This window comes from Erithacus rubecula, assembly GCF_903797595.1.
Source record: "Erithacus rubecula genome assembly, chromosome: 6".
Classification (NCBI taxonomy): domain Eukaryota; kingdom Metazoa; phylum Chordata; class Aves; order Passeriformes; family Muscicapidae; genus Erithacus; species Erithacus rubecula.
The window spans coordinates 7,033,513-7,177,691 of NC_136688.1; the positions used below are offsets into that span (position 1 = coordinate 7,033,513).

The window sequence follows — 144,179 nt, forward strand, 5'->3', positions numbered from 1 at the left end:
GCTTTATAAAGCCACTTTGTGGCATTTTCAGATCCTGTTCCATTTTATTTTACATTCTGTAAAGACACACCACTTGTCTCAGGGAATATACAGTCTAAACTGCCACGCTATAGAGCTAAATGCAACATAGCTTAATATTGCCCTTATCTTACCACAAATTCTAGGTATAATCTATAAAATGTTCAAGCTCTTTGTGCCATAATGAACTTCATGATTATATAGAGGCTGTAAGAATAATTCATTGTTGATTGGAATAAAATTTAGTGCTAAGAGCTGAGATTTGTCTAAAAATCCCTACTCACTTATATTAATTCTTTTGCTAAGTATATGAATTACATCATCTTCTAAAGCATCCAACACCTTCCAATGTCTTAAATATGAACTTTCTTAAGATCTAGAAAGGCCCACAAAACTTGATAAGTATTTAAAATACAATTAGCTTTAGCAAACTAACTTTAGATAATTATATTTTTGAAAAACATTTTGGCTACTGCCTCTCCATTTATTCACAATATGACAATTAGACTGATTCTTATATCTGGCTGAGGTTCAAATCTTGTGTATTTTTTTTTTTTTTTTCCAGAGGATTCTAGCTCTCTCAACAAATAAAAAGACTCTTTCTGGTGGGAGATGAATTATGGGTCAAACACATTTAAAATAAAAAGGTTTTAATATTTACTGACATAAAGGAGTTGACACCTCCAGTTTTTGTTGTTTGAATGTTATTATTTCTATAACTGTCCACATTTTCCTCTTGGTATTTAAAGTTTGCATATCAGACCTCTACTCTAGTCCTAGCATTTAAAAAATAGGTTCAGAAAGGATCTCAACCAGTTATGCAGCTCACTCACTGGTCCACTAACAGTTTTACTAAAAGCTGTTTTTCAGACTTTTTGATTTGCAGAGACTTTCTTAATAGCCCAAGACAATCTATTTCAGTGAGTCACAGTCCTCTCAATCCTTAGACAATCAGTCATCTTTGAGCCTTGCTACCTAAAGGTGTTACTTCTTGTCCTAAACACTTATAAACACTGAAAGCATTATTCTGATTATGAAACAGTCTCATAAAGCAACCTTAGAATATCTCCCTTGAGTCTCATTTTCTCTAGACTAGGAGAAAATACTTTTAATTAATTTTATCGTTCTCCTTCTTTTCAGGCCCTGTCATCAGTCTCACTGGTCTGTGCTGTAATTCTGCAATCTGTCTAAAGGACAGGTGTTTTCCCTGGGGTGTGGTATCTGAAATTAGAAACAGTATTTTTGTAATAACTTTGTTATGATGAATTGGATGAAATTATTACAAACCCATTCTCAAAGACAGAGGGGCTTACTTACCCACTTTGACTGAAAGAAAGCTGAGTTGTTATGAGTCAGATAAACTGGCAGTACTACAGATTAATAAATTCTAGTGGGATGAATGTCATGATTAAAGAAAGAGGCATGCTAAGCCCATTTGAATGACTATATATAGGAGCAAGTTTTCACATCTGACTGGCACAGGAGACAAAATCTGCACTCTGCTCCTCATGTGCAATAATTAATGTCAACCCCATCCTCAGTATTTTTGGTATGATACCTGCATTTTAAGCTAAGCATTACCTTTTGTTTTATATGCAATTAAAATGAAGATATTTTGATCTCATTCAAGGTGCAAAGGGTTCTGCTGATCCAGAGAGATGAGTCAGAAGTGACTCATCACCTGTTTTTTTGGCAGGATGTTTAGAACATGGACAAATCACAAGGTGAATGGTAGGGATCATTTGAAACACCATGGTCTCTCACCACTACTTAAAGAGTGGGTTAATTAATTTATTTTTTTTCCCCTTCTGAGACCTCACAGATAAACCAGCAGACAGAAGGTTTCACCTCACTAGAAGATTTTTAGTCTATAAGATTCCACAGATGACAACATTCTGCCTGGCAGCACAGCCTGTTTAGTAGAACCCACCACAGACCACCTGTGATCTCTTGAAGTTCAGAAATCGAAAGGTGACTTGTGGTGCACAGATTCCAAAAGAAACCTTCCTGCCAAACATTCCTGGTTGTGTTGTGCCCTTCTTAAAGGGTGTCTGAAGTGTCACACAGAACCAGCTAAGTGTCAGTCACATATCTAAATCCAAGTGCAATGGAATGGTTTTTCTGTAGCAGCTTAGTCCATCCTTTCTTTCCTCTTTCCTCTAAAATTGTGTTATTCCTTCTCATTAAGCAGAGGACAAATAAACTGATTGCTTACAGCCCTGTTAAACTAAGATCATATAGAGAACAGTTAAAAATTGTGGGTTTTGTCAGCTTCATCCCTAAGAATCCACAGTATAATTTTATAGCAAGCTAAAGACTTACTTCAGAAGATATCAAAAGGAAAATTCCTCATTGGAAAAGTGAAAGTAACTCATTAACTCACTTTCCTTAACATAGGCATGACTGAAGCAGCATATTGTCCAGAGACACAATTCTGAAGAGAGCTGGAGGGAAAAAAAAAGCAGAATAAATACTGTCTTTATCATCCTTTTTATACCTCATTTAACCAACTTTGTATATTTGTATTCTCTCATCTAATCTTTATTGGCCACTGAAGGACAATTTCCTAAGACTTGTATCACATCTTAAGTTTTGATAATTGCATCATTTTTTCCATTACCACTTTCATTTCATTTCTAAAAACCCAAGTATTCTGACTTGATAAAGACATACTGTTTCTGTAATATTTTGAATAAAAACTGGCCTGAGACAATAAACAGTGTCTCCCTTCTGAATATCTTTATATATATTTGTATATATATGTATACTTGTGTGTCTGTGCCATCCTTACCTCTCTTTCTAGTTCTCATCATCCAAGCTGATTCCATCCTTCTAGACCAAAACATCTCTCAGACTGGGATTGCTCCCACACTCACCAGTGCATGAGACACTTACAGTTCTGCATCTCAAATGATTTTTTTTGACAAAAGGGGAAGTGCTGCCATGTGTGTTGGTGCCACAGAGAGTCACAGGATGGGGCAGGCACGGATTGTGTCCAGATGTTCTGGAATATCTCCAGTGAGGGGGACTGTCACACCCTCCATGGGCAATAGCACACTCTGGATTACCCCAAATTCTGTCTGTGCTTTCAAAGGAAACAGAAGCCAAAATTCAACTACATGTAGACCAGGAGCAACCACCAAAGCTAAAACTAAATTCTTCAAACTCCTTTTGCCACTGCCACTGGCTGAGGTTAAAACTGGATGTAAATACAAAGAAATGGTTCTATGTATAGACCAAATCAAGTCTTACACAAACTTTGTTAGTCTGGACTTACCTTAAGCAATGCTACATCTTTCCTTTCATTTTGAACCTGACACTCACCATTTAACTTTGTCATGGAGGGAGAGCTCACAGGAAGAGGTTCCAAGTTATTCATTTTGACTGGTTTAGCAACTCCTTCACATCCAGAGGACTCCACAAGCACAGAGAGAATTTTGTCTCTACAGAAAACGTGGTAGGTCTAGTTCTGTATGTATGGGTACAAGTAATCCAGCACACATTGTAAAAGAAGGCAATGAGAAGATGGGAGACTCAAACCTGAATATCATACATAAAAGTTGCATTTTTGCATGACATAAATTTCAGTGTAGGCTAATTTGATTTACTTCTTGGTGAAAAAAAAAAAAAGGAAGGGAAAAAAAAAGAGGTAATGTTGCATTAGAAAGTGTTTTAAGTGTGTATTTTAATTGGGTTCCTTTGTGTGGTTTTCAGCACTCCTCAGCATCCCCTGGTAGCTGTGAATTACTGAAATGTGATCACAGATTGAAGAATTTAAGAATTGCATGCCTTATGTGGAGAGATATTATTTTGGTCAAGAGCTCAATCAACATCCAGATGATCCTTCATAGCCATTTTTTCAAAGATTTAAGACACCTTTAGTTACAGCCACTTCCTCTTCTACAAACATTCCTGAACCAGCCTTTGCTAACTTTTTCCAGTCTTTTCCCTTTGCTCTTAGAGTAACAGTTAGTGATATACTGTGCACACATATAAAACAGGCACTTTAAAGTGGATTTAGAACACATTCATAATTAAACATACCTTTGAAGCAAGTTATTGTAACCTGGAAATGTCTAACTGGAAATACATACTAGCCTACATATTAGTTTATTGAATACTAGCTTGCTGCTTGTTATTGGATTTTAAAATTGCTTCAGCATTCCTAAAGATTTTAAGAGAAATCTGAGATAAAAAAATTGCTGGCAAAGATGTCACCAGATATAAATCCTGTCAGTGCTCTAGTAAAAGATAAAATCTTAATTTTTATCCTGTTATACTTTTGTTATTTTTAAAATAATGACCTTTTAACATGTCATGTAAAATAATAGAACACTAATTTTAGACAAACTAATTAGTATAATCTTTTCAAACAAAGCAAAATGATGTTAAACAGTATTCAAGTGATATTTTATGTACACAAACACACTATCTAAACACAAAATGCTGACAATACTTCATACTGAAAGAATCAGAATTTTTCTAATCTTCACATTATCTGTAAGAAGAATATATGACCAAAGAAATATAAAATGCAGTGTATGATCAGTAAGTGCCAGCTTCAATTGTGCAATATTTTATTAATGACAGAAATATCTGGTTTAACACTGCTTATGTTACAAAAAAACTGCAGTGATAGTGATAATGGCAGCAAAGGGGAATTTGGCACTGAAGATATAGAAAAGCACATTTCAGTGGTCTTTTAAGTGCATCAACAAAAGGCTTATTAGTGAAAAATGCAAAAAAAGAAAACCAAACCCAAACCTTTCAGTTATTTAAACTGGCCAATGAAATAGCAGATTGAAAATCTGTGTAAAATAGTGTAATACAGTTTACATGAGGTTATATATTTTTTTTCCCGAGTCAATTGATGCAAACACAAATATGCTAACACACATTTAGAAATAGCACACGTGCATTTGGGTTTTATTCAGTTCAACTACACAGCATTTAAGGGTTTTGTATTAAAAGGAGCACTTTTAAAACTAGGCTTATCTGTGGCTTGCTTACCTGTAGCCTAATTTATGACTTTTTTGTTTGTTTACAAATTAGACCTACAATGCTAGTGTTTCTAGAAATACATTGGGGTGGAATGTGTAAGTTTGTTATTTTAAAACTCAGCAATCTAAAATGTAGTACAGTACAGTGATTTTTATCTTGTATCAGGCTTTACACAAAGTTTCCACCTTCTGGTTTCCATATGTGTATTTCAGGATGTACATCAAACTTGAAGGCAATAAAAGCTGTGTCTGTGATGGAAGAAAAAGTGTGGGGCAAATTAAAATAGGCATTTTGAAACAGTAGTTTATGTCTTTAAAAAAAAAAAAAATCTTTAATTCTCCTAAAGCTTTACATACAAAGAATAAATGAGATACGATCTTATTTCCTTAAAATTTAATATGGGAAATGGGTGCAAGATAAAAATCTATGATGTGGTTGACTTGTTTTTAAACGTGAACCTGAGTAAGGGCAGGAAATACAACATTACTTATGACTAAAAGAATAAAATTCCTTCATAATTTAAGTAGCTGAACAGGTTTTTAATGTTCTACCACAAAACAGCAAGGCAACAGATGAGAATGGCCTTGTATTCAATGAATTATCATGAACATCCACTGCAAACCTGAATATTTTCTGCAAAAATAAAACATCAGATTATGCACAATAATAAAAAGCATCAGAAATAGATGCACCTGGATTTTCTTTCCTCTTTTTAAACCACAAATATCAAGATTCAGCATTTATGTCACAGTCCTTGAACAGTTGCTCTGAGATGACTACATGAAGCACACTACTGCACTAAGTAGACACCCCACAACAGGCTTGCACTGCAGCAGTAACATAGTTTTCATGTAGGCACAGACTTTTTTCTCATTCATGTTCAAAAACAACATGAAATAAGCAACTCAAGACAACATTAGGATTCATCCCGCGGTTCCTTGTTAGCGAAAAGTTCTTGCCACTTTGGTAATCAGTCACTGAATGTTTTTTAAAAACTGCAGGTACCTCAAGGAAAAGAAGAGTTCCATATTCAGCAAAGGCAGCATTATATCAGGATATTTTATACCAACTAAGGCATAAAGAACTTTGCATCAGGGTATACAATACTCAATCTCTGAATAAAGTTCTGTATTCTGTGTGGCGAAAGTGCATAGGAGTGGGATTCCACCAGAGTGAAAAGAATCCTCTCACAGTATTAAGGCCTTTCAATTTTATGTGAGCTGTGTCAGGCTGAAGTCAGCACAGTGGAAAAAACATAGGCTGTCATCACACTGGACACCACTGGAGTTCCCTTAGCATGTCTTGTCTTCTCCTAGCTGTCGTTCATCATCTTCATCAGCTTCCTCAATAACCTGAATGTCATCTGCTTGAGGTAAAGATGAGATTTCAGTCAGCAGTTTGGCTCCTTCTGTCTTGTTTTTTTCTTCCTCTTCGATCATTTTCTTCCATATTTTGTGGTTTTCACTGAGGTGGTGTATTAGCTGGCAAAATATTCGTCTACCTTTTTTCCTTTGAGTTTCTGTAAAATTAAAAGCAAATTGGATTGTTTGACATTCCAAGAAATTGTATTTTACACATACAAAACCAATGGCACATTGCAAGCAAGATGCAGTAAATCTGAGTAAGGCACATGGATGATTATTCTGAGTATTTAAACAGTGGCACAGCAAAGGATATTAACAAGTTTCTCTCTTAAATTGCAGGAATAAATTTTCTATTAAAAGAGGAAAATTTACAAGCAGCATAATAGCAAAATCTACAAGATTTTTACTGCACAATTTCAACTGTCACTGATATGTCTGAAGCTACTCAAGGACAACTAAAGCAACAAGTAAAACACAGAAACTTACTTAAAATAAGATCATCTTCCATTTCTTCATCATCACTCTCTAACTGTGCACCATCATCATCTTCAGTGCTTTCTGCATCCTCCTCCTCTTCATCAACCCACTGCCCTGGAAGTAATCCAGCTGCATTGTAGGAATTACAAAGGGGGCCAACTATGTGAGTGATGAAAGATTCCTGCAGTTTTGCAAGCTGGGGAGAAGAACGATCCATGAAGGGGCTTATAGGTAATCCAAGACTTGCTTCCTCATCACCCTGAAAAAGAAATTTAAAAAATTATCAGAATACCTCACAAAATTAGCTACAAATTCTTATTTTAGAAATTACTTTTAATGAACTGAGAAATCTCCAACTTCATCACGAGGGGAAGTGCATGGAAAGGCACTGATCTCTTCTCTATGGTCACCAGTGACAGGACCTAGAGAATGGTCTGAAGTTGTGTCAGGACAGGTTTAGGCTGGATATCAAGTAAAGGTTCCTCACCCAGAGGTTGTTGGGCACTGGAACAGCTCCCTGGTGCAGTGGTCACAGCACCAGCCTGACAGAGCTCAACAAACATTTGGATGGTGTAATTTTTGGGGTGTCCTGTGCAGAGCTAGGAGTTAGGCTTTGGTGACCCCTGTGGCCCCTTCCAACTCAGAATGTTCTATAATTCCATGAACCATCACATGGATTGTATCTTTTTACTGAGGAGAATAATTGTATGGACTAAGTGAATGAAAATATAATTAGGTCAGTTTAAAATAAAGACACATTGTGGCTCAGGCTTGCACAGTCCATAACCCTCCCTCCAGCTTTGCTTGGGTCTGGATGGAGAGCTAATTCTACTGGAGAACTATTCTTGTTCTTCTAGAACTATTCCTCTGCCTTTACAGGATGGTTTCAGAGGAGGCTGAGATGCAACTTCAATTGCTGAGTTGATGAACTGAGAGAGTGGCAGAGTAATCAGCCATAGCAAGGCATGATGGCAATGGCATCCCCTGCAAGGCCACAGAAGAATGAAATGAGCTATAACATCCAGAATAAAGTGGTTTGTTTTGTTGTTTTGGTTTTTTGGTTTTTTTCCCCATTTTACAAAGTGGAGAAGAAAAATATTGAATAGTTGCTCATAGAAAAATCAGAGCTATAATTACTTATCTCAACACTTCCAAGGACCTGATAGTTTTAGAGCTGCACAGACATTTTCAGTCTTGTGAATTTTATACATATTCTTTCACCTAGAAACACACCTGGGAACTTAACTTCCAAAAGTGAAAGAAGTTATTCTGATTTATCAGCATCATCCTAAGGAAATAAACTCTCCCCCTCAAAAATCCCCTAGTATCTGAAAAATGGAGAATATTGGCTGGGAGCTTGTTTTCTAACACAATTACTAGAAACTAAAAGATCATGCTACTAAGCTACCTGTGCAAATACATTTCAGAATATTCAGAATAAGAAGACAGAAACACGTTACCTGAAAGAATAAAGCTTAATTTAGTTAAACCACTGGTAAAACAAAGAACCAAGCATCACTAAAAAAAGAAAATTGCTCTTTCCATACCCACCTGTTCATAAAATTCATTGACAATGCCTTCAGTCCACTTCAGATGCAGGTCTCTGATTTTGGCTGGGCCATTGATGTCAGCCAGTTTGATGCATATCTGGCAGGCCAGCAGGCGATCGTTTTCATTGCTCCATTCTATGCCATTGCTGTTCATGTCATTGACCTGGGGTGGCCACAGACATGGAGTTAAAACTATTCAGCCATGGGTTTATTAGGCAATCCACAAACCATCTACAATTGGTTGATACAGAGGAAATACTCTATTTGCATTTTAATAGCTTGAATTTAAATAATATAAAACTTTAAATGCAAGTAATTAAAACCAACTATTACCGAGAAGCAATGATAACATCAGTATATCAAGACCAGATCAGTGCAGATACTAAAGTGGAACAAACCTTGGCATTAAATTCTGCAAGGAAATCAAAATGCTTCTTGAGGTCTGTGGCAAGGATTGCTTCAATCACTAAGAAACGAAAGCGCTTGAATTCTACATGATCGAGGTTTGATAAAAAGTTGTATTCTGGTCGTGATAAGAAAAGATTCCAGGCAGATGCAGCATGGTGATTTTCCAAAACTGATCTGTCATTGTAGAGAACAGCCTACAGGGAAAAAAAAAAAAAGTTTTGTCTTCTAATTTTGGGGTTAAAGTGACACAAAAATGACAGATGAGGGAAAACCCTCCCAAACTTAACCATTAGCAAAGTTCTTTTTTTCTTTAAAAGTCCTTAACAATGTCTTAGTAACAGCTACATTCAGACTGTAGGCACACATACACAAACCACTTAAAATTTTGCACAGTGTATGTCAAAAAGAAAACAAGAAAATAAAAAATATATATATTCAAGTACATGCTTTTAATTCTTTTTAATTGTGTTGGAAAAGCAAAAACAATAAAAAACCCCAACCCAACATAAACAAAGAAATAAACAAAAAACCATACAATTAAAAAAATCCCACCAGAAATAGGACTCCAAAACACAAGAACTGTGGAATAGAAAATGGTGCAAAGTATCACTAGTTTTCAAAGGGCTATGCTTAATGCTGATGCAGAAATTTTAACTGTAAACAAGCTAACTAAACAGTTTCAGATTTTACTCACAGCTTCTACACTTATATAAACACTCTATAAAATAATTGATCCAGTATATATTAAACAGGACCTGAAAAAACTCCATTTTGCCAATGTTTTTTGCAGTTTTTCAAAGAATGCTTGTATTTTGGAAACTTGGTGATGTATGTCTGTGTTGTTCTGTTTTGTTCCTCCTTGTATGCTGTTTTCAGCAGAAATACATCAGTGCCTACATCCTAACCTCTCTTTGTAATAAAGAGTTGTTGAAAACTGTTTAGAAAGTTCACTTTCAAAGTCCTTATCTCCTAACAGTTTCTGATCTGTTGTTGCTGATGTTGTTATTATTATTTAAGTTTCTTGTCTGTAACTTCCTAAGAGAGATGCAATTAGCCATCATAGACTCATGCTCTCCATGAAATAATAATTTACTCTATCCTGCACTGATTTATGTTGTTATTTTCAATTTTGCAAAGTGAAAGTTGCTTCTACATGCATACACACAGAACATATCAGAATTTAACAGGAAAGACAAACAAAAATATTACACAACTATAGTACACATTAATTTCCCCATTCCTTAAATAGGCCCTTAACAACTTAAAACTTCGAGACAGAGAATAGAAAAAAATTCTTTCTATTGATTTCAGAGAGAAACAAGTAATTTTCTGTGTGAAGAGGTCTTTACCTGAGGTGCATTTGTGGCCACCAGGAAAGCATTTGTACGTCCAGGATGATCATAGTCATGCATGGCAGCTGCTACATACAAAGCCATCAATTCCAGAGCAGGAATATTTGATGCCAGACACCCATAACTGTCATCAACAATAGGACAGCTTTTTGAAGAAGTGTAGATGACTTGACCTGGGGTAATACCACTGGATTCATCTAAAACAAAAAAAAAAATTCAAATACAAAACCAGAATAATTTTCAGAAGAGTATTTCATTGATATATGTAATACATTATAAAAGTGTATGAACAGCCAGACACTATTGTAAACATGGCATAGTTATCCTTGCTGTCCTGAGGCTGAATAATTGGAGAAGACTTGTATTTTAAAAAAGAATAAAAGTCATAATAATGTTTATAGATATACTGACAATTTTGAAGAAAAGTGCCATTGAGTTGCAAATTAGTAGCACTAGCAGAGCATTCTACTGTTTGTCTCCAACCTGAATTAAAAGAAAAGATTAATCAGCACCTTCCTTACTATTTCTATAATTTGCCCATTTCTTGAACTTGCAAACCTACAGGAAAACCTGGAGGGGGGCAGTGGAAACTACTGCAAAATGAGTTAATTCCATTAATTTAGAAATATATGCATGATAAGAAGATTCACAGTTTTGCTATTCTCTTTCCCATGGACAAAGTCACTGCCTTAAAAAAAAAAAAAAAAAAAGAAAAAGGATAGCACTTATTTCATCAATGCATAATATAAAAGGAATTAATTTGCCTTAATAGAATAAGCAGGGATTAAAAACCCGAAAATATTTATACCAGGAGAGTTTCTAAGCAATAAGATAATAATTATTTTAATTTTTTTCTTTTTTTTTTTTTTTTTTTTTGAGGACAATAAAATTATTTTTTATCACTTTTCTTCGGTTAAGTCTCCAGTTAACTCCCATCCTATTTAACACTTGGAGAAAGAAAAGGGAATAGGATGCAATCAATAGATATGGGTAAAAAAGGAGAAAATTCCAGCCCTTTAAAAGCCATATGACCTGTCTCTTGTCTTTTTCTACTACATATATAATACAGAGTTCTTGGAGAGTGCTTCATTTCTCATTTTCATTTTTCTGAAATACAAACCTTTTAGCATAAAAGTCTATGTCTACAATATTTTTTTGAATATATATCCTTTACTTATAGGATACAATTTGATAAAAATTACAAATTCTAAAGTTAAAATTTAGTTCTATGATGTCACAGACAAACATACTTCATTGGAAGTAACTTCCCACATTTGAATTTGGAGGTATTGTTTCCTTTTCAGGATGCTGTTATGCAGTTATTGTTGGGGTAATCACTTCAGTGCTTGAAAGTCTGAATGTGATACCCAACAGATAATCCTAAAATATTAATTTTTATACTAAAGCCATTAAGGAGAACTTCAATTAAGTTAAATACTTTGGTATTTTTTTCTTTGGTCTATTTAACTTTCCAATAAAGTTAAGAAATATTAGCCTAATGTATTTCAAATGCTAAAAATACCCTGACTATGGCAGAATACAGAGGTTTCATTCAGCATAGAAAATTTATTAAGTGAACCAGTTTTCTTGGCTAACAAACTAACCATTACTCATCTAATAATTTTTCTAAAAGTCAATTGCATGATATTTCTGAACGATGTGTGCTTTGTGATTTTTTTTTTCTACTGCCTTATATTAAAGTACAAAAAAAAAAAAAAAAAAGTGAGTCATAAGAATAATTAGATATTTTCTTCCAGAGTAATTTGGTTTACCTGCTGTAGCTGCATTACAGAATTCTTCAGCAAAAGAAAAGTAAGCTGTGGGAACACATACCTATGTCACTGTCCATGATGTGCTCGTTAGGGATTTGCTGAAATCCAGGGATGGGCCGTGTGGTCAGGTACCACACTGCATGGAGAACATCTGTGGCATGGATACGATTGTGATCTGAAAACCAGCAGGGTAACAATTTAAAAATATTATCTGAAATGTCCTCAAAAGGAATCATGGAAACAACCAACAACAAAAAAGGAAAGTAGGAAATTCTGATTAAATATAAAAGGAAAAGTGGAATTTAAAATGTTAGTGGTAGATATATGTATCACTGCATATTTTTAACAAGGCAGTTAGATAAACATCAATCATTGTCTATGCACACTTCATCCCACCTGGGCCTCAGGAAGGGATTAAATGGCCTTTTAAATCAATAATGGTGAGGAACAACCATGGTCTGCAATCTGATGCCTACAAGCACCTGGACTGGGCAAACATCTGTGGAGTGGGGAAGTGCGTTTTCTGTTCTGTTTTCCAATAAATTTGGCTGCCCTGCACAGCCAGGCAAAAAACTACCATAAAAATTCTCTGTCTTCTTATTTTATTAAGGACCTCACCCAAATTTCTGTTAAATCAGCAATTGCTCTCCCATTGACCCTAGTGTGTTTGATTCAACCACTAATTCAAATTCTTTAAGATTATCTTCAGACCCCAAATTAACAAATTCATTTTTAGAGTCCACTCACTGTATCCTGCAATCCATTAGACCCATTCTAAGCTCTGTTAAGTGCATTCATTAAAAACACACCAAGCTGCCTACAAATACAAGTGCAGACACCAAAGGAGAGACACAGATACCAAATTCCACATTAACCAGGGAGCACTTACAGGGAATATCTCGGTAGCCATTTTCTAGAGCACAGAAGTAATTCATGAATTCTTGAGTGGGGATTTTGAAAATCTCAAACAAGCCAGTGTCTTGGAACAAGGAGTAAGTCACCTAAACAAAGATTAAAATGAATTTAAGTCTGAAGATATATCTATGCATGTCCTGCATTTTCAACTTGAAAAATATTCTTGTTTTTAAAATTTTATTTGCCAACAGATTTGGAAATCACTGAAATTCCACTGTCAGAGTGCTACTATCAGAGAGATATATTCAATAAATTTTTAGCACAAAAATGCAGATTTTTATGATCCTCTCAATAAGGAATAATAAAAGCTTTTATTTCAGTGACAATTCTATGCACGACTGATTTTTAATAATATACCCCAACATTTTTCATAGGGTTAAATAAGTCATGCCCTATTCCATTAGTGACCTAAAAAGAAGAAATTTATATTCTGACTTATTATTCAAAACTTCAAATTATTTAATTATAACTGCAGAGTCATTAATATTAAAACAAAACAAGCAGAAACAAACAACACCAGCTCCCCAATACTGTGGTTGTTTTTGAGACTTTGGCAAAGAGATCCTATTTCTTGTGTTTATTATGATTTATCTTGAGTGTTTGTAACAGAGTGAGCTGGTAAATGAAGTATTTCAAAAAGGTCCTTCCACATATGTCTATAAACCATATATTATGGTTTATATGTAGAACTTACTGTACTTTAAAGCCTAATCCCCCTCCAAGGGTGCAAATAATTAAAAAAAAAAATTTAAAACAAGTCACTGCTACTCATTTTCATAACTTTTTCCTAGAGAGGAACAAGAAGTTCTAAAGCATATGAGGTGCTCAGAGGAACTGCAAAATTAGGGGACATCACTGCAGGGTGGACAACTAAGATACTGGAAATAAAAATGTTTAGTGGTCAGATTGGAAGCAATCAATCCATGATTGCTAAATCCACTCTAAAGCAGGAGACAGAAGCTTCCAGATGACCTTGATGAGTGGCAGAAGCTGGGGAAGAGCAAACAGAATCCTACCCTTGCACCTGCCAGCAGGTTTAGCATCAGCAAACATGAAACTGCACAAAAGGGCTTAGTAATAAGTCAGAAAGAGATAAAAGGGATGCTACATGCAGAAAGCAGCATGGAAAAAAAAAATCCCACTGTTTGTAGGATCAAGAGGCAAAAGATTGCCTGAAAGATCACTTCTCTTCCCCCACAGGTGCAATGCTGGCAGAAATACTTTGCTGAAATAAAGAAAAAAGCAATGGTTGACAAACAGAGTAGTAATTCTGAAAGCAGGAGATAATTTTGCACAGGAAATGGCAGATTATGGCAAACCCTAGTCAGTGTGAGTCTAACCTATTTACACTGAGAATAAAATTCAGAAAAAACTGGAGCAAATTCTCTATAGAAAATAATTTTTCATGTTTTACAATGACATGGAGTACATGTTAATTCATATTTCTGCTTTTCAAGATAGCATTCACATAAATGTCAACTGCAAAACTTCTTCATGGTTTAAATAAAGGACAGCTTTACATACCCTCCTCATATAACAAAGGACAACAAACCTGGCTAAGGATCCTTCCAGACTGATCTCCCATTTCTTTCACAAGGTCAAAAACTTGGAAATTCCAATTGTTCATCTTCTCCATTAGTGAATCATGGTCTAATAACATTGTTTCTAAAGTAGAACCCTGTTCCACCTGTATAAGATTAAGATACTTTATCATCTCTAAAATAAAAAAGAAAACTAATTTATCAGTTGTGTTGCCAAAAAAAGCCTTGAAAATGATAAATCATTAGTGAATTTATTGAATGGTGCTGCAACTAGGGCTATGAGAAAATCATAAATCAATATCACAAATAGCACACTTAAAGGCTTGAGTTTTCCTGTTTTGGACAGCAGATTCCAGGGCTTTCTGAGATGGTGCTAAATTTTCTTTCTTATTTATTTTTAACCAGAGGAGTTAATAAAACAAAGCAGAAATATGTATAGGCTAACCAAAGATTTACTGCACTTTAAGAATAGGTTAATTGGACAAGCTTTAAAAACTCCTGATGTATAAATCCAAAAAGTTAATAGCAATGAATTGAACATTCATTTGTCTCACTGCAACTGCTGAATCTCTCATAAATTTCCAAAATAAAATATTAGTGTTTGAGCATACCCTCCCAACACAAAATCTACACAAATCAATTCTGATCTACAAAATCAATACAATCACAACCCTTCCTGTCATTTGCTAGTGACATTTATGCAAGATAAACAATTGTTAAATGAAAATTTAAATTCCAACCATGCACCACAACCCTTTAGAAATCACTATTTTAGTGAAGTAAAGGCCTCTTCACAGCAAGTTAGAAATTATAAAGAAATACTGAATTGAGAAAAGTTATTGCAAGTTGGTTTTCTTGGAGTTTTTTTTGCAATTACATGCTTACAAGCAGTTTATTTTGTGTTTGATCAATCATTTCCTTCCTTTCATCTTTCCTCTTCTCTGTATGGTGGAAAGATTCTTGGGAGACATTAGCACTTGCAATTTCACCTTAAAGAAAACACATGCAGAAATACTATATCAATAATTGATTAGAAAATTACTACTGTCTTATAATTTTTTAACTGATCTTATGGATTTATCACAGAAATATAAGTAATAGCTTGTTTCTAAACAATTTTACTTAAGAGACATGAAAAAATGTCATAAAGGACAAAATATAGTATTTATTTAAAGATTAAGAAAAGCAAAAAGCATAGCATTTATTCAAAAAATTGGTTCAGTGATCAGTTTAGCTTAATTGGTAGACCACTTGTTTGATACATGGAGTACAGAAGTATAAAGATATTAGTGGAAGCCTGTTTTAAAATCTTCACTATGCAGCAGGCATTACTTTGTCTAATTTTGATTATTCTAAAACATAAAGTAAAATACATACATAGGTTAAAATATAGGAAAAAACATGTAGAAATAGAAAAAATAATAATTTAAATGGCTTGGAAAAAGAAAAGCAGCAAGTTAATATCAAGTATTTGTCTATTTTGAAATCCCACCTGATTTTCTCTCTCTGTATTCTGCAAAGTCTGGTTCTGGTATTGGAACAGGCTTGAGTATCTGACGTCCACAGCTTACAGAATACATAAAAAATATTTACAACATTCAGTAACTTTCTTCTTTTGCTACTTCTGACTTCTACTTAAAAATATCTGCAGATCACTTTTTTTTTAAAGGCTTGTGAAGGTTTCTTCAACAACTGACCTGAGTATTTTCTCCTAAATTTGGCACACACAGATTTAACTTGTTCTTAGATAAAAATCACCTATCACCTCCCCCAGACTTAGACCCCTTAATTATTAAAGTAGAGCTCATAACTCAGAAAGTATTCAGAAACACAGAATCAATTCCCAAGTAAGAAACCCTCCTTTTCTAAAATTCCATGGAATATTGTTCCTCTACAATAACAGCTGCTGTGAAGGATGGGGCCAGGTCAAAGCAGCAACACACATTCAACATTCTTCATTCTCCCTTAGATAAAACAGTTACAGATTATTATGAGATTTATGCCCTTTTTCAATCCTAGTAGGGGCACTGGTATTGGTTTTTGCTTTTTGTATTTTTGTTTTCATTTTAATTGCATTCTTTTCAACCCATATGAAGTGACTGAAATGATAACAGAGTTTACAGTACCTGCTACACATATAACCTACAGGTGTTTTAACAGGCTGCTGAAAATCTGGAGAGCTAGGTGTGTGTCCTGGAGGCTTGTGGATATTAATGCTTGGTTTGGTGAGGAAATCAGCAGTGTCAGGGAACTCTACAGGTGACCAGTTGCTGAAAGCCCCGCTGGAGACAGATCCATGGCTCGGTGACCCCACGGGACTCAGGCCAGGAGAGGCACCTTCCAAAACAAACATTACACGGGGCTCAGATGACAAAAAAGTGGTTTATTGTTTACAAAGGTTGGGTTTAAACAACGAGGGACAGGCTGATGTTATTTTAGTGCTATGTTTACATGAAAAAAACTGTGATGCACCATTCTGTTACTGTACAAATTGCATGATCCTACCTGCTCGTCTGGGACCCATGTGATGAGTCAAGGTCACAGAGGATGATCTTTGCTTTGGTATGGTCAGCAGGTTGGCACCAAAAGACCCATTTGAGTGAGATCCTTGGCTGAAAAGAAAACAGAAAGGATTTTTTTTAAATTTGTTTCCTAGTCTGTCTTCCACTTCTATTAAATAAAATGCTTTTAAAATAGCAACACTGCCCTGTGACAGGTCCATCACCATTCAAGAAAGAGAGAATACTACAAAGCAGTCAAATTCAAAGCCAGCTAGGAAATATGTCAATTACATGACATAAAAACTGCTGTGTACTGATTGAATGCAACAAAAATCTTAACACAGTCCTAAAATGGTGCAGTAAATATGCTCAAACCATTGTGATAGGTTTTGCTATCTAACATGCTACTTTCCTTGAATGTTTGAAGCAGGCTGTTTCCTAACAGATCTCAAGATTGACTACTTTGGAAATACAATGAAAACCTTACATAGCTACATAAGTTTTGCATATTCAATTAATTATTTTATTTACTGTAAACTTTAAACTAAAGCTGCTTTTGACATCAAAGCACATTTTGCTTCAGTGGCCAAATCCTTAAACTCAACTGCTCAATCCTGCCATCTGCTGCTCCAGGGACAAAATTTCACTCCATAATTTAAAATTTATTTCCTTTAGTGAGCAAAAGTCTATTATGCAATTAAATATGTCTATTTCAAATTGGAAACAGCTAATGTAAAACAATTTCACTTCAGGAGGGAAAAATAGTAATTTACCATGACACATTTAATCTTTCTTAAGCTGATCACAAAAAAAGTTGAAGAAACAATACTTGATACAGAAACAATACTTGATCTCCCATCACTAATTTAAATACATGAATATGAAAAATGAGTCCAAGAATAAACAGGAATTTTTCTTCTGTGTATCTCCAACTACTGGAAAGGGTCCAGTGGAGGCCACAAAGATGAAGAGGGGTCTGGAGCATCTCCCATATAAGGAGAGGCTGCAGGAGCTGAGCCTGGTTAGTTGAGAGAAGGCTCAGAGGGGATCTCATAAATGTATATAAATATCTCAAAGGTGGGCTAAGAGCATGGTGCCAGACCCTTTCCAGCAGTCCCCAGCAAGAGGAGGAGGAGCAATGGCCATAAACTGAAACATGAGAAGCTTCACCTCAACAAGAGGAAAAACTACCTTTTGAGTTAGTGTTTGAATGAGAAAGCAAGTCAGAAATCTGCATACAAACAAAACAGAAGCTCCCAAGAGCTGCTTTTGAATAGTAAGGAAAGTGAGGAAACCCTCTGTAAATGTGCACTGAGGCTGCAGCAGGAGGGCTGAGCCTTAAATTGAAATCCCACAGTTGCTAAGGTCAAAGCAATTTCTCTGGTCCCTGGTTATTTCCAGTGGATACAGCTGGGGAGGTTCATCTGGACACCAGCAACCAAGTCAGCATGACAAACAAAACCAACAAAACAAGAAAAGCAAAATCAAACATTTTTATAGATTTCAAAAGTAAAAGCATACATTTAAATAAAATTTTTATACATTTAAATAAAATTTAATGTGTGAATTTTAACTAACATATAACATTACACAAAAGGGAAATGAAAGCATTCATTTTAATCCTAATTCAGAATGTCATCTTAATTCTGGAAATAAAAGCTCTAAATTTGCACCATGTTTGCTAACAAGTAGAGAAGACATTGCTACCATAATGTATTTACATCTTGCTTGATGACTGGAGGAATAATAAACATTATAATATACACAGCAGTGGCTACTGGCCACAAGAAAATTGTCTCACCTTTTTAATTATGTATGGGTAAATGGAAGTTGGCAAGTGATACATATATTAAATAAAAAGAAGGAGGAAGTCAGTACAAGTTTAGACACTAGTTTGTTTTGCAGTCATGTATGTCAGACTTTTTTTCATTTCCTACTCAAGCTGATATCAAGGCCTCCTTACTATGACAGAGCACACTATTTAACCTCAGAATGACCTGACTTCTACTTAAGACCAACCAGAGTTACAAAGCATAGTACATAATTAACTTTTCTAGTTTACGCTGGCAGAATTTGGACTTAATTCACAAGACTTTACATCAAACACTTCTGCTGCCCAGTTGCAGCATTATTACTGCTTGAAAAGGCTGCTCAGTGCTTACCTTGGTGTGTTGTACTCCTGGTGGGATCTCTTGCTAATGTTGCTCCTTTCCCATCTAGATGATGTTGGTTCTATGGGTGACAAGCCAGAGACTCCTGAGGATCGTCTCAGCTGTGGGGTTGGCAGGCTGCTCCTGCTGCTTAATCCCTGCTGGGCAATTTGACCATGGTTAAAATCCATGCAAGTAAAAGCAGGTGTTAAAATTTTATTTATGATTTGTAAGGGATACCTATTGCTCGTTTTTACAGGGAAACAGCTGATGTGGTGTCTCACCACAGGTATGGTATCTTACTCCAGATACTTCAAGGGCAGCAAGGCCAGGAGATAAGAGATGCCTAGACAACTTCTACCTGCCTAGACTGTGAAATCTGTTAAAATCATGACTGTTAATAACAGCAGAAATCCACCCATCTGCCAAGCATTCTACTGTCATACACTAGGAAATATGGGGACAGTTCTAGGGACAATCCTGATGGGAGTGGAAATTGTTACTGTTGCTGAGTAGCCTTGCAATGTTTTTTTGTCTCATATTTAATTTTTTTTTTTTTCGGGAATACTAGGCAGTTCACACTTCCAAGAAACCCAAGGGGCAGGGTTAACCACTTATGACTAGTCCAAATTTCAGCCTGGTTTCAGTTACATTCTTTTCCTTGTTTTTAATTCCTTTCCTGTTGAGCAGAACAGGCAATTCACCACTGAATCATAGAAACATAGACCTTAAAGCTCCTCTAGTTCCAGCCCACTGTGCCTTGGACAGGGCCACCTTTCCCTAGACCAGATTGCTTGTGCAAATAACCCCTCTGCACCTTTCCTGCATGCTCCCTTCAGGTACTGGCAGACCACAATGAGGTCACCCCAAAGCCTTCTCTTCCCCAGGCTGAACAAGCTCAACTCTCTCAATCATTCCTTGTAGGAGAGGTGCATCAACCCTCTAATCAATTTGATCACCTCCTAATCAACTTGAAAATTATAAATGAACACACTTTGGAAGCCACTCAGGGAAGAGAAATTAGTATGTACATAATCCACAGCAAAAAAATATGGAGGAGATCTTTTATATTCCAAGTCAGGGAAAGAGGAATGGGAACCTTTCAAGATCGTCCATTTTTAATAAATACTTCCCTAATATTTTCTTTTCTGGACTTTTTGCTCACTTTCCTGTTTTTTTAAAGCAAAATATATTTTTCTCTTGCAGTAACATATATAGGGGGAAATATTTGGGCTTACTCTTAAACATGTGCCAAAGCCAAATGATTATTGAATGATCATGGCTTGCACTAGGCAAATTTTTATACAGAAAATATATAAGGAAGGACAAAAAGAGAATAGCTGTGACAAAACCACAGTATTTCACTCCAGCAATGAATAGTTTTCATTTCGCATTATTTTAACTAGTTATAAAGAAATTTAAAAAATCAAAAGGTATGCCAATCCTCAGCAGATTTTAAAGAAATCCGCAAAGAAAAACATGCTGAATGACTGTGATCCCTGCCCAACTGATATCTGCAGGCATCCTTGTGACATTACAAGGAATTTCATACTGCAGCGGTTCTGCAGGATCTTCCACAGAGTAACCTGTAGACACTGAGTTTTTCCCCCAAAAACATAACTCCCAACAGATATTTCACAGGCTGAATCAGGCTCCAAAACACAAAGCCAACAAGATGATCAGTTGGGGCCAGGTTGTCCACTTCTTGGAAATGCAAACCACTACAGGGCATGTCCCAGAGCATCTTCCACAATAAACAGCCTCAAGCTGGCAATGCTCTGGGCTGGAATTATTAGCTCTGATGCTCTGCAGCTGAGTTTATATATAGTAATTTTTTTCTACCACATTCCTTAGCATTTCATATAGAAACTACACTCTTGTTTACACTTATGAACCCTGAGTAATGGAGACATGACAGTAGATTTTACACTAGTCTCATAAAGTGATTTGATGAAGAAAAAGAAAGGACATTTTTCCTTTTGCATTGCTGATTTGCTTCTGTATGATGGTGGTTTGCTGTCCACAAGAGTAAGTTTCTTGGGGGGGAAAAAGGTCAATGAAAAAGCCACACAGACAGTAATGGTTAGATAAAGAATGTGGAAGAATCAAGAACAGCCCTGTTTGTTCCAATCATGAGATTGTGACATCTCCAGTTTATATTTGCTGTTATTTTGAGGAATGATGCATTCAAAGCGCAGACCAGTGTTTGTACCTGGTCTTGAATTTGCATTTTGGTACCTATCTCCATTTCACTCAATGAAAGCAAAAGCCATTTGACCTTGAGCAGCTTCCGGTCTTTTTCGGCAGGATCCTCTATTTCAGGACAGGGGAAGAAGCCAGGGAAAGGTGTGAAGGGGCTGGCCTTTGGCCTGCAGGCTCCTGAGAAAGCACCAATGAGGCTGTTAATGCTTCGGAGGGAAGAGCTGAGGTGCGGGGGGAGGCACGGGTCGCTCAGGAGCTCGGTCAGCATGCTGCGAGCCTCGTTCAGCACGGAGAGATCCGCCCCGCTCCCGCCGCCGCCGCTCTGCAAGGACACGGGTCAACGGGTCAGAACGCTCCATGCCATGCTCTAACAGCCACCTGGTGCATCAAAACTTCAGAGTGCATTTGAAAAAAATCAATGCAGAGTGATTTCTTTAAAAGAAAATACATATAGACATTCAGACAGCAGCGTCTGCAGGCTTTTGTCGCACAAAATCCATTCACTATTCAACATTAGCTTTCAGTTTATTTTTCTCTATTTGAAATCTGTTGGCAAATTTTTTTTAATCTCTATTTTTCATTACTTTGTCTCAGCATTAAACTTAGTATTCTTTCTCTTCCAACAATACCAACAAATTTTGGCAGTCAAACTGTTAGAGTCTCTTACAGCGGTACAATTTCCACAACCTCATAATTTTTATTAACCCTGATTATACTGAAAGAAATTATAAAAAATTTGTCCAAACAAAAGTGATTAGTTTTAATTTTACATAATTCTCTGAAAACGAACAAGAAGACCTTACTACAACATAAAAGAGGGAAAAATTAGCCAAATACACCATCAACAGAAGAACTGAAATTTGACTGTTTGAACAATTTAACAGTTTTGATCTCTGTACTCAATCACATCTTACAAAAAACCCTAATTAAATTCATAATACACTGACCTGGTAATAGGGCTTGTACCATTGCTTCAGATCCCAATCCCAAAGTATCATCTGTAAAGACATAAAAAAAGAAGAAAGTATTAATAGGTGATGTGATAACATTGAAAAGCAGCAATGGCATAGATTTTGTTTATGTGAAATGTTTCACCCTTTGTTTTTTCATATGTAATTTGGGCCATATTCTCAGTTAATGCTGCCCAGCAAGAGCCTTAAAGAAGAGTTTAAAGAAATTGCATGCAACAGAGCTATGGTGATGACAGAATAATGTGGCCTTATTTCAATATTTTTGGATTGCTTATAAATCATTCAGCACGCACATTAAATTTGGTAGTAACAGTGTTTTCCTGCTCCTATTGACCTCAGCCTACAAAAGCAAATCTAGCCTAAAACCTCCAAAATATTTTTTCTTTCCAGAATCATTCAAACAGGAACAATTTTTTTAATACAGTGAAGAAAGCATTACATTAAAACATGTACTTTTAAAGGGGGCAAAAATCTCTCCAAAGAGAGGTTAAAAATTGATGTTTTAAAAAAACATTTTCTGTTTGCAAGAGGTTTTGTTAGGCTTTGCTTGAACATGGCTACAAAGCCCCATGTTCTGAATAACCTCACTAAACCCACCAAACCCACAAAAGAACGTCAGCAACACAATCTGAAGATGCTATCAGCTTCAAGTACGTCAACAGCACTCACTTAATTTGTCTTCTATACTGACAAAAAATGAAAACAACACACAAGAAATGAAATTCAGATGTCTGTTCTGTTTCAAAAGCTTTCAGTCTTCATGACTTCTCGACAGATGCTAATTATTCTCTGATAAATTAACCCATTCCCAAATTAAACATAGTTTTTCACTCTTTCACATAGCTACAGAGCACAAATAATATGCCAATACCCCACTTGGTAATTCATATTTTGCAATCCTGGAAGCTCTTCTGCTTATTTTTTTTAGGTGAGAACTAGGTATGTTTTTGTTCCTCCTGGGACTAACAGCACTTCCATGGAGAAAACACAGTGTTCCAAGCCTGGAGCTTGCCCAGAGGAAGGTGCAGAAAGTGTCAAAAAAGAAACACAGGTGGGGACGTGTCAGCAGTGCCCAGGCAAGGGAGGCACTTAGAGGCTCTTTTTCTCTCAGTTATCTTCACAGAGATGCCACTAAACCGTGTTTAAAGGTAATAGTTATGACATCCACTTGCTAGGAGAACAAGAGATCTAACATGAAGCTTGAACTGGGAGTAAATTGTGCTCTGCCAGAAAATTGTACTGGGTAACATTGGGTAAAGCAAACAGAACAAAATCAAGACTTAAGAATTTAGGTTTTTGAGAGTCTGGGGGATTTTTTAAGTGAGTAATCTAGCTACCATGTCTTTTTTTTTTATTTTCTTTGTCTTCACCAACAAACAGTAAGGTAACAACCAACATTCTCTGGCCATACCCATTTTGCCATGATGCATTTGGTTTTAGAAGCATCTTGTCAGACTGGGCTGGGTTTTTTTCCGTTTGTTTGTTTGAGCGGTTTTATTAAATTGTCTTCATTGTGCAGCTTCTCTTTCTAGATTGATGATTCTTTACTGTATTGAACATCAGTAAATCTTTTGGTTTCATTCTGTGCTCGCACACAGAGACTGCATTAATCTGCTTCATTAACTTTTGCCTCAATCAGCAGCAGAGATCAGCTGTCCACATGGGTTTTGTTAGTTGTATTAGTAACCTTTGATACTAATGGGCCACAGAGTTGCGTCAGCTCGCTCGTAATCTTGTAGCCTCCATTAGGGGACACAAAAGAGTATTTTATTTTTCTTTTAAATATGTGGTATGTTAGCTTATTTGCTACAAATGAGCTCACAATAGTAATAAAAAAACCCCCACAACCAACAAACAAAAAACCAAACCAATAAACATCTTGCTTACTCCAGAAAATTTCTGAACAAAACCATTTACTGCAACTCCTCTATTCATCTTATAAGCCACATGTACAAAAGCTACAATTTTGGGGGTCAATCTTTGCTACTAAAAAAGGTTCAAAACCTTCTTTTCAGTTTTAGCCCTGCTATTGTAAATGAATAGGTTGTAACCCATGTTCACCCAGTAAACACAAGGCAGAAAAATCTTCCAATCTACTTTCAATGCAAATAATTGTTTGGTAAAAAATCTTCCAATCTACTTTCAATGCAAATAATTGTCAGGTATTTTAAAAGGTGGGGCATTGTTTAATGCATTTCACAGCTTGGATTCATCACTGAAAATTTTCTGTTGTCATTTAAACCAGAAGATTTAAGCTCCTCTACCAGTACCAATTTCAGAAAAAAGAAACAAAAACAGTTTTGAAATTAGTAGAGCTCCAGTTTACATGTATTTTGCTGACAGATTTTTCTTTAATTCGTCATATATCACCATTAATTAAAAGCCATATCTCCTGAGAGAAGACACTGCAGTATGTTAACACCAGTAGCAAGCTACCACAGTCTGTCACATTTTCAGGGGTCATTCCACCTGCCACACATAGAAGAAATTAAAATTAACTGATGAGAAGTTTAGGTACAAAATTGCAACCTCTGATGCTAAGCATGATTTGGGGGGAAAAAAGCAAATCTCTAAACAATGCATAATTTTCTGACTTGGTACATCTCTGCAGCAAGCAAATCCTCGCAGGTTAGTAGGGAAAGTGGGGTTACCTTTCCTTAGGTGCTTAGAACACACCACAAGATGGCACTCAAAATCCAGAAAGCCTCCCCAGCAAAAACAATTTCGGGAGAAAGCAGCAGGAAGCAGCAGGATATTCCTTAAAACACCTTCTGCAGAATTGCCAGGGTTTGAAAGACAAGGAGGCTGATAATTTTAAAGGTTAACAGCTGATAAATTCTATTTCTCCTTTTAAATAAGAATTTCCTCCTCAACACTAAGAAAATTTTACTCTTTCTCTTACTACCTACCAGACATACTTTAAGCAGCCTAACTCCATGCCTTGCAAGTTAAATTTGGAATACTAAACAAACAGCATTTCTGGCATTATTTTTTTGTTGAGAGCTTAGTATTCCAAGTTACATTTCATTAATGTGCATCCACAAAAGTTACAAAGTATTCCCAGGGTTACACTAACTTTACAACAGCAGTGAAAAGACACCGGGGTTTTTTTTGACCTACTGTGAACAGACCAAAAGACCTTAAAATAGGTCTCAGGCAGAGTCTCAGCAATTTCTGATTTTGCAACCATGAGCCTTGTTGCAGAAAGATCTGTACTCTGTAATACTAAGATTTTGTAATCCATTGCACATAACGTTCTTCCCTCACTCACCTCCTCCATCAAGAAACACCTTATCTAGGATGGACTTGAGTCATAAAAGTTCCAAGCTGCAGCTCAGACCTCTGCTTAGTAACTCACAGACTTTGGCTTTGAGCGTCCCCCGTCAGTGGCAGCATCGCAGCAATCGCACGTTTCGGAGCTCCTCTGAAAATTAAACTTCAGCGGGCTCTGATACTGCAGATGAACTTCTAAAAAGTGGCAAATCTACAGCCATCCCCACCAGAAATGTGTACAGGAAATTACCAGTCAGACTGGAGGAGAAATTCTCCTATCAGCCTGACTCCAACCCCAGAGTGTTCCCAGTTTATCCAGAGAGCCATGAACACTCTTTCCTGGCTTTTATCATTGCCTGACAAGTGATCGGGGGTTTGAAGGACAGCTTCAATAAAAAATAGCTTCAAATAGAAAAAAAAATAACCAAAATGAAAACCCACACATACACCACGCCTTGCTCTGTAACAGTCAGGGTCTGTATTACTTTTAACTATTATAATTTATTCTATTCAGGCTCTGAAATAAATTTCAACAAGGTTAAAAGAAGATAAACCAGCTTACAGAACTCCTTTAAGCACGAGTGACTTTTCCCAATTCGGCCATCATCAGCCAGCATAGGTCAAACTGAAACTTTTCACTCCAAACAGGCTAAGAGCCTCAAGAGAAGAATTTGGATCACTGAAAATAAGCTTTTTTTTAAGGTTAAAAAAGTCACTAAAGCTCAACAAATTCTCCCCAAAGTTGCTGTTCTGAACAATAAACACTGTATTCTGTACTATGGGTGTTCAGTCAGATCTCAGGAGATTTTAAACACACTTTAAAATACACTTAGTGGATATATGCAGAAAAATTGACAGTAGGCAAACCTATGTTTTCTCAAACAATAAAAACAGTATTTCCATGTACTTCAGAGGACTTCCCATGCTATTTGAAGGCATGAAGAATATTGACCTGACCATCACCAGAGCTTAAGGATGGCACTTTGGCAAAGCACACATCCTTAACAACATCAGAAGTGTGTTAAAAAAGAACAAGGTAACAGAGGCCTTTCCTAAACCAGCTTCCAGCTCCAACAGCTGCAGCAAGGCAATGCTGTTTTTCACAAAATAAAAGGCAGTTAGTGCTCCTAACTGAAAGAAAACTAAAAACAGAAGTGGGAGAAGACAATCAAGGCAAACCAGCAGGGCTTCAGGGGGTTTTGTTTTGTTTTTCATTACTTTTCCATAGAAAAGGTTGTGTTTCCTATGGCAGTGCACCCAGCAGTTCCAGGGCCTGGAATAGAGGTGTGTTCCAGAAGAGCTGATGCCATGGAGGGTGGAGGTTTTTCAGATCTTCTTTATATAAATACCACAAATCCATTTGTCTAAAGACCTGTATTTTCCAAAGGCTTCCAAAGATTTAAGAATGATAAAAGATTATGGATTTCACTTTTGTCAAGCTGAAAATTACTATACTATTATTGCTACTGAAATTACTATAAAAGTATACTAATAACTTTTAAACCTTTTTAAAAAAAAATTTAAACTCAAAATATATTTGACTAGAAAACTTTTCAATAATGTTTTCTTAATAATTTAACTTAAAAAATACTAAATCATATAGTTAAGTTACTCCAAAATTATTTGTTTGTGAAAAGTTATAGGAAGAACAATACTAACGCTTATGCAGAGATTTAAAATAAACAGCTACAAAAACAAAAAGTATTTCAGAGCTAAAAATCAATTTTAAAAGTTGCATACAATACTATTCTCCACTCCCCAAGCTGAAACGTGCACACTGTCTAAAGCCAAAGATAATGTTAAAATTTGTATCATTGTTAAATGATTCCCTAAACCTAAAATAGGATTTTATTTCACTGATTACACTTTTTAGGAGAATTAAAGTGGCCTTTAATGCTTGTAAAGAAAATAAAACTTGTCCTATTTGAGAACATCCATTCCATGTTCCAAAATTTTAATGGAGAAAAATGAGGACAAAATTGAGTTTTCTACTTCTGACTGAGTCTTTCATTGATCAAATATAAAGGATTCCTAGTTGCCAGTAGCATCTGTTTGACACCATTAGGCATTAGCTCCGTAAATAAGTATTTCCATAGCAACCAAGCATAGAATTAACTAAACAATGAAACCAACACCACAGCAACTTGATTCAGAAATCAACTCTGCGAAAAACCACCTCATTCAAAAGCCAAATTCTACAACTAGATGAGAAATAAATTTATTGTAAAATATGAAAAATGCTGCATTACATACCCATTTCTTTTCATTATTGCCTTTCAAACAAGATTGATCCATTGCTTTTATTTCTAGATTAGTATTTTGTAGCAGGTTACAATCAATTACCATTTTTTATCCATGTAATTTAATAACACAAAAAAAAAAACCCCAGAGCTGTATACAACCTTGAAGTCTTAGGGGTCTTATTTATTACTAAAGTTCTTTTCCCTCTCTGTAGAAAAGGTAGATGCTGAAACACAGTATGTTATTAAGTAGTTAAGTTGTATTCAGTATGAAGTAAAGGTGATGCAACCAAAGAATGACTCTCAAAGTAGAGGCAGAATTATTTAGATAACAAAGACAACGTTCTGTTGTGAAATCTTGCAGGCCAAAACAGCAGCCACTTGAGTAGATTTTTGTGATCAAGACAAAATACAGCCCTCAGTACCATACCCTGGGCATTTAGAATCATGATAGTATTTCTCCACTCCCTAAACCTTCTCATGAAAATAAATGGAAGAGGGGGAAAAAAAAACTAGGGTATTTTTGGAACCCTAATACTTATCACTTCCTGACTCTACACACAATTTATTTATCCAAGGTTGTAAAATGGCCAATGGGTTGTGAAGGCTGCAGATAGCCACAATCTTTGAACAGAAGCTGTGTGTGCTTTCATGGTTCTGAGGTTTGGACACACATCCTGACGGAAACAGTCACATCCCCTATCCAACGACTCAGTTGTTGACTCTGCTGCACTCCTTTATGAAAGACATTACTTTTGCTTTTTCAAGAGCCCTAAAATCTATCTTCAATGAAAGGAGATGAGCTTTTAATTGCTTTAATTAACACTCTTCTATATACTAAATAGCACCTGCAATATTTGGCTAGATGTGTAAGAACAACACTGGGTCATGCAGGTGTCTTGCCACCATAACATTCCCAGCAGACTCCACAGCATCCTGATCTTCCCTGCAAATACAACTCTTTGACAAGAGCTGCACCTAAGTAAACTTTTAATAAGTCACTTTGGAGTTTTCACAAGCTTAGTTACTATTTTCAGTAACTTTGCCCTCAGCACAGATACAAAAACAGAGCAAAAATGCTCCAGTAAAGTTTCAAAAAAGTCTTCAACAAGCTTCTTCTTAGAGCTAATACTACTCCCTGCAAGCAGAAAAATATTTTTTTGTTTGGCTGGGGTTTTGTTTCTTTTTTTACATGTTTGTTTCATTTGGTTGCTTTTAAAAAGACATGCAACTTCTGCTTTTGTACCCAGGAGTATCAGCAGGACAGCATCTATTTGTCTGCTGTAGAAAGTTCTCAGCTCTTATTATCTGTTTTATTTGATCTGATCTCCTTTTATATATATATATATTAAGATCTTTAAAGGTTTCAAAAAGGTTCTAGAAGGTAGAAAGCAGAGGTTTTTTTCTTATTATGTAGGTAATGAAAAAAAACTGTCTAAAACCACACTTAGGTCATTTCCTGTTCCTTCTAGGTTTTGTCAGACTTGCACGTCAGAGTAAAGGCCAACCAGTAATTTATGGCAACTGGGAGAGGGAGGGCAGAGGGGGGGGAAAAAAAAAAAACCCAGCCTGCTATGTGCAGATCCTTTAATTGCCCATTATAAGCATTTTCCTTTGGAGCATGTGGTTCTAATCACCATCAAAGGAAAGCAATAGTGCTAGGTGGATTACTCTCTGCTCCAGTGCAGTTGCTTTGGTGTTCTGGCATTCTGCACCACTTTTACTGTCATCCAAAACCCAAGATTTTTTCGATTTTTTTTTTTTTTAAGTGGTGTTTATTTTGCAGAAAGCAAGATCTAGAAATTGCTCCCCAAACATCCTTTTCCCATTTACCTATTGGCATTATTTTACAATCATACACAGTAAAAGCCTTTACTGCTGTGTTGACACACTGTTAATGCATCATGTTGGAACAGACAGAGGGAACAACCTTACATTTTATCTTCCTTCAGAAGAAGGATGTGCAAAAATCTTATGCTGAAATATTTCACTGCACGCTGATGATGATTCCTAGTGCAGTAACTAAAAACATTTAGAGATGACACAATTTATTCTTATAACTTACACTTTTCAATCAACTAGTGTTTTTCCACCTATTACCCTGAAATACAGGTATGAATCTTGGAATTTTTTCTTTTCAGCAAAGAGAAACTATTCCCTGTGAACACAAGTGGGTTGTTTCAGAACTGAGCTGAGTGAGGGGGATACTGAATTTTTCATCCAGAGGTTTTTCACTAATTTTCCCTTTAAAATCTCATACATATGTATAAATATATACTTATATTTGCCTCTGTTCTCACTCCCTCTCTAAAACAAGAAGCATAAATTTAAACTGTACAACTCTCTTAGTCAAAGATTACCATGAATCTGAGAATGGTTAGGATCAAATTAATTATACCAAATAATCATCTAGTCCAGTATCTTGTCATTAGCAACAGCAGCCACCTCAAGATAAGGATATTCTTAAGTAAACAGCAACACAGCCCAAGAATCCATCTGTTACAAGGTATATTGCATGTATACTACAGAAGTTAGTGAATTTTTCTCCTTTGTCTTTCTCAGATTATTCTGACAGATCCAACATCACACACCGAGGCATTTCACAAGTTAAATGCAGATTTTGCACAGTTCCCTTTCACTCTGGATCTGTCGTACAGCGAGGAAGCAAACAACCAGCAGCACTTTCATGCAGTTCACTCACTGAACAACTTGTTTTTGCAGAAGCTTTGAGTTGCTCTCCAGCTGACTTCAGGCACAAGACAATTATTTTTCAGACTATGAGACTGCATTTTCATATCCCTCAGGCTGCTTCAGAGACACAGCACCTTCAGCATAACAAACCCTCTAAATCACTGAACACTTTTCATTCGATTGTGTTAATTGCTCAGGGTCTTTTATTTACAAAATTGCCACAGGGTACAGGCTTTACACAAATGAGTGTTGTTTTCTTTCAATGACTTGAGGGTGACCCAAAAAAGAAATATTACAGGGACTGGAATTAGAGAAGTGAGCTGAAAGAAGCTGGTCAAGATGCCAAAGAAGATATTATGTCATAAAGGAAAGCAAATATTGCTGCAGTGCTTTGGTTGGAAGTTATACACTGGGACTGAACTGACTCCATTCTCAGTTGCTCCAGCTGAAGACTTAAAAGCAATCATTTTAAAACAGATGAGAATATAATTATGAGGCCGATTACAAGAGTGAATATGTTAGTGAAAGTTAAATCAGTATTAAGAAAAATTATCTTAATGGACAAGTTTCTGGTTGAAGTGCCAGGAAATACAAGATGATATCTCTTAGGGGGAGAAAAATATTAAAACTCTGAAGAATGTAATACAGATTGCTCTCAGAAAGAGAGGGGAATGCAAATTGCTGCTTTCTACAGAAAGTGCCAATTTACTTTTCTCTAATGTATTCATGGTAAGTAGTACTTTAGTTGGCAGCTTCGTAAGCAGCTGAGAAAAGAATAAAATGACAGCAGCTTTGAAAGAAAGCAGACTTTTTTCCTCCATAGTAACATTGTGATGCTGTTCTAATGAAAAATAAACAATGATGCCTTCCCACTTGTTGTAGCATTAGGTGATGACTAACTTAAACCAAATTACTTGGGAAGATCCAAAATGCAAGTCTTGCATAGATATTTGTTCATCTTGCATGTGCAAAGTGAACAAAGGAATTATCACCAGCACTATGGGAGGGTCACAAACATCACTACACCTTGCCTCATGATTGATTCATCCAAGAAAATATTCAGTCAGACCCCTCTGGTAGCAATGACCATTTACTAATCTAGTGAAAGAGTTTTCTGTGAAAAGACTGAGGGATGAACAGGCTCAGATTTCAGCTAAAAGAGTGAAAAAAACCCCAACCAGCCTCAAACTCCAGAAGTCATTGTGAAATACTGTGGGTTTAACAAGGTTTGGGAGAATATCCTTCTTAAGGCCATCCCCTTTACGTAGGTGTAAACTGAATTTCACATTCTGCTAGTGTGGTAACTAAAGCTGCACTTCCACAATCAACATTTCCTAAATCAGAGGTTCTTTTATTCACTGGCTTTTTATATATTAAGTTCCTTTCTGCTGTTTCAACTATCACAGGACTCACACACACTTGAAGACATAACTGTGCAACCTATTATACACAAATGCAGTGGAAAATTGCATCCAAAAGCCTATTTCCCTTCCATTGTTTTGATTTACTCTCTAAGCTACTTTGCTACCCTATTTGTAAGAAATAGTTACCTACAGCATTCTTATTGCAAAAGTTTCTAAATACCATCCAATCAGAGCCTAGCACAAAAAAAAAGGTGGAAAAAAAGTGAAGCTTACTTGTTCCCTAGTGTAATTTCTATAAGTTTTTTCCACAGTTTTGATGAGTGAAATCCTAATCCAACTTCCTCTCCATTAAAAAAAAAAATTAAAAATCTAACTTTTGTTTCTATAATATCTCTTACTTACGATTTTGATTTGTAGAATTATTACCCAAACTTCTCACTCCCCTGCAAAAGAATCAAAAAATCTCTTTTTTTCTTTTTTCTTTCATTTTGGTAGCATGACTCAGATGGAAAAACTAATATGAAAGAAAGAGTTCAAGATGGGTCAAGTGTCTTCCAGTGACTCTAAGATAATAAGGAAATCTTGCCAGTTTTTTCTATACCAGCAGAAAAGCATTGGAATCTTCTTTTAAACTGCAAGACATTTTTAGCAAAACCATCACAATAGTGAAAGTTACATAAACATCTACAGAGAACAACATTGGCAGTGAGAATATAATTTGCCATTTGGGACAAGTATTACTTACAATAAAGTTGCAGAGTAGAATGCCCAATAAATCCATCAAATTTTATAAATGCATGCAAAGGAACTCTTCCTTGGGGAACAACACTAATTTTTTCATTTCTCAGCCTTTTTTTAACAGTGTTTAATGCATTTGCTATGAAATCTCTTTCAGACTGTGTTTTCATAATAATTGCCAATAAGATGAGCATAAAAATAAAGAAGCCTGCACTAATCTGTGACTAATTCTATGTTCTTATCAACAAATTCATCTCTCAACTAGCATCTCAGAGAACTTGCATATGTTTTGATTTATTTTCTCTAAAGCAGAAAAGGGGAAAATACCAAGAATTTTAACCCATAGAAAAACAATGGGATGCCAAGACTCCCAGAAATATCTGACTAGAAACGAGACAAGCAGGAAAGCTTTGACAAAATTTATCAGACTTATTGCAATTTGCCATTACATTAAAAAAAAAATCCCAAAACCTCATAATCTTCATTAGAAAGGCAAATATTTATATACCTTGGGATTTTTAATTGAAAGCTATGCCCCTCATGCTTTGAAAACAATTTTTTGTCCATTTTATAATTATAATTTTACTCTCAAATTAATACACATAAAATATTTTCTACAGTGTTTCATTACTAAATTCAAGGTGATATGAAACAATTCAAATTTTTTCTCTATTTGAATGTTTTTAAGGTATCAGTTAACTTACAATGTCTAAAATACATATATTAATCACATACACACAAAAAAACCCCCCACATATTAAAAAAAAGCAAAAGCACATATCAATTAAAGTAGGAGAATGTCTGGACAAAACATTCTAAATAATCAAGTATTTAGCCATTCATGTAAGAAAAGTTTTTATTCTAGGAACCTTTCAAAGGAATAAAATCTGTATATTGTGTTAAAACCAATCACAAACTATGTCTTGTACCACAGAAAATTATAGCTACACCATTAGCTTTTAAAAGGATCCAGAAAAATGTGAGGAAAATGTTAGAAAAATTGGACAGAAATTGGTGGGGGGATGAGATAGGTAGAGAACCCTACAGAATTAATTTATAGCTACACCACGTAAATGTAATAGTGACAAAAATCAGTAGGGTTTTCTACACTAATACCTTGCCAAACAAATCTACTGGAATTTCTCAAACAGACTGCACATATCATGAAAATGGACCAGCAAGTCAGTGTGCTTTGATTTAAAAAAACAAACACAAACAAAACACAATGAACAACTTTGATATGGTCTCCTCTTAATGATCCTGAAGAAATCACATTTACATGGGAAGAAAGGAATGCCTTTCCTTGGGATTATTGATTTGTTAAAACATAAAAAATAAAGAAGGAGAGTAGGACATTCATAAAAAAAAAAAAAAAAAAAATAGCCAATAGGGATTTCCTCAAAAATTCAAGCTGGGATCTATCCTAATCAGCCCACTCAAAATGAATTGAAAAAGCAAGAGATGTTTGAAGTGTCAATATGCATTGACAACACAAAACTCCTGAGGATATTCAGAAATAGAGTTGATTGTGAAAAAACAGCAATAGGCCTTAATATAGTGATTAAATAGGAATTGCTGAAATTCTGCACCAACTAAATGCTGCAAACAGAAATTAATTTTAAAGTATTTATACAGAAATCTGAGCTTATATTACAGCAATAACAACCAGAAAAGAGATCTTGGAGTCAATTGTTTCAGCCCAATTCTCAAAGATGTTAATGAAATGTTAGAAAAGCAACATCAAACAATCCAGACAGAACAGCATCACTGCATAGATCTGAGCAACACCCACAGTCCGAGTTGCAGAGAGCAGGAGAGAAATAAAAAAGGGCAAGCTAATGAGAGAAATCAAAGGATGGAGCAGTTTCTGCTGTGAGGAGCTGCACAGAGTGTGAGACTGGGATCCCTCAAGTGTGAGGAAAACAGGGATTATTACAATGCTCTGCACTTACCAGTGTCATGGAATGGTTGGGCCGTGCTTTTCACAAGCACTAGAATGGGGGCCATGTAATTAGACCATCTGGCAGCAGGCTTAAAACAAGCCTAAGGAGGTATTTCTCACACATTACATAAATAAATTATTGCAGTAATTGCTGCTGTATTTCACAGAAAGAAAGAAAAAAAAAAAATAACCAAAGATGCTAAAAAACTTCACACAGAGTCATCAATCCATGGCTACTCATCACAGCCCAGATGTATCCTCCAGCTAAGGATGGTCCAAATTGTGATTTGACAAAACATGGCAGAGAACTCCAGAGGGAAAGAACCACTTCTGAAAGAAATACTGCTACAGACAAAAAGCCTGGGCCAGTTTGATATTGTCTCCAAATAATGTAAGGAAAATAATTATAAAATGGGCCCAATCTTAGCAATCTTTCTAGTTGCATGGAACTGTACTGCTCTTTATATCCTTGGGAAGTTTCCTAATGAGGCTGGCTTATAGAATTGCTCCTCTCACTCATTTCTGTCTGAATTGGAGGTAGCCAGCCTCCTTCTGTAAATCTCACAGCATGACAGAATGGTTTGGGTTGGAAGGGACCTGTGGAGATCATCTAGTCCAATCCCCCTGCCAAGGCAGGGTCACAGGAGCAGTGACACAGGAGCACACCAGGTGAGTCTGAATGTCTGCACAGGGAGACTCCAGGATCTGTCCCAGTGCTCTGACACCCTCAGTGTAAAGCTCCTCATGTTGGGGTGGAGGTTCCTGTGTTTCAGTTTAGGGCCATTGCTCCTCACCCTGTCCCTGGGCACCACTGAGAAGAGTCTGCACCACCCTCTTAACATCCACCTTGGAGATATTGATATGCATTCATCTTCTCTCAGTATTCTCTTCTCTCAACTAAATAGACACAGAATTCTTCCTCCACTCTTGTAGTTTGGAATATTCTTCTCCCCAACCAATGGCAGCAGCAGTCTCCTACTCTACCCATAAGAGTTCCACAAGAACCCAGTCCTTCACTTTAAAAGAAATATACTTTTCTAAAATATATATTAGCCACTGATTTGTTTATATTATGGCTCAGATACTATTTAATCCATTTGTTCCTTTTGCAGAATAAGTGAAATTAATGATCTGGCACTCCTCCTCAGCAATAACTAAGTATGTGGCTTCTTCAAAACCTAAACACAAAACAGATCAAACAGCTTGGGAAAGCCTAATTACATTCCTTTTCAGGATGTCTACATTTTTATATACAAATATGTGCACATACATCTGTATAGGTACACATGTATATACACAAACTCTATAGAAAAGTGTACATAAAGTATCTAAACACATTATAAAAGTTCTTTAAAAGATATCATTGCACTAACAGTATTACCAGCTCTCATGCTAGAGCATCAGCAAACTAAGTAACATAATAAATGAAGAAACATTAAAACATCACCTTGCATAATGCTCAGAAAATGCATGGGGAAAGTAAGCTACAGAACTTTTGCCTTTTCATGCAATGCATCTCATCTGTTTTATTTTTCATTGCACTTTGAAAATGTGAACATCTGGCAGGCAACTAAAAATAATCAGGAAGGTTCAATAGAGTCAGATAGGAGGAAGAACAGCACTTCCAGCAGCAGAGATCTCAAGTAACAAAATGCACCAAATATTAAACACAAAACTCAACCAAGTGCAGACAGCAAGCCAATAGAGCTTGCTTACAATTATACTGAACTAATCACACACATTGATCAATCTGTTATCACACATCCAATTAGAATGCACTTTTGGAAGACCAGAGGAAATTGCAAGTCTAATCCGAAGATGACAGGCACTGTCACAACTGTAGCTATAACTGCTGTAAAAGGCACAGGGTACACATCTCTGAACATCATCACTGAAGAGCTTAAAAGAACCTAAATTCAGAAAAGATGTGTAAGAATTCTTGAGGAGATTAGCACTTTCCCTAAAACTAGCTAGAGCCCTTCAGAAGCTGCATTTGAAATTTGAATGTGTTCATTACTAATTACATTTCTAAATGAAAACAAGTTTAGTTCTTTCCCCATTCTTTATCCTCTAATAATTTTATTTTTACTGCTTGGAAAGAAATCAGATGAGCAGCAGCAAAAAGAGAAAAGGAGGGCAAAGTAAAAATAAGGAAGGAAAATATTATTGTGAGATCCAAATTACTATTCCTTAACTTACTATTTTGTTTCAAAAGGATTATTTAATATTTTTTAAATATTTTACAGACTTCTCAAATTGTTATACAGAGGTCCATGATCTGCTCTATCTACATAAGTGTTTCTTTTTTTTAATTTTATGGTGATGGCTGATGATCACATGATCCATAAGAAAGAAGAGAGAAATAAACAAATTGTATATAGAAAAATTCTATTGATGCTAATGAAATTGGAAAGAAAAATCACCAAAAATCACTGACATATAATTTTATACACTAAATGGATACCTGTAAATAAAGATACTTTGCAGACAATAGGTTAAAATTAGGCAGCCATAAACTCAGAAATGTAAAAACAGATGGACAAAACCTTGTCTGAAACATATGGAAACACAGAAATATTTATTCTGTGGTACTTTTTTTCTTTTCCTTTTTTTTTTTTTTCTTAATGCTATTTTCAATCTGCTTTTTTGTACTGCCGAACTTTTTTGTATTTGCTTCTGCCAAGGACAGTCAGCTGGCCAATAAGGGCAATTAGATCAGCAAGACATCATATAATTGCCATGCATATTGCCAGGGATTTTGACCCAAAGATCAGTCAGGAGGAAGTTGATGGGAAAAAAAAAATAACAACACAAACAACCAGAAATCTCTCAAATTTTAAGGAAGACATACTTCATAAAAAAGAAACAAAAACAAACAAATAAAACCCAAACCAAATTCACCTGAAAATTACCCACTGCATTTGCCGCTTCTTTTTTTTTTCCCCACTTTCATATTTTTACAGTAAAAAACCCATTAGAGTTTGCCCTTATTTCAACCCCTTCTCTCCACCAGGCCATTAAGAATTCAATCTTTCCAGTCTACATGTGCAGGGGTTTGTTGTTGTTTTTTTTTTTTGTCAGAGAAGGCAGTTACCATAGAATCACAGAATACCCTAAATTGGAAGTGACTCACAAGGATCATCAAAGTCCAGCTCCTGGCCCTGCACAGGACATCCCAAAAGTCACACCCTGTGCCCAAGAGTAGTGTCCAAACACTCTTGAGCTCTGTCAGGTGCTGTGACCCCTGCCCTGGGGAGCTGTTCCAGTGCCCAAACACCCTCTGGGTGAAATCCAAACCTTTTCCAGATATCCAACCTAACATGCCCTGGCACAGTTTCAGGCCATTCCCTTGGGTCCTGTCACAGGTCATCACAGAGGAGGGATGAGTGCCTGCTCCTGTGCCTGCCCTTGTGAGGAAGCTGCAGATTTCAACAAGGTCTGCCCTGTCTCCTCCTGTCTGTTATGCAGTTATCAGTCAGAAAGGCTCATTAAAGACCCATTACAAATCCCAGGTTAAATTGAACAAGGAGGACACCCTGCTTCCTTTGGAGCTCTGTGCTGGCAGTTGCCTCTGTTCCCTTGTGCCTCAATTATGCCATTGATTGCTGAAAGTATCTTTTAACACTGAGGAAAAGCAGCCACAGCAGCTTTAACAGCAGATGACAAAACAGGATACACAAACAATTATGAAATATTAAGCCCAGAGGGACTCATTTTATTCTTTAATTACATAAAACAGAAAAGAACGTAGTAATTTCTGCACCCATCCCATAACTACAACTGGTTTACTCTAGAACCTATTTTTAATTACAATGTCTGGGTCTTATCACAGGAGTTAATTTTAGTTGAAAGAGCTTATGTGTGAATGAATACTTTAAATATTTGCTCTAGATTATGTCATATGCAGATTATTGCACTAAATCACCTCACCTCTCCAGGCTATGCGGGAGCACAAAAAACTCACCCTCCAAAAATTAATGTCACTTCAAAAACTAATTCTGTGCTGAACAATTACAGCAAGAGAAAGTTTATATCTTTCTTCAGATTCCAACTTCCTACAGTATCTTTTGCATGTACAAGGAGGAGTCCTATGACAAGTTCAGCAGTGCAGGAAGATCACTGTTAACACTTCAGCTTTTTCCTCTCAGGAGTAAAATAAACAAATCTTGCATTTCAAGACCATCACAAATATTGGGGGCTGGTTGAGAGATAAACATCTGCCATAACCACAAAAGCTAAACTATTTAAATGCTTTAACAACTAAATAGCAATTTCTAAATAACATCATGATAAAGACAGACAAACTTTGTTTCTGAGGGCAGTTTGTTATCAGAACTGCTCCCAAGTTCTTCACAGAAAGGCAGTAAAGCACAGACTTAACAGCAGTCCATGTACAAAGGCAGATGGGACCAATATTACAGATCAAAAGCTCTGACACAGCTCAACTTAAGAGAATTACTTCCTCAAGGAAGAAGTAAAAAAAAATGTTTTCTCAAAGATTAATTTGATTAGAGACTGATTCTTTCTCACAACATGTTTCCTCCTCATTGATAGCAGGTCCTAACTGAGCCTGAAGCAGATTTAGAAACCTTCCCAACTTGCAATCAGAGCATGAAAGTTTAGCATTACACTGGAGGAAATTATTGATGTTTCCCCAAGAAATCCTTTAATTCCTGGGGACGAGTCCAGATCAAATATCACAATTCTCAAACACAAGCCTAATTGCAAGGTGTACACAGAGACATCCAACTCTGAAGCAGCCTCCATAATAAAGGTGGTTAAAAGGCATGGTCAAGTGTAAATAAGAATCTTTGAGGCACAAACTAGAAAAGAGCAAAAGCAACTTGTTTTAAGTATGGGAACAAAAGATTAACCAGGCAGCAAAAGCAGTAAATTGCTCAGGCTTAAAATTGCTGTGTACTTTTAAGAAATGGTGATTCTAGGATTAAACTTTTAGGATTAGACTGGTTTATGCCAGTGAGAAGACACATAGAAAGGCAAGGTTTGTGTGAGTGTCCATGGGTCCTGATAGGAGAATTTTTCCATACTCCAAAGCAGTACTGTCTGTACACATATGGAATTTAGCAATGGATGAAGAAGCACAACAACAGAATTCTTAACTAGAGGGAAGTTGCACAAGTTTCATACTACTCTTTAGAAGTAGTTTTCTAGGATTCTAGCTATTAAAATTCTACCTGTGAGCCTGAAGTCCAGAAGAAAGATGCTACACAAATGCCTAAAACACTTGAGTAGACCATTGAAGTTTTCCTATTGTATGCTATTCCATTTCTTCTCTTGCCACAGCCCCTAGAAATGCTCTTACTCCCATTATACAAAGGCTATTTCCTCTTTCTGATATAACTTTTTCACCACCTTCTTTCATATAGACAGAATCACCAATGGTTTTTAATACTACTTTCTTTAAAAAATAGAGATGGCTGTAAAAGATGCTGTTTAGACACTTCCAAAGAAATTTAGCAGGGTATGCAAAACCCACTTTGAAACGTTGTCTCCTCAGGTTCACTCTCACAGAATAGTTTGGAAAAAGTAGCAAATTCCAAATTTATAGGTGCCTCTCTCACAAGCCATCTGCCTCAAGCAAAACAGCTGCCAGTGATGCAAGCTGGGAAAGTGGCCAACCTGGCTCACGTGCAACTATATACCCAATAGGGCAATTAATAAGTCACAAAACAGAACCCAATTATGCAAGCAGTTCTGAATCTTGGGGCTCAGAGCAGGGTTGAGAGCATGAGACAGCCTGAAGGAGCTCCCAGCATTCAGCTCCACTCTATGGATGCTCCAGCACCACCTGATCACCCCCTCCTAGAAAGTTTCTTCAAAAATATGAACCCAGATGCCAATATTTAAATTGCAGGAAATATCTTAAATAATTGCTTAAGCCCCAAGGCCCACATAATGCTACTTTTCATTCAAAAAGCACAGGGTACTTATTCATGAAGAAATGAGTCAATAATGATTTACACAAGTGACATTCTTTTACCCTGCTTATGTGAACAAATTAGAACATTATTTCTATTGTCTTTTTTCAAATATCACCATCTGAGTTTTGGATATTTTGTTTTTAAAAAGAATTGATAATTGAAAATTTCATAAAGAAATCCTCTCCAGACACGAACTGAAATGCAGCCAGGGTTATTTTTTTGGCAGGTAGAAAGCAAGATTCAAGCTGAGCACATCTGAGTAAGTTTTGACAGTAGTGTCATATCAAATTAATTTTTCAGTGTTCTTTTGTTCACAGCAAGTTTCACTAATTGTCAAAATATAGGAAAATTAAGGTTTACACATATTTCAGTCTCTGGGGGCCTTCATCAGGAAGAAGTCAGACTATGTTAGAGTAAAAAACATTATTGTACACTTTATGTCTTGTCAGATTAACTGGAGGAGCTGTGTATTACAAGATTGTCTCCAGGTTTATTGAAAAGAACACAGACTGATCCATATGCATAATATAAGAATCAAATCAGAAAAGTGATTAAACATGTAAATATGCCTTGTTTGGTAGCAGTTTTCTGTTTTGCTTCCTGACATAGCAGGAATACTTGTTTGTCAAAATATTATTACAGTGCCACTGCTTGGCAACCATCACTACAAAAGTCTAAAATGAAGAATAGAACTATACCCCTGTTACAAGCCCTATCTCAACATTACTGCCCCAAATAAGAGTATAAAATATATTAGTTTCAAATGTAGACAGACTGAGAAGATGCCTAAATGAGCCATCTCTCTTACTTTCTCTCTCCCCCCTGTAAAATATATTAAATTATTCATAAAACAATTTGTTCACACTTGTGCAAAAATCAAAAATTTTTCATCACGTTCAACAGAGCATTAGAAATCAAAATATCAAAATCAATTTGGCAAATTTTAACTCCAAAAGTGTAAACATCTTCTAAGAGGTGCATAACAGTCACATGCTAACTCAACCAAGCTACTTGGTTCAGTGAGATACTTTTAGAATAGACAGGGAGGAGCTGGAGGAAGACAGAACCATAAAGAACTTCACATCTTTAGAAACCCCAGGATAACAAGGCAACAGGGAAACTCCTGCTTGATTACCTGGCACCTGCAATGTAGTTAAAAATTTACTGACAGGAACTCTGTTCAATGTAATTTTAGCAAATCTCTCAGAAAGATCTGACTTCAAGGGAGAAAATTAGGAATCAAAAACTCAAGATTGATGTCTCACAATTCATGTAATTAAATATTGCATGGTAAAAGAGCAAAAGGAGACAGTCAAAAGTAATACACCAAGATTATTATTACACCAAGAAATTAAGATTGCCATGCATTCACAATGTTCATGAGGTCTTTCTCCCACAGTAACCTCTACTGGTAGAGCACAGACAGGAGCTTACCATGAAATCATTAATACCTGCAATCCCAAAACTCATCAGCAAAAATATCTACTGCTCTATCAGTTTTTTTAAAAAAATGCAACACATTCAAAAGCTAGCAAGCAAGAGGGGACAGGTGTACAGGTAGAGACAGCACAGACACTGTCCTGCACCTTTCTGCCTGCAAGGCAGAATCATGTAAGCTTCACTTCCCTTGGAAACAGCTAAAATACATATTATACCCCCAATACTATTTACTGAATAAACATACCTCTTCCTCTGAAGGAATTGTTCTTTCTGCTCTGCTAACTCCAAAAAAAGGAAATAGAATAGTTTAAATCTATCAGTTGCACGAATCTAGAATGACAAAATTGTGAAGGGCATGAAAAAGTGCCAGGCAACCTCTCCAGAACATGGAAGGGATGCAAAGGATCTGTGTCTCTGTCCTGCCACTGCACAATCTCTCCATTCCCATATCCCACAGACGTGCTGAGGCCATGGGGCTGCTCCTCAGACTCAGATAAGGTCAATATTTAACTCTGACCTCAGCCCTGGCACAGTTCTGTTACTTGCACCACCCTAAATTTAGCTTTGTAAGCCTCAATACAAAGTGCACTGTCAATACTTACAAATGTGTTTGCCACCTTTAAGGAGTGAAACAAAAACAATCAAAACCTTTACAAAAATATTTAGATAGATAATAACTCCACAAGCTTTTATGACACAGCATTTACCCAACTAATAACTGGCTTTAGAAAAAGCTCCTACAGGCTTCCTATTACCTCACTATTTATACAGAGAGGATAAAGCTGACAGGACAGAAATGCCCATCTGGGCATTTACTTAATAAAGTCATGGCATGAGGTACAAGCCAAAGATTGACCACTTCTAAAAACCAGGAGCCATCTGTCACACACCAACATCCTGCAAGTGCTCCAAGGGTCTTATGAGCATCTCCAGTCAGCCACACCAGGGCACAGTTGTGAAATTTTCCATTCCACTTCACAATACTCCTGATTTTATGGGAATTTTTAACCCATAAATAGTCATTTTGCATAACAACTAAAGAAAATGCATCTTTATGCAATAGAAATGTGGTTTGTGTAATCTGTAAAAAGAGTGAGATTGCAGTTTTTGTAATGCAGTCCATTTGAGCAAGGATTAAGTTTAACTTGAAAAGTGAAACAAAAGTTACATGATTCCCACACAACAATAAGACTAAAATATATAAAATGGGTAAAGAATTATTTCCTTAATTTTTTTATCTGTAATAATACAAAACTTTTTTACTTTTTTTTTTCTTTATTCCCTCTACTCTGCAATAAGCACTTGTGTGTTTAAAGAAGTTAAAACAATGACAAAGACATTTGCAGGAAAATCAAAGTGCTACAAACTGAGGAAGGTCAAAAGTGTGACGTCAGAACTGAACTTTACTCTACAATGACACATTTTAAGCCTCACTATCACATTTCAACAAACTGTTTGAATATATTTTAGCAGTTAATTTTTCAGTGTAATACCTGTTTTTAAAAATCCACAGACCTCCAGGATCCTCTTCAACCTCAACCACTCTGATGGGCACACAGCAAGCTCAGAGCCCCAAATGAGATCGATCAGATTTTTAAAAATCCAACTAAATTATAATATTTTTTCCCATTATCATATGACTTGGTGAAAGAAAACATAAAAATGTGCATAACCATATCTAGACATGTTGAATAACTTTAGAATGGGAATAGAAGTTGATTTCTAAATTATGCTTCAACAGAAACTTTTTGCCTTGGTTGTTTTTTATACTAGTTATTACATTTTGCAACAAAAAATAAGTATATAAATACTCATTATCAAAATACAAACCAAATACAATCAGTAAATATTTCCAGGGGTATGAAAGTAAACAAAAACATCATACAGGCTGATTTCTGCATCATCAATTTCCTAATTTTAGTTAAAAATTCCAATAGTTCATGCCACTATTCTTCTTTTGTGACATTGATCTAAAATAAGAGGGATTTGAAAAATTACTTGTTGGCTTATAGTTATTAGATCTACATGGTTCACACTATGGTTTTCTCATCCTTGAATGAACCTTTCTGGAAGCAGGCTAATAAATGTCTTTCCCAAAAAAGCTCCTGTAAAGCTTCCTTACTTCAAAACAGAGCTTCTGATAATACCAAAGATAACACCACACTGGTTATAATTTTATACACAACTGCTGTGAACACTGAATTCAAACAGTGTCATTTGAAATTTTGAGAGTTCTAAGGATGCAGCCTATTTTCAAGTTACCACTGTGATGAACTATATGAGACACCATAAATCAAATAACTCCAGAGGGTTAATGTTCTTTCTGGGGCCCCCAGCAGGGTGCTGAGGCACTGGGCAGAGGATGCTAAAACAGCTCCTGCCTTCAGCAGAGAGAACTAAACTCATTTAAAACCTTTTACCACAGCTCTGTCATTCCAGCCATACGTCACCATGGACATTAGGGAATTTCAGAGCACTTCAAGTTTCCCAAATCTTCATGGCACTGTGGTTTTGTGCTGAGCTGTAGCATCAATTTGGAAAGCAGTAAGCCCCATATCCACACAGCCTGTGGAAATGTTTCAGGGGGTATGAGGACAACATGCTTGGATTATTCAGCACCTGAGAGCTAAGGGCTGATGCTCTCGTTCCTCAAGCATGAGTTCAGTGATTACTCTTCATGGCATCACTCCAGGCTGATTGTGCACAATGACTGTCAAACACAAAATACCTGCTCACTGAAACTACAAGATTGGTCAGTAATTACAGAAAAAGTCCATGCACTCCATCAGTCTGGCTCATTGCATAGGGAAGAAAAAAATTTTTAAAGCAGAGTATTCTGTCTGGATGATGCTTTCTATGAAGTGACACCAACTGTGCCCCTTGACTGTGGCAGATTTTGTGGCAATAATACAAATTTGTGGTCATCTTGATTTTCTAATTCTTTTTTTTTTTTCTTTTTTTTTAAGACAACCTGTGCCTTATTCCCCTGAAGAGCTTAAATCCCCAAAACATCTCCCTTAAAATTTGGGGTTAAACTGAGAAAATGCAAAAAGAATCACATAAGCATTACCCTTTTTGAGACTTTCAGACAGGCTTTCTCTTTCCCCACTCAGAGACAACTTGTGAGTTGCATTTTTCAATATTATGATAGCAAAGGGTACTTAAGTGGACAGATTGACAGATAAGAGAAAACAAAAATATTTTTCCTTTGAGAAGACACCAGTCTGCACTTGGACAATACCAAAAGCTCCTGCCAAGCAGAAACAAGTTTAGAGGTCAAAACCTAGTGCCAGTATTGCTATCTTGAACAATAATCACTGTATCCAAAGAATGCCTTTGCTGCTGCATTAATATTTCTTCTGTGATGAAGGAAAAATGCAGACTGAACCTCATAGGATTGCCAGATGTCCTGTATAATTAAGAAGTTATGATCTAGTGGCCAAATCTAAAGCCTTATGAAAAGCCTTTATGATATGGCTTTTCCTGCATTTCTGAAGTAACTGTTGTTTTTCTGAACACGCAGGAATCAGGGCATCCAGAAAAAGTGGTTGTTATGCAGATAAATTGTACCTTCCATGCACAGTTAATCTATGTATGCACAGTTTAGTCCTCTGACATCGTCCCAGATTTTAGCATCTAAACTCTGGCAACCCTAAGACATTGCCAAATTTCTACAGACAAAGAAAGAGTCTGTTTCAGCTCCAGATGTGATTGTGACTAAGGAGCTATTTCTGACCCCCCTCCTCTCTCCCACTGACCTTGGCAAAATACTTGTAAAATGGGACTATTTATATTCATGAGTTGCCCTCTCAGAACTGGCTCATTACTGCATCCTCAGTCTGTATACAAAATGATTACTGGGGGTAAAAGATGCAAATTTGACTTTTCTGATATTATTAACAAGAAAATGCTGAACCAAATTGCTACAGGCTGGTAGGAAAGGAAAAGAAGTCAAACTGCTGAGAAATCAGCATCTTACAGAGTGAGCAGACACAAGCTGTCATTCTGAAGAGCAGAGTTTTTACTGATGTAGGCAGGAAAAGCTGGAAAATGGTTTCTCCCAGTTTAAAAAACTTAAGAGGACAGTGGAGTATGACAGAAATTGCCTGCCACAGAAGTAGAAACAGCTTTTCAACTAGGTATTCATTGGGCTTCATTGGTTTAAACCTAAATCTTCAGAATATATGTCAAATGAAATCTTTAAAAAAATAAACATCTCAAGAGACTTATCATCTGTGTAAAACTGTCAGCCACCCGTGACACTGTGAAACTACTGGATCAAATTAACAGGACAGAAACTGTTAACTCAACCCTTAATCAAAACACAGAGAAATGCTGAGATTCTTCACATTAATATTATAGCAAACTGAATCAACTCATTTAACTTTCTTATATTTGCTGTGAAAGCAGAAATCCAAATTTTTTTTTTTTTTTTGAGTATTGTACAGAAAGTGCAAAGAAAACTCTTGGAAGTTATGAATAAAGTAATAAAAGCTCTAAAATTAAAATAAACTTTTGAAGCAACAGGATGAATCCCAAACTCTAAATATATATATATATCCATCTTAATTCTAGGAAAAGTGAATTACCAGGTTTCTCAAATGGCAGAAGCAGGGTGATAGTGCCTGACTCAAGATATGAGGATTGCTGCAGTTTCACATGGAGGTGGCTCTACCCCAGCTCTCTGGGACATTTTCCTGAGCATTAGGAAACCATTAGACAATTAGTGTGGCTCCAGCTGCTACTTTACAAATGCTCCAACAGAAGCATCTTACTCTTTTTAAAAACCAAAATACTTCAAGTTATCACCCCTCAGAGACGAAACAGAGGGAATGTCTAACTGCACTGGAAATAAAAGCAGATCCACGGGCAATTACTGCAGAACAGCTGATGTACCATAAACCAGCCAAGCCATAGCAACACACCCACCCACACAGCTACACGATCATGGGATAAAAGGTTAACTCAGACCATGTCAGAGTAAGGAAACAATTTAGTATTTCTTTCTATTCCACACTTTCAGTGTGACCTCATCTGTTCCTTACTGTAAGCCTTCCAAACTGTGATGCAGATTAATTTTTCTAATGTATTTTTTATGATGATGTTTAAAACAACATCTTCTCCAAGACAGATGAAAGCACTATGATAAATACTTTAAAGACTAAGACAGAAAGACAATTGAAATAGACTGGTTATCAACATAACAATGTATCAGGCAAAGATTCTTTGTCATTCGGTTTTTACAACCACAAAATTACCTTCTCTCACTGTATTTTCAACTCTGAAATAAAACAAGGCATTACTCTTAAGAGTCTCATCAACTACAGAATTTATTGCATATCTCTAATTACCAACACTGATTATTTTCACTGAACACATCCAGGTTGTACCTGGAAAAGAGAAAAATGATTGCTGGAAAAGGAAAGGTTTTATGATAATCCTGTGCAATGGAAGAGATTTGAGGGCTATTGGTATGGTAACATCTCAGGCAAAACTGCAAAGCATAAATGGAGGTTTCTTAAATGCATCACATGCTTTACTGCACATAAAACTCCAATATTTGAAGTGAAATACATAAAAATTCCCTATACAGTATAACTTATGCATAAAATACATACAAACATAAATTGTATAGTATATAAGCAGCACTCACACTGCTCTAGGCACTAAAAATATTACAGTTAATGCTTTAGAGTCACAGTACCACTGCCACGTGCTGATGTGTTATTAACAAAGATTTCGATTCATGACTGACAGAACTTGTTCTATTGCAGCAGAGCAATTAATGAGCTGTCACATTCCTTTTTGGTGATGCACACGAGTAGTTCGTCACCACTTACTCCAGCAACTGGAAAGCGTTTGTCAGAATTCCCTAGAGAAAATGCAGCTCTGAAGTTCTCAGTCACATAAGGTAGCCTCGAGTTTGATGCAATGGTTTTGTCTGGGAAACATCATGCGAATGTGTGTGTTTAAATAGGAAAAGAAACAAACAATCTCGGTGTCAAAACACTAAGACTTAGTTCTAAGAGACTTGCAGATGGGCAAATGAGGTAGAAATTTTGTCTGCCAGCAAGGATTATAACAAGTGTGAGCTGTCACACTTGAAAAACAACAGATCAGGTCCACAGAAAGGGCACACGACTGTTGCTTTGTTGTTAAGAGTGCAGCCTCAAAATTGCTGACTACAGTTGAAAACTCCTCAACCAATTTTCTTTTCGCTTCCTCTGCTTTTGGTGTAGTGCCTCCCATGATAACACCTGAATATTCACACACATTCTTACAAAATTAATAACAAAATGCTTGCAAAATATTGCAGCACTTTACTGATCAGTACCTCAGATTAAAGAAATTAAATGATCTTGCAAAATTTGGATGCCTAACTGAATGTTCAGTTTCTTTCACCACAACTTAGACTTCAGCCACTCAAAGCAGGATTGATGGGCTTCAGTTACAGCAAGGAATGGTTCCTGTTACTGCAAAACAGATCCACAGTCACAAAACACAAACCTAACAATAACAAAACTGAAACACACACAGGCAATTAGGAACCACTTGGGAATAACAAGAGTTTAGTGAAATGCCAAGGATCTCACACACAAAAAGAAATTCTGGTGACAAAGAATAACATTCAGTTCTCCAATGTAATATTGAACTGTCTCAAGCCTAAGTCCAGCTCTTTTTTCTTGATCTTCAACTCAATTCTTTACACTTACTTATGGTCACAGAACTGGGAACTACAGCGAGAAAACAAAACTAAACAAAACTAATCTCTTGTTGCTCACTGTGAGGTACCACAAATTTCAGGATTTGGAGGGAAAAGGGGGACAGAAGAGGTGTGTGGAATTATATATTTAGAAGTAGCAAAATCATAGGCACTTTTAGTTCCAGCATTATTTAAATTTTTTTAATCTTTCAAAAACACAGCCCATTTTAACTTTTGTTTTGCTACTTCTTAATTGTTGTCAGGGCACACCAAAACTCCCAAATACCACTATTAGTCATCACTCTGATGGAGTGACAAGACAACAGGTCTGTCCCATTTGGGCAGGGACTGGCAGAAATCAGGGTAGGGTTTCTTTTTCTGGTGAGTATTATAGAGCACCAAGAGCCTTTCTCAGCAGCTCTTGCAGCAGAGGGAAATGGTGTCATCCAGGTTCCTGATGTTCCTCAATAGGCTCAAATTTCAGCATGTTCTCTCAAATACAAGATTTACAGCCTCATCCATTCAGCATTAATCCAGATCCACCCCATCCCTCCTTATTCCAGTTTCAGGTATCTCCAGCTATGTTTACTTCCTGAGCTTCTCACCAAAACTTCCTTGTCTAGCATGTCAATCTCATTACTCCAGACATAAAATTATCCCACCCTCATTCAAGCTCAAACCACCATCTGAGCCTCCTCTCCTTCAGTCCCAACTTCTTCCCCTCTGCTTGCCAACACGTTGGACTTATTTTCTTCTCCACACCCACATCCCGTTCTTATCCCTACTGCAATCAAATCAGGCAAGACAAGGCAAGGGAGAGACAAAGAACAGAGGAAACTGTTCTCCTGTTCTCTTCTGGGGCACAGCCCAAGCTCAGAGAAGAAACTACAGGGCCAAGTCCACTTCAGATCATAATCACACATTGTGATTAAGTCCCCAGGTACTTTGTTATAAAGATAAAAGAAAATGGAGCACAGGCAAAAAAATAAACATTTTTACAAATACAGCTAATCTGAATTTGAGAGAGACAACACCCTGCACATCCTTGCCATAAAGGCCATTTCTCTTCAACTTCCAGTCTCATCCTACAACAGAGGACTTTGAGACAATATTCAAACCAATGAAGAAAAAAGAAAGAAATAAGGTAAGTTTAGTCTGTGTGTCAATTTAGTAGCTTTCCATTTGGAAAAGGGAGGCAAAGACAAATTAGATTATAATTTAGAAATCAATTTACTAATCAATTTTGGCTAGACAGGCTTAACAGAGCTTGACTTCACTTCAAAATCCCTTATCTAACCTAACAAATGTGATCTCCTATGTGCAGAGCTAAAAAACAAACCATATAAACATTTACTCAAACACATTTATGTTCAGCCCAGGTTTTACTTTTAAATTTATTAATTTTTATGATCTGTGCCATTATGTAAAAATGAGATTTACATGCTTGTATTTTGAGTTGCTCAAGAGGGACTCTATGCATTCATCCTAACAAAAAACACAAAGTAAAAGCAACTCCTGAACCTACTGTATATCCTGTAATTCCTGCTGTCACAGACCAGCTGCCCCTGTCTTTGGCATTCCAAACAAACCACATTCTTCCAGCTCCTCAAATTCCTGATAACTGGTAATTCAGGTGACAAAGTGAAAGGTGCACAGTCTTTTAAAAATCCAAGCAGACTGTAGCAGATGGATCTTTATTATCTACAAACTTCAAAAAATTCTCACAAGCTGGTTTGATGTAAGACTCACAAAAGCAGTGTTGACTCTTCCCCAAAACATCTTTCTCTGAAGTGAGTCATGTAGCACTTGTTATGATTTCTACCAATTTGTCTGCTATGAAAGTCATTGGAAAATTATTGGCCAACAGCTCTTTAGAGCTTTCTTGGAAACTTTCATTAAAAGACTTGCATTGGCCAACTTGCAGTCAACAGGGACTCAATCAAATTTAAACGAAAAGCTGAACATTACATCCATCAGTTTGGGTGTTTTTTCCTCAAGTGTCTTGAGAACCTTGGGTGTGCATTATCTGGTCCTGAGAGTTTGCTATTCTTGTGCTAGCCAATGTATTTTGCAACACTTAAATTTGACTTAAAGCCTCTGAAGCATTGCCTGTGAACTTCCAGCATAGGCATTTTCTTCAGATGCTTCCACAATGAACTTCCTCACAAAGAATATTTTCTTTACCTGTTGTGGCCTCATCTTGAATGGTTGGTTCCTTCTGTTTCTGAGAGCCTGCTAGTCCTATAGGAATTCTAGAAGGCTTCAAGCTTCTAATGCATTTGAACAAATACTATTAGTTTTTAAATATATTTTCTGCAAGATTATTTTTTATCTACCCTGAACTATTACATTTATTCTGTCTGTTCTAAATACAATTATTTTAAGAACAGTTACTTTATCCTATGAGCCCTTTTTAGCATCCTCTTTAATCATGGTATTTTTCTTTTTATCTTCACATCTTGTTTGGAATAAATGGCATGCACTTGCCTCATGTTTCCAGTGTGATGTCTTGGAACAGTCCTCATCCTGCCTGCAAGGATTTGACTTCATTTACTTTCTCCTTTTAATTTAAAAGTTTTTCTGAGCACAGTTGTAACAGATATTTTGCTTTCCACTGCTCCAACATGAACTCTGAGTGATCATTGACACTGCAATCATTATTACAGAAATGTTCTCTGATTGCTACTTTGAAGGAGATCCTAAATATAATCCTCAGGAGCTAGTTAAAAATTGTGTTTCCTTTTCTGGTTGGCTGCTCCAATAAACAATCATTGATGTTATCTAAACATTTCATCCTAGCACCCCACCTTCATGCAAAATCTGCACAATTACAAAGATATGTTTAATTCATGTAGTTTTAGAATCTTTAATCTTTTACCATAAAATGCAAGACCTGGGAGGGGAGAAAAATCTTCAGTTAAAATTAATATTGGTATTACCTCCAACTCATTCAACTTCCAACAATTTATAATTATCTGTATTCTTTAGACTTGTAAAATTTTCACTATTCTTAATTCAACATGAAAGCCAGCTTGCAAAAAATGGCAGTAGTGTTCTTTATTTTGTTCAGACTCAAACTATGCTAATGTGGCATTTCTACTCATAATATCACTCTTAATTTCTAACTTTCTGAATAAAGCCTGGTGTAAGGGACTATCCAGTTTTTTTAATCCTGTAACACAAATCTAGTGTACACTTGTGCAATGAGGAATTGCTACAGAACTTAGAAGCACATTTTTCTGTTACACAGTGTTTAGTAGTGATCTCTTAATGGTCCAGTCCATCAAACAGCTGCTTCAATTCTTATAATAATGAAGATATTAACAAGTATCAAGAAATCCAAGCCTCAAAAGAGATGTCAGTACCCCCTTCTGATGGAGGAGAATGACATCTAGCAAGGAGCTTTGTTTGTGTGGTAAGGCTTTGGTAGGAGGGGAGCCACAGGGGTGGTTTCTGTGAAAAACTGCATGTGTGCAGTTTATTCATTCTGTATTACATACTCTCTAAAGAAGGACAAGAATCATACGGTCTCACTTCTTTCTCCAGTTTAAGAGGTGCAAGTTGCTGATAGTTCTATATGGAACATTTAAATGAAGGCAGAGATTTATGCTGTTCAGCAAAATATACTTCAAAGCTCATTTTATCGTGAGTTCCTTCAGCAACTTTAAACAGCAGCATCCAAAATCAACAAAAGTTTCACACCAGGATAGGGATAAGAGAATGAAATTGAATCTACAAGAGGTTCAATTTTTTAAGAATTCAGCCATTGACATCAAAGGTAACTAATACTGCAGTCTGAGGGCATTGCAACACAGAGTTAAAATATACAAACATTTTTCCTCCAAAATTCACAAGATTTCATCAAAATGCTGAGGTAAACATCAGAGCAACTAGAAGTTTGTGCTGGGTTATCAGAAGTATTCAGGTTTCAATGATATTTAAAGGCACAGTGTGACTTGAACACACAGTTGCTATGACTGCTGTGCTACAGAATGAGAAAATGTTAAAGGCATCTTAAATGCCTCTTTCAGAACACTAAACATTTATTCTGCTCCCACCACCTTCTGAAACACAGAATTAATATGTGCTGATAAGTTTACACTAACACAGTGAGCTAACAGACTGTTCCAGGTCCTGGTTATAGCAGTAAGAGTCTGGTTTTTTGCAAGTTTAATCCCATGAACAGAAAGATGGGATATGTAATGAAATATGGCCTGCTTCTACAATGACAGGAGAGTTATGAGGAGTCACCAAAGATACTGAGATGCTTCCAGTTCATTCATAAAGCTAGTAAGGAGCATGCTAGAAAACTAGAGAACTGTAAGCTAAAAAGCTCAGGCAGTACTAGCTCAGTAGCCACTGAGTGGCTGGAGTTCAACATTGACTCAATACTTAAATATTTGCTCAACTCCTTTCCCAGGATTCACAGCCTGAGAAGAATTATGTGCTACTGCAAACATGCCCTCAGCAGTACCTGCACTAGTTAGCTGTGTCTACACAAATCTTCACACCAACAGGTACAGTCTTCCAGGAGAATTCTGCTTGAAAGGAACCTCAAGGGGTCACAGAACCGTGGTGTGTCAATAGCAGATGTTTTCTATGAAAGAATAAACGTTATCCCGTATCCCCGTCTCACCTTGGAGCTGTTGCCAATTTTATTTCCCTTGTGATAAGTTGCATTTCAAGCCTCATTTCTCTCAGGGTTAGAACTCCAAATGTTAATGGGCAGTTAAGCTTTTACACCAGGGATGGAAATCCCCTTGCAACTGCTGTTATCCAAAGCAGGATGACAACCATTGGTCACCCAAAGTAGTTCAAGGGAACAACTGATGTACAACACATAAGACAACCAAGAATTTCTGGCCAAGATGATCAGCCAGTTTCTGGAATAAGGCAGTGAAACAAAGCTACAAAGAGCAGAGAGAGAATAACTAACATTTCAGAAAATATGCTGTGAATCCACTCTAGAAACATCACATAAAACAGCTGGATCCAAGAAAGAACATGGCAAAAGGAAATCACAAAATAAAGCCTGCATGTCCAGATTGCCTCCAAAGACTATTCTAGGCATTAACATACTGAGCTGAAACTAATTCTTTCAGCCATACCTAGCTTAAGTACAAACCTTTCCCTATTTTTGGCAGCCATATCTGAACTATACCTCACAGAGGTGTTCATTCTGGGCTACAGAGACAAAAATAATCTTCAGCTTTTATGTACAAATACATTTGATTTGCAACTTTATAAATGCATGCTATTAGCCAATTTTTCTGTTAATTGTCTAACACATGCTAACCAAATCCAAGGTAGATCTGTTGAAGTTTCCTAGCCTTTCAAGGTGTTTCTGAAGACAAAAGCCTTATAACTGCCCAACTTTATATCTGGAATAAAAGCAAAATCATATGAAATCTAGGAAGAAGACATTTACAGGATCAAAGATCAAATGTATCTTTTCCTAATCTTCATATAAATAAAAAATAAAATCTCACTGATAGCAAATGATCAATGGGAGATTAATTTCCAGCATCTCATACTAACACACACATCTTCCCAAAATATTCTATTTCCTTAATAAAAAAAAAAAAAAATCTAGCAAATAAGTTATCAAAAAGTTATAAAGAGTCAACATGAGTATTCTTGCAAATCTAGAGACAAAAACTTCTCAGTTTGTCTATTATAAATCCACAGAGAGCAGGTTATGGATCAGAGCCCAGTTACAGTTTCACAAATTAACAGAACACACAGAATGGTAACTAAGAAACCTGAGACCAGAATGATTGTCATAGGCTGTACTGCAATTAAGAAATATAATAAAAGCCTGTTGCTTTGTTGCCTGTTACCTCAGTTTAAAATAATTATGGTCAAGACACAGGTGTTCTTGAATTTAAATTTTACTATTTTATACCCTTAATTCAAGAAGAGGTTACAGTAACTGCCTAAACTGTTTAACAAATTAAAGAGCTTCATTTTAAAAAATCATTATAGAATTTAAATTTCTTTTGTACTGCATCCCAGAGCAACATTTTGAAATCAGATCATGAGTCATGAAAAACGAACAAGGGAACAGTGATCTTTTTTGTCTACAGACCTGTATTTGGGATCTGCTGTGACTGCTTTTCAAACTCAGTGGCAATGAAAGAATAACTTTTTGAAAAATCCATTTCTTCATAAAATCTTTAAAAATTTTCTCTCTGTGAACAAAAGCTGAACAAATACTTGCAAAAACCTAAACTGTACATCCCAGGTGCACCCATTTCTCTGGAATTATGTAAAGACAGTTGAGGCAATTCCAACTGTTCTCACAACACCAAACCAACATTCCCCTGCAAAAGGAAACCATTGTAATAGCATGGTATCTTAGCTGAGTGGGAGGATTTTTCTGCTCCTCTTTTGTCTCCAAGGGTTTTCCACAAAAACATCTTCTATCATTGGACAGAACTTTGAGTTGCATCAGCCTGCAACAAGAAAATCCTAATGGCAAATAGTTACCAACCTTCATGAAACAGTAAACCTGTGTATGACTGCAATATATTCAGAATATAAAATCTCATCAAGTTTGCTGTGTCAAGAGGGTTTCTGAAGCACCTTAAAATAATTTTTAAACAAATCAGTTATTGTCATTATTGGATGTCATGCACATTGCTAGAGTGAACTCATGATTGTTGCAAATTCTGCCCAAGGAACTTGTCAGCAGAAAGTTAAACACATCAGAGCACTTTTTTACAGCACAAGAACCAGATGCCATTAGCATGGGCTGGGAACAAGCCAGTCCAAACCAGGAAGAGACAGTTCTTCCCCAACAGGTAGGAAGCAACCTGCTTTACCAAAGGATGCAAGGAGTTCAAATAAGTTCAAGGGGAAGCTGGACAAAGGAGGAAAGGTCCATACATTGAAAAGGAAACTGAGCAGCACTCACAACTAAATAACTAAACCACACCAGAAAGTCCCCCAAGCTGAAAACAGGTGTAAGTTGGGAGAGTGTAGGAAGGTGGTATGGAAGAAAAGAAATAGGAGTATCACATGTGATCATATTTTTATCCTTCCATTGGCTTCTGATTACAGTTACTTTCTTTTCCCCTGTGACCTTTAATGCACTTAATTGCACATTAGCCCTTGCAATGGACGGGAAGATGATAAGCAGCAACTTGTGATTATAGTTTTTATTGATTTTTCCCTTGGTGTGCTGCTTCTAGAGACACTGCAGTAGCAGGCAAATGCATTGGACAGACAGAAAAAGTTCTAACACACCCTTTGGACCCAAAAGTCAGTTTAATATGACATCTTCAAGACAAGGATGTAAAAGATATTTAACTGTTATGAACAGATGTTAAAGTTGATCTTAGACAAAGATCAGGGATTACAGACAGAATATTAAGATAAATAAACTCTCAATCTGAGCTATTTTTATGTTTTAATACTAATGAAACTCACAAGAAACTTCACCATCTAAGAGCAGTTTGCTGAATTAAATGTCATTCCCTAAGTCTACCTTTCCTATTGAAAGCTGAAAAATGTAATGTAGTAAGAATGTGGTTAAAGGGAGTGGGGGACCTACCCTGTGAGGAGAGGCTGGGGGAGCTGGGCTCATCCAGGCTGGAGAAACCATGGATTTTTGGTGGCAAAAATCCTGCTAGTGTCTAAGATGAAGCCATCACAACAACAGAGCCAGGCTGTACTCTGTGGTGCAGTGTGAAGATGTGAGGCAGTGTTGAAACAAGGAGTTCAGTCTAGAGGCACAGAGAAAATGTCTCACGATGAGGCAGGGAGACAAGGTGAAGCAGAATGCCCAGGGAAGCCATGCAGTCTCCAACCATGGAAGTCCTCAAGGAAAGAGTGGATAGCACAGTACAACAATACAGGATATGCAATGGATGGATGGAGACTTCAAGATTGGCAAACCCATCACCACAGCCACATTCATTTGGACCTTATTAGCTTGACCTTTTCACCTTTATGTTTGCTAATAGTCTCCTACGTCCCACAGGCACTTTTTTTTAAAAATTTTAATCTGATTTAAGTTTATTTGGAGCACTTGATTTCGCTTTTATATAGTTCTGAAAGTTACTGCTTCTATTCTTCAACCTGAACAGGAGATTCTATGCTTGTTGCTTTTCTTTCTGCCCTATTAAGCCATTCAGTACTACTACTACAAAAACTTCACTTTTTGTTCTACCATGATTGCAGTCCCACTAATCTACTAATAAGATTTTTATACAAAGAATTTTGCTACAGGTAATTTCTATTGATTGTGGGTGTGCTGCAAGTATATTCAAGTACAAAAAAAATTCTCAAAGGTATTTTAGCCAGCTCCACTCCAACTCCATTTGACACAAAGGCATGCAGTAAAATATTCCAAGAGTATCATTCCAGTTTTCCAAACGTATAGACTCTGGCCAAAAATCTCTAAGTAAATATGGTTCACTTAAACTGGAAATTGTAAGCCAGCTTTCATTTCTAACAGTTCTATTTCTAACCCTGAGATCAGGTATGTGAAATCTTCACGACACACACTCCTTTTCCATCCTCATTCTAACTGTGCTGCAGAAAAGAAGTAAAGCAGCTGCCCCTTTAAAGCAACAGCAAAGAGAATATATATACCCTTGCTTATCATCCCCTGCCAACGAGATACTGTGGCATATGCAACAGAAGATACAACTGCTAATCAAAATAAAATACATTAAAAAAAAAAAAAAAAAAAAAAGGAGTAAGGCATTGCAAACAGTACGAATGCTTATTTAAAGCAGTAATCTCTTTGGTCTAATCTAGTTACATACTTTCGTCTTTTCTAAGAGTCTGCCCACAGCAGATAAACACACAAACCTTCTTGTGCTGCACCAACTGACGTCAGCAGTCGCTTAGGAACCGCGTTTGGTGCAAAAGTGGTAGCACCGAAACTATGTTTACAATTGGAAAAGAATGAAGTATGCAGGGCTCACCAGAGCTTCGGGGGAAAGAGATACACTTTTAGAAATGCAAGCTGCAAAAGAGCTGCTTGAAAAAAATTCACGGGGCTTGCAGAGATAGTTTAGCTGCTCATGTATATTTTGGTGGATGCTTAGAGGAATATTTATGTTTTATGTTTTTAATGTCAAGCAAAATTTTTCACTCTGCCCAGAAAAAAAAAAAGAAAATGTAGTTGTCGGTTTTGTCAGTTTGGAATGTAAGCTTTGAGCTTCTTTCACATCTGTATAATCTGTAAATTAAAATTCAAGCCCAGTAACAACTTTATTGGGTAACTGTTTACAGGGACAAAGCCCTGTTGTTCCCACAGCAAGAAAATAAAAGATGTCACAAAACGACCTGCACCAATAGAAATAATGATCCCATCACTATTTTCTAAATAGTTAACTGTTTAGGAAGTTAACTGTTTAAGGAACTTAGAAGTGCTGTATTTTAAATGACTCAGTAGAAAAATTATTTAGAAACCCTGAAGAATAAACAACATAAAACTACAGATGCAAAGCTGTTTGAGACAACTTCCCAAACAACCTGAATTTACAACTATAGAATTTTAATGTTGAAAAAATGGGTGTGAAAACTCTATAAACAGGCTTACTCATTAATCCAGTGTAATTCACAAGTAAAGCTCAAATTCTAGGTAGCCTGACACCTTCCATTCTATAGCAACATTCTATAAAGTTTCTAACTTTTGAAAATCTATTGAATAATAAAAAGAATTGCATCATCTATGCAAGTTTAAAAATGGCATTTAAAGTGCTAGACACAAGTATTATAGCTAGTAAGCACTCTCCAGCTCCAGTCTCTGGAAATTAAGCAGTTTTCTCATCAGAGCTGGGCCTAATAGGAATGCACTGTAATGTTAGACATCATAACAGAGAGAGTCCTGTGTGCTCACATTCCTCCTGCTGGCTCTGAGAAAACATGAAGGAAGAAGCTAAAACACGAGTGGCCAAAAAAAGGACACTGCAGAGAAGAACATGGAATAATTTGAGTCAATATTACAAAACCCAGAATGCTTATTTTCATATTCTTCTGACAGATATCCAATATGAAACCCCACAAGCGTAATTATTTACTCAGACCTGAGAGGTTGTGTGTGCATTTATCACTTTTTTTTTTTCTGCACACATCTCTAATTTAAAAATGAAAAAACAAAAACAACAAGAAAAAAGAAAACTGCACGGAAAGAGAACAGAGTCTGCCTAATATAATCATTACCATAAATTTAGGAAGACTAACTGGAATATGTGTAATATCAAATAGAAGTTATCAATATCAGGAACATTTCCCCATCACTTCATCAAAAAAAACACACCACCCATATGTAAAGTGGAAAAACTATAGCAAAAGCAGTAAACAGGGGTCAACTTCTCTTATTAAATACTTAGTTCCTGGCATTTAAAGAGTTTTACCAATTCTTTAAAACCAAATCAAGCAAAAGGAGCAAGTAAAACCAACTTGATCTGAAGCAGATAATGACTGGTTTTATTAATCTCAGCATTTTTTAGTCTTCTATCAGGAGTATGAGAAAGCTCTGATTCCAATTTAGGGGTGATTCCAATGCACCCCTGAAGAATATTGTCTCTGGATAAAGCCCAGAAGTAATTTGGGCCAAGAATAGCTACATGATCCCAAACTGAAACATTTCAACACCATCCAAAGGTCTGAGTAGTTTATCTGGAAATAAAGCAGAGAGATCTGAAGAAAAAAGCTCTACTAAACTCAGCAATGCCTTAATTATCGATTCAGATAGAGTTCTGAAATCAGCTCAGATTGCTTTCTGATTTATATGCCTGTACCTGGGCTCTAGCACAGACTACACAGAATTCCAGTCAGAATTATGCTCCCACAATGATGCTTTGTGACCCACAAAGAGTTAAGACTTACTGGGAGAATTGTTTTGTTGTTCTAATAGCTGGTCTTGGAAATGGTAAAGTTTTAAGTAAGTGTCTTTTCCCTTCTTCACCCTCTCCTTCACAAATGCTAGCTAGTAAATTTTAAAACAAACAAAAACATCACCTCACTGCCTAAAGAGATGACACATGCCTATGAGCAATGTAATAAACTATAAACATAAAAACCATCTTATCTGCAAGCAAAACGTGAACCTGGAGATACAATGAGAAATATTCTTCACAAACACAAGTTCCATTTCTTAGAGTGGGCCAAAATTACTCTGAGTATCAAAAAAGACTGAGGAAAACTAGTGGTAATCAATGTTAACAAAACTAAAAGTTCACTAAAATTGGTTTAGTGAAAAGAAGTTCCATGAAAACTCATCTTTTGCTTGAAAAGCAAGATTGTTTGCTCCATCCTTTTATCTGCTGTCCATTTTACTATTCAGGGCTCCACAAGAATGGACTGTGACATCTCCTTTTATTTCTGAATAGATACAACACAAACAAAATATCAGTGAGACAACTTGCTTTTACATCCCAGCAGCAGCAGCAGTGAATCAGGCCTCATGCCAGATCAGAACTTGTTCAAGCTCATCCTCCAAAGAATGGCCATTGCCATATCTAGTAACCTACTACACTGAAAAAGAAGCTGTAGTCTCTGCAACAAAGGCACAGAGCACAAAAAAAAAAAAAAAAAAAAAAAAAAAAAAGCCAATAAATAAGACAGCATTTCATTTATATTGGTGCTGTCATTGCTAGACAGCTCATTTCCATAACTGGTAAAGACTGAGGAGCAACAAAATAAGTCCTTGTAACAGCACAGGAAATACACTGTCATGTTTCACTGCATAGAAGAGCATCTTCCCAAAATTTGAATAAACATCTCAGCAAGGAGTATCAGGACAATAAACACACTTTTTCAGTGTGCTTCTGTGAGGAGCACAAATGATGAAATCTTTAGAATTTTTGTCTTGTGACTGGATTACCTGGCAACTTGGAGCTGGATGTTTATCCTCTGTCAAATTTAATACTGAAATAAGGAAGGATTTCAAAGATACTAAGGATGAACACTGCAGGCTGACAAAGTTGAGGCTGTTCAGCCTGGAGAAGGCTCCATGCAGACCTCACAGCAGCCTTCCAGTATGGGAAAGGGAGCTACAGGAAAGCCAGGGAGGGACTGTAGTGACAGGACAGGGAAAATGGCTTCAAACTGAGAGAGAAAGGTTTAGATTAGATATTTGTAATAAATTCTTTACCTTGAGGGTGATAAGGCAATGGAATAGGTTGCCCAGAGGAGCTGGAAGTGTTCAAAGCCACACTGGATGGAGCCCTGAACAGCCTGGTTCAGTGGAAGGTGTCCCTGCCCATGGCAGGAGTGTGGAATTAGAATATTAAGGTCCCTTCCAACCCAAACCATTCTATGATTTTATCAACAATTGCATGACAGAAAGTTGTTTGAATAAAACTACAATGCATGCATGCATACACTATATAGTGATATTTAAATTTGTCAACACTTACATACACTTCATAAATAGAGGGTCATATCCCAAATAAATTATCCTAGAGAAGTATATTCAAAAGGAAGATCAGAACAGCCATTTCAGAGACAACCTGGCAAACAGACATCTGCAGTAAGGGAACAAAAATTCTTTACCAAGTCCAGATACAATTATAGAATCATAGAATTTTTTAAATTGAGAAAGAACCTTAAGATCATCGAGTCCAACTAGGTTTAGCACCACCACCATGTTCACCTTTAAACCATGTCCTCAAGTACCCTAAGCACATTTTTTGGATGCTTCAAGGGATGACTACACTGCTCCCCTGGGCAACCTGTTCCAATGCTTTACAACTCTCTCCATGAAAATATTTTGCCTAATTTCCAATCTAAACCTCTCCTGGGGCATCTTGAGGCCATCTCCTCTCATTTCATAGCTGGCTTCCTGGAAGAAGAGATGGACTCCCACCTCCTTCCAGGCAGATGTAGAGAGTGATAAAGAATCACTGCAGGTTCTGAACCAAAGCTTCAACCATGGAAGATGTTCAGAGGAAACTCAATTTGAGAGTTCACAAAAACAAGTTGTTAAAGACTTGAAAAAGCTACTTATAAAAGAAAGGTTCAATCAAACAGTTAAAATAATTTATCTTCAATGAAACAAAATCTATATTGGAGCTTGAAAACACAGATGTAAAAAATTCAAACTCACTAACACCCTAAGACTGAGTCCCATTACTATGTTTAAATAATGTTGACTCCCACTTTCACACTGCAGCAGTTTTAATTAATTGCCTCAGGCCACAGAAAACGAGCTACAACTTTGCAAACTAGAAAACACAGTTTCTCAGTGTGTATAAATGGTTATTAAAAATGATTATAACTGTTTAAACAAAGACATTCTGTACAGTTCACAGCAGTTATCAAACTAGTCAGAATACTAAGAAATGTGGCTTAAATGTCAAAATGCAGAAGCTGTTATTTAATTTCAATAATTTTTTATTATATGTTTGACATTGGCAATTTTAATAATATAAAAAAATTGTGCAAATCTCTTGAAGTTATGAGACTTCAGTGTGAATATACATGGAAATTTACAATATTTAGTCATCAAAATGGTTCAGTCACTAAATAAACAAATCCAAAAATGAGGTAGGAAAGGCAGGTATCTTCTGTGAATGTTGGACATTATAATTTTCTTTTTTTTTTCCTTTTGCAAAATTTTTAAATTTTGAGGCATAAGGAGTTTTTTTAAATGTAAGCTTCAAAGTACATGTTCTAACAATCACTAGCAACCAGGACAGCAGAATGCAGCAATTCTTCATTCAAAACCAATAAAGCTACACAAAGACCTTAAAAGAAGCTGTAGAATGAATGGTATTAATTATCGTGTCAGTATTCCTAATTTTCATATTGAAAATTTGAAACATTTTGAATACTTAGTTGAAATTTTCTGACAAAATATTGTCTTCTGAAAGCACTGTCTTTAAGCATTTTGTCAAAATAAGAATCCTATACAAGTGTTCCAAAACCAGAGAGACTAAAACTGTTTTACATAATGAAACCTATAAAATACAGATCTATGATAGGTTTTTTTTAGCATTTTAACAAAGCAACAAAAATCTGTAACCTTATCATGAATCAAGCTATATATTAAATACCAAAGCAAACACTTAAGAGATTCTGAAATCACTTCTGTTTGATGCTCGTTTCAGACCAATAGATAAAAGGGTGACCTTTATTTTTCCTTGACTCACACAGGGCTGTAACCAAGCTGATTAATTAATTAAAATCTGCACACAGGACATTTGCATTGAGAACCAAGCCTGCAATATATAAGGAAGACAGATTTTTGACTGGAGGCTGCCAGACAGTGAGGTTTAAAAAATAAAGCAAGGAAATCAGATTAGAATTGCCTGGTCTGGCCTGGGGTTTTATCCCTGATGGCCCTGAGCATTTACAGGAAACATTGGCTAAATTCACAGAGCATTCAACTTTTGACAGTTTGTCAGCCACAACAAGGAGATTTGGCAAAATATTTAAAGTCTTGTGGGCTACTTTTCCAAATATTTAATTTATCAGAAAGATTAATGGCAGAATGGAATTCAGCACAAAATATCCACCCATCCCACCCAATTTCCTGAGCAGATTTCACAGAATACTGTACCATTAGCAGCATTACATACAGCTGGTTTAGGGCCACCCCAAAGAGGAATCACTGTGCCCCTTTTCTTGAGATATAGGGTCATTGATATCTCTTTACAGTCTTTATAGTGGATGTCTGCTAGGAGCCACACTCTTCAAAGTGCTTGTCATGTGCCTTGGTCAATGAATAATTCTCCTCAACTATTTCTTACAAACGATTTCTAATCATGTTTTCAGTTTGAAAAGTCTCAGTTCCATTTCAGCTCCTCATTGCATTTCTGCCAACAAGCCACACTTACTAAAGGCCTGACAGAACACATCCCTGGCAGTGCTCAAGGCTGGATGGGGCTCTGAGTACCTGCTCTAGTGGAAGTGTCCCTGCCCATGGTGGGGGGGATAGAATGAGATGATCTTCCATTCCATGATTCTCTGATATTCTGGGAATTCTGTGGACACTGCACATCCTTCATACTTCACACCACGTTGTCTAGAACACATTACCATGTACAATTACTACCAAAAAGATAAAGCCCTAAAAATTGCTTATTTGACATTATATAATTAAAGTGTTCTAACTCCATCTTCTGGCTAGGAATAACTGATATGGAAAATCAAAAATGATGGAGTGAATTCAGCTTGACATTAGGCTTTACTTACAGACCTCAGTCTTCTAAAGTTTTCTCTTTATGTGATTAAAGCTTTCTCTCCAGTTTATTTTTCACTTCCATCTCAGTTCTCCCAGGTTTGAGTTTGATCTTTGCCTTCATCTATGTAATCAACATTTTTGTTAATGTTTTGGTTTAAAAAAATGTGAATTTAATCAAGAGCAAATTTCCTCCTTATCTTTCTGAACATTATTTTAAAAGATAATAATAATAATTAGGTGATAAGTAACGGTCCTTGCATTAGGAACACATCATTAGTTGCACAATGCAAGATTTAATATTTCAGATTTCATAAAAGAATAGAGCTAACAACTCCAAACAGCAGGGCCACAGATGTTTTCACACAATTTCCTCTTTGATCACAAACCTTGAGCAGACAGTAGAAGAAAACACAAAAAGTTCACAAGAGAAACAGATACCTAAAATCATTTCTGCCTATTCCTCAGCAGCTGAATTTGCTCAAAAGCTGAAGTGAGACACATGGTGCTCCTGCTTCCATCTCCACTCCCAGCCCCTCCTGCAAAAAATTGTCTTGGTGGCTTAATGCATCTTACACTGGTGATTCTACTGAAGGGGAGACAGACAGAATAGATAAGCAAATAACTCTACAAAATGAACATACCAGGAGTTATTATAAAAGCAGTAAGTGATACATTATTGGATCACCCAGTTCCATATTATAGAAAACTGCAAACTGGATGGAACAAAGGAACCAGCAGGAACAAAGTGGTAGGACCTACTTGCCCATGAAATTCAGCCTGGGCTTGAAATATTAATGAGAAATCATATTTTCCTAATTCTTGCTGTCACCTATGTGACTTTTTAGCAACGTGAAAATTAAGAGCCAAGGAGGATTACTACAATGAGCTGGACAGAAGCTTCCTAACCATAACAACTTACTTATCTGGAACTTCAGGTAGCCACAAAAGTCAGAAAAATCATCACATAGAAGCATCAGGGAAGCACACTTGTTGCCTCAGTATGAGATTTCCACTTCTGCACCCCCAGGTAGTAGCTTTTCTTCACTACCACGTTACAGACTTAGTCCTGCAGATGAAAGCATGCTGAATTGATGAGAGTTCAAGACCCAGAAGGTGACTCACAGAAGTGTTGTTACAGTTTTATAAAGTTTTCATTTTATTTTGCTCCAAGAATGATGAAGAATTTTCACATAAACAGAACAGTATTAAAACACTGTTTTAAAAGAGTGCCAAATATTCTGGTGTTTGGAAGAGCCTAATTCACATGTGCCCTTTACCAGTTCATCCTGTACTGACCTATCAATGCAGCATGATTCTGTTTGTCACCACACAGACAGATCTTAAATTCTTCTTCCAACAACCCCCCTGCTTGTACATTTATGTACAAGTCTCACTTAAATATCTAAACTGCACCTCTCCATTCAAAGCTTTTGTGAAAACTTTGTGTAAAATGTATGTTGCAAGCATGGTATCACATCTGCCTGCAACTGCTTAATTTTAACTACCTGTTTGCCATATTTCAGCCTAAAATGCTGAAGCAGACAATGCAGAATATATGGCTCACTCAAGACATGGAGAAAAATGTAGAGGCTTTTGGGCACGAGGGGATGCTCTTTTGTCTGATTTATTGGGGAGTTCTAAACACATCCATTCTTTACAAAGCAGTGCCATTAGTTCTCTTAAATCAGCCCAACTTGGCATGGGCACAATAAAGCTGCAGCCCAGCCCTCCCTCTGCTGCTCATTCCCATCCCTGGGTGACTCCCTCCTCCCTTCTGCAGCAAAAGCCTTCACACAGACACGTGGCAAGGAGCTACAAAAAAGAACTGACTACTTTTAACAGGGATTAGTTCCCCAATTTAGTTCACTGTGTAGTCTCATGAATACTTGTGTCAGCACAATGGGGGATGGTGCCAGGGCAGGAGTGAGCAGACAGGGCTGGGAAGGACCACTCCTCTCAGTGTTAGTGCCATAAAGCATTCAGGGAATTGGAATATTTCAGTAGAGGTCTTCAGATTAGAAACTCTATGTACAAAGATCAATATAAAAAAATCACTTTTGTGACTACATAAAAACTAAACTAAATTTGACATAGTTCTTAGCACCAAAAAATTATGCCGTGACCTCAGAACTCATAATTTTAATCAAGACTTGCACTGCAATTGTACCTCCCAGTCAACAAAACCTGCTGCTGCACCACACATTTTACTTGGTTCTGCTGCTGGTATTATGAGTAAAAAAGAGGCAAAAAAAACCAAACCAAAAAAAAAGAAACAAAAAACAAACCAAACCTAAAGAAAAACCCATCAGCATGTGAAGGAACAATGAGGAAGACTGGGGGAAAAACAGAATATAGCAGAGAAAAATATAAGAGATCAGCACTCCAGTTTTTAAAAAGTAAATATGTAAAGGAGGGTGGGAAGAAAGGAAGGAGCTACAGAAAAGTTACTGATAGCTTTAAATCACTTGATTTTAAAAGTCATTGAAGTCTTGGCCTCCAGCGTGCATCTTAACAAAAACACTTCCTCTAAACAGGTACAACACACAGAGAATAACACTAAGTCAAAAATGCTTATAAAATTACTATGCCAGGGGAAGACTGTAGTGGGATATGAAGACTGAGAAAAATCATCTGCAATTGTAATCTAGAGCAATGAGAAGGAGAAACAAGCTTTCTGTTCCACAGGATTTTAGCAAACTGTTACATTCTATTGATTACTTAAGGACTCAAATTCTGTGTGGACACCAAATACATTGGGAAGAAGCCTAACACTGGAGAAACTGGGAACAAGTGAGTTACTTGGACACAGCAAATAAATAAACTGTGAAAAAATCACAAAATAGTAAAGGAAAACTTGTGACATGCCAGGAAAATTTAGAGATGGCTATGGCATGCCTCTCTGTTATTTCCCCTAGCTTTTATCCTCTGAAAATCCAAAACAAACAAAGAAGCCCAATGACAGGTTTACCACAGGCTGAAGTTGTGATGTTCTAGGGTGGAGATGTAGAGAAACTTCCTATTCATAAGAAAGAGGAAGATTTTAATATCAGGAGAAAGGGGCTGGAGAAGAGAAATTTATCTACACAATTTCCTCTGTTCTTAATGATTACATGGAAATAAAAATAGATAAAAAAACATTCCCAGCAAAGATAGTTTGAAAATCAAAAACCTGGATGAAAATTATTCAAATTAGACAATAATAATCATGATAAAAATAATAATAATTTTTTTAAGGCTGCCTATATAAGGGATTCTAATTGTCATTTAGGAATATGATGTGGACACAGAACAAAGAAAAGATCCCTTTGTGCTGCTCAAAAGAGCAAGGAAACATTCCTGATGCACAAAACTTTGCATGCAAGGTGATCTGAGATCTGACTGCTGGCTATTTTAGCTTGACACACTCAAAAAACAATGAAAAAACAACACCAAAAAGATTGTCAGCCACTTTCTTCATGTTTTCAGGGGGATTTTCTTCAAAATAGTTCTCAAGAGTTGCAAAAACGTTTTGCTGATTTGCAAAAATCACAAGCAGAATGAGATGATGGAGACCTAAATCCCTTTTCTTTCACAGCACCCACCTATTTGGCTGGTTCTGTTACAGAACAAACAGTATGAGACAAGTTGACTTGTCATGACACTGACAGATAGAAACCAAATGTTTCCCCAGGAATTGGACAAAACATCTCTGATTTTGCTGAAAAACATGCAGTCCCTTACTGTAATGCCTGAAAGATGAAATAGCCAAGTAGCATCCAGTTCCATCTGTTATTACAGACTTATCTTTTGAAACATTCATGTATACCAAACAGTCTGGCTGAGAATCCACAAAACAACAACTGAGTATTGTCAGCTCATAAAAGCACTTTGAAAATAGCTAACAAGTGCCAGAATGAAGATCAAACAGGGATAATTAAATAATATTAAAAGTTATGCAGAAACATAAGTATGTGATCATGTAACTTCCATTTCCTTCATGGAAAGAAAACTGACAGAGCTTACAGGGCTAAAATACTAAACCAGGATAAAACAAAATATCCAATATGCCTGATGTACTGCAAAACTTGCAGGAATTGCCCTAAAAAATTGGCAGAATTACAGGACATAATTGAACACAACCTGATGACACCATAGCCTCCATTTTACTGTCCAGAACTGAAGGGGCTAAGAAAATGAAGGACAAAATTCAAAACTGTGCTTTCCACATCTTGCTCTGTTAATGTCTACACTAGCTCTGTATTGATCACCCAGATTTAAGTCCCCATACCCATTGACTTGAACAGTAAAATTTGACACCTTGCAGCTGAGCCAACACAAACACACACCAAATACAGCCCTTACCAAGCAGTGGCCACAGGCAATATCTTAGTGAGGCTGGGCAAGGCAGCCAAAGTGCTCTGAAATATCAGCAAAACCTGGTGCTCTTCCTTTTTAATGGCCTGGGGTTTTAGCCACCTCCACACCTTTTTTTTTTTTTTTTTTTTTTTTTTTTTTTTTTTTAAATTTCAGTAAAATTCAATTAGGACAGAAACCTGTACAAAGGTCCCAGGCCACACAGACAGTGATCACCATTTGGAATGCAACCCCAGTGACCAGCTAACCATAAATGACACTGGCCTGCAGTCCAAAAAATGCCCTAAGAATATGGGCTGCCAGACTCTTACAGCCAAGGCAATTTATCATAAGTGTGCAGAAATGAATCACTCAACCTTTCTAAGCCTTGCATCCAAGGGCTGGGGGGGAAGGTTGTCATTTTTCCTTTATGCTTTTAATAAGGATTAAAATCTTTGAAAATAATTTGAAATTTCAGGTATCCAAGCATTTAAATTATATTGACGTTTTAGGCATTGCACAAACTGAGGAACATGTGTATTCTGTATTAACCTTGATTTTTTAACAACTGGCCTCCAGCTACGTACTATAATTCTAGATTTTAAAATATAAGTTAATTTGTGTGTTTGCCTACGTAACAAATCCATGGAAAAATAAAACCACAAACACCTCTGGTTTAACCTGTTGGTTACTGTGTGACTTTTCCCTTAAAAAAACCCAGCCACAGCCAGTCACGAGGCAATACCCATATTAATAATATACATCAATATTAAGCCAGTTAGTGTAAATTTGTTTACAGTTTTTAAGTGAAATCCAGAAGATACAATGATTTTCTGAGATAAAACACACACTGCCTTCAACACTAACTGGTTTATGTCAGTGGCTAGGTAATCACTGGAAATAACTAAATTTTAATCAACAAAGAAAAAAAGAATTTAGAAAAAAGATTCCTTGCTTTAGAGGTTAAGCCTCAGGTAACATTAATTTTGAAAACTATGTTTGAATATGCAGCACACAAAAATATTTCAGATTAATTGCTGGAAAAGGCAGCGATATCCAAAATGTTGGTGAAACTCGCACTAAATTTTGGCAACTAGGGAAGGCTATTTTCACCCAGATCACAAAAAAAGTGACTGTACATTTTTGAGAACCCAGCACAGCTACAAAGCTCTTTACAGAAACAGCACGGAAAGTTTAAATAAATCGAAAAATTCTCCCGAGCGCCGCAGCCACAAGCAGAGGGCTTGAGATGGAGCCAGTCTTTCTTTGCCTTTGTAGCAGGCGAGTTCAGCTTGCAACACTATCAAAAATAAAAGAACTGTAAGCTAATTGCTGGCAAGTATGACGCAAGCGGTTTCCTAGGGAACAGCCCAAGTTGCTGAAGTGCCTGATCCAGCATTTCCTCATCTGTTTGCACTCACACCAGCAGTCTGACAATGTAGTCACTGCATCCTGTTTCACTCAGCAGCCAGAGAAACGCTCAGCTTAACCCTTGAGTTACATCTCTGCTCTTAGCCCAGCTCAGCTCAAACCAACTTTTTACAGCCAGGAGTTTGCATTTTCTCACAACTCAGCGGCAGCTGTCTACACTGCCTTTCTATTTTAAATTGAGAAGAAAAAAAATTTAATTTTATTTAAAAAATGCATCTTTTAATTTGTAATCTGTGTTTGCGCTACTGAAAGTTTCGGCCACAAATTAAATTTTTAAAAAAATTACTCTCCTGCAGACTTTACATAAACAATAAATTACACGTATTTCTGATGTCAGCTTTATAGCTACAGAATTTTCCTGACTTTATACTGTATGGAAAGTATACAAATATCATCTATCAATTTGCTTCTCATTCAATTCAAATAGATGTAGACTCATTCATAAGTACTTGTAGGCTCATTTGTAAGTATCAGACATTTTTTTGAAATGTATCAAAAAGCAGTACATATACAAAGGAATTTTAAAAAAACCAAAAACCTACATTTTAATCTAAAAAATGTAGAGAGCATAGATCTCACCAGTGTGCAGGGAAGCTGCACATCTTGGAGAAAAAAGAAATATAAAAAAGAACAAATGCTGGCCTTTCTGGCAATATGCTGGACACATGAAAAATAGATTATTTTACAGTTTACTTCTTATATGTGAATTTGAATTTGGTCATTTCAGGACATGAATAAACATGAAACAAACTATTTTCAGCACAGAGCTTTTCTGTGCTGACATCAGTGCTTATCCGGTGTAAAGCACGACTGTTTTTCTGCATTATGGGAATAGCTGTGAGCCACAAAGAAATCAAAAAGGTGAGATAAAAGCAATCTGTTGTTGCTGTTGCTAAAAATTCTGGGCAATTCTTCACCAAAGAAAAATGCATAGGAAATTTACTGGTGAAAAAGTCTCCCCCCTTCACATCTCCTCAGTGCACTTCAGATGGGAAATCCCCCTCGAGCATTCTGAAATGGAAGACAGCCAGCCAGAACAACCTGTCACAGCAGCTTCCTGACCACCAAAGAGAACTGGCTATCAAAAATGTGAAGGTGCAGGCAGGAGGCAATGGCAGGGACTTCTCAGAATTCCTTTCCCAAAGCTTGCTCACCCAGGGGCCAGTCTGCACCACGCCAGAACTGCTCTGCAAGGAGATCGAAAACATCCCGATTTTCCACTAACTGCATAACACACACACAGCATTTCTCCTTTTTCTTGGGAAGCCTTCCTGCTCAAATCTAGTACTGTAATATAACAATATTCCAAAATATAAAATAACAAGTTTTAGGCTACAAAGCCCATGGGTAAGAGAAAGGAGCAGCCTGAAATAAAACTCCTGAGAACAGTATGCATTTGTGCACTGTCACCTGTACTCCTGTAGAAAAGAAGAAACCAAAAAGTTAACACAACATGATCAATGCTCCAGCTTATTCTGCAGTCAACTATTTGCTAGCATCTCAGTGGTGTATTTTTCAAAATACAGATGTTTCCATCAGTAGGCTTTTCTACTCTATTAATATAGATTTTTCTCTGCATCACTTCTTAGCTTCTTCACATTCACCTGCATCCTCTTATGTTACTCCTCTGTGCTACAGTACCCACATAGTTTGTAGGAAGGCAGAAGAACAGAAATAAATGTTTTCTTCACCCATAGATAGTTTTCCTCAACTGAATGGAAAGCCAGCTCAGGAACAAAAATAAAGGAAGTAGTCTGGTATGTGATTATGGAAAGTCCAGAATGAGATCAAGCAGTTTCAGGGATGAGGAGGCAGAAATAATGATAAGCAGAAAACCTGGGATGGCACAAGGCATGTTGAGGAACCCTGATGTCCCTAGAGGGGAGGGAAGCAAACCAGCACAGGTTAGCAAGATACAGATTTCCACCCTAACTGTATTCAGCAGTGGATTAGAGAGAGTCATGAGAAAAGTGATGAGCCACATGATGGCTTTAGCTTATGGGATTCAAGGTTCAGACAAGTTGTCCAAAATTAAAACATAAAATGGTTGCTAAGGATATCTTTGATAAAATGAGTTTTTAGGTGAGTGGATTAGAACCGGCAGAAGAATATCCACGTACAAGTTCTGTCAGAGGACAGTGAAAGATATTTATATACAAATATAAACAAAAGCCTCTACAAAGGTTGGAAATCTATCCAAATACTACTGACTTAGTATTTTTACAATCCTCAGAATTGTTGTCTGCCTTACAGCAATCCACCAACTATAGAATCCACCACTACAGTGTAGTTTTCTCCAGCTCTGTCTCCTGCTACACAAGAAGAATAATATAACTCTGGTCACCAACCTAAATTCCAAATTATGCTCATGACAAAAGCAAGGCAGGAAACTAGCTGTCCTTTTAACTCTGTTTTTTCTTGTCTTACCCCTCTTACTGAAATCTGCAGGGGTGCCACTGCAGAATGTCTTAGAGAGTGAATCAGAGCTGATGAGAAGAAAAAGACAGACTTGAGATACAGCTGGGAATCTAATAGATATGCTGAACTAAAGTATTACTCAGATATTGAAGATAAAGTTCAAAATTCCTTTAAAAAGAAAGAAAGGTTCTGTGAAAATCCACTTAAATGTGCTATCCTCATGGAGGTAAATAAAGCTCAAGGTATCAGGACAAAAAATACTCCTCTGCTCCTGCTGTTTCTGCTACAACCCAAGATGTAATCAGAAAAAAAACACCTCAACTAAATTCATTGTCAGTACTACACAGATCAGGCAAAGATTCCCTATAGCTCTCCAACACAGGAAAGTACAATGACACATAAAAATCCTCTGAGTCTTTGTCTCCATTTTTAATGGTGCAGTGAAGGGAGGAGGATGTTCAGTATTTATTTTTTGAGGCACAGCTCATTCCATATTATCACTCCCTCCTCACTTACTTACAATAGGAGAGAGAAGGGCAAAACATAAACAAGATGTCTAAAGTTTTAAGTCTTCTCAAAATAAAAAAAAAAAAATAAGCACCCAAAAACACCAAACCCCAAACCAACCTAAAAACCTTTGTCCCCTCCATCCAGGAAATAAACAAACAGGGGATTGTTTTGAGCTTTGAAACTACTGAACACATGCAGATACTCTTAGGGCAGCAAAGAATAAGCTCCCAGCCACCAAAGCCCACATCTTAAGAGCTCAGATCTGACAAATAAATTTGCAGTTGCACTTACAGAGAAGGAAGCAGATCAGTGAGTGCCTTGCATCTAACCTGCAGAACTGAAAGAGCAAAATGAACAAAGAACTTCAAAATAAAATATAGTATCAAGGTAAAAGAGAAGGTATGCATGACTGTAAAAACAAATGTATGCTGGTTCTTTAATATAGCTGACTTGTGCATAACTTTCCCATAAAGAACAGTTACAAGTAACAGATTCTAGAAACATTTTAATGCTGTAGCTACAAATAAATATTGAATTCCTCTGTGTTAAAAAGTTATATGTTACAAAATGTTCTATAATTTTAAACACTGATTTCATTGCTGGATTTTTAAATAGTAAAGTATTTTGAGTCAGAACATTTTCATATTTCTGGTGAAACAGACATTTTAGCTAATTTTGGACTGAATTAGAGTGCTGATCTTATAACAAAGAAAGAACACACTGGTAGGAAGAGGTGTTCAAATTATTGTAAATGAAGAAAAGGTAAAAACAAGGACAAAGAAAGAAAAATTATATTTTAAAAAAAAAGATGAGCAAATAAGCAATTTACTTTTGAACATTAATCTCCTGCAAAATTATTTACCTTGTACTTTCAAGGCCCAAATAATTAAAAATTAAAATGTGACTTCTAAAGGCACACCAAACCTATCCATCACCAGACAGGTGAAAGAAACATAGCTCTAGGAATGCATTCAAGACTGTTAACACTTGTTAAAGTTATAAATTACATTAAGTCTGTGAATTTTTAAACAAGTAAGGACTATAATCTCAATCCTTAAACACTGCAAAACACATGTTCTTTTCCACTTGAAAGCTTAAGTGCTCTGCTGACTCTAGGGAGCTTCCTACTAGAATAAGCATTAAGGCAAGCATGGAAGACTTACAAAGCTTTAAAAAGGAGATTTTAACAGCAACTATTCTCATAAAAGACAAATTACACGGGACTAAATATACCTTTAGAGGTCCATTATTGAAGCTGTACTGACTTTTGCAGACACCTGAAATGGCATCTCCTTATTTCACGAAATACAATTTAAATATTTTCTGAAGTTGTGAGACACTTTCCTAAACAAGATATCAATTTCATGTTTGCAGGTGTAATAGCAGTTTCTAACTTAATGTGTCCTGAAATGTTATGCCTAATAATGAGTTATGCAAATTTGACATGTAAGCACCAAGTTTTACTCAGCTTTAACAAGACTGTTCAAAGCTTAGGGTCTTTTATCTGGCTTGGATTTTTGTTCCTCATAAAAAATTCTTACCCATCACACATAGAATTAAGTACTGGCTTTTTTCACCAGACCATTCTGCAGATGCTTCTGATATGACAGTCATTGCCTCAGAGGATTTGAAAACACAGACCACACTTTAAGCAATAGGCAGCATCACATCTGCCTCTGCTCATCTACTCCCATTTTCTTATTTTCATCTTGACATCATAGAAAATCACTTGCAAACTTATTATTTTGAAACTTCTTTGAAATTCTCTGGCATATAATGAACAGGCTGCCAGTTATGAAAAATAAATTCAGTAACAGCAGTGACCAAAAAAAAAAAAAAAAAAAGAGACTGGTCATTAACACAAAAGCTGTTCTAAACTCTTTCTTCTCAATCCAACTTGCTCAAGCAGAGACTCCAAACAGAAGGGAAAATTAGACTCTCTGTATTACGAGGGCAAAGAAATATTCTGCTGTGCTGAATAAAAATAGCAAGAAATCCTGATAAAAATTCTACTTAATGCTTTTACAACTGCCTAAAAATAAGCTGATACTTATAATTAAAACACTTACAACTGTGCTTTGCTGTAGCAGCAAAAAGCTGTCATTTGCATCATGGTAATAACTCATTTTAGCTTCAGACAGACATATTACAGTTCTTTAATCATTAGAAAGATCCTAAGTAACATTTCACAGCTTTTTTACTATTCAAACAAAAAAAAACCACCAACAAACAAAATTTAAAAAAAATAATAATAAAAACTAGAAGATGCCCTAAACATCTGTGTGAATAATCTATGGAAATTCTGTCACTGCAAGGTTCATTTGAAATCTGCTTTGTGAGCATGTTCTAGTGATTCCCAAAAGGATACTCTGCTGCCCAAAAAATGCAGTTAGCTGAAACAAGGACAGGAGAACACATGCAGTGTGGGCAAGACAAGCTTGTAGTTTTTTAGTTAAGGTATGAAATATACTGCTCTATCCTATACTAACACATTAGGAATAATCATGTCATCATTAATGATTTATTTACATCTGTGCCTCGGTGTTTTTTTGTATGGACAATCTCAGTGGAAACAGTAAAACCTGGACCAATATTCATCTTTCCCTGAGCAAAAGAAAGTCTGCTTCTTGCAGATCTGACTGGCCAAGAGGAAAACTCTGCTAGCGTGCCTTTACTCCTTCCAGCCTCAGCCAATTCCTTCAGGGCAGTCGCTGCCAGAGCAGATGGTGTTTCACAGGCACAGCAGGATCTAAACTTTTTCAGCCTGCTAATCACACCTCCAGGTTTCAACACAAATTTCCCTCCCTTTCTGCTCAAATAACTGCTTCTATCTACAGAAGTGCAGTTTAAATAAACTGAAATTTGATTTCATACTATGTAACGAGGGAGGGAGAATGTGTAGGGAACTATGGAGTTGCAAGAGCAGGTATGGAAGAGCCTGTGAGTGTATTTACACATTTCACACTGTTGAAATGGCAAATCAAATGAAAAGAAGGCCACAGTGAACACTAATCAACATAATAATAACTTAAGAGTTCTCTCAAAACACATTTCTTTTTTTTTATTAAACCACACATGACACTGGGTTTTATGAACTACTGACAACATCCTATGAATGCAGAGCTGTATCCCTGCCTAGGAGAAAGCTCACAAGAAGTCAGCTCACTCTCAGAGAGGTACAAACCCAGCTGAGAGCTTGTAGAGCTCACACAGAGTGAGGCTCCTTGGCCACCACACAGGAGATAATGAGGCATCACAGGGTCACTGGTGAGCAGTCAGCAGATGTTCAAAAACGGGAGGTGTATCAACAGCTTCTATAAAAATATGGAAACTCTTCTGGACAGCCAAAAGATACTTGAAAAAACTCATTTGAAAACCCTGTGCTTCTCAAATTATTAGCTTCAGAGTACTTAGAAATTTTAGAATTCTTTTAAGAGAATCTACTAGGCAGAAAGAACAAAATTATATTCCTGAAGTGACAAATAGGTATCATACAATACTTAGAAGGAAAAATAAATAGATTCAAACCCCTTAAAATACGTCATGATTGAACATGTAATATCAACTGACTCTAAGAAAAATAAAAAGTCCCTAAATGGAAACACAGGCCATTAGTTTAAGACACAGTAGAAAAAAAGTCATGCAGACATTAAGCCTAGTATAAGAATGTCTTTTTTACCCTTTAATTTAGGTCCTATCTTGTAAAAAGGTGTTAATTAATCAAAAACAAATGAAGCATGACCAGTAATGAAGGTTAAAGAGACACACTGACACCATAGTGTCTATGCAGGGAGTCATAATTAAGCTGTTATTTCAATAAAACTGGTGAAATTTCCCTCTGCTTACTTAAGCTTTCTCACACTTTTAGAAAAGTTCATTCTACATGATGAGTTTTGCTGATAAAACCATCCTGACAGCAGATATTAACAGGCAGATGGGACACAGGCTTGCCCTCAGAGGTACAGTTCCCCTGGGGTGGGGGAGCAGCACTAGCTGCTTTGGGCATAATGAATGAACTCACCCCAAATTAAACCCCACTCCTATTTCTGTGACCATCATCAGCATGGATACAGCTAAACCAACATACCTGTCATGCCATTAACACCAAAAAAGCCTGGGATTCTCCTCATAAAAGAGGGAAGATCTCCCAAAACCAAATCCAAAGCACTCAAATACAGCCTCACATGGTACTCTTTCTACAGTATCTTGAATAACTTAAAACCAGTAAATTATAGAGGGAAAATATAATTTTCATATTCCATAAAACAAACTTTTATTTATCAAATGAACAACAAGAGGAACATTTACTGCAAATATGCCTTTAACTTAGTGAAGATATTTACATAAAGGGACATGAAGGTTGGCAACTCAATACTGGGTAATAAAACTTGTCAACACTACCATTTGATCAGGCATTGAATTGGAAATACAATTTTTCAGGTTTTTTCACACACTCCTGTACAAACTAAAGTAACACTGGTGGTCACAAATGTTCTGCATAACAGCCCTGTTTCTCATAAATATTGAACTATCTAAAAACCAGAAGGATATAAAACACCTACTTGGGTATCTGTGCCCTGATCTGTCCCTGTCTCAATAAATTTGCACTTGTTTCAGAGGAATGTGCTACATACAAAAGCTCTGTGTGAAAAAGCAAGGATGGCCAAAACTTCCTCCTCACCAGCTGCCCGTATTGATATGAATGATGTCCTTCCCCACAGCTGAATGATCCATTTTCAAATACAAAACTGCTCTGGAAGCTGACATTTTGTTTCAGCAGTCATGCCTTGTTATGGCTCTTCTAGTTCCTAGAACAGTTTGTTTTGCCACACTCATCAATAAGGCCATTCACTTAACTGGTCTTCCTTAAGCACTGAGTTCCCTGACCTATTTCTTTCACAAATATTGGTAACACTTCCCTTCCCCAAATATCAGCATCTGCCAGTTTACTTGTTACCCTGTGAACTCTCATTTATTAACATCCATGGCTCTTGTCTGTTTTGAAGGCTCTAACACAATTTACTGGATTCTTAAGTTATTGATCCTTTTCATGCTTCAGTAACAATCACTCAGATATTGCAGTCTGCCCTGACCAATCCAAGCTCTAGCATTAACTTTAAATTTTCATTTCTGCTTTGAGTTGCAGGAAAGTCCCCTTTTTTTTCCCTCTGTTCACCATTAAAATTTACTCTGTAGTGTCGTTGCATCTTGTTAAGAATTGTTTTCAGCCACTGGAAAGGACATGTTGAAATTTAACATTTCCTTTCACTCTCTTTTATTCTCATCTTCAACTATTCTTTCAGCTTGCTCTCCACATAGTTTTATCCTGGAAAAATCAGTGAGATTCCTGCAAAATATTCTATGTCTGTACCCTCCTGTGTTCTGCTTTTTTCTCATTTGGCAGACACAAGTTTCTCATCTGTTTTTCTCCAGAACTATTTACATCAACAATAGAACAGACTAGACCCCCCAATTTCCCTGTCTGTAATCCCCAGTCTTGGCACAAAAGTACAAGATTTACTCTTACCTATCTTCAGCAACTGGTATCATCTAACAGCTGTATTTGGCTTTATTCAGATTTCTTTTGAGGGTGGTAAGGCTGCATGAAGTTTTCATTTTAAAGTATCAGAAAAGCAAAACAAGAATAAAAAAGCTTTTTTTCTAGAAATAAAAGTTTCCAGTCAAATGTTACAGAGGGCTCAGGCTGAGACTCCCCACCCCACCTGTATCATTCTGGTGTTTACTCATGACACAAGACACTGCCATGGGGATTCTGAGAGTGCAGCTCACACTTGTCCTGCATTGGGGCATATTCCATAGTTTCCTCACTTCCCACTCTTATTTTTTCTTTTTTTTTTTTTTTTTTAAATAAAATTTGCTTAGAATAGTATTATCAGGTGTATATACACACACAGACATACATTGTGTCAAAAGATGAGTCTTTTTCTCACAAAAATATACAAATTTTTTTGTGATTCTCTTCCCTTTCATATTTAACCTCACAGAACACACTGCTCACAAACCCCAGCATGGAGGCTGCCCCCTCTTTTTCATTCTAGAGACTCTCCTGGGCACCTTTTGTTTCTCATTTGTTTCTTTCACAAACTTAAAGCATCTTCCTGGTCCAAGCTGAATTTTAGTACTTTAAGCAATTTATTCTGCTATTTTTCTTCAACACAGTCAATCATGCAGTTGTTGGAACCATCTCTCACAGTTTCTTTCATTTCTTTCCTACTGGTGCTCTGTAACATGCTTCCCTCACCTTCCAAAAAATTTCTCCAGCATTTCCACAGCAGTGGTCTTTGATCTCCTTCCTTTCTCCACTTATATTTTCTTTCCAGGAAAACACACCTGAAGCAACACTCAACCTCCTTTGCTACACAGACAGCTCAGAGACACTCTTGCCTGCTTTTAGTTATGCAGAACACAAACTGCCACCAAGCCAGCTTAAGACAAACTCAGCTAACAGAGTTCTTAAGTGCACTCAGTCTCCCTAAAACTTTTCATTCTCAGTGGTTCCAGGTGAAACTTTGTCAGAGGGAAACATCTTAAACTCTGACCCCTCTATGGGCAAACAATGATCCTTTCTTTGTGGGATAATACTCCGAGAGAGAGAAGAGAAAGAGAGAGAGAGAGAGAGAAAGAGAGAGAGAGAGAAAGAGAGAGAGAAAGAGAGAGAGAAAGAGAGAGAGAAAGAGAGAGAGAAAGAGAGAGAGAAAGAGAGAGAGAGAGAAAGAGAGAGAGAAAGAGAGAGAGAGAAAGAGAGAAAAAGAAAGAGTGTGAAAGAGAGAGAAAGATGCAACTTCTAACAAGTCTTCTCATTTCACATTTCATCCAGCTCAAAATATTTAGTCAATGTCAGAGAGAACCAAATAGAAACAATAGAATCTACTCATCCAAAATATGGTTGCAGAAATAGTTTTCCAAGTCTGTTGCTTTCACCGTGTAATCCTTCTCTTAGCACATTTCTCACACTCAGCTGCATCCCAGCAGAATTTATTCCATTCCCAGCTCAACACACACTGTTACCTTGATTTTTTCCCCATAAGACAAACCCCAGAGAGAGGAAGATTCAGTGAACAGAAACACATCTTACTATGAAGGTACAGCTGTGGTAACAGCCATTGGAATGGTGAGGGGGAAACTTCAAATAGTAAAGGGCTGGTTTGTCAAACACACAGCAAGGAGAATTCTATTTTGTTACTGGCTGCACTCAACAGGTAAAGGTGCACCGGTTTGTGGGCTGCACAGTGTCTGAGTGTAACAACTTTAAAACACTCTAAAATACACATTAACAAACAGCTTCTGCACTAGGAAGTTTATACCCCGAAAACTTAAGGGCAAAGTGTAATTTGTTTCACAAATAGGTAACAGACACAGATGTAAATTTCATGAGCAAATAAGGAACTGCGTTAATTTCAAGTTACACAAATATTTCAGAGTCCTGAAATCAAGTCCTGATGTTCCTAAGGTAATACATCAAAGGTATGAGATAGCTTGGAACAGAAACTGGGGAGAGGTGGTGGTCAATCCAACCCTAACCACAAGACAATTCTTCCTGTAATTAACAGAGGGCAAATGAAAGCAGCCTTTGTCCATGAAATAGCCCAGCTTTTCTATTTGTTTGAAGCTAGCCAGATAACCAGAAAAAGTGTGTGTCAGCTCTGTTTGCAGACTGTTTTGAACACATATCGTGTGTATTTAATCAGAAAGGCCTATTCTTTACTCAAGGAAAAATATGAATATTTTTTCTGGATTCTGAGAAGCTCCTATGTAAAATTTCCTACACGGAGTTGATTGCACTCATATGCATGTGCACTATCAAATTAAAGAAAAAGTCTTACTACCATATTTTTCAGGACATAGTGTTTACAAGATCTGCAATACTATCAAGCACCTTTTCAATTCCCTGATTTAGCTTTCAGACCAAAAAACATTATAAAATTAAGTGTGCAATGTGCAACAGTCAATAAAGATAAACCCTTTGATATCAGTAGCAATAGGTAGAGCCAAGAGATAAGCATCCAATTAATACATGCAGTCAAAATATGACCTACACAAAATTTGAATACCAGTCAATACTGCAGTCTCACTGCAATTCCTCTTTAGGTCCAAGATGAATATTGAAGTAAGAATACAAACAGCCTGTTTACTGCTAAAATTACATCAATTTCTAGGAGCAGAACTGTTAATATAGTACAGTCCAGAAAAGGCATTGCCTTTGCAAAACATTTTAGCCATAATTTTAGTCATATTGTTTCCCTCAATGTGTATTTATATATTTTGATATTGGCATTAAAGTATATTTACATAAAAACACAGAGACATAATCTGTTCAAGTTTCTTTCCTCAAGTTTCTTTCCTCTCACCTCTAACTATGTTGCTAGATATGAGACACACAGCATGAATTTAGATACTTTGATGGCTAAAGTAGATATAGATATTCATGTAAGTGGTAAGAATAATCTAATTTTATCTACTTTCTAGCTTTATAGGTCCTGCACCTGTTGAAGTCCAGAATGCAATATCTAAGTATTTGTTGTGAGGATTACCCAAATTTTACAGGATCATGCATACAGAGCCTCTTTCCACTTGTACCCCAATGAAAAATGATAGTTGCATCCAATTTCTGTGTGCACGTGTTGCTGGTTGTACATTCCCCTGTGTGTAGTAAGTATTCCACCCTGTTCCCACCCCCTCCAAGCACACAGACCCCTTGGAATTGTTTGCTATACCAAAAACCAATCAAATAAATATAATTATTTTCTTGTATACTTAAGTAGATAGAGAGCACATATAACTTCAAATCAACATGTTACTGAAAACTTAAGGTCAACACTAAGAGTCTCTATTTTCATCAAATAATAACTAAAATCTACACAAAATGAGATTTTATTTTTCTTACAATGAGAACAAGCAGACACTGAAATAATCCCCCCAGAGAAGTAATGGATTCCCCAACACTGGACAAGTTTAAGATTAGCTGGACAGTGTGCTGGGCCAGCTTGTCTAGACAATGATTTTGCCAAGAAAGGTAGGACCAGATGGTCCTTGGGGTACCCTACTGGCCTGCTATTCTAGATTTGACATAAACTTCTTCTACATATAAGAGGTTTGTGACAATCACACAAAATACATCTAATAGGATCACAATAATAGCTTATTTCTCATTCATCAAATTATTTCTGTCATGGTGGACCAGCAGCACCTTCCTAACTATGTTCATTAAACTCCTTGAAATATTAATATTGGAAAAGAACCACTGTACTGTTTCATAAAGATCTGCAAAAGGTGTAATCAGCTCTTAAAGAAAAGCCACACTATAGATGCTCTCTGAAATGCATTAAGTACACACATTCCTTCAGTTTCAAGGAAGCAATATAAAAATCTTCTACTGTTTATTCAAATAAAGTCACACATTACGGGCTTACTTCTCCCTACCCAAACAATTGATGTTTTATCAGCTCTGCAATGTCTGATCTCTCTCCAAGTCAGAGAGGAGATCAGAGGATTTAACCTGTGTTATCCTTGTAAAATTGCATATAAAATACAGCAGAGAACATGTATCTGTGAATCTCATTTAAATTGTGCTTAACAAAGCACAAATACTTATTGTGAAGCATAATAGGTTATTAGGAAAATTAAGAACTTCATATCTCTTTGTTGTTCACATCCAGTGATAACAAAGATATCAAATTCTGGAAGTCTACCAAAAAGCTACATTTTATTATGAACACGTATGATTTAAGCATTGCCAATAAATTCTACGTATTTAGTTACAGCTGACATTTATGATGTTACTTGAAGAATAATGAATGCCCTAACTTGAAATATGCACATGCCTTTAAGAAGCGAGCCGAACCTCAAAGGAAGCTTTTAGTAACTTGCATATGAACAAATATCTTCTATCGTTTAGAAAGGTTAATGAAATCACATTTTCTGGTGCTACAGAGAGAAAAAGAGAGCATTTGCTATCCAGAATGGAACAGAGAAAGTAAATTATTATATGATAGTCCCTACGTATCTTAACTGCTAGTAAAATATTTTAATGATTGTTTCATTGTATGCATTAGATAATCTGCAACTTACTGAATGAGTTATTTCTGAAGACTGTCACAGCAGACTCGCATTTTAACCTTTTTCGCAGAAACAATTATTGTATTAACCACTGTAAACAATTACTGTATTAATTCTGCTGTGCAAACTCAGGGGGGAAAATGCTCGCAAACTACTCCACCGTTTCAGATTCACCTCGTACTTCCTCAGATTGACCCAGTCAAACACAAGACCTACATTACAGAACAAATGCCAAGGAAAAATCAGAAAATTTCATTTGGCACCGATGAGTTTCAGCCAGCCACGACAGTAACAGACGGAGAATCCTGCAGCAACAATCACTTCGCAGAAACTGCTCACTTGCACGTTTATTAAACACACTCCCCTCGTTCTCCCTCCCTACACCGGGCTGATAATCCACTTGCAGCAGCCTCGGGCCGGTTCCAACACAACTCGATGTTCCTGCAGTTGACGTGCAAGTGACCAAATAAAAACAAACTCCCCCACACGCACGGGGGTTTACGCTACAAAAAACAAGACTCATTGAAAAGTTTTCCGGGAGGTAGAAACCAACAGAGTTCCATTCAAGAAAACTGAACGTTTCGGGCATCCCTCCAGCCCCTACTGAACAGCTCTCTCTTCAGTAAAAAGAAGTTTCTTAAAACCCATCAACCCCAAACTAACGTTAACTGAGGTGGAGCGAGGAGCAGGGATGAGAGAGAGGGAGAGGGAGGAACAAACGACAGTAATGTGCGGGGCAGAAGGACAGCTGCCACTCGAACAACGCCAACATTCGATAAATAACATCCCTCAAAACCTGGTGTTTCTTTAGCACTCGGCAATGATTTTGTCGATAGAAAGCGGGAAGACCCAGAAGTGCCGAGCAGCTTAGAAAGCTGTGGTTTCTTTCTCTCGGAAAGGCTGCCAGACGCGGAGGAGGTGGGGGGCTTCGGAAGAGAAACAAAATAACAAGGTAACTGATAGCTGAAGCTGACTGGTTTGAGGTTTTGCTCTAATCAATAAGAACCGCTGATTAATAATTGAGACTGCATAAAAAGCGAGCGAGCCTTCTGCCCTACAGCAAATACATTATGATGATTTAGCACCCACGCAGAAATAAAGGGTTATATCGATTCTGCAGAACCGAGCTGAGAAACCCGCTAAGGGACTAACATTCTCCTCCATCCCTCTAGCAGGAGTTTGTTAGCGAGCACACGGCCAGCACAGACACGCACAGCAGCCGGGAAAAGCTACGGAGTGGCGCTCATTCCTCCGAAAGTTTCTCCTTCAAGTTTCGGAGAAACCTACCTGCTCTCTGGAAATGCAAGGCAACGAGGGTCTCCTAAACATTTTGCAGCTGCCGTAGTAGCTGACCGAAGTTTCCCCTAGGGACACGCAGCTAGATCTCCTCCTGGGTCTGATCACAGGCACTTTTTCCTCGGCGCTGGGGAGCCGTGGGTGGCGGTGATGCTGGTGGTGCGCTCCTCGGCTCTGCGCCGAGAAGATGCCGTGCTCCCCGCCGCAGAGTGCCAGCAGGCAGCCCGCCACCCCGACCGTGCCCGCCAGCAGCGGCCCGAGCGCCGGCGGCAGCGCCTGCAGGCTGCTCAGCGACACCAGCCACACCAGGCTGCACAACAGCAGGACCAGGAGGCTCCGGCGCAACTTCAGCCAGCTCTGCGGCAGGGTCAGCGCCGCCACCGAGACCAGCACCGTCAGGAGCCTGCCCAGGAACATCTGCGGCTCCTCTTCGCGCCCCTCCGCGGGCAGCAGCCACTGCAGCGCCACGAAGTCCCCCGAGTAGCAGCACAGGGGCAGCGCCAGCAGCCACCAGCGGGTCGTGCCGCCGCCGTGCTCCCCGCGCCGGCCGCCGGCCAGGTAGCAGGTGAGGAAGAAGAAGGCACAGGCGATGCTGAAGAGGGGGCTGAGGCAGCGGGTCAGGCACAGCAAGGCGTGCAGCGGCCGCGGGCTCCGCCAGCTGCTCCCGTCCTGCTGCTCCCGGGCGCTGCCCCGGCCGGGAAGGACCAGCAGCGAGAGGACAGCGGCGGCCAGGACGCCCAGGGCGAGTCGAGCCCGGGAGGAGGAGGCGGTAGGGAAGAGCAGCAAGGAGAGGAAGCTCTTCGGGGGGTCCTGCCGCAGCGGGGTCGCGCAGCTCTTCACGTATCCGTTCCGCAGGCTCTCGGCGGGGGCGGCCGCCCCGCCGCCGTCCGGCTGCGGGCAGGGCTGCGGGGCTCGGCCGGCCCCGCCGGGGGAGGCGGCCGCCGCCGCAGCTTCTCGCTCTTCCCTCATGGTGGTCGGGGACGCGGCGGGGGGAGGACGGCGGAGAGGCGCGGGTCGCGCTAGCGGTGTCCCGGCCGCGCCTCCCGCATCCTCCTCAAGAGAAGGGCGCCGGGCTGAGCCGCCGCTCGTCCCCCGCGGGCAGCGGCGTCCGCGGCATGGTGGGCGAGGAGGGGAGAAAGAGAGAAAAGGTAAAAGTGCGGCTCGCCCGCTCGCGTTCCCCGAACGGCTCCGGCAGCGGCACTCGCGGCCGCCTCCCAGCGCCCAGCGGCGGCAGCGGCGGGACCGGCGGGATGGGGCGAGGCGGGGCCAGAGGGATGGAGTGAGGCGGGGCCGGCGGCAGCGAGGGCGAGGCGGGGCAAACGGGATGGGGTGAGGCGGGGCCAGAGGGATGGAGTGAGGCGGGGCCGGCGGCAGCGAGGGTGAGGAGGAGCCGGCGGGGCCGTCGCTGAGGCGGGATCGGCGAGATGGGGTGAGGGGAGCCGGCAGGGCTGGGGCTGAGGCGGGACCGGCGGCAGCGAGAGTGAGGAGGAGCCGGCGGGATGGGAGTGAGGCGGGCACGGCTCCTGCCTCCCGCCTTTCTCCTGCTCCGGCGACCGCACTTCCCGCGGTCTCTTTTAAAATATAGATCTGTGGCTGCCCCGGGGCAGCGTGCGGGGCTCGGGCCGCGGCAAGGAAGGCTGGGCTGGCCAGACTCTGTGCTTTGTCTTGTCATTTAGCTTCGAGATGCCGCCGAAAAGTTTTTCGTGCGGGCTTTAAAGCAGCACACGCAGAGTATCCACACATTTTCCCTCTGGCGAGCATCACTTTTTCCATTTTATTCTTTTTTTTTTTTTTTTTTTTTTAAGCACCCGAGAAGTAAGTATGGATTAGAGTAATCATCTACTTCTTTTTTTCCGCCCTCCTTAACTGAGTTACAGACTAGCCCGCATTGCTCGACCAGGTTTATTTGCACAGCTAATACCTTTGGAATGGGTCAAAATAATAATTTTGGGAAGGACCGCTGGAAGTGTTTAGACTGCTGTAAGGGAAAATAGGCAGCTAATGGGATTTTGAGTAATGCCTTTGCTCGTTCACTCTGTTTGTTTCTGGTAAAGAAACTGCTAAACACTTCTGAAATTTATTATAATTGTGCACGCTTACCTTGTTACTTAGAACAAAGGTCCTTTGAGCCATGTTTTCACATTAGGTTGTACTGCTTTACTTACACTGGTTCAGAATCCAGTTCGGTGAGTCAGTGGTTTTGCTTTTTTTTTTTTTTTTTTTATTCAACTAAGGAACTCTTGAAATTATTTGTTGCCATTGCTTGTGATTCCCTCCCTCTGAGCAGCCCCCGAGTAGCAGCTGGTTTGTGGAAGCTGTGGGGTGGCAGAAAGTGCTGCTGCAAGACACGGCCCTGAACTGGCCATGAACAGAAACCATCGAGCGTGATTCCTGACAGAAAATGCAGTGTCAAATGGCAGATAGAGTAAGGGAAATAAGTAATGATTTTTTTTTTATTTTTTTTTTTAAGGCAGATCAATCTGGTGGAATTTTAATACCACTGTACATCTTCTTCTGTAAGAAATCCCCCTACACCCTCTATCCAAAAAAAAGAAGAAAATTCTCTCCTGACTTGGTACACTTAACAAAAATACAGTGCCATCACATTGCTTCTAAAAGTATTTCAAAAAAGGAAAATGTGTCGTTTCTTTGGGATTATATTCTTACACTTTCTTGTATTCATGTGTTAGTGATATCAATTAGAGCACAATCAAATATACTCATACGTGCTTTTAAGGCTGAGAAATACCTTGCTTTTATGCATATTCTTTATTTTTTTCATTCCCTGGAATTCAGCTATAAATAAATGACCAGAAGTGGTGTCTTACTCTAGACAATTCTTAGGAGGTTTTTAATCCACAAGTTTGCCCAGTCTTTGGGGGTTTTTTTAAGTCCACATAGGTTTTTAGCATCTGTAGAGTAGTACAATAAAGGTCCTTACTCAATGCAACTTGACTATACAAGTGAAATATGGTTGTTTTTCTAAAGTTTTCTGTCTCTCTTAATTGATATTCTTATTTTGACAGAAACAATGAACAATTGCTCTCTAGTCACCTTGTTTCTTCAATTCATGGTTTTATATCTTTTCTCACTCTTGCTTTTCTTTTCTAAGCTGAAGAGTTTGGGCATATTTTTTTTCAGATTCTTTTCACGTTACTGTTTTTTTTTCCTTCTTTTGAGCACCACTATATGCTTTTGGAGCAGAGAAGACCAGTATTCAAGAAAGAAGCACAGGCCAAATAGTGGTTTCTTTCCTTGTAATTCCTGTCCCTCGTTTGTTTTGCTTTGCTAGGGAAGTGAGACAACAGATAAACTAATCATTGTTGGAAGCGGTTCTGTTGAACATTGAACACTGTTTTCACAGCCTTAGGTATATAGATCCCAGGCTCTGTGTTCTGATTGTTAACATCTACATCCACTAGATAATTTTATAGGTAAGATTAGGATTTTTTTTCTGTGTTTACATTACATTTATCTACAGTAAATTTTACCTGCCTATGAACTCAGCATTGTGAGGCTATATACACATTCCCTCAGTAAGTTCTATCTTTACTCCCAGTACCTTTGTACTAACAGTATATTTTACCACCTTCTCATCTTTTTAAAAATCATTTATCATTAATTAATTAGCTTTAATTTTAGTGATATGTGTGCTGAAGAAATGCATACATTCCAAAATGTAATGGGAACATAGTTGTCTATGTCTCTGTTGCCTAACAACACTCGTCCTACCACATTACAGGACCCAATCTTGAGTTTCCAATCTAATAATGAATTTCAGCATAAAGAAAAATTAGTTTGAGTGCTTTAGTGTCTATTGTAAATTAGAAGACCATTAACTAAATTGCTCCTTATAGAAGAATAATTTTTAGAATAAAGAAATAACTTTTCATTAATTATTTCTTAAACAAATGCAGAAAAGTATATTGTTGTATTAAAATTTGAGTGAAGACATTTATGTCAGGGGAATGTCATATTTTTTAGTCATCCTCCAGTTTAGTGATTTGAGTCAGGTTGACTGTCTCTATTTAGTAGTAATAAATACTAATATAATTAGATACTCATTTTAAATGGTGATAAATAAGATTTTCCAAGTTAAGTCTGTTTCATCAGTGATCTCCCTGTCTTTATGCTGAGGCAGCTTTCTTGTTCCTGCTTTTCTTATTTTCTCCCTTTCCTCCTGAGCAGAGGGAATGAGCCAATGTCTGGGTGGAAGTTTGGCTTCCAGCAAGGGCCAAGCCACCACAATAACTGTGTATACTCAGCCCTGGAGATCTGATCAGGAATATACTGTTAAATCTTAGATTTTTCTTGCAAAGACTGATCCTGTTGCCATCCCTGTGTTTTAATAGAGCATTTTAGTTTGTTTGGTCAAACTCAAAACCAGACCTAAATTTAAAGTGGAATTCTTTGTGGATGAGACTGTGAAGAATATGGTGTTTGTACCCACAGCATAATGGCAGTAGAATAGAACAATTCATAACTGATTTGGCAGTAAGGACTTGTTTTTCTTCACTACATCACTGCTAGCAAAATTCATAAGCTAGTGGTATCTGTCTCTGCAGTGGAAAATACTTACTGACTTTATTGGCAATTTAGTATACATTGTAAAGTTTTGTTGGTTACTTTCTACTGATCCTGATACATGTGGGGATCCTTTTGCTTCCTCAGTGATTAAACTTCCAAACACTTCAAATAAGATTTTGGGAAGATGGGTGTATATTACTTTGTAATTCACTTCTGAAAAGCTTAATAATGATTAATATTTCAGAAAGAAATTATAGTATTTAACATAAGAATATGAACAAAAAGCAGTCATAAAACAGTTAATTGAAATTCTCCTAATTCAGAACATAACTATTTTCATAGCTTTGTGTTGAGGTTTGTATTTTTTCCCCTGGCTAAGGAAATTGCAAGTATTTATTTATCCAGCTACCTCCACATTTTCCACTGTCATTATTCCCAGTGATCCTTACAATACTAAGTGGTCAATGCATAGGATAACTACAGGAGTCTTACAGACCTGGCTTTTATTCATGACAATGATAGAACAACTACAGTAGCACAGTGGCATTTTCCTAAAAGCTCAATTTTCCCCAGTAGGTTATTATACAGGCAGAATAACATGCTTTCTCAAAATCCAACCATGTCTTTTCTCTGCCTAAAATGTTGCTTTTATTTGATTTTTCCTCAATTTGATGAAAGAAAAATTAAAAAGGAAACTCAATGGAATAGCCAGAACTACCAACTGGTAGTGCCTCTGCATGAATGTCCCCATTTACACACTCAAACTTGCACCTAGAGACCTTAAACTAAATTTAAAATGTGTTTTAGCAGGTGATGTCAATTGCTGATTATCTTCCTCATCATTTTCTGTGCTGGTTTGCTATCACTTTAGAACATTGCCAATAATAAAATTGATGTGTAAAAATTGAAATAGTAGGTTTTGAAATTGTAAAGCTGATTTGTAGTCTTTTGTCCTATTTGACTTGTAGGAATGGGTAAGCCATCAAAGTTAGCATTCCTCAGAAAACATCAAGATCCTTCAGAAGAAAACAGAAGTCTTTCTTCCAAGGAAGGACCTTTATTTCAGGAAAGGATGGAATATCAAGAAAATAACACAGCAAAGTGTAGATAAATTGAACTTTGTTCAACTGGACTACTGAAAAAATCTAAAACCGGGTGGTGAGAGAAGTACATGGGGAGAACTTTATCCCTAAAAAACTGTCAGCTTCTCAGAACTAGAACTCTAAAAAAGATTGCTGGGAACCTATGGCAAAGCTGTGGGGAGCTATGGCAAACAGAGAGCATCTCTAAAACCTTTGGTGGGGGATGCTGCAGTGCCTGGCTGAGCATGGGCACACATCCCCTTGCACTGCTCTGCCCAAGAGGCCCAGGGCTCTTTGGGTCAGTCCAGCTTTTCTCCTCCATGGGGATTCTCATGCCTTGCCTGATACCAGACCTTGTTTTATCCTCCCTCCTGCCCCCATCCCACCTGCCTGGCACCTCTCCCCAGCATCTCCAGAGCCTTCTGCCAAGGCACCATCTGAGGACAATTCCCAGCAGCAGCAGATCCAGGACTAAGCTGGCCAAAAACTGCCACCAAGACCTACAAGGTCACCTCAAGAAGCCACTGGGAGCCGTGACCAGCCATGGTGCTGCTGTAGGTTGAGCTGTCACCTCAGCAGCTCTGGCCCTCTCTCCACACCAAGTTCTGCTCATGGGGACAGAGTAATACTCCAGGAAATTATGAGACACATGTGTGCTTTCTAGAGCTTCCTTTTTGGCTCTCTCATAATAATCTGGCATCATTTGTGCAGAAAATCTTGTGTATGGTTGAAGAATCAGTAAATTGATGCCAAATTCAGGGAATAATATTCTACTGCCTGACCATCAGTGAGGTGTAGAGCATAGGGAAAAAAAAAAAAGGTGGGACACTTATTGCACACTTATTTTGTGTGCAAGCTCTGAATTAAGAAGTTCCTGCTTTTGCTGCTTTTCTTTCATTTAAATCCATTAAGAATTTGATGGCCGTGTTTTGAAGCAGCTCTTCTTTGAATCCTAGAGCTTGAGAAATTAATTTGTCAATTAATTTTAAAACAGTTAGCAATAATTGTGTGTCTGTACCTCGACTTCTTTATCAGTTATTAAATAAACAAAGAAACAGCATTATTGCAACATAACCAGTTAGCAAGCAACAAAACAAAGAAATATCATGCCTCCAGAAAATCCATGCAAGTGTGGCTCACTTAGGAAAATCAAAAGTTTTGACCAAAGTTGAGTGCTGGGAGAAAAATCAGCATTTTGCCTTATCTTTCTAAGTCCACGTGGTGGCAATCACTGCAGTTATTCTGTACAAATGTGCAGCAGAATCTATTGATGCTGATGTGATTTCAGCAGTCAGGTCATGAATAATCTGCATGTTTCTTCAAATAAAATTATTTGTCCAACCCTAACACACATATTGGATTTATAGAACATTTTCATGGAATTGCATATTTTTTTAGAACAACATTTTTATGCCATATATAAAGAATAAACTAAAAAAATACTGAGAAGTTGTTCAGAAATTACCCATTTAAATAAATTCAGATGCCTTTGGCAATTGTTATTTCCAAGGCACCATGAATTTGGATGTTCACATCCTACAAAAAATAAAGATAATGGGCTATCACATTCAACAAATAGCTGCCAAAGTTCTGGCTTTAAGGTACTTGAGAACTGTGCAATTGTATATGGTACTAATTTTTTTACATGAGCTTATTTAGAGTATAGTGGTATCATTTGGGGAGGGGGGTAATAACAAAAATGTAGGAATTGATCAAATATTACCAGATTTCACTTTTTTACCCAATTACTAAAATACAATTTGTCATCCTATATTATAAGTGAAATTGGAGGTTAATAATATAAAACAGAAGGTAGGTGACTTTCTTCATATGTAGCATTTCTATAAAAAGTTTATTTTATGCTGAATCGTGTTTTATTATAAAATCTGCACCTTCAGTGAAATAACATTAAACCTAAGAATATATACTAATATTTCAATGTCAATTCAGTCCTTAACTTGCTAATTGAAATTTCTGTCTTGAATTGAAATAGAGGCATTTTATGGACTCTGCTTATTAATAGAGTTTAAGATTAAATCTAACTAGGGAGCTAGTTTGATTTCTCAGAGAAGTCTGACTTAACACATGAGCATCAGATGCATAAATACATTCTGAAAAAAATTGAAATCAGTCTGAATCAGTTCATTTATTGGGAGGGACAGAGGACAAAAAATGAGCTGAGTCTTTCTGGGAGCTCCCCTCATTTCCAGGTTTTTCAGATACCCATTTTATTGACCTTAAATCAGTAAGACAGGTCCTTGTTAATTAACATTGGTTTAAATCCTGTTAAATTGCCAAAATTGCATTATATTGTCAGCAGGCATAAAATAACCCAGTAAAGAAATTTGCTGAATTATACCTCTTCAGGGTCTGGCCTGTTTCAGCACATGCTTGAGTATAATCTCAATTGTTTTGCTTGGCTGTGTTATTCCATTCAGTTTTGTTCATGAAAATCTTGTAAGCCTTAATGTATTTAGAAATTCATCAGACTTTAATGCTTTCTTATTGTAAGTACTGGAAAAGCTTGGACCTTGAAGAAAATAGCATAAACAGAATCACTAATTATTTTGTTCATAGTTCAATAAAACTGGAGCCTTCAACTTGAAATATCAAACTGCAAATGTCTGAATGAAAGTGGAAAATATGTAGAGTATCTTAGCCCTTGAATAAAAAAATCCAAACTCTTAAGCTCTTTATGCTTTTCTATTTCTAAGCTGTCTATGTCTTTTCTATTGTTTGGAGATTTATTTTTTTTTTTTAGCATTCAAAGCAACAAAATTCTAACAAGACAGTCTATGTAAGCAAACCTCCAGAACAAAACATGTTTCAAAGGAGGAGAAATGCAACAAAATCCTGTAATTGTGACTTTGTAATTATATCTGCTAGAGATTCCATATGAGATTAAAAAACCAGCAAAATTATGCAATTAAGCTAATTAGCTCATTAATGTGGAAGTATTTTGTCATTCTAATTACAGAAGGAATTCATCTGAGTAAAAAAGCAGACAGGAATAAATTGTGGTAGGAGACAGAAATTGTCTGGTTTTAAAATGACAAATTTATGTGGTTTATATCTGTCCTCTAAAACCTAACCACAGCACCTGCATTTCTTAGGTTAATTTTATTTTTATTACTTGTTAGTTGCTCATCACACATAACCTGAGCCTTCTGTGTTGTTCAGGAAGCCATCACACACAGGGAAAGCATTCCAGTTTCAAACAACTTGGTTCAATAATCTTTCCTATTTAAATCTACTTTTGTAGCTACAAGTCACTTTTGTTCCCCATATAATACAATAGAATTGCTTAGCATTTGTAATCAATACTGTGTAAAATTGCAGTAATTCATCAGCCTGCTCTTAGCATCTTAGCTGAAAGTCCTGCTGGCCATTCATTCATGAAATTGTGCCAGGGGATGTCTGGAAAAGGTTCCTCACCCAGAGGGAGTTTGGGCACTAGAACAGCTCCCCAGGGCAGGGGTCACAGCACCAGCCTGACAGAGCTCAAGAAACATTTGGACAGTGCTCTCAAGCATCTGGTGTGACTCCTGGGGTGTCCTGTGTAGGGCCAGGAGCTGGATTTGGATCCTTGTGGGTCCCTTCCCAGTCTGTGAACCACAGTTTATTGAAAGCAGTACCCATTAGAACAGCTCAGATTTTACCACACAAGAAGCTGCACAGCGAGTGAAATGTTTTTGTAATTCTGATGGGGTTGCTGCTTTTGTCACCTCTGTACAGCACAATGATACAACCCTCCGTGTTTGTAAATAATCTTCAAGTATTTATTTGTCAAATGCAAACAAATGTATGTAAAGCAATGTCACAAGATCAAGTAATGAATAAGTGCCTGGATCATTTAACTCAGCTATTTTTGTTCTCAAAACTAGTGCTTATCACATGATTTTTCAGTAAAAGGAGTAAGAGTTGGATGTGGAAATGTGTTTAAACATTTCTAAGATGTGTAGTTGATATTCTTAATAAGTAGGATCTTTTAGAAAATTGTTAACAACATTTCTGAACTGACTATATAAGTAAAAAGAAAGGTTTGCTATGGTAATTTTCCAATTCTAAAGCTAGAGAATACAAGTTATTAACTTCTGTTGATTAAATTTTATGTGTTTATTTATAGCTAAAATGAGCTCAGCATGCTGGTATACAAAGTAATGGTGTAGAAACAATCAGCCATGTGCACCTGCTGGATCTTTGACTTGCAATAGCAAAAGCAACACATTTAGAAGGGTTCCTCTGTTGCTTTGGAGCTTTTGTGTTTGAATTTTCAACAACCTTTGATGAAAGGACCTTTAAAGGAAGCAAACTGGACACAGCAATTGGTTTTTACCAGAGCTGATTAGGGAAACCCAGAAGTTGACATTATATCTTTGCATTTATGCTCAATTAGTAGTAACGAGCTAGCAATGACTGATGCTTAATATAACAAACTCAAACATTGTATGAGCCAAGAACTGTGTTTCAGTTTACATCATTTACTGAGTTCCTATTTGTCATGCACTTGCAATATCATTTATGCCATTCCATAGTGTTTCCTGTTGTGATTGTTAAATTATGTGTGATCTAATTGCTCTCTGTGATTCTTTGAAAGGAGGTGGTGGCCAGGTGGGTTCAGCCTCTTCTCCCAGGCAACCAGTGGCAGGATGAGGGGACACAGCCTTAAACTGTGCTAGGGAAAGTTCAGGCTGGACCTGAATCTGGAAAAAATGTCTTCACTGAAAGGGCTGAAAGCATTGCAAGGGCTGTCCAGGGACAAGGTGGAATCACTGTCCCTGGAGGTGTTCAAGAAATTATTGAATGTGGCACTCGGTGCCATGGTCTAGTGGATACAGTGGTGATAAGTCAAAGGTTGAACATCAAGGTCTCAGAGGTCCTTTCTAATCTAAATGAGTCTGTGATTATAAGATTTTATGCAAGCATGGAAAAAATTGTCTCAAGGGTTTTTCGCAACCTGAAAATTTGTCTACTTCAAACTTGATGGGATTTTATTTATATTTGGAAAAAATGCTATATCAATTGCAAGTTATATGAAAAACATATATCTTATTTTCTTATAACTACTAGCATACCACTGACCATGAAATGAGTTACAGGTGTTTTTATTTAGTCAACATTCAAATATTTTTTCAGAGCAATGGACATTGCATAGTAAATTTCACTGCTACAGTATTCACTAGCACTGACCTATAACAAACTGCAGTGCTCTGTTTATTTGAGTATTTTTACTGCTACATTACAAATGTTTTATTTACTACAATTAGAATGTTTATTAAACACGAATACTGTATTACACCAATATATTGCTAGAGAGAAAAGCATAGTGAACAAACAATACAATTAGTAAATGAAGTGAACATGAATCTGTATTACCCTTTATTATTGTTTACTTACTGATTTGTAAAAGTTGCTGGTTTGTAATCTGTTTCTCTGTGACTGCTGCTAATTACAAAGACTGAAATTCATAATAATTACTGCCCAGTGCCAGTGTGTGCTTGGTAACAGTTTGAAAGTTTGTGATTCCTGGCCACTTTGGAATTTAGTACTTAATTACTGTCAGGCTTATTGCAGTGTAACAGTTTCCTAAATGTAGATCTCCTAGATGGATGCAATCTTTGGGATTTAAAATACTACACACTACTTCCATTATTTGATATCTGAAAATTACAAAAAACCAGGAGGTTACCCAGACACCAAAGCAGTTGTGTGACACACTTTAGCTGAAGTTCTTTGCATCATATATTCAAATTGCTGTTGGTAATTTTGAAGCATTTTTGTATTAAAAAGTGATCATCACATGTCAGTGCTACTGTTAACGTTTGGGTCTAAACAAGATTTTATGATCTTTAGTTTTGGCTTTGATTTCCTACTGGGAAGTTTTTTAAGTAGTCCTGATCATTAAAGTATTACTTACTTGGCATATTTGCTTTCTTTAATGCTGAAAGTGAGGAATACATTAGCTACACATAAATTTAGTTTTGCTTTTATTTATTACCATGCCCCCTTCCCATGACTGATGCATTTTTTATGTGAGTTCTGAAAGGAGTGGAAGGAAAGAGGAAAACAGCATTCTGGTTTTAAGGAAAGGTTTAGTTAAACCTTCAGTGCTTTCTGATACATTAGAAGGAAAAAAATAATAATTTTACAGACTTAATTGTTTAGGAGTTGTTAAAAAGTACATGAGACAGTTGTGGTGTTAATTGAAATTATGAGATGTATCCTATTTACTTACCTCCCCAGTCAGGTCTCCTCCACAAACAGGTCTGCACCAAATTTATTGGTGAAATTATCATATTTCTGAACAGAAAAAACTTGAATTGCTGTAAAATATATTAATCTGGCATATAAATGAAAATAACTAGTTAGTTGTCAGCTTTCAAGTTGAGAGGCCTGATTCCTTACTTTACTGCCTAGCAAAGTAAAAAGGCCTTAGAGAGGATAGGCAGGACTACTGCTTTAATATATATATATATATATATATATTATACTCAGGCTTTGCATGATAATTATCTATAAACACACTTCTGAGAGGTCTAGCTAAAAGCCTTTGTTTTTATAGTAGATACAGGAATATATTGACCTGGGATGTGAGTGAAATGAGTATATAATTGTTACTATGTGGAAGGCAATAAGGTTCCAGTTGCCATAGCAGTATCCACAAGCACATTTGGTTAAGTTTGTATTAACCTGAAACATAGATAAACTATTGTTATAAATGGACATGATGGTTTAGAAGATGTTTGTGAAGTCAGGCCAAGCTTTTCAAGTTACTTGGAAAGTTTGTATTAAGTGTCAAAATGGCCTGCAGATGTTTAACTTATGTGAACCTTAATCAGGAGAATGGGGTACTTCCCATGTATTGTTAATTGCTTCATCACCAGGAATAGTTCACAATGCACATGTAACATTTTTAGCTATGGAATGCAAACAATATGTTCCAAGAGTCAAAAGCTCTTTCTTCTGATAAGAAACCTGCCATCATTTTCTTCCTTTTCCACCTTTTGTCCCCCCACTTTTCACCTCACTTTTCCATATGGACAGGCTTGAGAAGCTCGTGTCTTAAAAAGCTTTCTTGATGATTAGGAGTAAGCTAAAGACAGTTTGAATAAGGCAAAGATTCCATACTCTCTTTATCAGCTGCTCTGTTTCTGTTCACCCTCACCTGTACCAGTGCTCCAGGCCAGATATTCTTACTGATGGCAGTAGGGGAAGGCACAAGTATCACCCTCCTGCATGGTGACAATGGGACAACAAGCACAAACCTATTTCTACTAATTGAGTTGAAACATTCTCTGAATCAAAATGATCCCTCATTTCATATAGTGTGGATTGATGGCTCCCAACCTGGAAACTTCTTCAGTTTTCTTGCTGCTAAGGGAGGTTTATAGTCTATTTTGTTTGGGTTCTGCTCTGGGGTCCTGAAAGGTGCACTGATCTTGGTTAATTGTTTCCTAATCTCAGATGATCTTTCCCTTTGCACTGATAGCCAATACTCCATGGCAGCTTTCTCTTTATACCCACTGAGATCATTAGCACTAGTGTCAGGATCATTGTTAATTAGGTTTTTGGGTTCTTCAGGACCAAATATCAAAATACCTTATTATCCCACCAACACAACTAGAGAATTGCTTCTGAGCATTCTGTTTCAATCAGATAGGGAAAGAGCAGTATTCCAAAGACAAAACCTCATACCTGGGACTCTGATTCCTCAATGAGACCTTAGTAGTGTGTCAGCTCCATGATCATTGTGATAACTGGAGAAGCTTGTCAGACCTGCAACATCACACTACCTGTTTTCCAGAGAGCCCTAAAACAGCCTATTGCCTGTTATATAGTTTAAGAAAAACATCTCCCTGTGGCCAACATCTTCTGCTCCCTTCAGTGCATCAGAAGTACTTTCCAAGGCTGCTTCTCTAAAAAGTCAGGAGTTACTTGTGCTCCATAAAAGTCTGGACTCTTCAGCCTCATTTTAGTTCCACATTTGGAACTACCTTGTGTGCTTCTCAAACTATATCTGCACGATCTTTGACCATCTGGTGACCTTTATCAGGTTACTGCCTAAAGATTTTTGCCAGAAGTTTGACACTCCAATTATTGAGGGTCATATATCATCTAGAACAATCCTGCAAGCCTCACTTGACACAGCAGGGACAGCAGTCTGTGCTTTCACTGCCCCCTTATTTCTTAGGGAATTTTCTTGGCTTCCATGTTTCCAGGAAAAACAAAACCATTATAAAGAGATTCTTGAGCATCCCTTCCAAAGGAGCATTGCAGTCCACAAAGGGAGTGAGCTGGAACATCATACCAGAAGTAAGCAGAAGTGACAGGAAATTATTTACTCCTCTACCGGCTGTTTTAGTCAAATTTTGTCTTTTATTAAAGTATAGACTTTTTCATGGATGAGTCTGAGGAATTTTATTATTTGACTTTTCTTGTAAGTATCCATTCTCCCAGGTCTTTGCAGCAGACTCTCTCTCTAGGAGTTGTGCCTGAAAGACTTGAGATGGGAAGGAGGTAAGCTGTTCTCTCCAGAAGTAAATATATCAGGTATCAGACACATTTGCTAGCAATCTGCCCGGGTTCTTGAATGAGCTGGGAAACAGATTAGATCAATCAAGCATCTATACCACATGCAGGAAGTCCATGCAAATATTCTTGAGACTTTTCTACAAGGAATGTGCTTAACCAAGACCTACTCTTCCCATGGATGTGAATAGGAAATGCCAGTCTTTATACTCGACTGGCTTTCACTCTTTTGCAACCAATTCTTAAAGGAGGCAGATGTATTCATGTCCTTTTATATTCTTTCTATTTTACTGCCCAGAGTGATCTTTTTTCTCTTCAGAGAAATACCATAATTAATAGAAGAACAAGTAAAAGCACACAGAAAAGACTACTTTATTTTCCTTGTCCTCCTTGTCAGAAATTCTGCTCTGTTTCCAGGATGGTGCTGGGTTCCTCTATCAGCTCAATCTATTTGCTCTTTTAGTGGTGCACTTCCAGTTTTCCCAGCACTTGGTTTTATTGCTACAATAATAATTGTACCTTGAAGGGTTTGTTAATATATTTTTCTCCTTTATCTGCTAGTTTTCAAGTAGGTTTTGGATATCACACTTGTTTCTTCTGTTTCACCATTTTAAGGTGATAATACTTATGCAGCAGTGCAGATTAAGAAATGGCATTTCCTGAGCTGAGAAACATTCTCTGAAATTCACATTTGCTTCACTTTGCAGAAGTGTATAATGAGTTCATCCCTGGCTAGAAACCAGAGAAAGTTGGTCAGTTTCTAACATTTCAATGCTCAAAAGTCTGCTAAAGGAGAGGTAAACTCCTCCTGAGAATTAAATACTGCTGTCATTTTACTGGTATATTGCACAATGCTGTGTTACTAAAAACTTTGTAAAAATACAAATATGCATGATGAAGTTGTTATAGTGTCAATTCCTGATGTATTTTTAAATTTGTTTCCTTTTTTGTGGCTAATCAGATTTAGACCAAAACCCAGAAGACCATTCACTAATCCATTGCTGGAGGGTGATACTCAGTATCTAGATTAATCCTTTAAACTCACTAGGCAGATGTTATGACACGAAATTTGGAGATTTAATATTGTAACTATCAGCTTTGAATAAAAGCAGATCTAAAATATATTTTATATACTTTCCTAATTTGTTTTAAATTTGGCAGTACCAAGTTTATGTTCAAGATCTAAGTAAAACTGTGGCTATACTGAAGCAAGTCAGTCAAAAAAGCCCCACTGGAAATGTCCTAAAGAGTGTAACCCAGAAACTGGATTTTAAAATCCAGGTTGAATGTATTCTGAAGAAATGATTCATGAGACTGATTTGCATTATAAATATACACTGCTGTCACTTTAGAAAAAGTTACAATATGAAAGGGCAAGTTACATACATGGGTGAAGCTTGGTTATTATTGATAGGGAAGCAGCACCAGGGAATACTTTAAATTACTTTGTATAAGTGATTTTCTGGATAAGATCCTAAACAAATTAACTTAATGTTTTGCTTGAGTGGTAAGAAGAGTATTTTTGTCTGAAACTAATCTAACATGTTGAGTATTGTGTAAAGGTAATAGTGAGAATACAGAATTTGCTAAAAGGAGCATTCTGTTTGAGAGGAGATTATTTTGTAACTTTCACCCATGCGATTTTGTGCAATACAAAAAGAAATACAAAAAGAAATACAAATCCATTCATATTCCCTGCTAACTGTAGGCAAGAAGGTGTCCAGGGCTTTCTGGTAGTTATATTGCCATGATGCATTTCTAATCACATAACAAAAAATTGATAGTCTCTATCACTGGTCCCTTGAAAATCCTAAGGCATGTATTCAATTTCCAACCTGGAAAATATCTTGCCGTGTTTATTATCATAACACATGTGAAAGGGTCTATATAAATTTAGGAAGAATCTTCTGATTTCCCAGTCTATTTTTTAAAATTTCTTTTTTAAAATTTCTGTGCTCCAAGCGTGAAGCCTTTCATTTGGTAACAACTTTTGTCTGAATAGTCATTATTCCCATTCTTTTAATGATGTGATAAACACAGCTTAAAAATATTTTCATGCCATGGAATCTGTTGTGAATGAGACACCTGTAGCCACAAATTTATTTGATACATACTTCTTAAAATCAAAACCAGGCATGCACATGTGTGACTCTATAGTGATATGCTAATAACAAATGCAGAGGTTTTTACATACTCAGTCACTACATTCAAGGCAGGGTTATATCAAGGTGGTCTGGAATTAATTTAGAGCTCTTCTTGGCCCACCACTGAATCCTTCCAGGGACCAGGCATAGAAGCCAAGGGTTGAGCCAAATACTCTGGATTTAGAATTATCCTAACATCAATGGAATTTTTTCATAATTTAAGCATGTGTGATGCAGTGTCTGAGCTCTGTGATCTGTCAGAATTATCGCAGACAACAGACACAGCAGTGCCAGAAGCCCTCTCACATTTGTCAGGACAGGATTAAATTTCTGCTTGCATTGTTGTTAGTTTAAGAATACATGCAATAAAGATGACAGTGCCAAAAGAAATTTGTTCTATGAAAACTGGGATATGGATGACAGCAAAGCTGTTAAAATCCATGTAGCAAAATTAGGAGCTTGGCAAAAAGTAAAAAAAAAAACTGGCTGATGACAGCAGAATTTTTAAGACTAAAGGCCTACTCAAACATCTATTTTTCCTTCATATTAATTCTCTATTGTTGTCTTTCCTAATCAAAAACTGAATCCACAGTTAAGAATGGGCTGAGATTTTTAAAAATGTGGTCTACAAATACCAGAACCATTGCCTAAACAGTGACTGACTATTACAATGTTCAACTCTCCCACAGAACTTGAAAATGCCTGTAAAAAGAATTGTCACATAAATCCTTAATGCTTTGCCACAGATAGTACATCATTCCTAGGGCCTTTTCTCTCTCTCTTTTTTTCCCCTTTTTTTCTCTTTTCTTTTTTTTTTTTTTTTTTTTTAGTTTAATATCCACTGGAAAATTTGTTTCTGTTTGTGAATGTCTTTCCATTTTTCAAGCAGAAATTTTTGGCACCAGTAGATGTGGCAAAAATATTGTGAACATTTTATTGTGTGATCTACATATAAGCACTCATTGTAAAATATTTATGGCATATAAATGCATAAGTAAGAAGGTAATACTTTGTCCAATCATTAATTTAATATGACAACCCTGTTGGTGGTAAGGAAATGGGATCCATTAGTGGTCTCATGGCTTTATTTCTATGCCATGCTGTTATTTCCTATCTGTGATGACTCTTACATAGGGAGAAATCTTGAACCTAACAGAGACAGTGTTTATTCATGAATCTGTTCACCATTCTGTCTCAAAATGTTATATCCACTGCTGAAGGTTTGATGATGCTTTGGTTTTGATTCAGGTATACTCAAAAATAGTTCCAACAATATGAATCAACAGAGCAGTTAATGTATTTGGAAGAGCTTATGCAGCTATATGCCCACTGAAATGGATCTTTTATCCACAAAAACTTAATAACTGCCATTCTTTTTCATTGAAATGAAAAGCTTAGCAGATTTTCTGGTAACTGCAACAGTATCCCTCATAACTCTCCATAAATTATGATAATAATTCTTGATGACTCAGACAATTCTATGTATGCTGTTTAAATCATAACTTCTAGGTTAGCAAGCAATTTACAGCTCAAAATACATTTTTCTTGTACAATAAAAGCAGATTGTAAAGAAACTCTTCCTCACTCACAGAGTGAAGAAATAAATTTCATGTCCAAGAAATAGCTAGCAATAACATCCATCCTAATTTACCTCTAAATATATTTTTGTTCTATTCAAAGAACCTACAAATAAAAACTATTTCCATGAAGTGGATATGCTACAACAGCTCTGCTGTGTTGAACCTTGTGCCCTTGTTTGTTCCAGAAATGGAGAGAAAGAGCCAGACTCTTTCCTGCAGTTCTCTTTCCACAGGGATTATTTAAGCCTGCTTTCAGCATTGCCTGGTCTTTCCTAGCCAGCTCTGATGATCAAGCAAGGTTAGTTGCCCTGTAGGCCTGTCCTGAAAAGGTCAACTGACGTCAGTCCAGAAAAGCTATGGATTAAAAAAAGTTAGGAGTGGACTTTAAAATGTGAGTAGTTAACATCTCTTGTGACAGAATATTCCAGTGATTTAAATTGGTCAGTGGTTTAAAAATGGCAAAAAATATCTTTGGCAACATGAATGCAAGTTTGTCATAGAGACTGAAATGTCTGCACCTCTACTAATGTACCAGCAAAAGAATGATAAAGAAATCTGGTATAATTTCTATAGAGGATTTTTAATATAATTTATGTATTTCCTATTTACAGTATTAATACAAACTGTTAGATTTTTTTCTTTGTAAGAACTTCTGAGATTGTCTTTAAATGATTTTAAAGACAAGTATGCACATTTATAGCAGCTGTCAAATTTTTATTTTTAGCCTTAACCTATTTGATGAAAATGTCATCAAATACTACATATGCCATTACACCAAGACTTCTAATTAAGTAGTCTTGTCACCATATATCTATTAATGAAGCAAATCTCTTACCTGTATTAAATCCAAATATGGACTGTTCACATTGTCAGGCAGTAAGACAGTTCTCAAAATAACTGAGTCAAAATGCTCAGTCCTGAACACATTGTGACTGCACTGCTATTTGTGGGCAACCACTTGTCCATCTGACAGGAGTGGCTCTGTGATCTCTCTGGGATCTACCCTTCCCCTTCTCCAAGGGGATGGGGGCGCTGCCTTCATTCAGTCTGTCTCTCACTCTGGCACAAGAGTTTTCTTTCTTCTCTTTTGGCAACGTGCAGCCCCTGGGAGTGCTCCCAGAGTGTTGCCACTGACCCCAGAGGAGCCAATCTTTTGCCAAAAAACTCCATCTAACTCCAGGAGCGTAGCACACAGGGGTTAATGTGGGCTGATGGTGAGTGGTGTCCCAAAAGGGACTGGCAGGGATGTTGTTTCCTCTCGTGAATCAGCAGAAGTGGAGGCATAATGGCCTTGCCTTTCAGTTGCTGTACATTAATCTCTGCAGAGCAGTGCCTGTCATCACTCAGATGTCAGATGCTGTTTATAACTCTGCTGGAAACACAGCATAGAATAAAACAGGCTCATTAGTTTCTCTTGAGACTGTATATGCATGGTTTAGGTTAGCCATGCTTTCAGTGCTGCACTTAGCTCAAAGGTTGTAGCAGCAGCATTGGTGGCTCTGAAAGTTGTCCAGCCTGTGAATTCACCCAGTTGCTCTCTCAATACGTGACCAAAAGACCATGATGTGTTCATGTGCAGAGGTTACCCCAGCACAGGTATGACACCACTCAGAAGTGCCCCCTCGGCTTGGCTTGAACCTGCTGCTTTTAATGACACCCCGAACCAGAGCTGCAGGACAGAGAGAAGCCTTGAATCCATTCAGCATCTCTGTGCCAGCCGTGATTTGGCAAGAGTTCAAAGCCTTTCCTCATTTGTCTGCTATTTAGACTGAGGGCTTCTACTCCTTACTGTCATCCTTTATATGAAGTTATTCCATAATTTGAATCCTTTCTACTTTTCTCAGTTCCACCTAATTTCAAGGTGGGAAACAAGAGTCATGGCCAGTGTTAATGGTGTCAGATGCACTTTATGGTTTTTTTCTCCTTCCTAATAATTCCTTACATTTAATTTGGACATTACTGAGCACTGAACTTGTTTTCGTAGAGCTATCAATTGGGTATTCATTGCTCTGAAGTCATCCTGGTTATCAGGTGGCCAATTTTTTCCTGACTTAGATTCTTTTAATAAGTAGTTCGTTTAAATGTGAGGATAGTTTTAGCTTTATTTTTCAGTCCTGTACTCTTTTATATTGTGATGTCTCAATGCAATATATTAATTGCTGCTCATCATTCACTTTTTCACTCTGCAATTAAATTTGTAGCATAAGCAAAATGCTTCCTTTCTGGTGCGATGCCTTTGTTATCTGAAAAAGAGCTATTAGATTTCATCTTGTTGGTTTTGCCTTTCTCACCTTCCGAATCGACACATTACACCTTCAATTCAAATACTTCGACGAGGAATAGGCTGGGTGCTCTTTAACACCAGAACTGAGACAAAAGCAGGAACACACCTCCAACCCTCTGGCTTTAGCTCTGCCTGTAGAGAACTCGTCCTGAGCCTAAAGGGCAAGAAGGAGCGTCCAGAAGGAAGTGAATGACTTCCTCCCACGGTAAGCACTTCCCAGTTCCAGCGATTATTCCTGCCTCCGGCATCCTCGTGTCGCTGCCTTGGGAATACAGAGCAGCTGCGCTGCCCCAGCCCCTTCGCTGCAGAATAAATCTTTAATGTGGACATCTGGGGAGCTCGGCTTTGACTGTATTTTGTTCCCGGGAAAATACTTGGGTTGTTATTCAATAAACCTACAACAGTTCACACAGCTTCCAAAAGTTCTTCATTTATGCGGCGTTATCGATATTCTCCAGGAGGTTTCGCAGCCTTTTTGTCGCTCGGTTCTATCAAAACTAACGCAGGTGTTGCCAAAAAGAGGGGAAATGTCTGTGAGCTGTTCTGTCACCGTGGGCGGGGAGAATGGAGCTTTAGGGAGTCCCTCATTGCTGCGGGAAGTTATTGGGGAATGGCATTGGAGAGGCTGCGGGAATACCCACTTGGAAGCTCCGTCAGACCCGAAAGGCGTTCATCTCGCTTCATAAAATATTTATATATCCTGTCCCCACACAAAAGCCGTGAGGAAAGGAAGTAGTTTCCGAACCAAATAAACTTCTTTTATTCATCAGGACGCCCAAAAATGCCCAAACAATTGACGCGGCCGAAGAGCGGCGCGGGGCAGTGCGCAGGCGCGGCGCATCGATGAGTCGGCGCTCGGCCGGCGCCGCCTGCCCGCTCCCAGCCCGCAGCGCTCGCTGCCCCGCGCCGCCCGCCGCCGCCGCCGCCGCCGCCGGGAAGCCGCAGGATGGTGAGGGGCGCCGCGCCGCCGCGGGGGCACGGGCCGGGACACGGAGCCCCGCCGCCTGCCCGCCTGCCCGGCCGGCACGGGGGAGCCGGCAGAGCGGGCGGCAGGCAGCGGGCCCGTGAGTAAGCAGTTCCCGGGCCACGCGGGGCCGCGGGCGGGACTGGGCCTCGCTGCCGGCGTGAGAACGAATGGAGCGGGGAGCGGGCCCTGCTGCGGTCCCGGGACAAAGACTGCCGAGGCCCTGGGGGGATCCGTGGAAATAATATCTCCCGGGGTCTGGAGCATCTCTGTTAGGAGGAGACTGCGGGAGCTGGGCCTGTTGGGGCTGGGAGGGATCTCATCAATGCACACAGATATCTCAGAGGCGGGCCAAGAGCGTGGTGCCCAGGGACAGGACGAGGAGCAATGGCCCTAAACTGGAACAAAAAAAGCTCTAACTCAACGTGAGGAAAATCTTCGTCACACTGAGGGTGTGAGAGCACTGGGACAGCTGCCCAGGGAGATCCTGGAGTCTCCCTCTGTGCAGACATTCAAACCCACCTGATGTGTTCCTGTGTCACTGCTGCTGTGACCCTGCCTTGGCAGGGGGTGGGACTGGTCCCTTCCAGCTAACAGTTTGACAAAAGGAGGTTAACAGAGTAAGAACTTTGTCACAGAAAGGGTGATAATTGAAATGGCTGCCTGGGGAGGTGGTGGAGCCACCACCCCTGAAGGTGTTTGGGGAGACTGGCTGTGGCACTCAATGCCGTGGTCTAGTTAACAGGGTGGTGTTCAGCCATGGACTGGACTCGATGTATCAGAGATCTTTCCAACCTTATTGATTCTGGGATCTTGTAGTGCTGGGATTCTGTGGAAAGAACCAGGCCTTCCTTCAGGAACACTCTGTTAGCTTATTAGGGATACTAATGAGTTTTACTTTGTTCATTCCAGTTTCGCAACCAGTATGACAATGATGTCACGGTCTGGAGCCCGCAGGTAAATCTTTCTTCACTTGCTCACTGGGGTTTTGCTTTTTGGGTTTTCTGCACCTCACAGCAGTGGTATTACAGTCACAAAGGTTGTGTTCAGGTGCCTGAAGCTTCCTGTAGGCTGCTCCTCTCTCCCTTTGTAGGCAGTAGGTGTCCAGAAAGCCCTCAGCACATCCCTGTCTGCTGCTGTATGAACCTGAGTGGTGCTTACCTGGGCCTTGTCCCCTCCAGGTGCTTAAGGCAGTTGCTTTTAAATGTGCCTGTGAGGTACAAAAGAGATGCTATTATTTTCATGTGATTGGACTAGATGATCTGTAAAATTCCCTTCCAACCCAAACCATTCCATGACTCTATGATCCATTTACAGAGCTACAATAACTTGGTAAGTAAGGTACAAAAATTATGAAACAGTTTCAATCTGCCCAGTGTTAGGCCATTGCTAGGAGTTTCTCTCTTCTGTCTAGTAGATAATATGGAAAAATAACTATTTTATAATTCAAGTGACATTTGCATTTGAATTTGAAATTTTGTTCCCTCTGAATCAGTTTCACACTGTGTATTGTTACTGAAAACATACATTGTTTATTCTGAAACTTACACAGGTTGTGTTGAAAATAAATATTGTGGAATTTTAAAAGCCACCATCAGCTGAGGTATTTAATACTGCCTCTTCTCTCACTGTGGATATTTTAAGACAGAATACTAATAGAAAATCAGAGCCTTGGAAAAAGACTAGTTTATATATTCAGCAAAACTAGAGATTTATTTAAAATGTGAGTAGCAAATTGTATTAGTATAAAGCTAATGTATCATTAGTTTGTGAGTTTGTATTGCTACTGAAATTCTTTATCATTTGTACTATTGCATGTGAGATACATTTTCCATACAGTGCAACAGAGGCTGTCTTCATGAAGAATGAAATAAACAATCTTGAATATTTCCCTTTTTTTTAGTGAATACCATGATAGCTGTAGGTGCCTTTGAACTGTTCTCATCCCTTTTAATTATTGTGTTTCTCTGGCAGGTTCTGATTCACATAATCTTTTTTTTATCTTATCTGTTGCTTTTAAAGTTACTTTTAAAACTCAAGCATTTTCTTGGGACTTTTAGCAAACATTGCAAAATCCTCAACAGCACAAGTTTGTATGGTTTTCTTAAATTGCTTTGAAAATATTAATAGTGTAGAGTTTTTTTTCCTAAAAAAAGACATTTAAAATTGCTGCTGTGCTGCAATTGCTACTCCATCTATTCTTGTAGGTGAGGCAGTGATGTGATGCCATAGTAGTTTTTGGCACTGTTAATACAGGAGCAAATCATACTTTATTGGGAGATGTTTTCAAATATGGTAGTAAAGAAAAGGAAATAGGAGATTTAAAAACTTGGTTTCACATTTTTACAGTCATGCCTGCTGTTCCTGACAGTTGGCAAATTCATATTGGACAAGTCACAGAGATCCAGTGCTGCTCTTTGCAGGAAATTCCAGTTATAACAGGAGATGAAATTCTACACTAGGGTCTTTCTAGTAGACTTAAATAAAGAACCTTATGCCAAAAATCCCCAACAACCTATGGGAAGGTGGTATCCTGTAGATCCCTTGCACATCCACCATGACAGCTACTGCATTCCATTCCTTCCCAGCTGGTGGGATGCAGCTCCATGGTGAACTGTTGCTTGCAGGATAGGATTGCCTGTGTTGGCTGTCTGACATGGGCTGGAGTGCTGAAAATGGGAAAACCTCAGTGGTTCTGTTAAATGGGCATTAAAGCTCCTGGCCACCTCTACAGAACTTGCAGGGACTTCATTTTCTTTGAGACCTCTACTCCTGTTTCAGACTTGACTGCAGTTGGCCAATAACTTGTTCAGAAGTTATTGGGGAATGGCTGGTGAGACACAACAATTGCATAAGACTCATTTCTTCAGCAAACCCAATTACAAGTTAAGTGTCCAACTTCAGCTGGAAGTTCTGTCTGAGTCATACTGATTTAACCTGTTATGTAGTAAGTGTCCCCACTGGGGTGGGGAATCAAAGGTCTGAAAATGCAAACCCATTGGAAACTGGTTCAGAGAATTGACTAGAGAGTGGCTGATGACCTTCAACTTGGTTTTGCAGGGCAGAATTCATCAAATAGAATATGCCATGGAAGCTGTGAAACAAGGCTCAGCTACTGTGGGGCTGAAGTCGAAAACACACGCTGTCCTGGTGGCTCTCAAGGTAACTTCTGAACTCTGGTCTCAGTGGGGACAGTAATGTTCATAGAAAAGTTTTGGTTTGGCAAATTAGTTTTGTGCAGTCTGTACTTGGACATGAAATGTAAATGCAATTGCAGATTCCCTTTGCTTGAGTACTGAAATATTTCCAGTACCTATGCAAAGCAGATCTTCGCAAAATGGTGAAAGAAATGGGTGGAAGAATATTTTCCTTTAACAAATGTGTTCCTTTTTTTTTCCTTTCATTTGTTATTGAGCAGTAAATCTATTCCTTTCTTTTCCCAAAACTTGAATGAGTCTCTGTTCTTTCATTTGTTCTGAGAGAACTCAAGTGGAATTAGGTTTTTCTTGTCATCTGTTGCAAGTTTATAAATTTATTTTCTTTTTTACTGTTTCATGAACATACTCAGTTGTTGTTATAAATGTTAGCAGATTTCTCCTCAGTGCTTGGCAGATTGTTCAGTTTGAGACATAGCTTTCTCCTTTTATGCATAGAGAGCACAGTCTGAGCTGGCAGCTCATCAGAAAAAAATCCTGTACGTTGACAACCATATTGGTATCTCAATTGCTGGACTTACTGCCGATGCAAGACTCTTGTGGTGAGTATCCTGCTTGTTGACATACACAGTGCTGCAATAATGAGGGAAAGTTCATTCAGACTATTGCAAATGACATTTTCTGCTTGGCTAAGGATTAGTCTTGAGTTGCTGCTTTGTTGTATTATGCCAAAGACCTCAGCATGAAATTCTGGCACGTTTTTAACTTGTTGGCAGAAATCTCATTTGTTTGGCCTAAAATTTTGCTCTTTGGTTTTGTTACAAGTAAAACAGTCCTGTCTGGTTTTCTCAGTGTGATAGGGTTTCCAAGCAGTCTGAGAAACTCCATCACTTCTTTTCCTCTGACAGCTGCTTCTGTGTACACACATTTGAGAAAGTTATTAAACACATCCAGCGCTGTTTGTGTGGGCTCCAGGGGGAACTCTGATCAGAAGGGGTGGGAATGATTTCTGAAATGAGTTTTAATTGCTGCAGTGTCACAAAGCAATGTTACCATTTAACCTTGCCATTTTTCCAGAGGATCCATCTGTTGCCTGCATGAACTTCCACCTTCTTTGCATTTGTATGGCTGAAATACCCAGTTTATATTTTATCAAACCTGTGGTCAACTTTCTCAATAACAATGATAGGTCATGTAGAAATGAAATCATGGAAAGCCTTTGACCCTTTTTCTCAATGAGCAGAGCTGAAACAAAAATGCTTACCTTAGCAGATGAGCCTTGAGACAAAACCTCATGGTGTCTTTGCACTGATTTGAATTTTTAATTATTTTCTTTTATTTTTGCTCCCTAGCAATTTCATGCGTCAGGAGTGTTTGGATTCTAGATTCGTGTTTGATAGACCTCTTCCAGTTTCTCGCCTAGTGTCACTAATTGGAAGCAGTATCCTTTTTTTATACACTTGTTATACTTTTATAGCTTTTTACTTCTTCATAAAATGACTTTCATCTATCACAAAAATTGAAAAAGTTTATTGGACAGTTCTTCATTCACACTGCATGTGTATGCTTTTGGAGAATATCCCATAAGGATACATTTTGATCCATCTCTGCTTGGTTTAGGAAATCTCTTGGGTAATGACCATGTAATTTTGAGATTGTTTCCTTAGCTCTCTTAAGAAACCCAGATTCCAACTCAGCGCTACGGCAGGAGGCCCTATGGAGTAGGACTGCTCATTGCAGGCTATGATGTGAGTAAGCTGCTCTGGCTGCTTCTGATCTGCAGGAACATGTGCTTAGGGAAACTTTGTGCAACAAAAAGATGTTGAGAGAGAAAGATGGAAGAGGCAGACTCGTCAAAATTCTCTGAATAAGGAAATAGTTTTCTGTATCTTACCCTAGAACATAACTCAGAAGTGTTAATTAATAGCTAATCCTACCTGCACTTACTGAGTATTTTTAGGTGCAAAACTGTAATTTGTTTATGTAAATATTTTGCTATTGGTTTTGGATGCTCACAAACTATTATTTTAAAGACTTCCAGTAAGAAAAAATGGATGTGGAAATCACTGCTGGCCTCTCTGTCACTTGTTTAGCAGCTACATTTTTCTTAATGCAGCACACAGAGAATCTCTGTCCTCAAGCCTGTTGACATGAGAATGGTTGGATGAAATTATGATATTGCCTGAAATTTTGAATGGCATGGTTTAGTCTACAGCACGTTTTTACTTTTTTTGTAGATAAGACAGAATGTGTGTAAAATACCCCCTTCACTCCATGAAGTAGGGAGCATACATAAGCACAGTGCAATTTGTAGAACAAAGAAACACTTTTTGTGCCAGTCATCATGTCCATTTAAAAGCTGCAGATTAACAAAGTGGAAAACAAGGGGTTTGGGTGGGGTTTTTTTTATTATTATTGTTATGGGTTTTTAAGCAACAGTTTCAAAGGAATTGCATAAGAACAGTGATATGACCAGCAATAAAATATATATAAAATAGTTTCTGTGCACACATGTAGGTGTGATGTACCATGAAGCAAAACTCCTTTAGAAAATTCCATACTGCAGCAGCAGAGTTGGTTTGAATAGATATATTTGTTTAACATTCTCTGGGGGTTTTCTCCTCTCTTTGTAGGATATGGGTCCTCACATCTTCCAGACTTGTCCCTCTGCAAACTATTTTGACTGCAAAGCAATGTCCATTGGTGCTCGCTCACAGTCAGCACGAACTTACTTGGAGAGGCACATGACTGAGTTCACTGACTGTGAGTAATGGAACTCTACCCTCTGATATTCATCAATTCTGCAGTCTACCTCCTGCTGCCACTCCATCCTTCTGCATTTAGTGAGATGAAGATAAATTGTGTGAGCTGAGTTTGGCGTAACTAAATCTGCACAAAGACAAAATTGTAGAGGATGTGGTTGAGATTTTCATGTCTTAGTATGTGGATGTTTATTACATGTCATGGAAAGAGAAGCCGTGCTCAGAAAAGCTGTGGAAAACTTAAAAAGCCTCTGCCCTTTTTAACCCAGGGAAAGTGTAATTGCTTCCATAGCAGAGCAGAGTTAGTATGTCAGGGCAAGTGTTTAAGTGCTACATTTAAAGAGGTGAATTTATTTTTGTATGGGGTGATGTTGGGGAACCATTGAGTATTTGGGGGAAAAAACCTTGGGTATCACTGAAAGCAAGGCAGGAGTCAAAAACAGATACACTTGACCTCAAAAATAGGGAAAGGCTAGTTTCTCAAGAAAAACTTTTATAAACAACTCTGCTCAGAAAGCAAAGGAGCTCTGGGAGTCAAGTTGACCAAGCTGATTTTGTACTTGTCAACTAGGATTAGGAAGAAGGGGAATGAGTGTCTAGAGGTAATACCATAAAGTTTGTCAATGTCTTTCTGATTCCATTTTAAGGTAATCTCAATGAACTAGTTAAACATGGACTGCGAGCCCTGAGAGAGACCCTTCCTGCTGAACAGGATCTGACCACCAAGGTAAAGACTACATTTCCTTTGCTGTTGTTACTTGAAAGTACTGTGACAAAATTCTTGTGGAGTAGGGCTGGCACTGAAGTTTGGAATTTGAGTACTGATAGATAATATCATCTTCATTTCATGTCACCAGTTTATCTACTGTTCTGTGTTCATCTCACAAAAATAATGCTTTCACTAAGTAAGATGTTGTTTCTCTGGTGGCTTCACTCTATTTTAAGCTTTGATCAGTGTTTAAGATGCATTACATGCAGCTGTAGTATCCCAGCTTTGCACTGTAAGCACAGTCAGTAATTCTCCTGGGCAGCAAGTGAAGGTAATCCACCAACAGTTTATAGAGCATCCAGCATCACAAAACTGCACAAACTTTTGACAATGAATTGAATTGAGGAACTGCTGAAGAAGAAAATTCTAAGGATGTCTAATGATTTACCATTTTCCATGTTTATTTTATTCTTAGCTCAGCATGTTTTTTACAAGTCTTAAAGAACTGAAAATCAAAATGGGATTAAAAGAGGGGTTTTGAGAAATTGTGTGTGTTATTAGAAAGAAAGCAAAATGAAAGAAATTGATGGCTTTACTTGGAAGATATTGAAACACGATAGCTTTTGTAAGAAAAAGCTGTAAAGCCAAAGTTTGTTGCAAGAAAATGCTTCTCATTGCTTCCAACCCTTTGCTTGACAGAATGTTTCAATTGGAATTGTGGGCAAAGACATGGAGTTTACCATCTATGATGATGATGATGTAGCACCATTCCTAGAAGGTCTTGAGGAGAGACCACAGAGAAAGGTGAGTGGTTCAGGTATGAATAAATAGGCTTAGTTGAAAGACAATAATTAGATGTGATGTATTATGTTTGAAATAAATTCAGCTCTACTACTGTAGCAGAGTTTTAGGAAGGTAATTTTTTAAAATATGAAGTTACTATACGAACACTGTATAATCTTAACTGATAATTCAGATGCTTATTAAATCAATTTATGCTGGATTTATGCCAGGCTATTCCAATGTCATCTTCTTTTTCATCTCTGATCAAGTACAAGTTTTCACTGTTTTCCAACAGAAGTGGTTGCATATGTTTCTCATGCCCTTTGCAAGATGCCTCCATAGTCTCCTAATTACCAGCTGTGTCCTGCTTGTGCTTAATTTGGATAACAGTAATTTGTGAGCTGTTGGCTGACACGAGCTGCATTTACCACTTGTGGTGCTCCAGTGGGGAAAAAGCTGATTTGTTAGGTGTTGTCTTCTGGCTTCCTAAAATGTCTCTTTTCTCTCTCTAAGCCTGTTCCACCTGTTGAAGAAGCCGTGGAGAAGGCAGAGGAGCCAATGGAGCACTAGTTGGTGGATGAGTTCCTCTGTTAATGTATAATTATCCAGGAACATTTATCCATTTGCTGGTAACTTTATCCTCACCTATATATGTTTTCTGATGCTACATTCTGAGGATTGCTTGTAAAGAAGGAAATCAACCAACCCACCTATCCTTAAAAGGCAGGAGGACATATCTGGGTGTAACTGCTTGGAGAAGAAAGGTGTAATCATTTTCTAAATAGTACATTATACTGTTTTATAAAGAAAAGATACTGTCTTTAACTCATAAGGACAAGTGGAAATAAATCACTTTCTCTGATTCTGCTGTAAGTTTTTTTTTAAGTCTGAAAAAACAGCTATCCACAAATACCAGTGTCATATCAAGGTGGTGTTGTGTATCTGACCATTTGTCAAAGTGAGTGTTTGCTTACTGTGTAGAACTGAGAGGATCTTAAAATGCCTGTGAAACCATAAAATAGTCATGGAACAAAGAGGGAGCAGCATTTCCCTGTGTCACCTTGTCCCAGCTGGAAAGACATTTGTGGTTATGAGGCTGAAGAAAAATGAAGCTGACAACCACCTTGTGTTCAGGTTTTTGGGGGGGATTTGGTTTTCTTTTTAGAAGTGTCAATGTTTCTTTAGAGCCATCAGCCAGGCTTGGGGCACAACAAGGCTTTTAGCTCACTGAGGGCTGAATTGGAGTAACAAAAAACCACCAGAAGTTCCTGTGACAGGTTTCCTGAGCTGAACCATGGAGTCTGTGCATTGCTGTTGAACCAACAGGTTCTCCAGGGCTTTGCCCCTTCAGCTTGGTCTGCACCTGGTGCTCTTTGGATTTGAGCTGAATGCCACAAAGTTTGGGACTAACTGACTTCCCCAAGAGCATCTGGCAGGGAAGCCCAGGGAATTGGTGCTTCCTAGATGCAATGCTCTCTTTTAACCAAAATTAGTTCAGGCTTTTCTGTTTTCTATGTTGGATCATTCTAATACAATTATTCTCCCCAGTTATTGCATTGAAAATGATAAGAAACAACCTTCTGGGGTGGACTCACACAGGGACCTGATAGCCTGCTCATTGTACTTAGAAAAAAAAAATAAAAAATACCTGAAACTTGCAGACTAATAATTTATTAATATTTATTAATTAAACAAAAATTAATAGATCATAGTGTTGTTTTGAACAGGCTTTAAATGCTGTCTTGGATCCATACAAGTAGTTCAGTCGTGAAAATAACAAAACAGTAACATCAGGGCTGTGTATTTGGTTTTGATCACTAGACAAAACTGCTTTTATTTTTCCTAAATTTATTTTAGTTTTTCCCTATTATTTTTCTATTTATTTCCTGCCTTATTTATTTATTTCCCCCTTACTTATTTTCCCCCTCTTACTAATTTTCAATTTTACCCTTAATTACTTTTTCACCATTATTTGTTTCCCCCTTTATTTTTTTCGTTGTTTTTTTCCTTCCTTTCCTTCTCCTTGCTTTCGCCCTTGTTTTTCCACCTCCCATTGTTTTTTTCTCTTCCTTTGTTTCTCCCCCCATTGTTTTTACCTCTCCTTGTTTACCCTCTTGTTTTTCCTCTCTTTGTTTTTCCCTTATTTATTTATTTACCCTCCTCTTTATTCATTTCCCGTAATCTATTCTCCAGTTCCTTACTAATTTTTACAATAATTTTTCCCCCACCCATTTATTTATTTTCTTATTTTTCTCTACCATTTCCCACACCCCTTTAACTGCCCTTTTTTTAAATGTTATCTATCTATTTAGATAGATCTAGTTTTTAATCTCGGTTTCTTTCGCAGTTTTCCCGCATCCCGCGGCTCCCCGATCCCTCCCGCGGGAAAACCCCGCCCTGCGCTGTGACGTCACAGGCGCAGCCCCTCCTGGCGCCGCCGTTCCCCACGCGGCGGCACCGCCCCTTTCGCGCTGTTAGAGGCGTGTCCCTCGGCGGCCGCCGTACGCGCGATGTGGCCGGGGCGGGCGCGGCTCCACGTCAGCCATCGCCGGAGCGGCAGCGCCGCGGGCTCAGCTCCGCACCGGGACCGGCCCGACCCCAGCGCCCCCCGGTACGGAGCGCACGGCCGGCCCGCGGCGGCCTCACGGGGCCGGGGGGAAGCGGCGGGTTCCGCTTCTCCGCTGGGCGCCGCAAGGCCCGAGAGCTCAGGGCCCCGGCGGCATCTTGCCGGTGTCCCGGCAGGGCCCGGGGCGCGGGGCGGGTGCGGGCGGGTGTGTGGCGCGGAGAGGGTGCGGGGCTCGGGCTGTGCTCAGGCGATGCAGGCGGACGCGGACACTGGGGCAAGTTCTGCCTCGTTGCCTCAAACGCCCGTGTTTGTAGGAACTGGGGTATTAAGGGAGCAATGCCCCTCAGCTGGGTCGAAATCTGTCGGGATTTGTTACTCAACATTTTGAGCAGTCTGTATTACATTGTGCAGCGGTCAAACGGTGCGTTCTCAAGGTTGTGGCCCATTAGGTGCCCCCGTTCCTAAGGGCTCCCCAGGGATGTAGGTGGCGAGCAGGCGTGGCTTTTTTTGTCTTCGTGGACTCCATAAACTCTGTAACTTTGGATGTTTGTGGGTGCCGAGGCGCTGGCACAGGTTGCCCAGAGCAGGTGTGGATGCCCCACCCCGGCAGCGTTCAAGGCCAGGCTGGATGGGGCTCTGAGCAACCTCGATGGTGGAAGCTGTCCCTGCCCATGGCAGGGGTTCGAATTAATTCATCTTTAGGGTTCCTTCCGACCCAAACAGTCTGTGACTCACGGCAGGTGACAGACACTATTGTTGGAGAGTTAAAACAGCACCTACACCTGTGTCCTTGTGAGCTCTCGACAATCAAACTGATTTCAAGCCTTTGTGCCTTGCAAGGAGGAAAACTGGGTGGTGGTTCTCCCTGCCAAATCTCCCAGCTCTGTGTTTCAAGAGTTGCTTTTCATTGCTGATTTTCAGAGCCCAAAGTGCACTCATTTATCACACTTCAGAGACTGTTTGACTGTGATTTTGGAAATTTCTGCAGCTGAGGTCTGTGTATGAGTAAAGATACCTGCTCTATGGTTTGTGTGAGTTGTTCTTGTAGGTGAAGGTGCTGGCTGCAGGGCTTTGAGGCAGGAATTCTGGGTAACAGCACAGGAAAAGTAAGTTTAAAAGCTGCTGCTGAGGCAAGGAAACAGTTAGAAAAGAGCTGTGAGATCATCAAATCCAACCTTTGACTGATCATTGCCTTTTTCAATTAGAGCATGGCACTGAGTGCCACATCCAGTCATTCCATGAACAAGTGGCTTATGTAGATATCTGTAAACAACAAGGTTGAGTGATCTAGGCCTTAAAATACAGAATTCATAATGGAAAGAGGAGTGTTTCCTTAAAAATTTGTATTGCAGTTATGTTTTTGTGTGGTTGTTGTGATGCTGATTGATGTGAGTTGTTTTCTTGTGTGGAAAGAGGCAGCAACCCAGCTCAGCTTCTTTCTCCCTGTTCAGGGTGAAGTTCTCTGGGTGCCCATTTGATGAGGTAAGGGAGTCTAAGAATTTGAGACTGTTAATATCAATAAAAGCTGATTTATTTTATTTCTGTAAAAAGTACACAGTTGCTCATGTAATAAATAGTAACAATTTTCTTTGCTATGCTTGCCAGTGTGGTATCACAGCATCAGCCAAGCAAGCTCAAGCTTGAGCATTTTTCATTACTTAAGAAATAGAATAAAAAGATTTGATTTGATCCTAGATGTCTATTATATAAAGAATAAACAAACACAAGAATGAGGATTGATACTACAAAATGGTTCATTGATCCTAGTTATCTATTATGCAGGGAAAAACCAAATATGGGAATGAGAATTGAGCTTAATAGCAGATTTCCTTACCTGGACTGCCAGGCACACAGCAGCTTTGATAGATCTGTAGCCTTCTTGTTCTTTTTCACCATTAAAAGGCTTGGTTTCCTCATTAGTGTCTAGTGGAGACAGTGGAGTTGAGCTGATCTGATGTTCCCTGGCAGGTAAAATGCTGCTCTCTCCATCACATTGTCTTGTCTCCCACCCATGGTTTCTGCTCTGTTGGATCTTCAAAGCTTCCTGCATAGACTCACTTGTTCATTGAGTCCAGAATTTTATCTTTTCTTTTTTTGTTTTTTTCTGTGAAGTTTTTCAGCTGGGTCATTCACCTGGAAGGGCTCAGGAGTGAAGGGAGGGTAGTGGGAATACAGAGCTGGGATCTGGAAATGACTCCAGGAGAGAGAAGCTGCTGCATGGATTTGGCTTCAGTCAGGTGCCCTGCACACTTCTGTTATTCCTGACTGTGCCCAAAATATTGGAAAGATTTTGTTCTTTTTCTGTTGTCTCTGAAAAATGTCATGCTTTTCATCTTTGTGGTGCTGACAGGAATATTTTAGGGTAACAGCCAAGTAGGAAAGCTTTTGCATGCAACTTCTCCAGAAACTGAGCAACTCCTTCAAGCCATTAAGTGAGTTATAATAATGTTTTTGTGTTTGTTAGTAAAATCTTCTAACTTCAAGATGGCTTTGTTTGCTTGGTTTTTAGGTTGTCTGACATTTGTGCAAAAATAATTCTTCCCTTGAGAGAGCTCCTGTAACCAAGAGCCATGACTGCTGCAGAGAACGTGTGTTACACGTTGATCAACGTTCCCATGGATTCAGAGCCACCTTCTGAAATCAGCTTAAAAAATGACCTAGGCAAGTATTGACAGTGCTTGAAGGATACTCCATATTTCCTGAAGTATTCTCTCACTGTGCCTTTCCTAGGTATTGTTTACATTTTATAAGCTAAAACAAGTCAGTTTGATGTTTATTTTCTGTTGAGTTCTGAAAGATGTATGTTCCTCTGCTGTGTTTTGAGAAACTTCATTATATTATTTTATGTGCTTTGGTGTACTCCACAGTCTGTGCAAAATCTGAATAAGAAATACCTACTTGGGCTAAGGCAGATTTGAGCAGATTGTTTTTGGAATAAGCAACAAATTGTGTTGTCACTAGTTCAGTGCACTGTGGAATGCACTGGCTAAAACAGCAGTGTTAGTATCTGGTATATGTGTGACACCAGAGCACACTGTGGTATCCTGGTATAAATTTAAGCATTAAAACAGCCTTGGAATTTGAACTCTTTCAATTCCAATATATTGATCTCAGACTAAATCTGAATTCCATGCTTATTTTAAAATTCCTCTTGTGTCCTCTTTATCCTTCAATAGAAGTAAAGGCATGGATTTTATTGATATGATGTATTTCAGTCCTTCAGAGGGGTTTGTGTCTTCTGACACTGAAGATCAAGATTCCTTTTAAAATAGCTGTGACATGTCAGCCTTTCTCACTTCATTTCCTCCTCTAGAAAAAGGAGATGTCAAGTTGAAGACAGAGGCCTTGAAGAAAGTAATCATAATGATTCTGAATGGTGAGAAGCTGCCTGGGCTCCTGATGACCATCATACGTTTTGTGCTGCCTCTCCAAGACCATACTATCAAAAAGCTGCTGCTGGTCTTTTGGGAGATCGTGCCAAAGACCACTCCAGATGGCAGGCTCCTGCAGGAAATGATCCTTGTGTGTGATGCATACAGAAAGGTAGCCTCTTGTTTATTTCATAATATAAATAAGGGGAGCATAACCATGTTCCTCTGCTTTATAGATCTTTATTTTGTGTTACTGAATAAATACAAACATTGTTTATGCTCAGCATTTCCTTCCTATCACTTGTGTCTGAATGCTTTAGAGCTGGATAATTGCAGACAGGCAGCAGACCTACTACCAAGGAGTTTTGTGTTCTTTTACTGGTACAACTTAACACAACTTCAGTGCTGTTTCCTTGTCAATGAACATTAAAGGTGAGGGGTAAACTAGTTATCATCTTCCAGGCCTCTTGGAACAAGTCATGGGTCATAAAAGGACATTATTGTGGTATATTTGGGAAACACCTTCATAAAGATATTAAGGGCCTGGGTTGGAAAGAGATGAGCTAATTTGTATCCAGTGTGCAGGAATGTCCACAGGCAGGGCTTTCACAACCATGGTAATAAGAGAAAACATAAAATACAATCCAGAAAAAAATCCTACAGGCTTTGTAAGTTTTATTGCACATAAATACATGTTTTGAAATACTGTGGGGCAGCAGTGCTTTAGGAAGGCATTTATTGAGAAAACAGCGAGGTGTCCTTGGGGACATTGGGAACTCGTCCCATGGGAAAGCTGAGTGTAGGAGAAGATGGCAAGTGCATTCACCTGCAGAGTCTGGCATTTCCAATCCGTTTGCTGTGGCCTTTAGGATCTCCAGCACCCCAACGAGTTCATCCGGGGCTCCACCCTGCGCTTCCTGTGCAAGCTGAAGGAAGCGGAGCTGCTGGAGCCCCTGATGCCGGCCATCCGCGCCTGCCTGGAGCACCGGCACAGCTACGTGCGCCGCAACGCCGTGCTGGCCATCTACACCATCTACAGGTACCTGCTGCTGCCCAGCAGCTCAAACACCACTGCCCAGGGGAGGTCTCACCTTTGGCTTCTACTCCTTGCCAGTAGCAATTTTAATTGTGGCTTTTTATCTTGTAAAGGAACTTTGAACATCTTATACCTGATGCTCCTGAACTGATCCATGATTTCTTGGTGAATGAGAAAGATGCAAGCTGTAAAAGAAATGCGTTTATGATGTTAATTCATGCAGATCAGGTAAGGATACCTGCCCTCAAAGTAATTTGGTTTTATAATTGTAAATAAGCTGGGTGGCTAGCCAGTAGTTTGTTGGTAGTATAAACTACTCGTATTTATAAAAAACCCCACGTACAATAATGTTATTGCTTTTGTGAGATATTTAGTACTGATAATGTAGGTCTTTAGTGCTCCCTTTATTTTCAAGGAAAACTACTCTATTTGGTGAAGATGCTGAAAAATATGAGCATAACCACACTGAGAAGCACTCCCTTATCTGCTGTTCTAAAGCTTTTGTAGTTGCATCAGAAAGAAATGGCGGGGTTTTTTTTTTTTTAGAGTTCTGGATTACTTGTTCTACAGGCAATTGCCTTTTGTGCGTAATTACCATTAATTTGTGTCTCTTTTTGCCCTTTATAGACAGAATGGATTATATTGCTCTTTAGGTCTACAGTGTTTTCCTAAATTGTTGAAGCATTGCATAAAGGCTGTTTTGTATTTTGATTTTTAGAATTTGTTTTGATTTAAAATTCAACTGAGTGAGCAAACTCTGAACAATGTAAAATAATTTATCTTCTGCTTGTGTAGGATCGAGCTTTGGATTATTTGAGTACCTGTATTGATCAAGTGCAGACCTTTGGAGACATACTGCAGTTGGTTATTGTTGAACTAATTTACAAGGTAAAAAGGAAATGTTATAGCACATTTAAAATGTATATGTTAATTTACAGAATTATATTAGACTGTTTTTAAAAAGGGATACAATATTGCTGGAAAACAGATTTAGCTGGTTTCTTGTCCATGTCAGGAATATATCATTGCTTAATAAGCAATAAGGTGAATAAGATTTGTCTTACAGAAGCTGTTAGAGGCTCTGCCCTTCCTTTTTATGGGAGATTTTAAGACCCTGTAGCATTGCTCGGAGTTGTTGACAACAGTGTTTGAAGAGCTTTTGTAATTAGATTTTTACCGCTGTGAGTGACATTTCCTGTCTCCAGAAAAGGTTGTCACCTTTTGGTTAATTTTCTCCTGTCTGTAAGATAGTGGAGCAGGTGAGCTGTAGGATTGCTCTTTTCTTTGTGTGTCAACTGTGGATCATTCTTTCATCGAGGTCTGTCACGCGAATCCATCGGAGAGAGCTCGGTTCATTCGCTGCATCTACAACCTCCTGCAGTCCTCGAGTCCTGCAGTGAAGTATGAGGCTGCAGGTACTCTGGTTACACTCTCCAGTGCACCCACAGCAATCAAGGTATGGAAGTGATGTTTTCAGCTCTTCAGTAGCTTCTTTGAATTTGTATAGAAATTTAAAATATAGGTTATGCATAGATTTAGAGCATTGTAAACAATAGTTGCCAAAGGTCAGGGGGAGCATGAATTCCAACATTCTTGGTTTGGCATACTCATTTTTGTTGAGTAGACACACTATACACAGAAGCTGTCATTAAAACCTAATCTGGATTGGCTAACACTGCCAACTCCTTTAAGCTGGTTTTCATGCCCTGTTGCATATTTCACAGCTGACCCAAAGCATGTCAGATAAGCTATTTTACTCTTTGAATTTAGAGTCAGGTCTGTGTACTGTAAGCTTTGTGCTGTAACTGATAACATTGTGAGCCTTCATGTGGAATTTTTGTAACATGGTGGACAAGAAATTTTTAAGTCGATCAGGTTAATTTCTGTGCCAACTCTGCTCTAATAGTAAAATTAAAGGAGGCTTTTCCTCAATTTCAGAAATTTTCCAGTTTCTCCTCTTCATGACTAAAAAAAATGGGTTTGATCCTTTTTCATTTTAGGCTGCTGCCCAGTGCTACATAGATTTGATTATTAAAGAAAGTGATAATAATGTGAAACTGATTGTCTTGGATCGACTGATTGAGTTAAAGGAGCATCCCTCCCATGAACGAGTGTTGCAGGTATGTGAGCTGTCTTTTTTCCTGTAAGCCTTAGGAAAGAAAAACCTTCAATAACAAAGCTTCCAGGTTTTTGCAGTGTAGAGAAGAACTTCTCAAGCTTCAGTTTCCTGTTGGTATGTTTTTGATAAAAACATACTAGATAGACTTATAAACATGACTTGGCTGCTTTTATTGTCTGCATAAGAATTAACAATGAGAAATTCTGGTTCTGGTTGTAAGGTTTAATGGTGTAGCTGCATAGGAGACCTCTATGTAAATGTAGAATGTATTAAATGAACACTGAGAAGTTCTAATGCCCGTGGCTTGCTTGTCAATAGATCGTATATTATGTATCCAGAAAGTCTTTGAAAATCCTTGAGGACTGAAAATTACAATTGTATGAAGAGCAAGTCATTTAAAATGGCAAAATACTTTATTTGTTATTGTTTCAGGATCTAGTTATGGACATCCTCAGAGTGCTGAGCACCCCAGATCTAGAAGTGCGCAAAAAAAACCCTTCAGCTGGCACTGGATCTTGTGTCCTCAAGAAATGTGGAGGAGGTAAATTGCATGTACTTTTGATTCATCACACTATTTTCTTTCTTTTGAAAAATGTCAATTTTTTAAAAATTTGATTTGATCTTTTCTGCAGCTTGTGATTGTTCTGAAGAAGGAAGTGATTAAAACTAATAATGTGACAGAGCATGAAGATACAGACAAGTACAGACAGCTCCTGGTTCGGACACTGCATTCCTGCAGCGTTCGCTTCCCAGACATGGCTGCAAATGTTATTCCAGTGGTATGCAAATATTTCACTATATTGTCATTAAATGTGTTGTATCTATACCCAACACCTCTGGAATTGCTGAAGCTGAGGTGTTCCTAATAGTGGCCTCGCAGAAGCAATGCTATTTTTATTTCCTAAAGAAATATAGGACTTTTGATGCTTAAGTATTTGTCTACTGAGAGTATTTTTATATGTTTTTGAAGAACGTGAGCTGAAGAGAAGCTTTAAAAGTGCAATAATTTGTATAACTAGGACAACAGTTTGGGAATATGATAATTGGTCCTTGTTTGGAATGTACTGAAGGTTGTTTGACTTCAAGTTTTTCTCATTGGAGCTGCATAAGGAGTTTTATTTTTCTGAACATAGAAGGGAAGTATTATTGTACAAACTTCTCTGTGTGCTATTTGTGCTGATGTTCACCCTCTGTGCAGCTGATGGAGTTCCTTAGTGATAACAATGAAGCAGCAGCTGCCGATGTCCTGGAGTTTGTGCGGGAAGCGATCCAGAGATTTGATAACCTCAGGCCTCTTATTGTTGAGAAGATGCTTGAAGTCTTCCACGCTATCAAATCTGTCAAGTGAGTCCAGAATATGATATCAAACAGACTTGGAGCACCTGTGGCTCACTTGTATTGAATGCATATTGTCATTAAATATGTGCCAATATCCATGTGACCCACACAGAGGGTGACTGAAGTTGAGATATTTTGGTGTGGAGGATTTCTAGGTACAGCTTTCTTCTTGCCTACTTGTACAGGAGATAAATTGAGTGTTTGTTGCATTGAATAAAGAAAATAAAGTCAATTTAAATTTCTGTAACGCTGTTGATAATTGTAATTCCACTTGGTAGGAAATAGCATTGTTGATGGAGGCCAAACATAAGGTAATGTATTTGTTAAAACAGAACTCCTAAGAAATTTGCACTTGTAGGCAACTGGAAATACTGTACATTTATTAGAAAACCTTATCTAACATAGACTGAGCTTTCAAAACTACAATGCTGTTTTAGTACTTTTCAGGGCTCTAAAATCTTTAATTGCTGATGGATCTGTAAAGGTGAAGTCATATGAGAATTTCTCTGTATCAGAAGAGCACTTTGTCATTCTCCTAATACACAGAAAACTCTGAATCCCATCTCCACTGTAATTTCATTAAGTGAGGGGGAAAAAAACATCTGAAAAACCATCCTTTTTCTAATCTTTGTTCTTGTTCTGGTTTTTTATTTTCTCCTGTCTAATGGAAAAATTAGTTTGTCTCAGTTAAATGGAGAATTTAGGGCTGACTTTATTCACATGCAGTAGAGTATTTCATTAAAATCACAATGAAATTTAATTTTGTGTATGTCAGGATTAACACAGATAGAAATAAATACATAGCAGAGAATAGATCTAATTTGATGTACTTGCTCCTGAGTTTACTGAGGCTGAAAAGATAATTTCTTTTGATTTAACCTGCTTTTGTCAGTTGTGTCCTTTTGAATTTGTCAAGACTGGCCTTTACCTACCTGACCATAAATTACTTTTCTTGGTGCTAGTTTGGGTATATCATGAAAGCCTGATTTAAATTACTGTTCTTGTCTCAGGATTTATCGAGGAGCATTATGGATCCTTGGAGAATATTGCAGCACAAAGGAGGATATACAGAGTGTAATGACAGAGGTTCGCAGATCACTTGGAGAGGTGTGTGTGTTCTGGGGCTTTTGTGTTTACTGGCTCTTCATGGTTTTTCATGCCATTATGCAGTGGGGTTTGTAAGAAATAAGTATTTTAGAAAGATCAAGTGAGATGCAGAAGTGTTTTGAGGACTTGTGATGTGTAATGGCATGTGCACAGGAAATCTTAAGTAAAAAGCAGTCAGGGTTTTGCACTCATTATTCATGTTTTTTCAAGTAGCATACTTGAGCTGAGAATAAGTGATATCTGTTAAGAAAAGAGTTGGGAAATTCCTTATTTCAGAAAATTATGGCAGCTTTAATATATGATTTAGCTATATCCAGTAGAAAGGAAAAAGTGCTTTAAGTGTGGGTTGTTCTGAGAAAAAGACTTCTCTAACAAAATCTAATTCATCAGTGAGAGCTTTATTGCATGTTGTAAGCTTCTGTATGTATTTCAATATCTGTTTATTTCCTCAAATTCTCCCCAAACTGATGCCCTGTAGCTGAGCTTTTGCTTGTAAAATCTTCAGTTATGCAGATAATTTTTATTAAAACCTTCTGCAGAACAAAAACGTATCTTATTTTAATTGTAACAGTTGTTTCCTGCTCATTTCTAGATCCCAATTGTAGAGTCTGAGATCAAGAAAGAAGCTGGTGAGCTCAAACCTGAAGAAGAGGTGTCTGTGGGTCCAGCCCAAAAACTAGTGACAGAGATGGGCACTTATGCAACACAAAGTGCTCTAAGCAGTTCCCGACCTGCCAAAAAGGAAGAAGACAGGTATTTGTGATTTCATGCTTGGCTTTTTTTTTTATTTGAGTGGTGTTATCTGTCATACAGAGTTCAGTGGTTGAGGGAATTTCCTGTTTTAAGGTATTATCCTAACTAGATAGTATCCAATAGGAAGTTGCCCAATTGCTTAGGATTTGTAATCAAAGCTTACTGTATAAAAAAGAACTTTATTAATTATGATATCCTAAATTCTAGTTGTTGTTTTTACATAGAGTTCTCTCAGTTTTAGTTTGACACAGAGATACTGCCTTTAGATGAAAATAGATTCTTCCCTTATATCACCTTGCACTCCTACACCTTTCTCTCCCTAGTCCATGTGGAAATAACTCTGTGACTTGTGAGGATCTCTGTATCTGGAAAATTACTTTTTAGGGAAGGAAAAAACCCAACCTTGTGAGGTGTTTCAAGCTTGTTTTGCTTGTACAGTATGAAAGTTAAGGTACCAAGAGAAGTAGGCTGAAGATTGTCATCCCAAAGTAGTTTTCTGAGGATTGTTTGTCTTTGCAGACCTCCCTTACGAGGATTCTTGCTGGATGGAGATTTCTTTGTTGCAGCCTCCCTTGCTACAACTTTAACCAAGATTGCTTTACGTTATGTGTCCCTAGTTCAGGAAAAGAAGAAACAAAATGTGAGTCATCTCTTGTGTTTTCACATCCAGGGAAGAGCTGCTTGTTGCCTCTTTTGTTTTAAACAAATGCAAAATGGGTTAAGTTCAAGATAAATGCCAGTTATGTGATTGGATAATGATAGTGTGGATCACAAACAGGACCTGCTGTTGTCCAGCCATTCTATCTAGACAGTTTTTAAATCATTCTGCTTGATTTCAGATAACAAGTACTAAAAAACCTAAGAAATCTGTTCAGAGATGTTACAATTTGATTAATACACATCTTTTTTAAGTAAGTCAGAAGTCAGCCTTCCTTTAAAGCTGTGGAAAATGCCATAACCTTCTTCCCTTCTCTTTGTGCTCCTTGTCAGTCCTTTAATGCTGAAGCTATGCTGCTGATGGCCACTATTCTCCACTTGGGCAAGTCTTCTCTTCCCAAGAAGCCAATTACAGATGATGATGTGGATCGTATTTCGTTGTGTCTGAAAGTGTTGTCAGAGTGTTCTCCTCTCATGAATGACATCTTCAACAAGGAATGCAGGCAGTCCCTCTCTCACATGCTGTCAGCCAAGCTGGAAGAGGAGAAACTTTCCCAGAAGGTGAGCTGTTATAAGTGTGTGACCATAAACACTTGGAGATTTTACAGATGTTCACATCCAAGCTGGTCCCAGAAATGTCACCTTTTGACTCTGTGTAGGTCAGCCATTATTTGACTGTTTTGGGATGGAATTCACTGTGAATTCTTGAATTCTTCTCTTCCTGCAGAAAGAATCTGAGAAGAGGAATGTGACAATTCAGCCGGATGATCCCATTTCCTTCATGCAGCTTACTGCTAAAAATGAAATGAGCTCAAAAGAAGACCAGTTCCAGCTTAGCCTTCTTGCAGCAATGGGAAACACACAGAGGAAAGAGGCTGCTGATCCTCTTGCTTCCAAACTTAATAAGGTAGTGGGAAATCACTTTGGGAATTGCAGACTGGAACTGATGATTGCTGGTTGATTGGTTAGACACAGGTATAACTCGGTTGGGATCAAGACAAAAAAGAAAGACACTTGTGCTTATAATTGTTACCTTCTGAAATGGGGAGAGGAAGAGCAAGAAGGAGACTTAGAGAATGCTGAGCTGGTGGAATTTGGAGAAGAAATCATGGTTTGCTGGTTTGTAGATCCCAATAAAGTTCATGGGGAAGGGAGCAAGGATGCCAGAAGTGATTAAGAACCCCTTTCTTTGGCTGCTGTGTCCTACTGCCAAGTGCAATGCATCCTTATTTCACTCTTTATGCTTTTTTTTTTTTTTTTTTTTCTGCAGATTAGCAGAACCTGCCAAGGAGGTTTAATTCATTAGAAAAGAGTTAAACCTCCAAACTTTGAAAGACTGGATGGATTCTTTTTGATGTTTAAAATTACCTTATCATTTTAAGTCAGCATTTCTTTGTCCTGCTGATCATCTTAAGAATAAATAGCATTACAGCTCATATTTTAGGAACTTACTAGTTACTAGAACACATTTGGTCTGGAGAGGATTTACAATTGTGTGTATGCAGGGGTACTTGTGAAGGAAAGCTACTTGTTTTGGAGGCCCATATTAAAGAATAATCAATTTAAGTGTACTTTATTCTTGTTTTTTGTTATTGTTTGAATAATTCTGTGTCTTAAACTGGTTTCTGAGAAGGTGAATCCCTTGGCTTGTGTCACAGGTGACTCAGCTGACAGGTTTCTCAGACCCTGTGTATGCAGAAGCTTATGTCCATGTCAATCAGTACGACATCGTGCTGGATGTGCTGGTGGTCAACCAGACCAGTGACACCCTGCAGAACTGCACCCTGGAGCTGGCCACACTGGGTAAGCAGGGCTGCCCTGCTGCAGACAAAGCAGCTCTGAGGTCTTGGGAATGGGGCATCACCCTGCTGTAAGGAATTCCTGAAGTGCTTCCAAAGTGATGCCAGTTAGCCACCATTCTGAATGCCTTAAAAAATACACTTTTTTTGAATATTTGGTGAAAGTGTTGTGTGTACTGACATTGACAATGCAATCTGATTATATAAATCATAGTCAGATTTTATCACTAAAAACATAACATTCCATTTCCCCTTCTCATTTTTTCCTGACTTATAAACAGGTTTTTTGATATACTTATTTTTCATTGTGCTCCTACCATAAACAGGAAAATAAAAATAGGTCAAAATCCCAACTGGAATGGAGCAGAAAGCCATCTGCCCTAGGTGATTTTTGCACTCAGCCTGAGGTATTTAAATACTGCCTTTACTCGATGGAAACCATTCCCTGTGCCAACAGCTGTAGCAGAGTATTGCTTGGACAATACTGAGGCTTCATTAACTTTTCTTAGAGGAGTCACTGGAGCAGATAATTCAAGAACAGTAACCAGTTTCTTATTAGCTGTCCTCTGCTTTAGCAGTCAGGAGCTGAAAGACATTTACAATATGCTAGGAGAACTCACATTACATACTTTTAACTATGTGAAATATGACTGGAGGGGCATGACCTTTCTCCTAAAATTTTGTAAATCATTTGATGAGACTAATGATGGGAATAAATCAAATGGATGCATTATTTAATAGGTTGTGTTTTTCTATTTGTCAGCTCAGTAAAGTGGAATTCTGTATCTCCCAGCTGATGTACTGCAGAAGCAGATGACTTGAGGCATCACTCCCATGTGTGGAGCTCATGCTGTTCATGCTGTGTTCACAAATTGCAGTTTAGTAGAACTAAGGAGTCTTTCCAATTGCTTGCTGAAGGATTAGTGAAAATGCATCCCTTGGTGTTTCTTTGGAGCAATTATACTCAGAATCCAGGGGATACTTTGACCTGTTTATAAATAGCTTAGTGCCTGTAGTGCTGGACATTGTACTTTGGGCTTGAGGCACTTTACTATAGGGTTAGGCCTTATGACAATGTCAGTGATTAAAATACAAGGTAGAATTAACCATCTCCTTGTTAAAAAAATAATACTAAACTCCATCCAAAGCCCATTTAATTCTGTATTTGCATTTGTTTTCAAGTGAGGTTTGGGTGAACACAGCTATATTTTAACTGAAATTTGTATGCAATGTAGTTTATCTTGCAATTAGAAAACTATAAAAAAAAAAGAGCAACCAATTCCAGATCAACTAATATCTTTGTGGTGGTGTTTAGTGCAGCTCTCTAGATGCAAAAATTGAGTGACAAGAAAATAAAAAGCTGTTGTTCTGAAAGCTAAGGTGATTGTGTACTGCTAATGTTCCCTGATCCCCATCTCCCAATTTCTTTACACAGGTGACTTGAAACTTGTGGAAAAACCATCTCCTCTGACACTTGCTCCACATGATTTTGCAAACATTAAAGCTAATGTCAAAGTCGCTTCAACAGAAAATGGAATAATTTTTGGTAATGTTGGTAAGTAAACAATTCTGTATGCAAAACTAACATGAATGCATTGCATTTTTAACTGCTTTATGAGCTCCAAAATAAGTAAAACCTTTCGTGTTGGGAGAAGAAATTAAATTACAATGTAAGAGTATTTAATTATGATTTCTAAAACAAATTCTATATCACTATTACTTAAAATCATCATAGAATGTGCTACCTTTAGGATGATTGTCAGCATGAGATTGAGCAAGGATTGACTGTTGTTAACTGTCAGGTGCTAGTTCAGCACCCTTATTAAGTGCAAATTCACTTTTTGGAAAATTGGAAAATGGTGTTGTGTGTTCTCTTGCAGTGTATGATGTCTCTGGAGCAGCCAGTGACAGAAACTGTGTGGTCCTCAGTGATATTCACATTGACATCATGGATTACATCCAGCCTGCTTCCTGTACAGATGCTGAGTTCAGACAGATGTGGGCAGAATTTGAGTGGGAAAACAAAGTTAGTTTTTTTTTCTGTATGTTACTTTGTTGATGAGATACAATTCTCTCTCATTCTACAGCAGCTTGCTGCAGCAACATTATCTGTTGCCACATAAACCTCATTCAACATTCTCATTGGATGTTTGCCTCAAGTAGCTTGTTCTCTTACAGCTATCTTATCAGTTTCACAAGCTTAGCAATGCAATAACTGGGGTTTTGGCCTGCAAAAGAGGTTGTGTGCATTGAGCTTTACCTCCTGTATGGAAGCTGTCCAAACTGACTGGTGATTGCTGTGTATTTTGGCTCAAAGGTGAGATGGCAGCAAGTGTAAGTTTATGCTGAGGCTGCAGAATTACTCATGCTGCTCAGCCTCTTCAGTTCTTAATCACATTGTTTTGTAGGTTGCAAGGGATCTTTTTTAAAGGTTGTTTAGTCCTGCCCCTACCAGAGGGACAGGAACCTCTTTCTTTTATCTTGCTACTTTGCAGTACAGCTGTAGCATAAAGTTCTGGATGCTGTGTAAGACCAGCAAGGCAGTGGGTACACTTCATAGTAACTGAGGGTGCCCAAACCTATAAAAAAAGGGTTTAAGGGAGATAATACCATATAAGAATAGAGAAGAAACATTAAACCAGAGTGGGAGATGTTTTACATGAACTGTAGCCTTATGTGTACATAGATGTGCTTACTTGAGACTAGGTTTAAATGTCTCAGGGGGAACTTGTGCACAATATATTGTAATGCATGATATATGAAACTTTAGTAGTTTGTAAACTGCTTCTAAGAGATATGTAAAAAATAACTTAAACAAGGCACATAATATGCAATATGATAAAGCCAAGACAGCCCAGAGAGCTTTGTTGCTAGAAGGGGAAGATGAAAGGAATCTTTGTCAATGGTTAATAGCAAACTTTGGACTATGTATTGTTTTTACTTATTCTGGCAGTGTGTAAAGTGTATTCAGACAAGGAGTCCACTGGTTGCTGTAGAGAATCTAGACATTCAGCAGAGTATCATCATATTCACCCAATAGATTTTTAGAAACCATGGTAATAGCAGGAAATTCTCCATCTTAACAAGTGAATGGCAGGTGGAGAAGACTTCTTATGATGCTACCACATAGTGGGAAGTGCATCCAGCTTACACAGTGAGCTGTTCCTCAAGGAGGAGTGTAGAAGTGGTCTCCTTTATAGAGCCCTGAAGAAGAGATTTCAGAAATACCTGAGGTGCTAATTAAAGTAATTGCCTTCTTTTTTTTTTTCTTTTCCTTCTTGAAGGTAACAGTGAATACAAATATCATTGATTTAAATGAATACCTACAGCACATACTGAAGTCAACCAATATGAAATGCCTGACTCCAGAGAAGGTGAGCTATTTCTTGGAGAGTTTTAGATACCTTTTTTTAGTTCCTGTGCTTTATTAATTTGTTCAACATTTGTTGTTATTATGTTTAGAAATGCCTGCTTTCACTATGAAATAGTACATATACCTCAAAGTTTTTACTCTGAAATGAGTAAAAGCAGATAAATGTTACCCAAATTCTCTGTAGTTGCAAGCTGTAAAATAAGAATGTCCATTTTGATTCATAGTAACTCAAGTGTAGTATAGACTTGATGGGACCACCTGTTTACATAAAGGGGTTTTTTTTTTAGTAGCTCCATATATCTTCCTTCTCTGACAAAATTTACCTTTCTTTTGCCAGTTTAGCTTTATGTTGTAAAGCAGAATAAATATATAGAATAGCTACTTGCTTTTGAGATGTAGCATGTATGATAGCTATTAGCTATTGCATGTATAGTAGCCAAATTAAGTGTAGTAGCTATTTAGCTTCTTCACCATTTTGCTGTTGGTTAAAAAAAACCCCAAAATCATAAAATGCCCTCCTGCCTTGTCTTGATAAATTCTGTAGAGGACATAATTGTCAATATGAGTTCTAGAATAAGTGTTTCCCAGTGCAGGAGTCCCACATGTTACAAAATGTTGCAGGTGAAGAATAGAGTTTAAATGTGATACATTGATAGCGAGTTTAGGGTGAACTAAACAGTATTCAGTGGTTTGTGGTGTTTCAAGAGCTGCCGTGTTCTTTTCACAGGCACTTTCAGGCTACTGTGGCTTCATGGCAGCCAATCTGTACGCCCGCTCCATATTCGGGGAGGATGCGCTGGCCAACGTGAGCATCGAGAAGCCGATCCACCTGGGGCCGGAGGCGCCGGTCACGGGGCACATACGGATCCGGGCCAAGAGCCAGGTACAGGCACTGCCATCCTCTCCACTTCCAGGGCAGTGTGCCAAGCACTCCTCACAACTCACAGGGTTTTTGCAGTCCTTTCTCCTGCTGTGTTACCATGAAATAGGCCTTGGCGCCAAGATTTCCCAGTTTTGCAAAGGGATTGTTATCATTGATTTGCTTTTAAGTAAAGAGCAAATGTGCCCCAGGGTTACATGATGTTTTTCCTGTTAAATTGCACATTTTAGTGTCACACAACAATGAAATTTTATGCATGTAATTGCTGGTCACTGGTTGTTTTTCAAAAACAGCAAAGCAAAACCCCAAGTTTTTTGGTAGGAATATTTTTTGTAGATATATGAGTCTGCTTTGGATTTTAGAATTTCTACCTCTTAACTAAAAGACCAGAATTTGGAATAAATAAAGCATAAACACCAGCATACAATATAAATATTTTCAATAGTGTGCAATAAAAGAGTACCCGAGAGTTTTCATATTCAAAGAAAACATTTAGTTCATGAGATGCCACTATAAAGATTTTGGTTAAATTAAAGTTTCTGGCAAATTACAGTGCCATTTTTACATAAAACTGCATTCAGTTACATACACCAGCATGGTTTCATTTTGAAATCATTGTGCTATTGAATATGTGGATTTATTAATGCAGTTTCTTTTGATGGTTCTTCAGTTTGTGTACAATATTAATCTGGCTCTGAGATTAAATTATTTTTCATAGCACTGAGTGTACTGGTATCAACACTGGGACTTTCAACAAATCGAATTTCAGTAACTGGACAGACAGTTGTAATTTCTCACCTGGCAGTCCTCTTTCAATTGGTGGGAGGTCAAAAGATGAAAATTGGTTTTATTCTTTGGCTTTTCACATTGATAACACATGTAACATTTCCAGCTCAATTAAGTTTCATTAATAAATTTCTCAATAATATATGTAGGCTATATATGTAGACCTAACCTTTACCTAGTGATAAGGAAGTGAGTACTATAAAATGCACAAAGAAGTGAACAGCTAGAAATTTCCATGCCACTGACTTTGTAGATTTCTAGATATGGAACTTCCATTTTAATATAGATGAGATAAAGTCATTTTCAAATTAAGTATTTATGTCATAATTATTGTCTTCCTTTTCCTTACAGGGAATGGCCCTGAGCCTTGGAGATAAGATCAATCTGTCTCAGAAGAAGACAAGTTTATAAATTTTACCTAATGTCTTTTCAGGTCTTTTACAGTTTAACCTTAGGTATGTGGCTTTTGGGATCCAGAACATCTCATATTCTTCAGTGTTCTGTAATTGTAGAAGCCAGGCTTTTGAGCTGAATGCATTCCAGCAGATAATTTATAGGTTCTCCATGATTGATATTGAGCAAATTTTAAATCTCCAGGGTTTTTTTTTTTTTTCCTTTGTCCTGGAAGTCATGTTTTCTTTGTCTCTAATATATACTGATGCTCACAGTACAATAAACAAGTTACACCAGTACTGTTTTTACTGTCTGTAAATTATAATCTCTGTATTATCAGATCAGTGTTGAATGTCTGTCCAGGGGTGCTTTGATCTCTGAGAAAGTGTAGCTTAAGTGTTTACAGTAATGACTAGGTCTGAATATGTGAATATGTTATCATGATTCTTAAAATACTCTGGTATACCTAGGAGAATATAAATTTAAATTAAAGGCTGTGTATTCTAGATGATAATGTAATAACTTGGCACAGGCAAGCTTGTAGTATCAAAAAAGAGACTGTCAAAATTCAGCTCTTTCCAGCAAGTTGTAGAACCTTAAACTTTGTTTTTGAAGTGCTTTCCTAACAGTGTTATTATGAGTAACATAACATTACTGGTGGTGTTCTTATTTTTCAGTTAATGTGGAAAAGACAGCCAAGTGCAGTGTTAAAGCTGTAGCAGCATAAGCAGTTTTTCAGTGAATGCAGCTTTTGGCCACGTGTGCAAGCTCAGGAAGGAAAAATTCAGACTCATTATGAGCTTGCAATGAATTGGACTGTGTTGAAAAGGAAGAGTTGTGAGTGGAGGTCAGGTCAGAATGTTGAAGTGAGTTAACACCACTTGGCTACTAAATCTTATGCAAATTAGTAGTGGATTAAAGCATGTAACCATGGATTGAAAATAGTGTCATCTGTATCTACACAGTGTTAATTCTGAATTTGTTAAATTGTTGCAAGCAGTTGCTTCTACAGAAGTGTCCAGAGCCAGCAGTGCTCTTCCAGTTGGCTGAAGGTCCTGCTGCTGGATTTCCACAGCTTTGACCTGCTCCAGAAGGACAGAAGAGAATATTCTGAGTAGCTGGTTGCCAAAACATTTAAGGCCTCAGTGATGAAAATACCTATTTTTCATTCTGAATAAGCATAAGGAGCACACATGTAAATTCTGAAATGGTCTGGGCTGCTGTGTTTAATCTGGCTAAATGATGGCCCTAGAAGTGAAATGCAAAACCTGAGCATGGTTTTGCTGAATGATCTATTTATTTTTCATATTTTGAAATCCCTGTTTAGTTCTGCCATTATTTTGGCTTTTAGAGAGAGCTCTAGCTCATGCATAACATGATAGCAACAAGAGCTGAAGCTCTGAGCATGCAGGACTACCTTGATAATGTCCTTATGTCTCTGCATGGTCCCACAGCAACTGCATTCCTTTCTGGGAAGTTATGCAGATTCACAAGGATGTAGTAGAGATAATCAAATTCATGGTCTTAACTGCTCAATACTTCATAATTTGTGGGTCAAGGGAAATGATGGGAGAAAAGCATTAGGAGTATGCTGTATGGGAGCTCCTGGGAAATTCCATGGATATCAGTATGCTGCTGTGGGGGGGGACTCATTCTGCAATCACTTCAAGCCAAATCAAGATAAAAGAAAATCCTAGGAGTCCAATGGATGGTTTAATTCCTTCATTAAGGTACTGTGAGTTATAAGACACTAACAGAGACTGAGTCATAGCTCTGTGGGCACTCACTGGTTTGGATGGGATGGGTTTGCTGACCACAGCCAAGGAAAGGATGTTTTTTGGAGAAGGATACACATTGCCAGTATGTGTTATCCAAGCCATGTTTGTCACAATCTGCTCTCCTCAGAACAGAAAAACATCCTGGCATGTGCAGAGATCCATATTTCAAGTGGCTCTTAATCAGCTGGGAGGGGAACATAATTTTGTTTGGGATATTTTTCACTGTCAGGATTTTATGGAAGGACATGGAAACACCTGTGCAGCAGGAGCTGCCATGACTTTGGGATTCATTTTCCACCTGCCATGCTTTTCAGTGGCTCTCCTCAAAACCAATTCAAAAACTACTCAAAACCAATTTAATAGCAGAATTGGTTTTGTACAGACATTTTCATTGATGGCATGCATTTTTTCAATAGCCTGAACACTAAAAATATTAGATCTGTGTTTCATGTCTATGCTTCAGAGATGAAATTCCCTTCTTTTATACATTCATCCTATTGTGTTCTGGCTAAGCTTTTTGCTCAGCAGCTCAGATATCAGATTGATTCTGGTCCTGTGCATACAAAGGAATATCTTGCACAGACCATCATTCTTCAGGATCCACTTGCAGCTTTTTCACTGCAGTAAAAGCTGGTGTACAGCTGTGGCTCTGAATTGTTGCAAACTTGGTATCAGGAAGTTGTTACACCCTGCTTTCTGCACAGCAGTGTGTATTGCATACACTGTGCTAGGGTTAAAGGGAGTGTTATTCCACTGCTCTGACTTCAGAGACTTCTATAAGAACAGGAATAAATTACCAGGAGGAGTACATAGAGCAAGTAAGCTTGCTGCTTTTCCATTAAAAGTTTTAGAAAGTCATTGCAGGATGCAGGTTAGAATAGCAGGAAGCCAGTTTTTACTATGTCCCTGCTGCCAGGAATCTGGGCCAGGTTTCTTTATTCAGGGCCTCATGAGGATTTGTATTTATGTCTTATTTAGATGCTAACATGAAAAGCAGGAATGTTTATCTGAGGACAGGCAGATGTGGGCAACTCTCATTTGTCAGTGGAAGGGCTTATCCTAAGTAAGCATGAATAGGGAGATTGGATTTACAGAAACTTTATAGGTAATATAAAAAAATAAATTAAAAATCAGGCCACAGAGGAACTTAATTTGTACACTGGCCTTCAGAAAGATTTATAAGTGGTTCTGTAGAGGCAGCTTTATGCAACTCTGAGAAATGTCAAGCCTTATGTGAGGTGTTTGCTCTCTATCATGTGCTTTTTGGTACAATGCTGCAGCTGAAAGACTCAGTCACTTAATCCTGTTAGTTAGCAGCACCCCAGCACCAATTTAAAGCATTTTATAAATCCTTCAAAGTTTTCTTGTTGTTACACCAGGGGGTGCTGTCTTGCAACTGATAAATTTTCAGAGGTTGTTTTTTTGTTGTCTTTTTTTTTTTAAGTGTTAAGGAAGAAAGTTAAGTATCTCATGCAGGGATGTGCTGCAAATTTTGTCATATAAGCAGCAGAGAGTAATTTTGGCCCACTCTTGGGGTCACTTTCCACTGGCTTTTGTATATTTTTGGGTTGCCTAGCTAAGTGTAAGCAGTGCACACCAATTCACAGCTCAGATTACTAATACAGTACATCTGTTCAAACACTGCCTTTTCTCTGGAGATTTTGCTTTTCTAAAGCACAGTGAGATAGATTTGGCTGTACACAGCTGGCCTAGGGAGGATCTCCCATTTGAGAGACATGAAAATGAATTCACTAAGAAAGGGATGTAGATGTAATATAAGAAATTCTATCTGTGCCCATACATTTGTAATACTAACCTAGGCCATTTTTAGTTTGAGCAAAGCCATAAAATATCCACTGTATTTCACTATATATTTATTTGGATTTTTTTTTTTTTTTTTTTTTTTTTTTTTTTTTTTTTTTTTTTTGGTATATGTTTTGTAACTTGTGATTTTAACCTTTTCTAAACTCTGTGTATAATTTTTTTTTTTTATTTCATCAACGGTCCACAATTGTTAACAATAGAATGAAATTGCTACCAAAATGTGATTTCTTTTGTTTTGACATATAAACATAATTCTCCTAGCCATAGATTGTAGGTATTTTATAATTCGGTTATAAAGTACAAATATTTTATATTTGTAGACATTTCATTCTTGTCTAAACCAGCTACTTTAGACAGGTATAAGGTCTGCAGTTTCTGTGGCTTGTAGGTGCCTATTTTGCTCTTTCTTTCACTGGAATTTCATTTAGGGGAAGCAGAACATACTAAGCTTATTGTTATCCTGACACCAGCAAATAAGCAGTGTTAGTGAGTCTCACTGTTCCTGCACCTTATTCACAATGGTTTTCAGGTTTGGTGTTTCAGGTTTTTCCTGTAATAGCTGATCAAAGTCTTCTACATCTTTTAACTAAAAATGTGGTCTCTTCTTTTCCTAAGGTCTTAGAGTACCAGGAAGAGTTATAAGGCTTTTATCATACTTCTGATTTTAGTTACATCCAAAGTTTGGAGATGAATTTCAAAATGCAGTAATGAGTTCTTAATCTGATCTTTCTGAATAACTTGTGTCACTCATATTTAGACACAAGAATAAACAATTATTTCTGCTGTGTTGTTCTTAAACTATATATAAATATTTTATTACTTTGTAGAAATTTCACTTAGATGGGATTCCCCATATCCTTTTGGTTTTTTCCCTCCTTGATTTTAAATATTTTTTGCTGACAATGATCTCCACATGATCTGTCCAAAACTACTATGATGTGTTGCATAGACATCCCTGCTTTGGTTTTTCAAATGAAGTTCTGTCTTGTTTTAATATTCTTTGTACTCAGTGGTGCTAGTGGACCAGTTTCCTCTGAGCTATGACTAGAAGAGATGAAAGGGTTGTTCATTTGCAGAAGCATGCACCATTTAGCAGGAGATTCTTTTGAGACAGGGATGGTGGATGACAGGTCTATGTAAGCCCCTTTGAATTTGAGAGGGTAGAATTCTCACTTCAGCAGAGTCCTAACTTGTGGCAGAGCTCTGTGGGCACTGAAAACCCACGGGGTTCATCTCTTTCAATAATGTAGTGCATGGTTTGAGGTGTGATCTGCTTTGCATGTACAGCAGTCTCTGGGATGAGCTTGAATTTAGCACAGTTTTCCTCCTGAGGTTGTGACCCAGGCCACCACTCTGTGCCTCAGGTGCTGCCAGGATTTCCAGTAGTTAGGATGTGGGATGAGCACCTGGGACCACAACTTGACAACAGCTTCATTCCTGGCCAAAACCAAGCCTAGGCTCGTGGTACCAGAATGGCAACAGGTCAGACCAAAGCTGATCTCCAGGCTGGTGTGCAAGCTTCAGTTCAGCCATGAACAAACCTGTGTCTTCCCCACCTGATGCAGAGAAATAGCTGCCTGCTTGAGGCCTTACTCTGAGACCTGTCAGGCTGCTCCTGTCAGCAAGAGGCTGTTCTACATCAGGCATCTTGTCCAGAGACTGAATGCACAGTTATGTGTACCAGATGGGAATTGTGCTCTGGGCTTCAATCTATTCAATCTTAAGAGCCATCTCTGCTTATTTACAGTTCTCTAATATCTGGAAAACTTGAAATGGTCCACTTCAGTTCTTGTGTGTTATGCACAGATTTTTTACCAGCCTGGAAGGCGGGTCACCCAGTTTATTTGGTTAGTGCAGCTAATGTCACCTTTTAGAAAGTGAGGGAGTTCACTGGCTCCTTACAATTACATCCATGTTAACATGAATTATTGTTCTGAGGAAAAGGAGTGGGAGATACAAAGACTGTATCCCTTCATCCATGCTTGAGCTTGAGGAGAAGGTAGCTTGAATCTGCAAGTGATAGCACATACCACTGGTGCCTTCAGACTTGGCTGCAAGGTGCCACACCTGTGCCCAGGACACACCTGTATCCTGCTGGCCACTCCTAAAACCCCTATGAATTTCCATAAATATACCCCCATAAATAAACCTCTATAAAGTTTCTATAAATCCAGTCTTCCCCATTTTGCCAGGCTGCATTCAGGCAGCTGTTTATGTGCTCACAGATAGCACCTACCTGTCAGTAAAAATGCTGGTGTAGGAGCATTCTTCTTTTCTGGCTCATCCCATTTTCTTCATTATAGTTTACTTAAAGAAATATTTCCATCACAAAAAACAGATTGACCTTTTATTCAGATTATCAGGAATTGCTTTAGATTCTTAATGGGATTTTTTTGAATGCCATATCAAACTTTCTTTTAACGGTGCAAGACAAGAAGCTATTAAAACTCCAATGTGTTTGACCTGATAATTTAATGCTTGTGTTTTCAAGCATGTAACACTATGTTAATGTATCTTTACTAAGAGATACAATTATTGCAGGGTTTGGATGCCTGATCATAAGTAAGAACAGGTGGTTTTTTCCTACGCCTGTTCTCACTTGCACTTTCAGACGCACAAGTTCAGCAGTGCTACTATATCCAGCCTTAAGAAATGGGAATGTTACCCTAGAAACACCATCACTGGGAGAGGTACAGAATGCCACAGAGACCTGCTCTTGCAGCAGGCAGGTGCTAAAAGCACACAGAGACATTTATCAGGTAATCAGTCAAACTTAGTATTTATGGAAAATGCAGATCATGCGAGACTATGGAATGCATTTCTTAATTAAATGAAAAATCAGAAATTGTGTGTATTCTTGCCAATTCTTCACATGTTGCTGTAAAGCATGAAGATACAAGCCCTAACAAATACATGCTTTTATTTCTGGAAGCAAAGTAGTCCCTAGCTATATGTATTAAAACACATAAATAACAAAGCTGCAATTCTTGTTTAACCTTTGCTCTTTTTCTTTTTTTAAACAATGTAGTTTTTCATTGCCATTTTTCTTGGAAATTATTTGAGTTTGTAGTTGGAGCAACCATGCTTTCAGAAGCTTGTAGCTGATTTTTGTAGCAGTATTTAATGGATGGTATCTGGGAGCAGAGCAATTTTTCCCATATATCCAGGAAATCACCTTAGAGCCTCAGTTCCATAGCTGTGGAGATAGGCTGCCACCTTTGTGAAGTGTTCTGAGATCTGCTGGTGAGAAGTTCTGTACAAAAGCTCAGGTGCTGTTGTGCTTCTGAAAATGAAGTCAACAGTCCCCACTTTCTTCCTCATCACTGGATGGGCAGGTCTGAGCTTAGAGAGATTTCAGAGACAGCTCTGGCTGAGTACAGTGAGACAGAGCTGAGAACTGGATGGCTGTGAACACCTTGCTCTGATAAGCAGCCTGCTGAAGAACAGAGGCTCTGCCAGCTCCATGATATAATTTACATTTTGCTGTAGTTTCCTGTGAAGACAATAAGTTCTCAGTACAGCAAGACTAGTTTTTGACGTGCACAAAAGCTAATAAGCAGTCAGGTAAGTGATGTGTTGTGTAGCAGTGGCAGGACAACGCTGCAACAGAGACAGTCTGGTGTGTTTCAAGTGACCTTTCCTCTAAGACAAGGCAAGGAAATTGATAGATAATTGAAAGCTGGGCTGCTCAGCATCTCCTGCTGCTCCTGTGCCACCAGGAGTGAAAAGACTTGTGCAACACCTTGTTTGTTATAGTGAAAGCATATTTTCTATCTCAGTTTTCCAGTTTGTCTTTAACAGAGACAGGCACAGCTGCTTTTGGAGGCAAATGCAATCATCGTGTTGACAATTGTAGGCAGCACTTCAGAAGCTCCTCTTCTTGCTGGGTTGTTCCTGTTGAATTTTGCACATCCCTGCATGCAGAGGGCCAAATCCACTTCCAGAGGGCTGCACCAAGTATCTGTTTCAGTGCTTTTGAGGGACCCCAACTTTTCTGCAACACCCTTGTCCCAGGGGACCCAGGTGCAAGAAGGGGCAGCAGGAGAGCAATCCTCAGGAACTGGCACCCTCAGCTCCCCCATTTCTCTTAGGCCACAGGCCCCAAACAGCCATATTTAGCCATATATATCCCATAGGAGTGATCTCCTAATGTCACAAGCCATCTTACTGCCTTTTTCTGGGGCTCTAAAAATACAGGAGCCCCAGCAATGAGCCCACAGTTGGCTGGGTTAAAGCCTTTAGGTTCCAAGGATGCCTGAAACCAAGAGGTCCAAAGCCAAAAACATGTGGCTGCCCATCTTTGTGAGGAAAGACAGAAGACACCTGGCTGCAGGAAGTGCAGAGGAAGAAGAGGGGATGGGGAAACCATCCGCCCCATGGGCATCTGGCTGATGGTGTGGAGCCTACAGAGGAGGGTGCACACCCTGCACAGTTTCCCTGGCACCAGTCCACTGTGCCAGGCCTCCCTTCCATGCCAGCTTGGCACTGGTGCCACAGGAGCACCCAGCCCATCTGCCAGCAGCAGCAATCCTCGTGAGCATTGCCAGGGTGGGGTGGGCTGTGCATTGGACTGGGTGACTTTTAAACCATGCCATGATGCTTCAGTATATTCCACCAGTCTTCAGTTGCCTCAGGCTGCAAAGAAACCAAGTGGATCAAGGGAAGCCTAGAGGCTCAGGTCTTGTTGTTTTAAGAGGAATCTGCAAACTGACATATACTTCACCCAAGGAAAGACAGAAGGGCTTTGTGTTAATAAAAAAAGGGATGAGCAGTGGAATTGGATTTTCCTCCAAAGGACTATTAAATGCCCATTGAAAGGTTTAGCTGACTCTGCTTGATTAGATTATGATAAACTTTTGAGGGAGTTAATTTCCTCAGCTTTCTGTGATACTATTCTATATCTACCTTTGTGAAAAAGGTTAGTAACCCAAATTGTTCAGGAATCCTTTAATGGCACTGTCCTCTGCCATGAAATGCCCAAATCTTACCAAAGCAGGGGAATATGTACTTTGCAGGTCTAAAATGTGTTATGTGCAGTCACTGTAGCTATTTAAATATCAGGCAGAGCTTTTTAACTTTATGTTTTGCAATATCTGATGTATTGTTAAAGTAACCTAAATATGCACTTAAATAATTAGGAACTGGAAGTGCAGTGACATCTGACACAATGTTGCTGTCCACTAAACTCCTGGCAGTGCTCATTCACAAATGTTTCTGCCCTAAAACTGCTACATGGAGGGTGTGAATGTCAGTGGAGCAGAGGTCTGTATCATGTGATCAGAGATTCCTGGGTGGTGAAAGTGATGCAGGTATTACCTGCATAGACCACTTGCCTATTCATGTTTTTTGATGGCAGCCTTAAATGTGATAGAGCTCTGAAATTGTAGATTGTCACAGAAAGTTCAGTCATCTCAAAAGTATGTTGAATTGGTGCCATTCATATAGAGGAGTTCCATGGAATCATTTCAAAATCCAGCTGGGTTGTGTAGATTGCCCAATGGAGATCCAATGCAATTTTGTTTGCTTGTACCTGTGTGATGTTCCTATGTCTGAAATTAATTCTGGTGCTTGTGACTGAGCAAAAGATACCTGCCTCTCTGAAATTTGGAGCAGCAGTTATTCCTGTCTCTCTTGGGGTGAGAGCCTCAGCTGACATCCTTAGAGCAAACCTCTTGTATTTCTCACAAATTTGCTGCAGCTTGTTTCCACATAAAAGCTTAGCAGTCCTCATCCAAAGGGATCTCTACCAAGGGCTGTGTTATATTTTGAAACCCAGGTACTGTTTCCTTCCACAGATGTTCACAACTGTGCATAGTGTAGCAATGTGTAATTGAAACAAGGATGCTCCTTGTTTCCCCTGCATCAAAACCCACAGGGACAAGCACTTCCCCATTCACACACAGGCCCACGTGCTCCCAGAGTTTCTGAAGCTTTTTAAAAAAGGTCTATTACTCTAAATTTCTTGAAAACTTCCTGAAAATTAAAAATCAATCCGTTTTCTCGATCTCTGTCAAATTGCAATCTTATGGAAGTACTTTTTGTGCCCAAAGAGAAGGACTGTGACAGGAGACAAATGCAGTCATTTACCCTGGCAGACTCATTCTCTGCCTGACCTCACCCCAATGGCATTTTGAAAGTGTGGGTGCGTTATTTTGTTCAGGTGAATCACTCAAAATTACCGTTTGCCTGAAAGAGTTTATCAAAAACTAATGGGATTTTGCAGAATAAATGGCTTCACAATTCTTCATCTAGCAGATTGCTGAGAGATGAAATGAGTCTCTGAGGTATTTATTAACTTCTGTGGGCAGCTCTGAATATAAGAAAGGCAAGTGCTTGAAACTTTTGTACAGGAAATCTTACACTCTTTGTTTATCAGTGAGGAGTTTCTAATGCACAATCAAAATGCCAATCATCTATTTATCTGCTTCCTATAACACTGTAACATAAGACTGTATTAACAAAGAATTCAAATTTTCTAAGAGTAAATTTCTAAAAATTGGAATTTTTAGAAAATTCTTCAGAATCTTATTTTCTGGAAAATCAGTCTTTTCCACCAGCTCAGAACACTGGTGGCTGCACAAGTCCTGAGAGGTAGGGGAAGGGATTCTCATGGACTTGGAATAAAATGGCAGCCATAGTGCTCACCTTTCTCAGAAATTTTATAAAGCTGTTAGAATAGAGTGTCAGGTTTTGATACCAGGTGTAATTATACTCTAGAGCCAAGTGTATATGTAATCCTGAAGGATAGGAGTGTTAAGTAGGGTAGAGTTTGCCTGTATGGACTACTCCATTCCTCAATGAGCAAGCTAAAGCTTATTCTCTGCTTTTGTCTCTACTTGTCACAGCATGAACATGAATCAGAGTTGGTACAGTGTAAATGTGATGTGCAAATGCAGTTCAATTCGTGCAAACTATGTCAGTGAGAGGGAAATTGCCTTTTCCAAAAGGGATCTCTCACACTAGGCTTTAACCAGGGCATTGTGTTAGCTACAGACCAACAGTTCCCACTGTAAAATTGTCATTGGAATCTTCTGTAGATTGCTAGATAGGTTTCATGGAGACAGGGTTGGTATGTTTGTAATATGTGCTAGGCATGCATGAGCCATGATATGCTGTGCCATCACACTAGCTGAGCCATACCATAATAAGGGCTCCAACTGATTTTTGACTTCTCTTTACCTATTCTCATACTGCAAAGGGCAGAGGATTGTGAGAAAGAAACAAGGGAAGATTGTGTGTAGGAAGGGAAATTTCTTCTAAAATTCTGTAATTCTGTAATTTTCCATAATCACCTGTGTAAGTGCCTTGCTTTTAGTTTTGATTTTTTTTCTAAGCACTTAAAAAAATAATAATAAAGGCCTAGACAAGAAAAAGAAAAAAAGCAGGAGAGTATCACTGTGAGATTGTTTTAATTTTGATGGTCAACAGAAAGACTATTCAGCAGTGCAAGAGAAAAGCAGATGGAAGCAGCCACTCTAAAATCAGGTGATTTTACATTGGTCTTTAGCAGAATGTTTAATTTTTAATAGACATTAGGATCTCTTTATGGTTGTAAAGGCAAAATATTTTTAAAGTAGTTTTTTGTCAAGCATTCTGCAGATGGAGAGAGTTGATTGTCACTAATGAAGTGTTTTATGGCTAAGACCATTGCTGGAATAAAACTTTTGGCTACTTTTGCCTGCAGGTTCTACATCAAAATCCTATATACATTCATTAAGTTTAGTTTCCTCCTTTCTTACTCTTATTCATTAGTGAATACTCTGGGTTCCTTATTGCATCTTCTTCATCCTGGATCATTATAGGGTCACTAAATGTAATTTTCCCTGTAGGTATATATTAGCTGTTCCTGCTCATTTCACAACATTGTAATTATGGAGAAACCAGAGGTTTCAAATTATAAAAACAATTTGGTTTAATTTAGATTCAGTGTCAGCTATAGGGAAAAATCCTTTTAGGCACCTATTTGTCAGGTTTGTTTTTTGCTTTGTTTTTAATAGAAAAGGACCTGGATTTACTGCTCCAATGCCTCATAGAAGGTAGAAGTCTTGTGGCAGTGTCCATTTTTTCACAGCCATTGGGTTTTGAGATATTGCTGTGTTTTGTAATCCTTTTC

The 144,179-nt window shown here is 38.1% G+C and overlaps 3 protein-coding genes across 3 annotated transcripts; 2 read left to right on the forward strand and 1 right to left on the reverse strand.

Moving 5' to 3' along the window:
- Positions 1-4,921: 4,921 nt before the first annotated feature.
- PDE3B (phosphodiesterase 3B) lies at positions 4,922-85,016 on the reverse strand. Its single transcript, XM_079308059.1, has 16 exons — positions 83,759-85,016; positions 22,199-22,249; positions 21,328-21,573; positions 19,062-19,207; positions 16,904-17,010; positions 16,525-16,735; positions 15,891-15,964; positions 15,284-15,387; positions 14,410-14,544; positions 12,832-12,943; positions 12,004-12,117; positions 10,168-10,367; positions 8,809-9,012; positions 8,412-8,573; positions 6,870-7,119; positions 4,922-6,538 (listed from the first exon to the last, which is right to left on the reverse strand). The coding sequence occupies exons 1-16, from the start codon at positions 84,734-84,736 to the stop codon at positions 6,312-6,314; spliced, it is 3,321 nt and encodes a 1,106-aa protein (XP_079164185.1). The 5' UTR covers positions 84,737-85,016; the 3' UTR covers positions 4,922-6,311.
- A 19,729-nt stretch (positions 85,017-104,745) lies between these two features.
- PSMA1 (proteasome 20S subunit alpha 1) lies at positions 104,746-113,148 on the forward strand. The gene is made up of 10 exons (XM_079308076.1): positions 104,746-104,862; positions 105,790-105,834; positions 107,938-108,039; positions 108,531-108,634; positions 109,385-109,473; positions 109,710-109,780; positions 110,666-110,795; positions 111,442-111,521; positions 112,203-112,307; positions 112,800-113,148. The coding sequence occupies exons 1-10, from the start codon at positions 104,860-104,862 to the stop codon at positions 112,854-112,856; spliced, it is 786 nt and encodes a 261-aa protein (XP_079164202.1). The 5' UTR covers positions 104,746-104,859; the 3' UTR covers positions 112,857-113,148.
- A 1,615-nt stretch (positions 113,149-114,763) lies between these two features.
- Positions 114,764-132,763, forward strand: COPB1 (COPI coat complex subunit beta 1). Its single transcript, XM_079308060.1, is given in 23 exon segments — positions 114,764-114,897; positions 117,362-117,513; positions 118,166-118,395; positions 119,093-119,262; positions 119,373-119,487; positions 120,055-120,147; positions 120,578-120,715; positions 121,260-121,379; positions 121,811-121,864; positions 121,866-121,919; positions 122,011-122,157; positions 122,577-122,722; positions 123,727-123,823; positions 124,416-124,576; positions 125,096-125,216; positions 125,567-125,794; positions 125,961-126,140; positions 126,892-127,036; positions 128,468-128,587; positions 128,913-129,058; positions 130,317-130,406; positions 131,133-131,288; positions 132,423-132,763. Coding segments are annotated over 22 exon segments (2,862 nt in total). The 5' UTR covers positions 114,764-114,897; positions 117,362-117,422; the 3' UTR covers positions 132,483-132,763.
- Positions 132,764-144,179: the final 11,416 nt, after the last annotated feature.

Bases quoted from the DNA above. Each gene is read 5' to 3' on its own strand.
- PDE3B (XM_079308059.1), bottom strand. From the start codon at position 84,736: ATGAGGGAAGAGCGAGAAGCTGCGGCGGCGGCCGCCTCCCCCGGCGGG. The intron at 12,944-14,409 runs GTTTGTTGTCCT...ATCTTTGTTTAG, and splicing joins CTGGAAGGATCCTTAGCCAG to GTGACTTACTCCTTGTTCCA. The intron at 9,013-10,167 runs GTAAAGACCTCT...TTTTCCCTGTAG, and splicing joins TGGCCACAAATGCACCTCAG to GCTGTTCTCTACAATGACAG.
- PSMA1 (XM_079308076.1), top strand. The intron at 109,474-109,709 runs GTATCCTTTTTT...AGCTCTCTTAAG, and splicing joins AGTGTCACTAATTGGAAGCA to AAACCCAGATTCCAACTCAG. The intron at 109,781-110,665 runs GTGAGTAAGCTG...CTCTCTTTGTAG, and splicing joins TGCTCATTGCAGGCTATGAT to GATATGGGTCCTCACATCTT.